This window comes from Vidua chalybeata, chromosome 16 (genome assembly GCF_026979565.1).
Source record: "Vidua chalybeata isolate OUT-0048 chromosome 16, bVidCha1 merged haplotype, whole genome shotgun sequence".
NCBI classification, from domain to species: domain Eukaryota; kingdom Metazoa; phylum Chordata; class Aves; order Passeriformes; family Viduidae; genus Vidua; species Vidua chalybeata.
The window spans coordinates 3,184,551-3,327,632 of NC_071545.1; the positions used below are offsets into that span (position 1 = coordinate 3,184,551).

The 143,082-nt window shown below is 44.7% G+C and overlaps 2 protein-coding genes across 7 annotated transcripts; both read right to left on the reverse strand.

Annotated features, from left to right (window-relative positions):
- Window positions 1-4,660: 4,660 nt before the first annotated feature.
- On the reverse strand, window positions 4,661-60,748 carry GSG1L (GSG1 like). 5 transcript variants are annotated; one of them, XR_008433760.1, is made up of 8 exons: window positions 60,011-60,748; window positions 43,514-43,561; window positions 28,551-28,703; window positions 24,359-24,470; window positions 18,903-19,070; window positions 12,941-13,008; window positions 5,975-6,580; window positions 4,661-5,480 (listed from the first exon to the last, which is right to left on the reverse strand). XR_008433760.1 is itself a non-coding variant. In XM_053957772.1 (7 exons), exons 1-7 carry the CDS (start codon window positions 60,309-60,311, stop codon window positions 6,558-6,560), a joined length of 873 nt encoding a protein of 290 aa, XP_053813747.1. In that variant the 5' UTR covers window positions 60,312-60,748; the 3' UTR covers window positions 4,661-6,557. The 5 variants fall into 5 exon arrangements, 4 of the variants coding, with proteins under 4 accessions (XP_053813747.1, XP_053813746.1, XP_053813744.1 ...); XM_053957772.1 differs by having other exon boundaries at window positions 4,661-6,580; XM_053957769.1 differs by lacking the exons at window positions 4,661-5,480; window positions 5,975-6,580 and adding an exon at window positions 12,265-12,378.
- A 7,487-nt stretch (window positions 60,749-68,235) lies between these two features.
- On the reverse strand, window positions 68,236-85,395 carry IL20RB (interleukin 20 receptor subunit beta). Of its 2 annotated transcripts, XM_053958052.1 has the most exons (7): window positions 85,286-85,395; window positions 80,320-80,446; window positions 79,112-79,302; window positions 76,225-76,349; window positions 73,312-73,462; window positions 72,707-72,849; window positions 68,236-72,187 (listed from the first exon to the last, which is right to left on the reverse strand). In XM_053958052.1, exons 1-7 carry the CDS (start codon window positions 85,341-85,343, stop codon window positions 72,062-72,064), a joined length of 921 nt encoding a protein of 306 aa, XP_053814027.1. In that variant the 5' UTR covers window positions 85,344-85,395; the 3' UTR covers window positions 68,236-72,061. The 2 variants fall into 2 exon arrangements, with proteins under 2 accessions (XP_053814027.1, XP_053814028.1); XM_053958053.1 differs by lacking the exons at window positions 79,112-79,302; window positions 80,320-80,446; window positions 85,286-85,395 and adding exons at window positions 77,332-77,391; window positions 78,861-79,105.
- Window positions 85,396-143,082: the final 57,687 nt, after the last annotated feature.

A 143,082-nucleotide genomic window follows, 5' to 3' on the forward strand; every position in this document is an offset into this window, starting at 1 on the left:
AAGGATGTGGGATGATAATATGACTTTTCGTGATGTTTAATATTGTCAGAGAAATTAAATAGCCACTATTATTCATCTCTCTGGGGTAGTAACATATCTGAATATTAACACAAAATGGGAAATCTGATCAAAACCCACTGACCCAGCAAGGCATTGATGTGTATTTTAATCATTCTCTTTGGGCCACTCAGATAATTTACTCTTCATAATAAATTGGCAAGAAGCTGTGGTCTGCATTTCTCAGGGCAGGGCTGGGGAGGATCAGTGTTCTGTCCTTGTGTGTGAGCCCTTTGGGATGTCCCAGTGTCACTCGTGTTCCCAGGGGAGCAGCATTAAGGCCCTCAGGACATCTGCACTTTTGTCACCTGCCTGTGGGTTGGGAATAGGTGTCCAGAGATGATTTATAGGGCACTTGTTTCCCTGTCAGACTCCGAGGAGGGGAGAGGTTCTGTGGGGGAGGGCTCCAGCTCAGAGTGGAAAAGTAACCACTTACTGAAATGGAGGGATAGGAGAGATGGAAAAGGGTCTTGGGAGGCACTTTCACCTTGGAAAACAAAGATTGTAGGTTTACTGTGAAAATTACTGGTCAGGTTGAAATGGAGTGTGCCAGAGGCACTGGCTGTATAAATGTATAGAGAACACATCATGAGGAGCAGACATTCAGGGAGGACTAATGGAGAAGGTAATTAATGGCACTGTCCAAACCCTTGTGACTCACAATTCAGGACAGATGATGCCTGTAATTGATACAAAGATGCAGACAGTTGCCTAAAACTTGCTGTGCTGTATTTTAAGTCATAAAGCAGAAGAGCTGGTGGACTTGTTTTGCATAAAGCGTTTGCATTATGCAGGGATATTATTATTAACAGTACGAAGGGGTAACCCTTGAGGTCATAAAATGCATGGTTCAGTGAGTGACTTTGACTGCAATTATGCATTAGAGATATTAATGAGAAGGCTGACAAATGAATTGGTGATGCACATAGATCTAACCACAGCAAGGAGCCCTCCAAACCAGTGCTACAAAAAGTTTGCCATTTATCTTCTTTATCCACTGAGGCAGATGTAAATTAAGTTCTTTTATTCTTTCTAAAATGTTGTGGTTGCTGTTTTTGTTGTTAGAAGCTTGTTTTTATTGCAATGGTTTAGATTTTGCAGCACAGAGTTTATTCTTCAGGTTTTTTTTACTGGAATGCTGTCTGATCAGAGGGGTTGGACAAGCTGACCTCCAGAGGCTCTTTCCAGCTGAAATTATTCTGTGATTCCACGAGCAGTATGCATCAGGACCCTCTGTTTAACACAACTTATGTGCCGAAGAATCTGTTCTGCCAACCGGAGCCCATGGAGCCACAGCCGGGGCAATATTAATAGCTTGCTTATTTAATGCAATCAATCAGTGCAAACTACAGATTGCCTGAGGCTGGAAAAAGTATTGTTGTCCTCACACTTCTGACCAGACACCTGCTCTGGGAGATGCCAGGGGGGAGGCAGCCTGTGCCAGGCTCTGAGGCCCTCAGGATACAGGCAGGATGAATGCCCAGCAGCCAGCATGGCCCTTGAACGAGTGTGATACTAATGACTCTACCCGGGCATGGCTGCAAAATAGCAAATGGAATGCCTGTAGTTAAGAGAGAAAAGGAAAGAAAGTAATTTGGTCGGGTACTGGGTCTTCGAGCTTGAGAATATGTGTTCAAGGAAAAAAAAAATAGTTTAATGAAGAGTAGACAGAATGCAACATGGATTTAAAGGCTAATTTTTCACTGTGTGTCTGATTGCCTGCCCTGCCTGTCTCCATACAAGAGGAGGTGATAACATTTTGGAGAGAAGGCTTATTTATGCTAAGGGGGCAGGCAGGAGGGGTTGGAATCAGCGTGAATTGTCCAAGAAGAACAATGGTTGAATCTCTTTAACTGTCACAGTAATGGGGCTGTGTAATTGCTTTTCTGTCTGAATACCAGGCAGCAAGACCTAGAGCCTAAAGACAGAGCAAGCTTGTAACAGGGCACATTCTGGCAAGCAGAGGATGTTAAAAATCAACGCCAAAAAAATTGCTTTCAGGCCTGTATATTTAAGACACTGCTGTCTTAGTTTGGTTGTGCTGACTCAGTTCTGTGCTCTGCAGGGAGAAGGGCTCTTCCTGCAGGTGTGGGCGGCCAGCCCTCACCCTCCTGTTGTGTTAGGAGTGGGTGAATGCAGAAAAAATAGACTGGACACAGAAAAACTCTCGGGGATTGTGGGCAGACAGCTGTGCTTCTCTCCCCGGCAAAGCAGCAAGGAAAGCTGAGACTTGTGGAAGGATGAAAGGACTTGGTAATGCACATCAACAAGAGGAAAATGAGTAGAAAATCAATGGATTTTTTTAACTGTATAGAAATCGGGGAAGGTGCCTCAAGTACAAGGAAATGGTCACAAAAATAATGCAGTAATTGAAGATGTCTTTCACAGAGAAGAGCTGCCTTCAAGGTATAAATGCAGCAGAGGGAAAGGAAGAATTGAGGAGTCTGTAGAGGACAGGTGGAGTGGGTTTGTCCTGCTGCTTTCTTCCCCTGGCCCTGAGCACTTGGGCTGCTGTGGCTGGCAAGGCTCTGGGACAGACTGTAGGGCTCAGAAGGTGCAGATACCTAATAATAATAATATTAATAATAATAATAATAATGTATAGAAGCTCTGACAAGAGTGGCCAGCTCCAGCTGGATGCAAATGACCTGGAAATTCCTCTGGAATAGCTAAAAGCCAAGACTATCAGAGTAAAAGACCTGATGCACATCTCCAGAGTGGGAGGAGGTGATTCACAGTACAACTGACCCTGTAGAAGACAACACTGAAACCTGAAGGGAACCCAGAACTGACACTCTTTGACAGAACCAGCCCTGATGATGTAAGGTGAATAAAAATAATTCATGGGCTTGTGCTGGATCTGAGGCATGAGGAGAATGAGACTAAAAGAGAAAATCTGAGCATATTGTCTGGTCTCATGAGCATGAGAAACCACAGAGCCTGTTCTCAGAGGAACAAATGTATTAAATTTTTACAGGCAATGCAACATATAAAGATTGATACTGCTAATTGTGGTTTTGTCAGTTTAGTGTCCACTGGAGGTTATGGAAAGCTCCTAAGAGAGAGCTCAGAGAGACCTGTGGGTCTGGTCTGCCACAGAAAAATGAGTGTGGAGCAGTGCCTGTGTGTTCTGTGGGAGGAGGATCAGCCTAGTCCCACCCATGCCATCCAAAGGGACAGGTTTTCCTGCAAGAAAGAGCCATGAAAGCAGAACAGGATGCAGGGGGTGTTTGTGTGAGAATCAGACTCCCTTCCACAGTGCACAGAACCTTCCATGGGATTTGTGATGGTCCACCCTGGGGGGTTTGCTGTGAGGGGACACTCAGAACCTCTCCAGTGACTCCAGTGACTCACATCATCACCTGGGAGGGAGCTGCCTTTTCCCAGTCCCTTTGGGTGCTGTCAGTGTCCCAGGGGCACACACTGTGCACAACCCTGTTGTCCCTGGAGGTACCTGGAGGTGCCAGCTGTGTATCTTGGCTGCAGTGTGGCACAGGGAGGCTGCATGGGCAGTGCTGTGCCTGTGTCTGCACAGCAGCTTGGAAATGAAATAAATTGCTAACAACAGGGAGCTTAAACCAATGTCTGTGTGAGTGCAGCAGAGACCATCCTGCTGAAAGGCAGGTGGGAGCCCTGCCACTAAAGTCAGTGTCCCCACGGAGATGTGCCCAGCAGATTCTGAGAGTGGCTGTGGCCCCTTCCCATTGCCCGGGGTGTCTGGATCTGTGGTGGCACTGGGAATGATCTGCTTTCAGTGCTTTTGTAATTGTTTTTTTCTCCTCTCTGTTGTTTTTGGAATAAGCTTTAGAAGTGGATTGTAGCCCAGCAGAGGGGAAAGGGGGCTGAACTCTCAGGTTACCTCTTGCCCTCCTTGGGGCCTGGCAGGAGCAGCAGGATGCTTGTGTTCTGGGGTTTGGTGTGTTTGTCACACTGAGACCAGGGAAGTGCCTCTTCCCAAGAAGTGTCACTGACTCTGAGAGGCACTGGGTGAACCAGTGGGGCAGGGGAGTGTGGCTGCCACTGCCACTGAGCAACGTAGCACAAGGACATCCCTCCAGCCCTCCACTCTCACCTTTACAGAGCAGGCTGCCAGGCCAGGCCTGTGGGCAGAACCTGGGGGACAAACTGTTCATCCATGGCACATTGTTGGTTCCCAGATGGGGAGGAAGGAGCTCTGGGGCCATTTTCCTGTGTGTCCTCTGTGACCAGCAGCCTCCTTCCCTTGGGACAGGCTCCATGGCAGTGCTCACCTTGAGGGACCCTTGCACGGGGCCACAACCTTTCAGCTGGGTTAACACATCTGAGCTGGTCTGTCAGCCCAGTCACCAGAGACTGGGAGAGCTGGAGGTCACAGACCTTCCCCTGTCTCACTGCTGGGTTGGTGATTTAGGAGCACATGGCAGAGCTTTGTACCCTGACCCCCATGACCTGGTTGGGCTCACCACAGCTGCTCACCACTGTCCCCTGAAACCAAGGATTCAGCTGGGCAGGGAAAGGTTTGAAATTTCCAGGTCTCATTCCAGTGCGTGTTCAAGTTACGATGCTGATTGATTTGATGTGAAAAGCACTTTTAGACAAATAAAGAGAACAGGCACGGTTTTCTAACAAGTAATGTCATTTAATGAATGATACACTCTAGAAAATAGAAACTACCCAGATGCTGGTTGGTTGGTCTGTTTGGGGCTGGGGGAAGGCCCTTGCTTGGACGTACAACGCCTTCATGGGATTCTTTTGTCAGCATTTGTAGTTGCTGGAAACAAGGAAATGTCCATAGATTGAAAGAGACACCAAAGGAGCAATTGTTTTCTAAAATGTGGGAAGAGTGCAGGATGCCGTCCCACTCTGTGTCACTGGGCAAGTGGCATGAGGGCTCAGAGCTCACCAACACCTTCACAGACAATCCATACCTAAAGGGGACCGACAGGACCTGCCACAGCCCAGTCCTCTAAAGTCACCGCAGAGCCGGCACTTTGCACAGCACCTGTGGGCTCTGCTCTTACTGCACTGCTTTCTGGGTGCCTGTCTGCATGTGCTGTGTCTCTTCCCTCAATGTCTGGCTGCTAATTCCAGGGAATATGCTTTTCAGAATGTCACAGTAGACCATGTACAGCTCTGGGTCTATTTTGGGCTTGGGCAGGGAGCGGGAGTTGCAGGCCTGCTCGGTGGCTGGGTGCTGTGGCCAGTAGACATCGCTGAAGAGGGCGGTGAGGATCTTGTGGGCAGCCTTGTAAGGGTCATCCTCAAACTGCACCATGGCCTTGAGCTCCGTCAGGGTGTAGCCGTTGTACCTCTTGCTGTCCTCGGCCAGGGGCTGCACCGTCTCACCTATGTGTCTCACCTTCCACTTCAGGCATTTCAGGTCTTCCTTTACATCCTCTAGCTCTTTCTCCATGGCTTGGAATTCCTGTGTGGTTACAAATCTCCTGCCAAGGAAAGAAGTGGCAGAGACAGGTGGAGTTCAGAGGCTCGGAGGAGTGGGATGAGCCCAGCTTGCCTGGGGTCGGAGCAGACAGTGGAGGTTTGGGGGGGACATCCTGGCCATGTCGCTGAGCACCATCCCCTGCTCTGCTCTGTCAGGCTCCAGGGCACAGCAGAGCTTCTCTCTGCTGGTACAAGGGAGAGTTTGGAAGGAAAGGAGGCACCTGAAAACTGTGCCCTGCTGGTGGAGCTGAGGCTGACGACCTGGCCCAGGTCTGTCATGAGGTCTGGAGAGCTAAATGGGTGTATGGAAATAGGGCATTTTGCTTCCTGGGTACCAGGGTTTAGTGGAAGCACAGGGTGGGTACTGGAAAACAAACACTGGGAACATCTGGATCATAAAAGATATTTAACTTTTTTTTATGGGGGGGCTCTTACTGATTCTATATCAACATGGGCCGTTTGAGGACTTAGACGCCTGTGTGGTCTGGATACATACCTCTCATGATCAGGATCTTCCAGGTCTGATTCAAACCCCTTTCCTGTATTCTGTAATTCAGTTTTAGAATAGCCAGGAGCCTGGGAACTCTCTTCAGGAGTCGCTGTTGCTGGAGGCCTTGTGCTTGTCCTGGTTGGGGTCAGTGTGTGATCTGAAGCTGAAGCTCGTACGTTTTGTGCTGAGTGAGGACAGAAGGTGGAGAAGGAAGCTGCATTGATCCCTGGGCTGACTGGAGAGCAGTCAGAGTATTGCTGTGGCTTGGCTGAGCTGGGTGTTAGACTGAGCCTGAGGCTGGCTGGGCAAGATGCTGGAATAGTCCTTGCTCCGAGTGGGCTGGAACACGATATTGCTAAATTTGTATCTCTTTGCTCGAGTGGTTGAGGGTTTGGTGATTCCCCTGGGGCCAATCTAGTGATGGAGGTGATGTCCAGCAGGGTTTGATCCTGAACCATGGAGATCTGGTTGGTTGGTTCTGATGAAAGTGAAGAGCTGCTTGATGAGTCGCTGGAAGAGCTTGACGTAGCGAATGGGGGTATTTTCTGAGCATTATGGTCACTCCTGTTCCTCTGCGGGCTAGTGACACTTAGAGCTGGGTGTTGTGAAGCCCTAAAGAAAGACAAACACACACTTTTTCCTCTGCACTGGGCTAAAGGCTTATAAGAAAATTTTAAGCCTATTTTGGGACAATTTTAAGCCTGTTTCCCACAGCTGCATTTCCCCACAGGCTGATTTGCCTGTCGTGTCTGTATAAAACCCTCTGCTTCTCATGACCAAGAGCAAAGCATTTGAGAATAAGGCACGTGAATTCAGGAGCAGCTCCTCCCTGCTGCCAACTGAGCCCGTGTCAGCTGTCCTCAGTGTGAGAACCACTGGGACATCCACGTTCTCCTTCCCAAAATCACACAGCTCTGCAAGAACCAAGGGTTTGGTGCTGGGGAAGGACAGGAAGGGATGGAAGCTACTGGCATAATGACTGTGAGAACACAAAAACCTGGCTGCAGGTGGCCACAGCACCTCTCCCTGCCCATCCTGCCCAGTGTGAAGAGCTGCCTTCCTTCTGTGGGCCCTCATGCTTCAGTCTCCTGGGAGCACTGCCTGGGAACCCAGGGAATTAGAGGATGGCTAAATTTTTCTTAGTCTGTCAATACTGAAGGCAAGAGAGGAAGATGTTCCACCCCTGTGGCCTGGAACTGTCCTGGCAGGTAGGGAATGCAGCTAGAAATGCCTTGACCTTGAAGGGGAACACAAAGACAACCACTGTGCAGATGATGGTGCAGGATTTCTAACAGCCAAAGGACATGACAAGCTTTTGTAGTGATGCCAGGGACCAACTGAGTCTTTTTGTGCATCTGGTAAATCCTTGTGGTGGAAGACAGCAGCAAATCCTGGTCTGGATGGGATGTGTGAGAGCTGTGCATGAGGTCCTGTCCTGTCAGCACCAGCGGCCCGAATTAGCTGCACCGTCACTTCTCCTCCTCCCTGCACTTTTCTCAGTGTTGGATGCAATTAAACACCAAACATTTAAGGTTCTAAAGAGCATGTCTCACACCTCTGGGCTTCAATAGGGTTAATTTGCTAAATCACAGCTTAATTATCAGGTCTAAATCAAATTTGAAGGTTTTCTAATTGGAAATGCAGACAGTTACAGAGCTACTGCATAAAAGCAGAACCTAAAAGGAATCATAAAATGGGTTACGTAAAGGGCGGGAGAGAAAACAAGCACACACGTGTCCCAGGGAACACCTGGGGGGAGTGCCTTGCCTTCTTAGCCTGGCTGAGCTGGACTGGAAGGCCAGAATTGCCAGCTGGGCATGAGGAAAAGCTTTTTCACCCTGAGGGTGTTCAAACAGTGGGGTAGAGGCCAGCAGAGCTATTGGGATCTCCATCCTTGGACGTGCTCAAATCTAACTGGACAAGGAATGAAGCAGCCTGATCCAGCCTGGACATTCTGGGAGCACAGGACTGGACCAGAGCCCTCCAGGGTCCCTGTCCACATTGTCCTATTCTGTGGTTTTTCCTAACTATGAAAAGAATTTATTCCTCCCCCCTTTCCCCTTCCTCCTCTTACTTTTCTCCCCTCTGAGTCCCACCTCACTGTCCTTCTCTTCCATTGGACCCTCTGGGCTGTATGTCCCTGTTCCCACTGACTTTATAGTGCCTGTTGCAGGAGAGTCCCTGATGAATAAAAAGGTTTTTACAGGAAAACCAGAGTTATTTGGCTCAGAGGGATTGCTGCCCCTTCCTTGCATGTCAGGGTCAGTACCTCAGGCTTTGGACCGTGGGTGACAAGAGACAACCCCCCTTTAAGGCAATTAAAACAAAAATGCATTTTGGCTGTTAAAATTACATGTATTTATCCTAAAATATCTCACCATGTAAAACTATCTGAACTGAACTGAGAACAATCCCTACCTCCCTTCTAGAGGGAAATAGGCTATGCACAGTAAGTGAAAGGCTATTTGGGTGCACATACAGTCTGAAAGACTTCATTTCACATGTTTAGCAGTGTGGGACAGGGTTGGCTTTTGGGGGGGGGGGTGGTTTGGGGAGTTTTTTGCATAAATCCAGGATTAGCTGTAGGAGATGAAGCATTTATTGAAAGATGCAATTTAAAAGAGTGACAGAAAGCACGTTTCATAACTAATCCCACTGAAATTTATATAAGAAACCTTTCAATTCACCTGTGCACTGGAGGAAACAAGAAATGTATTATAAACTGTCAGCTTATTTTGCTTCCCTTTTCCACCCCTTAGTTTTCGTGGGCTGCCATGCTCCACACGGGACCGCATTTACTTTTATCATCCTCTTTATCTCGGAAGCAGAAAAACTGGTAGCTCAAGAAGCAACGTTAAAGCAAAATGTCAGTCTGGATGTTAGCAGAGGTAAATGAGGACAGAACTGAGACCTTTAGCTTTGGAATTTCCTAGTGGGCAAGGCTTTGCCTGAAGACAGGAACGAGATTCCCACTGCCGTCAGCGCAGCGAGGCTGGATCTTCGACCCGTAACCATGGCGCTTTATCAGAGGGGATTTTTCCCCACCCGTTTTTTTTATGTGGTGAATCACTATGAACTGAATAAATTACAGGAAGAATTGCAAGAGCTGGAGTTGGAATCAATGCTGACATGAAATAGGCAGCTGATTGCAGCTGTCAGGTACCTCCACAAGGAGAAACCTTGGCTCAACTTTGAGCGACACTTCAAATGCGTCAAGCCCTTGTTGTCTGCCGCCTCCCAGCCTGTGCTGCTCAGCATATAAAGCATGTTCCCCGTTGTCACAGTGACCTTGGCTGCCGTCTGTGCCTTGCCCTCTCCAGCTGAGCTGGTGCTACAGACTTTTTTGGAGACATTTGAAAGTTGCCTGCACATCCAGCACCACTTCGCTTCCATGACACTCATGGTCGAGGGGAGAAAAAAAAAAACCAAACAGTGGATATTCTTTATTTTTTTTTTATGAATCGTTTCCACCGTGTTTTAAACCTAGAGTTCTTCTGATGAACTTGTCTGAATAGAAAAAAATTACACTATGCTTGAGAATGAAGCACTGAGGGATTGGTTGCATAAATCTCACTGTAGACAGCCAGGGTGGGAGGATGGTAAAAGAGCTGTAGGATGGACCCAGGGGAAATGCCTACAGGGTGATGACATGAGAATAAAACTATTTTTTTCAAGGCCTCCTCTTTGTCAGGTGACCCTTCTGAAATGCCCACGCTGCCAAAACAGTGACATATTATTTCTTTAACACTGAATTAATTTTGAATAATCTCTCATTTTTCTACAAAAGAAGCTGGTGTCCTGAACTCTGGGTTTATCTGCCTCAAATAACACCAAGGCTTTCAGCCACAGACAGCAAGAATTTGCTGTTTCCTGCTCAGCTCTTCCTCTTCTGGGCTATTTATCTCTTCTTTGGCTCTGCCACCACACGTGTCCCTCCTTGTCCTTTGTGATATTTCTCCTGCCTCTCTCTTTTGCCCATTTGACATTCACCATCTGCACCTCTTCCACCTGCCCCGTGGGATCCAGGCTCCTCATATTAGTGCCTCATGGTGAGAGAACTCTGGAGGAAAGGGTGGAAGTGGCATGGACATACAGATGTCTGAAATCAAGGACTATTGCTGGCTGGAACCTAATAACAGTGAGCATTTCTTGCTAATAAATAACTGTGCAACAACAGCAAAAATATCCTGATGTGAAACTCTTCCTTCTATATTTTTGTGCAGTGGCTATACACAGCTGGAGCATTGAGATCTCGCAGCCCTGCACTTCTGAAAGAAAAAGTTGAGACCTCCAAGGTCAAAAATGGCAGCAAATAGACTTTCCAAGTGTCTGGAAATGCTAAATTTGGTATGTCCGGGGGTATCAGATGTATAGGGGCCAGTGCCATATGTTTGCACAGGAAGGCAGCTTGGGGAGAGCAGAGGATGCCAAGTTATGGTTAGAGCTCCCTGGTGCTGTTCTCAGCTCAGGTAAGTTTAAATCCTGCTAAAGGGGTTTAAAGGAAATAAAATAATTTTCTTTTTAGCCCTGTTAAAAGAAAATTATAGTTCAGTGATGGACACTAAATGGTTTAATATAGAATTATCAAGACTGAATAACTGCATTGTCCTGATTGAGACTCCTCTGGATTCAAGCTTCTGATGGAATTTATAATTTAAGGCCACTTCTCAAAATGGAGAGCTCAGTCTTGCCAACAGAGGAACCTGATATCCTGCCCTGGCATAAGGCCCTTTGTGCTACCTGTGCTCCCACAGTGCTGTTGGGCTGCTCGAAGACCTTTAATGTTCTCTCTTCCAAAATCACCTGGCCAGGTAGTGTTTGTCTTCCACAATGGCTCAGCCTTGTTCTCCTCTTTACAGCTTTTGCTCTTTCATTTTTCAGGGACACTCCCCCAAATCCTTTCTTCTCAACAAGGACAGATGCCCTGTTTTGTCTTGGTGGGAGGACAGAAAGATTCACGACGCCTGAGGATGAGCCAGTACTCCTCATCTGCAGTTTGCTTCAGGTTGGAACTCCTCAGAGCACTCCTGGGTGTGCTGGCAGGTCCTGCAGGGAATGAGGTGCTGGTTGAGGAGAGCAGCAGGAATAACTCCAGGTGGTGCCTCCTGGTGTCCTGCTGGCACGGGACCACCCCTGTGGGAAGTGTCCATGGAGTGCTCCCAGTGACCTGCTGGCATTTCCTCTGCTGCTGGCACGTGGCTGCTGGGTTGGTCTGTTCCAGGTGATGTGTCCCCTTCTTCCACACCACCCATGGGGTCAGTGTGACCTTGGTGGCTGCTCTGCCTTTAGCCAAGCCCTTCTCTCGCCGTTCTCAATCCTCTGCTGCCCACGGGCCCCTGGAATGGGGAATGTGACAAGGACTGGGAGTTTGGGACCCTGGAACCAGCATCAAGGAGGATCCTGGGGTCAGACCCAGGCCAGTTATGGCTTGGTGGACTTGCTTGAAGAAGGAGAGGTTCATCTGAGCGTTGTGAGGCTTTGTGCCATCCCAAGCAGCAGTAACTAATGGTTTTTCCTCCCTAATAAGCATGGATAATGAGCATTTTGCAGCTTCTATTGGATTTGTAAGTAAACTGTGAACTGAGAGCACAACTTCCCTCCTGTCACTTCATTAATATTGATCTGATTTCATTACAGAAGGTAATGGATGTGAGGCTGAGCCTGATGGAATATTGAGGGATGGCCACTGTTCTTTAACCTGACTCTGGGCTTCTCGTTTGGGGTTTGCTTTCCCAGCACTGTCAGCACTCTATGGGGTGAGCTCTGGGTCCTTTAAAGTAGAAACACTTGGGACAGGGCTGGCCATAGGACCAGCAGAGCCTATTCCTTGGAACACCTATTGCCAAGACTTGTTATAGGTTCTTTAAAACAAAGACCTCTGGACAGGCTTCAATAATAAAATAAACACATTTGAGCACCCGCCAGGAGCTTGGCAGGTGAGGAGCATTCTCAGGAAACGTGACCCAGATCAGTTTTGTACCAATAGACATTTTCAGGCCTGTGAGAATGAAGGACTGGATCTGCCTGTGGAGAGATCCACGACTGACATGACATTTTCAAGGAGCAGGAGTTACCAAGTGAGCTGATGACAAACCGAGCTGGAGAGCAGTGCCAGCACTATCATGCCTGTGGGGACACCACCTGCAGTGACATGGGACTGGAGAGCTGTTCCAGCAGGTCTGGGGAGGGAGCAGGACCCTCAGGGGTGGGGGTTACAGACACCAAGCTTCCATGAGTATGTGGCTGAGATGTGCATCTCAGCAAGACAGAGGCAGCAAAATGCCATGAGGTTTCCAAATTTTAATAGCGCAGAGCCAGCAAGTCACTCTCCCAAGGCTCCCTCCTGCTGAATGAAGGATCACTTGCTTTCTTTCCAAGGAAATAGATGCATGAAACTGCACACATCTTTCCTGGAGAGTAAAGAAAAAGTATAGTATTCAGAGCAGGGCAGGAGCCATGCTCCAACATTGCTCTGTACATTGAACCACTGATTCCCATAGCTTAAAGCAAGAGCTTTTGCAAACACTGAATAAAAGCACAGCAATTTCCAGAGAAAGTGCAAGAAACGGCATTAATTATACTAACGTTATTGTCTACCAAAGCTGCTTTCAATCATTTTTATATTCAATAGCATGCATCATCATGAATTGGTGATAAAGATAGATGAAAAAAGGTAGTGATAATGAAAGTTATACAGGTGTAAATTAGAGCATATTTTTAAACTACTATGAAGTCACAGCTTCTTGAGATAACACAAAATTATAGGATATGTGCCCATCCTAAATTGAATGCTGGAGAATTCTGTACTGTTCTTATGCTGGTTGGTTATCTCTTTGGCAAGGCTGTCTGGGAAAGCAACAAACCTCTATTTCCAGAGCTTCCTACTCCAAACCTCGTTCTGGGCCCCGGGAGCCAGCGTGGGGACAGTACAAGCCATTGTGTGCCAGACACATTCGAGCCATGGTCACTTACTATTTGGGGAGCAGCTATGGAGGCACTGTAACCTCAGGTCCCCAGCCTCAGCCCTCTCCTCCTCAGTCCTGGAAAAGAGAATATAGAAGTAGCACCTTTAACAGAAACAAAGGCTGCTCCCAAATGTACACAAATGGAAGGGTCAAAACCAATAAGAGTCCAACGTACCTGGGCTCCTCCATCTACAGCCAGGCCCACCATGGAGATGGTGATGGGCTCAGGGAGGACTTGGTTCCCCTGGCTTTGCCCCTCTTGGGGAAAGCTCATGTAATGAGGCCATGGGGAATAGAAATGAGGGGCTCAGGGCTGCATCTCACCACTCTTCCCCTCTCCAGGGTGGATCTAAGCACCGGGGCCAGCAGCAATGGACAATATGTGTGTGTTGGAAGTGGGGATGGTGCTGTTGCTGCACCATTTCAGGGCCAGTCCATGTGATTTCCAGAAGCAGCAGCTCTGAGGATAAAGCTTCCTGTGTTGCAGAACAAAGTGCAGAACAAATCCAAGGCAGGAGGTTGCACTCATCCCTGTGCGCTGATGAAAGGGGAATAGGAAGGCTGGAAATATTGATGTCTGTGTGAAGAGCTACTGACTCTGCCAATGGGGAGGTGCATCAGGTCAGTAACTGAAACCCTGTTCAGATAGCTGGGTGACCAAGCAGGAAATCAGAGCAAAAGGTTGGCATGTCTTTGGAAGGCATTGGTATGATCTGCACATCTGACATGAGCACAATGGACTTAGAGGAAGCAAGCTGTGAGTATGATACATTACAGAAATGTGCAAAAAGGGAAAAAATAGTGTGTGAATGATGATTTGAAAAGTTCTGGTTCTCACAGTGTTGGGAATAGTCCTGATTTATTAGCTCTGCAATAGCTTTGGTCCTGCTGTCTGTTTCTAACTGCTCCTAGCACTTAAAACTACATTTTCTGTCCCTGCAGAGACATTTTGTCTGCACTGTTATCAATGGCAGCTTGAACTCGGCTCACTCCAGAATTTCACCAGTAGCATCTGCCTGCTTAGGTTGGTGTTGCAGATCAGAGTAAGGGCCCAGTCAGCAAGAAAAATGTTGTGAAATCAGCTGCAGAGGCACAATGGGTGTTGATGGACAGCTGCAAACGCTGTGCTACAGATGGGTGAGCTGGGGGAGGCTGACTCTTCCAGATTTACTTGCTAAATATGTTGGTTTAACAGCCCTGGTAAGTGAGATTGGCTTCACAGGGAGCACGAGGCTGGATCCCAGACTGAGACAGGGCTGTGTGATCTCGGGGATCCCAGGGTGGGATAACCCCCCCACCCCTCTCTGCAGTGGGCTCAGCTCCAGTGGGACCCTGCACCCCCAGCCAGCCAAAAGCTGCTCTTGTCCCCATTAAAGGAGGGCCATGGGTAATTCCAGTTCCCTCACATCACAAATTTTTCATTCCTTGCCTGAGGCAGTGACGAACTCTCCACGAGGATCTCACTTGGATTTTATTTCCACCTTTTCAGGTCCCGTATCCCTCACCTCAGGCTTCAGTCCTCACATGCCTTCACCCCTGGACATTGCCTTGTCCTCCCTGGAGCTGTTCCTGTCCTTGTCCCTGCAGCAGTGCCCCTTGCCCAGGGGCTCCCTCTGTCCCCAGCAGAGCAAAGGAGATAACAGCTTCTTGAGATAACACAAAATTATAGGATATGTGCACATCCTCAATTGAATGCTGGAGAGTTCTGTACTGTTCTTATGCTGGTCAGTTATCTCTTGGGCAAGGCTGTCTGGGAAAGCAACAAACCTCTATTTCCAGAGCTTTTGGGAAAGTTTTCATTCTTTACCTGAGAGCAAAATCTGCCAGAATCCTGGGAAGAGGGAAAGGTGTGATGGGGAGGGTGCCTGAAAGGTTTTTTTTTAATGTATGAAAAAAGAGAAGGCAGGAAACAGAGAACAAACTTGGGAAAGACATTGAGTCTGGGTGAGCTGGCTGTGCTGGCCCTTGCCTGGATGGATGTGGGGATGGTGTTGGTGGAGCTGCTTGGTCTAAACGAGCAGAATTCTTGTGAATGTGTCTTAATTACTACACAGCCATAGGGACAAAGCTGCCAAAACAGCAGGGGAGAGCTAAAGCTGCTACTAAACAGCTGGGCAGGGGAAGAGAAGGTCTGTCACCATTCCTGCAGCTGTTGTCACAGAGATTATCAGACTTTATGGGACAGAACAAAAAAATCTCTGTCCCTTTGGCTTATCTTTGGCTTAATATTCCATAAAGCACAGGCTGTAAGATTTAGAAATTAGTTACTGGTTAATTAATTGAAAATGACTAATTGAAAAAATGCACATATTTAAGATAAACCACAGTTTCTTGTTTCTGTATCAATCATTTCATAATGAATATTTGAAAGGTACAGAGTTGGATTTTTCCAATGGTTACCTGTAAAATGCCCTTTTTCTGCTAGGACAACACTGCCAACAGTAAAGGCCAGGTTGCATTTTAAAGTGACATCTAGTAAAATGCCTAAATACCTGCAAGAATTAATCTCAAGATCACTGAGCTAATTTTTTCTTCTTGCAAGCAATATTTTATTACAGATAAAGAGGTAACATATAAGAACTAATTCCTAAAGGGGTCCTCAGAGCAGGAAGAAGGAAGCAGGAGGGCAGTGAGGGCTCCTCCTCTGCTGGCTGGGGTAAACTACAGAGCAGGGACTGTGCTCATGAGCACATGGGGCAAGAGTGTTCATGTGAAACAGAGCAGGAAGAGAAGCTGGGAGGGATGGAAGAGAGATACTTGTTATGAACTGACACCCAATGAACTAAAAAAGATGAAGAAGATGATCAAAAGTTATGGACAAATATTCGTTTCAAAGGAAAACAAGAAAAAAGGAAGGAAAAACACTTGAAGGACAAAGACTGAAAGCTGACTTTGCAGTTAATTCTGATAATTTTCTAGAACACTTAAAGCATGAATAATACCTCCACTTGTGTATAATTGACCTGGTTTTCTCTGGGTTACCCTGAGGGCTATTGTACCTGCTATATCTGAAGAGCTCTGGAGTCTTTCAGTTTTACAGTGTGAACCACAGAGTCTGTTTTGTCTGGACTTTTTGAAGTATCCCAGACCTGGACAGGACATAAGTGGATGTAACACCATGAATCTTTGATTTTTCAGCAGCTGCTTAAATGTTTTCCCAGTGGCAGGAACAGGGAGGTGCTGGGGGTACAGGGGGCAGAGGCTTTGGATGTGGGTCCCTCCTGACTGAGGGCTGGGCAGCTCCATGTGCTGGCCAAGATGGGGTCTGACCAGGCTGTGGAGCAGAATTTGGGGTGCACACAGACATTCATATGGTGTTAAAGGCCTTCCCCACATTCTCAGAGCAGAGGCTGCCCTGGGATGGGGAGGCTGAAGCTGAGGAGCAGCAGGGCCAGGCTGCTGTGCAAGGGGAGGGGATGGGAGCTGCTGGAGGGGGGATCAGCACAGCAAACCTTGGGGTGATGTGGCTCATGCCCTGCACCTCCTGCTCTGCTGGGACAGCAGCACAGCTGTTGAACTGGGAGCTCCCAAGGGACCATTTCAGCTTTAATATCCACATTTCCAGCAAATCTTATGCTGTTATGTGCAGTTGCATGCAATTAAAATGAAGCACAACACAATGATAGAGTTGAGAAAACACGTGCAAGATTAGCAGCATTTTACTGCCAGTACTTTTCATAAAGCAAATTCCTTCTCTGGGAGCAAGGGGCCTGTAGGATGATATTCCCACAAAAAAGTTTTATCATGCAAAATGGGGCTGACACTTTCCTTCCCTGAGTCCCAGGTGATAAGTGGAGCTGTTGGGAATAATGATAAAGTTTAATTTTCAGAGGCATACAGGAAAATGCCTGTTGCACAGGGGGTGTGCACCCAGAGGTTGGGTGTGTGCTCCAGGGGGTGCTGGCTCTGCACTGAGGCAAAGGAACAGGCAAAAAGGGTGAAGATATGTGCAAAGTAACTGGAAGGAAGAAAGGCTGGAGGGTTTTATTCATGAGGTATGAAAAGGAACATGGAGGTGGAGGAGTAGGAGGGAATGTGAAGTATCCCTGGGTATGTGCACAGGAAGGAAAGAGGATTTATTTTATTTTCTATTTGTGCAAAGGCAGATGGGAGCTCAGGGAAGTTGTGTGGGACTGAGGGCACCCACAGCATGCTGCAACAGGGTGTTGTTAATGGACAGCCCCTGGACCCCTGCAGCCAGAGCAGTCAGAGCATCCCCAGGGCACAGCAGTGAAGCTGAACATGAATATGATCACTTTAAAAATTAAAAAAATTTGTATATTGCTGCACAGCTTTGAATCTCTAGAATGATCCCATGGTAACACTGTCTCTGGGCTTCCTATTATGTATTCAGATACAACAATTAAAATAATGTGATATAAAAAAAGAAAGTCATAATCATGAAGTTAGGGAACACCACATGCTTGAGCTGAGTGTGCCAAGTGCGTGTGGAAGGGCTGGGAGGAGGTGACCGAGGAGGGAATTGCTGGGGGTGGAATTATGTCATCTTGTGAGGGCAGGAGGAGCCCAACCAAACCCACAGTGCCCATGTGAGAGAGAGGTCCCTGTCCTCTGGGACATTAATATGTTTTGCTATTTACTGTTCCAGTAGTGGTATTTCAACAAGTTTCCTTAGCATTTTCCAATCTAACTCAATACTGTTCCTTATAATTCTCCCGGGCTCTTATCTGCAATTCTCACTTCAATAATTCGTCTGGTTTCCCTCCCTGAGTGCTGATTTACCCTGAGGCACACACTGACCCCTTCCTCTTCACTGTGTCTGGGCTTTCTTTTCTCCCACAGAGAATGTTTTAGAATACTGTCATGTCCAAATGCAAAATTAGGAAAATCATGGTTGTTTGCCTCATTCCTCTTTTCCTTCCAGACTGTCTGAAAGGTAGAGTGAAAACTTGGATGTTAGCACAGGGATAACTGTAACAACAGAATAATGAATGAGATAACCAAGGAAAAGCAATAATCATGGAAGCTCTCTAGTTCTGCCCTCTCAGGAGAGCTCCTCACTGCTGCTGAAATGCTGATCATTCCAAACCTTCTGTCCCCTCAGAGCTTCCCAACCACTCTCTTCCACCACGGAGAAACTGCCCCACTGGTCTGACAAACAGCAGTGCATCCTGCTTATATTTCCTGCCCCCAAAATGTCTTTATACCACTTCAGGCCATAGATTTTGGTGAGGATTATTGGTACTTCTCAGCTCTTCATCCTGTGAGGATCCATCACCCTGTGGAGCCCACCCCTGCTGTGTGAGCCCAGGATCTGTGTGTTCTTCACAATCCACAGCTTTTACCAAAGCCTGAACTTCCTCACCAAAGAATGAGGGCAGGAGGTTGCTGGAGCAGCCACGGGGACCAGCTGCTGGGCAGAGTGACAGAGCATCTCTGGGCCTTGGGACCCACCAGGACTCCAGGCCACCTGTGACCCTGGTGGCAGGGTGGGTGGCACGGTGTGGGTGTTTTGCTGTGGATTTGCTCCAGAGGATGGGTCGTGCAAAGCAGCCAGGGATGGGTTGTGGGCATGGGACCACATGTGGGAGATGGCAGCTCCAAAGTGGCCTGGTGGTGGCTGGAAAATGCCTCAGCAGCTGTTGGGATTATGGGGAGGTGCCTGCTGCAGGTGCTGAGGAAGGATGGATGTCACATTTGATACACCCCCACAATTTTACCTTCCTAGAGAGGGAAAATCAGCTTACATTGGCAGCACAGCTTTTTGTGAATTGGGTGCATATTGTAAAGATTTTAATGAGTACAGGAGAAAGGGTGGGCCCTGGGACAGCACAAAATTTAAGAAAAACCAAATCAAGGAGGACGTTTTGTGTTTGCCTTTCACACACGCCTTTCCCAGGTGCCTCAGAGTCTCACCCACGAGTGCTGAAGTGGGTGAGAGCCTGGCTTTTTTGGAACCAGCAGAGTCCATGAAAACCTCCCCTGATGGAGTGACTGACTGCACTGACCTTTCTCTGAAGTACTTGATGGCTTCCTGGTCTAGGAAGTTCTGCTCTTCTCGAAAGCCCTGCTCAAAGATTTTGCGCTTGTGCCTGAACTCAATGACAGTCTTAGTGTAAGAGTTGAGGGTGGTGACGGAGGCCGCCATGCAGCAGGTGAAGGAGCCCCACGCCAGACTGTGGAGAGAGAAACCAGCAGAGAGAGCTGGGTTACACAGCAGCTCATGCCATATTTCTGACACACACACACAGGCTGGGACCAGGCAGGGAAGCTGGAGTGACAAACCCATCTCACCTAAGCTCATCTTACCTCCAGAGACCTGTGGCTCGTGCTCAGGCAGGCAGGAGGCTGGGCTGGGGGCTGGGCACAGCCTTCATGCCATGGAGAACCCTGTGCTAAGGTGAACACTTAGTGCACTCTGACACCAGGGCCAGACACCTCCTGATCTGCCTCTGAAATGCCCCAGAGCCTTGCAGACAAGTGCTAAAACCCACACACTCCTGGAGGGAGCAATGCCCCAGAGAGTCTTTTGGAGCAGTTTTCCCGTCCCTGGGACACTGGCTGCACAATGCCACTGCAGGGATGGTTTCTAATCTGCTGTTCATGCCTTCCTCAGACTACTGTATTTCCTTCTTTCCTGGTTCAAGGCAAGGCCTTCCTGCCTTGTGTCTGGTCTCTGAAAGCCTGACCAGAATAGAAGACAACACTTCCAGCCTGGGGGCTTCCTGGCTGACTCCCCAGTGTGAAGGCAGTGCCAGCCAACCTTTGCCAGCCAGGGCCAGGACACCTGCAAGTACCAACCAGGAGCACAGGCAGGCAGAGGGAGAAGGGAAGTGGAAGACAAGAAAAGACCAGCCCAGTGCCAAGCTGGAACAGCAGCAAGGGCTGTCCTGGGTCTCCTGGCAAGCAGGGTCAGCTGGGAGCTGCTCTGTTCCCTGCTTGTGGACAGGGCTTCCCCCCAGCTTCTCTTGCTCTCCCTGACCTCAAGTTCAGATGGGGCCAGCGAGGGACTCATGGCCCCAAGGAGTTGAGATGCTTTTTGAGCATGAAATGAGGCTGCAAAAACAGGCCCTGAATTACTCCTTTTGTCTGCAGAAGTTCTCTGCCTTCCAGCTGCCCTTGGCTTCACACTCAGCCCATCAACTCTGGCTACACATAGTTCACAGTGGCTGCCTAAGTAAGCTGGATTAACTCCATCATCTGTGATGGTGGCACACTTTACCTGCTCCTTTTTGCACTTTTCCTATAACAAATTGATCTGAATTATGCAGAGCAGAAAGTACCCAGCCCCAGTAGCATTATCTTATAAATACACATCGTCAACACAGCTCTCAGCATGAGCTGTTTTCCCATTCTGCAAAGGACCTGCAGACAAGGAAGCAGTTTCTCATTTCAAATTAGACAAAACTTGAAAAAGAGCACATATTCATGGACTGAAAAATTCTGGGGGAAAAATGGCTCAAGTAAACAGAAACGGCTCATTTCAATGATTTCAAAATTCAGCTTACAACAAGTTCTGCAGGGACTCCTGAGGCAATGAGATGTGTGGAGGCAGCTCTTTCCCTGTCATTTTTGAACCTGTTTGCCAGATGCAATCAAATGAGGAGGAAATGTAGTGACCCTGAGTGAGGTCAGGGTCAATGTAGTGAGTGACAAAGTTCCCTGAAGTCTCCCATGGCTGGGGGGAGAAGCAGGAAGGGAGCTTGTGCTAGGTGTGAGTGTCCAGGCACAGCATCTTCCTGGCCTGCCGTGAGTCTGCCTCCCACGGGGAGTGTGGGGAAGAGCTCCAGCAGCTGCAAACATTTCCAGCTGGGTTCCCAAGCAGTATCCAGGAAGAAGCCAGCCAAAACCACATGCCTCACTGTGCCTGGGAGGTGCCTGGGGAATGGCATTTGAGGGAGAATTTCTCTTGGATGTTTCTGATGGTTTCTGATGATATCAGAAGTGCTGAAAGGTCCAGAGAAGGAAATACAGAATGAAGCCTCTCAGTGCCTGGAATTTGGGAAATCACCGTAATTAGGCAATTAGGATAGATGTACTTTAGTTTTTATGGACCTTGGTTAAATGCTGTTTATTTTGAATTGTAAAGAGTGGTTGTCCTACCTTAGGAGTTTCACCTGCCTTAGGTAAAGGCCTCTTTAGCAGCAGTGTAGTTAATACTCCATGCCAGCTGTGCCCCAGATGTGCTGGGCCTGTACCCAGAGACCGTCCTGCAGCTGAGCTCAGGGCTGGGCTCTCAGGTTCCTCCATGGCTCAGACAGCTCAGGCTTTTTAGATTTATTTGCTTTAGAGAAAAGATTTATTTGCTTTATTTGCTCTGAACTCGAACATCTACTGATCCTCAGGGGCACTGAAATCCCAGGCCTGGAGAATGCCCTGGCCCACTCCTGAGTCGTGTCAGAGCCCAGAACAACCTCCAGGCTTTGCCAATGGCTTGGGAATGGGGTAGGACAACAGCCACCACCCTGAGACATCTGAGCAGACCATAAGCAGCCCGTCCTCATTTTGGGGAGGGGTGTTTTTATCATTCCATTTTGATAGAGGGGAAGTAGAGTCACAGAAAATTTAGTTTTCCCACTGGCCCTTGGGAAAGGGATGGCAGTGTGGAAATGCCAGCTCCCCAAGACCCTTTGGCTCTGGGCCATGGGGACAGTGTTCCCTGGCCCCACTTGCCAGGGCTGTTTCAGTTCTCTGGGCTCTGCTCTGTGGCTGGGGGCTGCAGTGGCACATTTCCAGCAGGCTGGAGATAAGGGTGGTGGTGACAACTGCTGGGTCGGGGCTTCTCAAAGCTCATGTTCCAGGACAGCATCAGAACCCAGGCGGAGCAGGAAATAATTCCTGTGTGGTTAATGTGTGGTTTTCCACCAGGCTGGGTGGGCATTTGTAATTAACTCTTCTTAAAGAAGGCGCTTGAGTCTGGGTGGTGCCGGGGGAGGTTCTCTGGTCTGTACAACAGTGCTGGCTCAGTGTTAGCTGGAAGGCAGAAGCCTTGGTTTTGCTCCTTTTGACCTCCAGCCCTTCCTTTCCCAGGTCTGCTGCCCATCACCAGCATGGCACGAGGGACCCCGTGGCTGTCCTCAGGCTGCTGAGCAGCACTGCAGGCTGAAAATGCTGCTGCTGCTCAGCCCTGTGCCAGCTGAGCCGGTGTTTGCACCGTGCCCCACATCCTGCATGGATAAATGGGCTGCCCTGGAAGCATCAGGGAAGGGAGGGATGGAGGGAAGGAGACTGCTGAATGCAAGAAGGAGCTTTGTGGCTGCAGGGGCTGGAGAGGAGCTCAGCTCCCAGGGTGGCTGTGTGGAATGAAGCTGAGCTCTCACCCCAGGAATTTGGGCAGAGGGGACATTGCTCCCACATATTTCCCTGCTTGTGAGTATCTCAGAGTCCTCCACAGTGAGACCCAGTTCAGGAGCAGTCCTGGTCCTTGAACCACAGCCCACTGTGCCTTCCCTGGCTGTGGCTGCCCAGGGACAGCTGAGGGAGAGGCTGCCCTGGGACAGGGCTGGGGGCTGGACTTCATCCCCAGTGGAACACAGCTCCCAGCTCCATCTCCCATGGGACACAGCTCCCAGCTCCATCTCCCATGGGACACATCTCCTAAACCCATCTCCCATGGGACACAGCTCCCAGCTCCATCTGCCATGGGACACATCTCCTAAACCCATCTGCCATGGGACACAGCTCCCAGCTCCATCTGCCATGGGACACAGCTCCCAGCTCCATCTGCCATGGGACACATCTCCTAAACCCATCTCCCATGGGACACAGCTCCCAGCTCCATCTCCCATGGGACACATCTCCTAAACCCATCTCCCATGGGACACAGCTCCCAGCTCCATCTGCCATGGGACACATCTCCTAAACCCATCTCCCATGGGACACAGCTCCCAGCTCCATCTGCCATGGGACACGGCTCCCAAACCCATCTGCCATGGAACACCAGCTTCATCTGCCATGGGACACCATCTCCCTATCTCTGTGGGACACAGCTCCCAGCTCCATCTCCCATGGGACACCAGCCCCATCTTCCATGGAACACCAGCCCCATCTCTATGGGACACCAGCCCCATCTCCCATGGGACACCAGCCCCATCTCCCATGGGACATCAGCCCCATCTCTATGGAACACCAGCCCCATCTCCCATGGGACAGCAGCCCCATCTCTGGGGACACAGGTCCCAGCAGGGAGTGTGGGTGGGATGAGTGGGCCAGGGAGAGCTCAGGATGCCCTGAGGGACGCTGGTGCCCACTCTGAGCCATGGGGGCTCTTGGCTTGCACAAGATGAAGGAGAATAATCTAATGAGTGTTTATCATGCAAGACATTTAACAACATTTTGAAGTCTGAGTATTGCAGTAAATTACAAAATAGATTACTGAAGACAAATACGCCTTATTATTTAAATCTATTGAAAATTATACAATTATTGTGACAGATTTGTTATAAATATTAATATAAATATTATAAATGTGAATGCAATGTATTTATAAGTCCATTATCACATGCAATAAATATTCATTATTGAGACACCAAATAAGCTGTATTTTAAATATAATGTGATTTGTATTTTGTAACATGTTGCTAAAATGGTAGTAACTCCTCCTATGAAACACAGTGGAAAGAGGTGAGAAGGAAAGACTAACAATTCCCTACAGTGCTGTGCATAAGAAGTATTTACTTGTTGGTGTTAGTGAAGATTGTTGTCTTTGTTTTGAGATGGAAAGAAAAGAAGGTGCTATTTTTAGAAATTACAAGAAGAAAGTATTTTCCCTATCCATCCAAAGAGGCTGATGCCTCTGGAGGACTAGGGATGTTGTTTGCAGGTATTTTTATTCTCCACAGCCTCCTGCTCTTGGTAAGCTTATAAACATGCAAGCAATATAACACAGTTGCTGTGTCTTGGCCAAGTTAGTTTTATGTGATTTTAGAAGATAAATGGGAAAGGTAAAAAAAAACAAAAAAACAAAAAAACAAAAAAAAACCAACAGAAAAAAAAACATGTCCATTTTCCCAAGCCTTCTCCCCATGATCCACAGGGAAATCTCATGGTGCCAGGAGCACTGCACCTTCCTCTGCAGTTGTGTTCAAAGCTGCACTGTAAGGTTCAACTGAGACATTAATTAAAAACAAGGGGAAAAAAAAAAAAAAAGCTCAAAGTCTCAGAAATGCCATGGCAATTATGTTCCTAAATTGAACTTTAATGAGAGTGCTCAATCTGTGTTGGTAATTGTGGGTGCTGTTTATTTACAAATGCTCTGTACCTGCTGATAGCACAGCTGCTGCTGCACTGAACTGTCCCCCACACCTCAAAACCTGCACGGCCCTGGGGGCTCGTGCTCCTGCAGCTTTGGCAGCTGGAGATCCACAGGGGCGCTCCTGGCAGCTGGAGGTGATGTCTGCAGCATCCCAACAGGCTGATGGAACAGCTCCAGAGAGGAAAGGGATGAACGTGGGGTGACACTTACCAGAAGGACCATCCATAGTCCCAGGAGTGTGGTCGCCAGTCCTCTGGCCCAAGGCTGACTGTCACTTGGAAAACTTGGGTGTACATCATGTGTGCCACCATCCCCAAGAGACCTGGGAAGCAGGGATTAGAACAGGAGTTTTTGTGCCAAGGTTTGTTATCATTCTTGAGGGAGCTACTGCTGGAAGTGCTTTGAGAGCTCCAAAAAAGTCTTTGTTGTACTTTTATGCCTCCTGTTCTACTGTGGAGGAGGGAGCTGCATGGGCAGAGGAAAGATGTGACTGAGAGCTCATTATTTTACATCATTCTGAATTCTCAATTACGAGGGGAGTTGAAGAAAGAAAATCGTTGAAGAAAATGCTGCACAATGAGCATCCCCACCAACCCTGCTGCTGCAAACCAGCGGTGTGCCACCCACAGTCATCTCACAGCCCATCACAGACACGCCTCAGGTGAGAGAGGGAGGAGAGAGGCTTCTGCAGGCAGTGCAGGCTCAAGGTGTTCATGCCACACAACCGTATTTTGCTAGGATTTATGAATTTGAACACTCATAAAACACTGGGAAGTTGCACCAAGAAGTGAAGTGAGCTTGGTTCTCCTGATGATGTGTGGTGAGAGGACCCCATTGGGATACTTTTGGTGGTGCAGGGCTGGTGATGCTTTTGTGACACTGCTAGAGCTCACTGAGAGAACTGCAGCTGGGTGAGGATCAGACTTTCAGTCTCCATGAGGTTAAAGAACAAGGCTGCAGTAAATCACAGGGTGGCCTGAGTGGCTCTGCCTTTAGCTGGCCACTGTGGTCCTGCAGTTTAAACAGAAAAAAACCACCTGAACTTTATATTTAAACAGCCCTTTGAGGAAAACCAAACCCTACTTTTCAAGCAGTGGTGGTCAGGAGCAGCTCTGAGGCTTGGAGTATTTTCTAGCTGCAGTAATTTGGAATGTTCCTGCCATGGCACCTGGGAAGTGCAGGGTGATGATCCCCAGTGAGCTCTGGAAAGTGTGGGTTCAGGCTAAGGGAGTGGGGCTGCATCACTATATCCCAAATAGTTCTTGACAGATGTGCAAGAGCCTCAGAGTGGCAGTTCAAGGCACTTAGGAACACCAATATTCTGCCATGGTGGGTGCAGTGAGGTCTGTGTGCTACACTTGGACCATTCATTCACTTTTCTCTCTGGCCATCTAATTTTTTCTGTCGTTGCTCTTCCTGTACATGGAAGATCCTGATTTCCCTTCCCCAACCACACCCAATTTTTGGCTCCTCTTTCCTTCTTACTCTCAGTACCTAAACCACTCCATTAGCCTCCCCAGACATGTGGATAATTCAGGGCACTTCTGGAGGAGGGAAGCTGGGGAATGTTTGTGTTGTGGGCATGTTGAGCAAGACCTTCAGCAAGACAAATGTCAGATTTGATACCAGCAAGTGCAGAGGCTGAGGGAAGACCTTGTGTTACAGGGAGCTGGGATGATTTGCTCAGTGTGTCCTCCTGTTGGAGTGACACACTGCAAAGACAGGAGGTGGAAAGAGCAATTCACTCCAGGAGAAATGAGATTTGGGCAGGGTGGGTGGCCTAATGGGAGCACAGCAAAGTGCTGCACACCTTGCTTTTTTCCTGGCTGTATTTAATTTCCAGAATGCACCGGGAGCTTGCTGAACTTTTTAAATCAGTGGATTTTTCTTCAGCTGACAGTTGTGCCTTGATCTTAAGTTTGGAGTTTGCTGTTTCTATATGTCCTGTCAGTAATTTTTCAACCCTAATAAAATATTACAGCCTGCCCTGAGACCTGTCACAGTCACTCAGAGGCAGCAGGAGGTTTGGCACTGCCAGGACGAGCCTCAGCAGGGCTGAGCTGCTCGGCTCTGTCACACAAACCTTGCTCAGGGTTTGAGCCACCTTCAGCCCTGTGGCTGTGTGGGAGGCTGAGGTGACACTCACTGATGCAGGTGAGGAGGAGGAGGTCACCAGCACACTCTGGAAACGTTCTTTGTTTTATCTGCCTAATGGCAGGGCGGGATGGAGCTGGGTCTGCACCTGGCAGGGCTGTTGGTGCTGTTATCCACATCCAAATTAAAGCAGAATAATGCAAATCTTTTGTTGTGCTGCTTCATTCACTTTTGCTTTGGTCTATTTTAGCTGTGCCTTGCCAAGTTCTCCGTGGGGAAACCCTCTGGTCCTTTTTGCTGTACACTTAATGAGCTAAAATGAGCTGCCTGTACCACAAATCAACAAAAGCTCCATGCCCAGGACCATCTTTTCCCCCAGCTGGGAGAAGTTGCTTGAGGCTGGGCAGGGAGGGCACAATGCCTGTGCCCATCCGGGCTCCAGGGTGAGAGGTGTTTGCAGGTGGAAAATCCTGGAGTGGTTGGCAGTGCAGAAACACTGATCATTCACAGCTGCTTTGAGACCCTGAGCCCTGCAGGACCAGAGCTGCATGGAGGTGTCAGCAATGGGAGAAATTAAGGAGCTTTGGAAAGCTGGAGATGAAGGAAATTTAGAAAAGACAATGTATTTTAAAGCATTTTCTGATATTTTTTACTAGAAATGCTACTGGTGAAATATATCACATTAATTAAAATGTTTTATTATAAATATTACATGAGAGGTATATGTAAGTTTTTTAGTTTGTGTAAGGTTAAGAGGGATGCCAAAATTGTGATGTTGTGGGGTATTTTTTAGTGGCTCATAGAAACAACAATAAGTGGCCACAGTGTTGGGATATTTTTTCCTAAACTTTCGATGTTGAGCTATGAGAATGTGGAGATCTCATTGCACTTTTATGAGGGAACTCAAGCATGAATTTAATGAGGAGCGTTATGCTCCAATGGAAAGTCCTCTTCATTACCTAATTTCTATTAAGCTATGTCATTATAAATACGCTAAGCTTAAATAAATATAGTTTTCTTCTTTCCCCTGATATCCCTGCCATTGAAAATAACAGCTAGCAGTGTACTGGGGTTTGGGGTTTTATCCTTGTTTCAATTCCTCTATCATTTTTCCCAGTAAAATTTTGAAGTTTATATTTGGACTATCTTGGCAATGTACTTAGAAAGAGGGAAGGCCAAAATAAAAATAGAAAGTTGTGTAGGAAAGAAAACTTCATCATTCTTGCGAAACTTTAAAACTGCAGTTAATGGTGAAGGGAGAGAGGAACAGCATGGAAGTAATTGATTGAATGCTGAAGAAATCCACATAGTTTGATTTTGAAAATAGAACTGATTTTTTTTTAAGTTCCAAATTATATCCAAAGCTGAAAAATAGAACTGCTATAAATGTAGATAAATAAGAACTGCTTTGGTAGTTCTTATCAGATGTTTTTGTCACTCAGCTCTACTTCTGACCTTTCTTTTTTGTTATTATTTCACCATTTGCAGCTATCCCTGAAGATACAAAGTCCTTCCCAGAATGTACACTGCCTCTTGTAATGTCTTCCAGCCTGAAATACAGCAGGATAAAATGCACTTCTATTGCAGAAATTCTTTCTGCCAGAGAGGTCCATGCAGGAGTGCTCACATGGGCACCCTGGCTGCTTGTATAAGTCCTGGGAAGTGGGGGTTTTAGCCAGAAAAATCTTCACAGAAGGAAGTCAAGGGGCACTTAAGCACATGGTTGGACTTATTTTAGAGAAGTGAATTCCTCAAGTTCATATGGTGAGGGGCAGCAAGTACAGGCTGAGCACGAAACCAGCCCAAAGGAGCTGTTCTGAGAGATGTGCATGTCCCAGCCCACTCCTGGGGCTGCTCCTCCTCAGTGCCAGTATTAGAACCCTTTTCACTCTCCATTTTGTTAATTAACAAGATGAGCTCCTTTCTTTGGTTTTTCAGCCTCCACCTGCTTTCAGGATTAACAGAGAAAAAAGACTTTTCAGCGTTACATGTTTTTAATTTTCCTCTGGAAAATGAGTGTGATGATGCTGCAAATGGAGCTGAGGCTGGAGCTGTGGTAATGGCTGTGCGGGCTGGGGAGGGATAATTACTGCATTGCTGCTGTGAAATCAGGAATGAGGATATTCACTTCTCCCTGGAAAGAGGAGAATTTATCATGCAGTCTTTGTGCCAAAGGAACAAAAAATTACAGTGAAAAATTGCGATAGCTAAATGGGGATAAGAGAATCTTGGAGCCTCCGGTTTTTTATTCTCTCAAAGTTGTGGAATTTTGCTTTGTGGTGGTAAAAGGGGAAGGGGAGGTTCATACCTGAAAGCACAGTGAAGACAGCAGCAAAGGCATTTAACTTGAGCCCATCTATGACACTGCTTGAATGAAAGAGCTCGAGGCACATGAGGCTGAACCCGACGACCAACAGCATGATGTACAACACCTCGGACACCACGGAGAGCCACAGCACACCTGGGGGCAAAGAGCAGCAACCAGTCATCGCCTGGGGAATACTTTCAAGAGGCTAAAGTTGGCAAAAATTAATTAGGAAATTGGGAATGTCTAGGAGTAACTGTGCATTAGGAATTTTTAAGAAAAGTTGGTTGGTTTTTGAGGTCGCCAATTGTAATTTTTTTTTTTTTAATGTTTATCACATCCACTGTATATTGGGAAAAAATTTCTTTACTGAAAAAGTCATTAAGCACACTCTGCCCAGGGGAGTGGCAGAGTCACCATCCCTGGAAGGGTTCAGAAAACAAGTAAAGGTGGCACTTCCAAATGTGGTTTGGGGGCATGGGGACATTTGCCATTAAAGGTTGGCCTTAAGGATTTTGGTGGTCTTTTCCAGCCTTAAGGATTCTGTAATTCACAGAGTTTAAACTTGGCGAACCATGGCCCAAACTCAGGAAAACAGAAAAAGCAGTGAATGAGGATGTGAAGAGTGGCAGGGTGGTAAAGAGACTGCAGAAAAAACAAGCTGTTGCCTGTTCTTGTTCAGCTTGGCTACAGAACCTCTGTGGGTACGTGTGAGAACCTCCTGGCTCCTCTGAGCCAAGGCACAGCTCACAGAATTAATTTCCCCACCTGTTCCACAGTTTAGCTGAGCACAATCCACCATGCAGGGAGGTGATGGCACAGGGTACCTGACTGTCTGTGTGCTGGTGGGAGCTGGACAGCCTTAGATGTCTCTTTTCCACAGAGAAAATAAATTCAGTCCATGTTTTAAAATTCTTGCCACAGCCTATTGCTGGGGGCTGTTATTAGAAACAGCCCTGCAGGATGGCTGGTCTCATTCAGGGCGTTCTCACAGGGTTTGTGCCATGGGACTCGCCCAGAAACAGCCACAATTACAGCAGGGTGGGCACAGATGTTTGTAACATGCTCAGCTGAGGAGCTGCAGATGCAAAAATGCCTGGCTCAAGTTTCCTCAGGCCCTGGGTGCAGCCCTGAGGGTCAGGGCCCTGTTTGAGCTCTGCAGGACTGGGGGCAGTGCTCAGGGCAGGGGCTCTGGGGGCACGGGGCAGTGCCCAGCAGGGACTGATGCACCACCAGGAGATGTCACCTTTGGGAATTCCAGCAGCGCAAAACCTCCAGCAGGATCTGCTGAGTCTTTGAAAGTCACCAAGCCATGGGGTAAATTGGAGAGGATGGGAACAGATGATCAGATTGAGCCCCTGCCCAATTTCCAATTGCTGTTTCAGCATGAGAATCTGCTCAAATTCTCCAGTACATTTGCTAACCTGATAGCTGGAGAATTCACCTGGAAACAATGAGCAGTGATGGAAAATTTCAGGCTAAGCAGTTGAAACATGGAAAGTTAAGCATCTGAAGACAATGGCTTATATTAGAAAATGTTAGCTGTAACCATAGAGACTGCTACAGGCTTCACTTATATTAATACCTTCTCTCCTCACTGCGAGAGCACATGTGTGATAAAGCCTACAGTCCAGCTTATCAAACCAGATATGCAGTCTCACTTTTATCAAATATTTGAGTGGCCTCTTGGTGACCAGGCTGATCCCAGCTCATATTTTTTCTGGGAATTCATCTTTGTAATTACATCTAATTAATATGTGCTATTCGTTGTTGCCACTGTAGCTGACCTTTTGAGTTCTTAAACCACACTACAGAGATAGCAATAAATAAAGCTTTTAATTGCTCACAGTGGCTGTGTGTGCAATATTGCATCTATCAACAGCAAACAGCTGCTTATCTCACTCCTCTTAGTCAACTTAGTATCAGGCAACTGGCACACTCTTCCAAAAAGGAATGCAAGTGAGAGAGAGCAGAAACAGCAGGGTTTAGAAGGGATTTTGCCTCATTTTCTCAAACCAGCAGTGTCTAAGATGAGAGAATGATGGAATGATTTGAGTTTGGAAGAATTAGATGCTGCAAACCTGACCCACAAACTGAGGCAGCAGAGAGCCCTAACTAATGAGCTGTAATTCATTCAGCCCACACTTGAAATGTTAATGTACAACACACCTGCCCAGGTGTTTATTGCCCCGAGTCAAGCCTTGTGGACCCCCACTGGTGCTCTGTGCACAGAGGGCAGTGCTGTAACAGTGTCTGCAGCTCACCACTGTGGTGTGGCTCAGCTCTGCTTCCCTGGGGGAACATCTGGGCTCAAAGAGCTGCAGTCCCATGGGTAACATCAGGCTGCTGGTGCTCAGGCTTAGGGACAATTCTCTTGGGTGTTTTTATCAATGACCTGGACACTCTTAAGGAAGTTTGCTCCTGGTGATCCTAAATCAGGAGGAGACCCTGAGTCCCTTGAGAATGGAGGGTCCTTAGAGAGAGACCTCAGTAGATTTGAGTGTCACCAGTCAGATGAAATCTAACAAGGACAAATGCTGGGTTCTGCTCCTGGGCCAGGGTAATCCTGGAGCTACCTACAGAGAGGGAACAAGGAGCTGGAGTGCAGCCCTGCAGGAGGGGTCAGGGGGTTTGGTGGTGGTTCTGGGGGTTCAGGTGATGTACTCAGCTCTATATATGCACACCCTACCTGTTGCCCACCTGTGTCCCAGTGCCTGGAGCTGGTGCTGCAGTGATTTTGGAAAGAGCAGGGTGCTGGGGAGGTGCACGTGTCCCTGTGGGAGCATCTGGGTTCGTGTGTCCATTGCAAGGGGACAGGTTCAGAGGGACTGGAGGGCTCTGGGAACTGAGCCTGGAGGGCCTGGGGCCAGCTGGTGTCCTTTATTCTCCTAAGAAAGGAGAAAGGAGCAGGAGAGAGGAACACCTGACTGTGTGGCTGCTGTCACAGGGAGTGCTTTGGCTTCCCTTCCAAAGGGCTGGGATAAGAGTGGCTTTGCCAGTAGGATCACCTTGCAAGGAAATCATGAAAAGCTCAATGAGACGTGAGTTTTGCTCTCCTGTAAATCCTTTTTCTGATGAGACACAAAGGCTGGGTGAGTTTGCTGTGGGAGGCATAGTCAATTACTACTTTTTTTGGGGCCCTGTTCATATCTACCAAGGAACTCTCTTGTTTTATTCCATGGTGTAAGTGAATGCCTGCTCTGTGCCTTTTGTTTAGTGCATCCAATGTGGGGAAAGGCAAGTCCCACATGCAGTGTTTGCATAGTTCTATGTCCTGTCCTGCTTCTCTGATTTTGAATTTCATCTGAAATAATAACACCCAGAAAATGCAACCTGTGTATGAATTTTGCATTTTCCTGTGCCTGCCTGAAGTAGAACAGTTGCTTCAGGTTATTAATTCAGGAGACAGAGTCTTTCTGTTCTGTGCTGATGGTGAAGTGATCTCCCACTGCTCCTCTCTCAACATGAGATTCATGAGGCAGTCACTTGGCATCACTTCCCTCACAACCTCTTACAGCCTCCTTCCTGCAAAGTAGAGAGCTCCTTCTCTTGAGGGGACCTCAGTCATTCCAGGTGACAGGGAAGAAGATCTCCAGGGTATCCTTCTCTTTTCCAATCTTCTCTGCTGTCATCTTTTCTGTCTGCTTACTCCCCTCCAACTTGTGTTCTCTGCCCCAGGGATCTGTCTGGCCTAACTCAGCTTCTATGAAAAATCTCTCCTTCAGAAGAGTCAGGACTTGGTTCACTAGAGAGTTCCACCTGGATGGCCTGTAACTGAGGATCTGTACTCTCATCAATCAGCAGACTCCTCTCATCTTTTGGTCTCCATCCTGTTTATGCATGTTTTCCTGCTCAACAAGCCCACTGCTGCCTGTGCAGAGAAAGGGCTGGGGAGGAGCTCAGCTGGGATGTGCCACTGTGCCAAGGACATTCCAATGTGAGACCTCCCAGGAAAGGAGGGTCTTGGACTTCAAAGCAAAAGCGAACCCAGAGTGGTTTCAGTGGCGCTCCCACACACACCAGGGTGGGTATGTGTGAGCAGCCCACCCAGCATGCAAGCACCAGGACATGATGTATTCAGCCAATCTTTCCAGGATTCCCTGCAATAATGCAGAGGATGACAGCTGTCAAGTCCTCCTCATGCCTGCTGGGCTTTTTTTAGGTGACAAAATCGTGCTGGGTTTGCATGTTCCCTTCTGTGCTGGCCAGGAGCTGGCAGGGTCCTGTCTCGCCGTCCTGTCACTCTATGTGGAACATCAAATTGTTGTCCTGTATCTGGGCCCATCCTGGTGTCTGAGAAACTGCAGGAGGGTGGGCACTGCGATCTGGATGACCACTGACAACAGTACCATCAACACCTCCTGCTCTAACACATCTTTTCTGTCGCTTTTGTCCCTGGTGCTTCTCCACCAGCCAGTCTGTCGCCCCTCAGCAGCGCTGCTGACAATGACAGAGCCACTTCTGGGCACTGTGGGGCACTTTGGATCTTTGCTCCCACCCACAGATATGCTGTATGTCACAGGTGGGATTGCTCTGAACCTGAGCACCATGAGCTTTACCTGGAGGAAAAGGGGTAACCAGCTTCAGGACAATGTCCCTGTGAAGCAAAATCCCTGAAAGTACAGGACCTGGGCTCAGCTTCTCACCCAGGATTTGAGATTAAAAAGCTGGGACTCACGGAAAGATTTCACATAAATCAACCTATATCATAGGGCTCCTGCATCAGAAGGAACCATATCACATTCATATCATCTGATCTCATGGCAGGAAGAAGATCAGTGCAGTAGCAGGGACATTAAAGAACTTTGTGTCTCTGAGCTTTGTTGTTTCCTAACCACTGTGTGAGACACTGTCTTCTCCGTGGAGCTCATGGTGGGAAGCACCAGTGTCACCTCCTCAAGGGCTTAGGCCCTGCAGCAGCATTGTTACAAGGAAATTAATTTTCCAACACTCTCCAGTGAAGTGAACATACTCTTCATTATGGCTGAGAGGAGAACTGTTACCCACAAGACCAGTGGGGTTTTAGGCACTCAAGAACTCCATGAGCCATCTGGCAGGATCAGTCCCCTGCCTTTCTGCCTGACAGCAGAGAGCAGCAGCATTTTGAGAGAAGATCCACAGATCTGAGTGTGTCTCTGCAAGGTGGTGATCAACTCGAGCGCATCTGCCTGCACCGAGATGTTAGAAAAGGGAGATTGCAGACAGTCCTGAAGGGATGCAACAAATGGAACATTTCTTCTGACAGTGGGAGAAAGAATCTTTACCTCAGCCTCCAAAGTTCCTCCCAGAACCTGAAACCATTTCAGGTCAGCCCTGGCCACTGAGGAAGGCACTGCGAGTGGACACTCCCCCCACAGAGCTCCAGTGCTGAGCTTCCTGTGGAACAGGGATTCTGAAAAAACTCATGGGAATTCTGCTTAGAAGAGCTCGAGGCATTCAGTGAGTTCCTGATGAAGGAACCCAAAGAACAGTGTTTTTAATGACTTCCAGGAGGTTTGAGCTGAGTTTGACTGCTTGATGCCCAAAGTTCATTCCTTGTTCAAATCCATTGCCATTTCCTGACACAAAGCAGCAACAGTTCACTCCATCTTTTCCACCAGAGAGCTCTGGTTAAACTGAGCCATGTCAAGCCTGACATGTTCTGTGCTCCTTCCCCACAAAATCCAAAGATGATTCTTGTGTTGCATTTTTAAAACCATTCTCAGGCTTGTTAGCAATTTGGATTGAAACACCAAGAACTTGGATGACATCTGAATGGGATTATGTGCAGATGATAAAGAAACATTTGCTGCTGTTTCTGGAATGTCAGAGTTCCATAATTTCAATTACTGTTGAGCTTTTGAGATTAATGAGGCCAACAAACCAGTTCTGGAGAGTTTAAATCACATCTATACCTCCTACCACCTACAGTCACATGCAGCCATGGAGTTTGATGCACACTTGTCAAATCAGAAAAGTTGGGTTTTGGTGCCAGCTCACATTGCCAGTGGGATCTGACGGCAGATTTTGAGGTCCTATCTCCAGACGAAAGAATGAAATCCTCTTCTGGCTGCTTCTTCAGGCTGCCCAGGCCGTGGAAATGACTGACAAAGATCCTGTGCTGGTGCATGTTCTCAAGGAAACACTGAAGAGGTGGCCAACACAGGAATTGCTGGGTGACTTCAAAGCAGTTTGAATCCATAAACATGAGCTGTTGGCTCTTAAAGGATTTCTTCAGGGAAAATCATATTGCTATTCCTGAAGGATGTTGCTGAGTCATGTTAACCATGTTATACCCAGAAAAGGCAAGGATTGTGTGCCTGGAAATGTCTGTCATGCATTTTGGAGAGTGGCTTGGAAATTCTCCAGCATAAAAAAACGCAGAAATGAATGTATTACCTGCCATGCTGTGACACTGCCTGCTGAAAGCCCAGCCTTCCTGAGCAGTGCCCATGAAGAAATGGCCTGGAATCTGTATTGATTTCTGAGGGCCCTTTCAGACAGAAAATTAGTTTCCTAACTGGGGCAGACTCACATTCAGAATGCCTCAGTGGGAATTCATCCTCCTCAGAGCACTGCCTCAGCCTGTGCTCCCTGTGGATCTGTGGCTGCTGCATGCCAGCCCTTCCCAGAGCACAGCTGCCTCATGGGGTCAGGGGCTGCCCAAAGCAGCCTCACCTGAGCTGTCACACTCTGTCCCTGAGCAAGTGACCCGGCTGGACAATGCTGCAGGCAGCCAGAGAGCTCTGGGAGAGCTTTGCAGTTCCTCATAACTCAGTGTCACACGTCTGCCCTGAGAGCCAGGGTCTGTCTGAGCTGTGGGGAGACACCAGCTCCAGTCACTCCTCTGCCAGTTCAGCCTTGAGCTGTCTGACAGAGTCTGATGGGCAAGTAGGAGCTCTGGGGGGTTTTCTGCATCACAGTTCATCATATGACAAAAACCCTTCTGTCTGCTCAAAGCAGTGGAGCTGAGCAACGTGTGCTCCTAAATCCTCGTGCCTGACTGAGATGGAATCAGGAGCGTGGCACTTGAAGGACAAGCCAGTGCTGCCTTGTTGAGCAGCTGAGGAGACATCAGTGTCCAAGCAATGCTGTCCTGGAGAGTGTGGAACTCCTCACCTCCCTGCTGGCAGCTGCTAACCCAGACACTGCTGCTGCTGCCCGGGGGAGAAAGTGCTGCTCTCACCCTGTGGCTCACTGTCATTGTCCCCAAGATCCCTGAACTGCCACAAAACACTGGAAACCACAAGAGGCTGTGGGACGTCAACTAGACAGGTGTCACCCTGTGTGTGGGGAAAGGAGCCCTGTCTGAGGGCCAGCCCTGGTTCTGGGGGTGTGAACTTGCACCCTGCAGGTGGCATCTCTTCTTTGTGCAAAGGCATTTCATTCTCCTCCTTGTTGTCCATTCACACTGTGGCAGCCAGGGACATGGGGAGTTGTTACCCTTGCTCATGTTAGCAGCAACAAAAAGTTCTGCTCATGTGGCCTCCTCGTCTGTTTTTGCTGTCCTTGTGTTTCTTGACTCATTGCTCTGCTTTTTCACACTTAGTGACTTCACTGGAACTGACACCTGGGTCTCACTTAAATCTCTCCTCTTCAAGAGTGAAGAGAGGAAAAAATAAGGCAAATGGGCACACACTGAGAAATGTTGTGCGCATTGTTTTGGAAGGGCAGTAAGGCCAGCTTCATGTAAATCTCACTCTCTCTTCCAGTGCCATTTGGATGGGTTTAATCATCTGCTCTTCCCTGCTACTCCAATGCTGGGAATTCCAAGCCAGAAATGCTGGAGTGATCAATACAAAATGGTGAAGAGAATAAACCCTGAGCATGTTGTTGTGGCTGGCAGCGGGCTGCGCGCTGCTGGTCAATGCGTCACGGCAGAGCCGGCCATCTGCCCATCCTCGTGCTGCACAGAGGCACACCACAGAGCCACCAGAGACACAGCAAGCTTCCTGACCCTCAGGGCCACTGAGGTACCTAGAGCTGCCTGCTCCACTCAACTGCATCGAGCAGCAAGGCTAGATAAAGAGCTGGCAGCCAGACAAAGGACTGAGCCTTGCAGAATGTGAGAAACCAGAGGAGGAGTACCTGACACTGCTGAGGGGAGAGAGGCAAAGCTGTGTTTTGGTTTTGTTTAGCTTTAGCTCTTGGTTAGCTTCTTTATTTTGGAAGGTGAGGTGGAGCTGTGACTCATAAAATGATTCTCTTCTTTGTGGTGCTGACTTTTGATGGCTCTGGCATCGAGCAGATTGAATCCTGTGTATGATACTGAGCAGACTGTGGGATATCTTTGTATCCATAATCTCCTTTTCCTGGTGTAGTAGTAATATAATGAGTAGAGCAAGACAGTGGAAAAGATGATGAAAAATACCCTAAAAGAGAATTATCCCATGTACCTTACTAAATATATTTGGGCTCAACGTTTCCCTTTGAAGACCATCAGTGCAGGGCCCGTGATGTACTTCCACCCTCAGCACTGGGCTGAGAAATGAATGATGTTCAGACCAGTGTTCCCCACATCTTGGCATCCCCAGTGTGAAAAACAAGACTGTTTCCTCCTTCAGTAATTAGGAATTTAGCTTGAGTTCTGCTGGTAAGAATGGCTTCATCTTTGTAAGTCTAATTGCCCTTTAAAACTAACTTCAGTGATTCATAACAGATGTGTAAGAAAACACAGATAAAATACAAGTAACACATTTTTTTCCTGCACACTTAATCATAGCTCTCCTGTGACAAGTGCACAGGTATTTGCCTGTGGGTATGGATTTACCCTATTGCAGATACATGAACTATAATGCAATAGGAAGTATTCAAGAAGAATACAGAGCCTGTTTTGGAAAGTGTACAGTTCTTTTGGGACACCAAGTTACATTTCTTTTTACTGATGCAGGTCTCTAAGTGCTCCTCTTAGAAAACTGGTCCTCTTTTTTTCTTCTTAGGAACATCTATCCAGTACATTAAAAAGGAGGTTTGTTTTTTAACTTGGCTGCTACAAGTCTCGTTTCTCTCTTTTCTAGCCTGAAACCTGCTCTGCATTGTCCTTCTCATCCAAACAAGTATTTCCCTATTTTTGACCATAAATGACACTCTTCTCTGTATGTCTTTAAATTTTATTGTCAGTGCTTTGAGCTGGGGCTGGCAGGGGAGGGATGAGAGGTGCTCACAGGGAGCTGCAGGTGGGTACATCATGAGTACTTGTGGTGGCATGGTGACTTCTTGTTTTGTTCTTTGGTTCCTACGATGATCCTAATATTTCTTTTTCATCTTAATCTCTGCAGAGCAGTGAATTAATGTTTTCATAGAAGTGTCTGTCATCGCCCAAGAGCTCTATCCTGAGGGGAAAAGCTAATTCAGAACCCATCACTATATATGTAAAGGTAGGATGACTCCTCGTGTTCCCCACTTGGCATTTATCAACACTGATCATTATCTGCCATTTGCTCTCAGTCACTCAGTGACTGAGAAGGGTTTCTTCATGCTTCAGAGGCCTGCAGTGTATCCAGTGGTTTGCAGGCTTTCAAGATTCAGCTGTCCTTTTAGCTGAACATTTTAATGTATTTTAAGCAGATCTTGCTTTTCTTGAGTTCCCTTCTTCACAACTTTTAGAAACACTTCTATTGCTTCTGAAGGAAGCTGAATCTGCCATACAAGCCATACAAGGGATCTCTTACTAACATTTTGAATCAAGTGTAGGGGTAAGTCAGGAGTAACAAGCTTTCCACTAATTTCTCCATGCTCATATCCAAAGTTTGTCTCTACATCTTGCATAACATTTCTTGGTCTGTGCATGGTGTTTTAGAGTCAGCTCCTGCTGTTTTGTTTTCTGCCCTTACACTTTCTCTGCTATCAGGTTTAACCCTGCTGTCTCTGAAGCTGTCCCAAGGGGTGATCACTAACCTAATTCTGCATTTTTTATCTGAACATGGAATCCATCCACAGAGATTGTGTTGCTCGTTAATGACATTACCTTGTTACTCTGATTCAGCTTTAGTACATGACATCTGCTTTGTCTTTCAGTGTAATCAGCAACAAGACATTATTGTCCCTCCAATTATCTTTCTCCCATCAAAATTCTGCTACACCTATTATGTCAGGATCCATTAAAATCAGGCATCTAGTTTTTCTGTTCTCATTAATTGCTGTTGCAGTGCTGGTTTAGGAGCATGTACAGAACTGGCTTAGCTTTCTCTTTTTTCTGTGCTGTGTTTAGGTGAGACTTGATTTGTTTACTTGCTGTTTTCCATGTGCTACTTTAGCTCTGCCAGCCACTTTTTAGGCAATGCAGAATTGATATTGCTTCATCTCTCCAGGATGCACCATCACAGGCTGTGTAGAGGACGTGCAGGAGGCATCTCCTACCTCTGCCAGGACAGTCTCTCATTTAACCCCCCCACCCCCGTAAGATTTTGGACTGTTCAGTGTTCACTAGCCATTAGAATTTTCCTTCTGCAGGGTTTTGCCTTGCCTCAGCCTCTGTGGTCTCTGAAAAGCCTGGTTTATTTCATGTGTGTGAGTTTATCAGTAGGTAGGAAGCAGTGCAATGCAGGCAGCTGCTGAGGGCCTGCTGCCTTGCCATTCCTTGTGGGAATTGTTCCACAAAATCAGGTACCACAGAGCACTGGAGTAACCTGGCCAGGCTGTACCACACCTGTGAGGAGCCTGCCCTGGGAATCCAGCCCTGTGTTTGTGTGGCCATCTCAAAGCTTTGAGCCAACACTGACATTTGAGCCTGTTCCTGCAGCACTTCCCCACAGGGCCCTCAGGCCAGAGCCCCTCATCTCCAGCTGTGGGCACTCAGGTGCTTGCAAACCTCCACCAGCACCATCCCAGAAACTGCTGGGGGCACCACATTTCCTGCAAAGCCCTGCTCTTCTCCAGCAAAATGCTTCCAGCACAAGTGCTGCTTCCAGCTGATTTCTCTTGCCCAAGGAGTTGGGCTGGGCTCACCCTCTGGCTGGGAGCTGGCAGTGATGCATCCAGAGAAGGAGGCAGGAGCTGGAATCCGCGCACAGCAGGGGGAGGAACACTTGTGGGTGTGTCCAGCTGTGGTGTTGTGGTGTCACTGAAGCCATTTATCTGCTCATTTGTGGGATCTTTTGCTCTCCATTGTGGTGTCCTGGTTTCCAGATGCAATTTTTGGTCTTGGGTTCTTCCTTTTGAACATATCCTCCGTGGCCTCTTGGGGTTTTTCTTGGGCACAGATTTGAGGCCGTGGGAAAGGGATGACAGAAGGTGCCATGGGAGGAGGAGGAGGAATGTAGTGAGGAGCGTGCCAGCCTCAGTGTCCTGGTGGGGCACTACAACAGGGACAGAAGTGTCCCTTGCTGAATAAATCACCCTTTTCTTCCTCAGGCAGCAAAATATTCAGCAGCAACAAAACTTTGATTAAGTTCTGAGAATATCCCAGAAGAAATGGAGAACTGAAATATCAGGTCCAGCCTACTTTGACAGCTCCCTTCCAGCTTCTTTTGGAAATATTTGCTGTCTTACTGCTCATGTCTGTAGTGAAAATGAGAGCACTTCGTGGGCCCCAACATCTGCTCAGTGAGAGCCCATTAAAAGTCCTGGCTGCTGTAACCAGCTATTGCTCTATCATTTTTATCAATAGCAAATGTAAACTCTCATAGGAAAATGTTTTTTTTTTTTTTAGTTAATATCTACCATCATGAAGCTGATTTTGCTAAGCAGCTTTGGCACTAAGAACCAGCAACAGCTAATAAATTCAATGTTAGGCTTATGAGGTTCTGACAGATTCCTGGCAGCTGCCTTAAATGCAGGAAAAAGCTCTCCTAGTGTGGGTTGGAAATGCTTATTTATACCATACTGTGGGTCTGTTTGCCCCAAATTTTGCTGCCTCCTTTTAGTAGATGTCATTGGTGAGATATATGACAAGGCTACAATAACTGATCAGAGATACATTTTCCAGCTACACCAGAGATCAGCACTAATGCATAAAGATAGGAAGCTCGGCCATAAACTATTAGATTTTTACTGTAAGAATTTTCATTTATGAATGCAAGGTTTGTGGTAAGGATGTGACTAGACCTCATCATGGATGGTTTTATTTACTGTGAGTTTTATGATAGTTCTTTTTCTGTATCAGAGGGTTTTAAATAATCTGCAGGAGTTTAACACCACCTTGCTGTTAATTGGTGGTGGACCCAAGCACAGATGGGCTGTGCAACTACACTGAGTGTGTTCTTAACATGTCTTAAAAGTTGTGTCTTAAAAGTGAAGGATGATGTGCTCAGAAGAAGGCGTGGGCTTCAGGAGCCTCTGTTTAGCTTTGAAGTTGGTCAGACAGGGATCCTCTTTGGACCAGGGAAAACTAAAAGGAAAACTTTGGGAAACCTGAGTGCTCAGCTGCAATAATGGAGCTTGTATTGCAGAGACATTTCAGATAAACAACCACTTTTTGGTGGTTAAGTGATGCTAAGAATATGTACAGAAAGTGAATAAGCTGCAGTCTCATTGTGAAGCTAAGTTTAGTCCCAAATTTCCCAGTTGCACGATTGCCTGTGAAAACCACAAGGTTTGAACTGAATTTGCTATTCACTGTATTTCATCCTTTCTCATTGACTTGAACTGGCTGGAACTGAGTCGTTGATAAGCCTCTGCTCATTAAAGTCAATGCTGAGTGAGGGGATGAAGAAATTCAAGGAAAGGGGAGCTCCTTCTAACTGGAAAAGAGCAGATTAAGTCAAGACATTAAAGAATTGTTCAGTGAAAGTAAATCAGGCATCAATTTTCTCTTCACGTGTGGTGAAAGTAGCCCTGGAGAGTACAAGACTGATGGTGAAAATTCCAGATTAACCATGTTGCAGTGTCCAACTTGATGTACAGTTGTGGAATTTATCGTGGTTTTGTCTATGAGTCTGATGGTCAGCACTTTCCATCTCTGACAAACATTCCTCTCTCTTTCTGTCAATATGCCTTACAACTCCATGGAAAGCCTTCTGAAATAGATAGAATTTTCTTTATAACACTACACAGAAAGAGCCTTCCTTCCTCAAAAAAGAAAAATAGAATAATCTAGAAATATGCACTGACATCATGCAGCAACTCTAAAATTCTCCTGGAAAAAAAAATGCTGACAGCATTTCACACAACCAAAAGAAATCCTGAAAGCAAAGCACTAAATGCTGTTTTGGAAAGTGTGTGGGTGATGCCACCAATCATTCTGCACCATAATGAAGTTCCAGAGAAAGGGGATAAAGCAGAAAACCACCGCAGTGCCTTTAGAGCAGGCACCTTGTGCTTGCTCTGGTCTATCTGCTGGAGGGGCTCGCTGTGCCCACAGCCCTGGCGATGGGAAGGCAGGGAGCTTCCCTTGCCCAGCTCCTCTCACACCCCTGGCCATCCTCTCTCCTCTCCTGTGTCTCTCCTTCAGGACCAGTCCCACTCCCATCCTTGGACAGAACTTTCTGGAGCTTCGAGATCCTCGCTGTCGTTCTGGGAGCTGCACTAAAAAGCACAAAACACCCCAGTGCATTACAGAAAAGTGCAGCTTTCAGCTCTGTGGCTCTCTGCCCTCCTCCTGATGATGCCCTAGGATTTCAGCTTTTGTTTTTTTCATGTATTTGTCATCCTGCAGTTTTTAGTGTATAACTCTAAACTCCATATCCCGTGTGAGCTGCTGCTTCCCCACTTTGGGCAGACACAACAAACACCTCACTGCCTGAGGCCCTGAGAGATGGAAACAAAAGTGAGCTGGGGGAGCAAATTTGGGGTAAATTACTTCATTACCTGAAGCTGTAATTGGAAGATTAACCCCCAAATGGACCAAACTTATAAAAGTGTGAAAATCAGTGACCCTTCATCCATTTGGGTGTAGCCCCTGGAGGGCTTCCTCCGCCCAAAATCTACCTGAAGGCCCTTCAATAAATAGAACTGCTTTTTATTCCCTTAATTTTGTCTGCCCTCTGTTTTTAGGTAGCCTGAAAAGGCATCACTGAGTCCTTTTGTAATGTTTTCTATCACCGAGTTTGTTTTCTGGTGGCTGCCGAGTGTTGAGCTGCTGGTTTTGTAAGAGCCTTTGTGCCCCAAGGTCCCATTTGTGTGTGTGAGATTTAACTGGGAGCCCATTAGCGACACTAATCCCAGGCTTGTTCTTCCCTTATGTGCATAATTTATTTGGGTTTACTTACAATGAATTTCACAGAGGCTCTGTGGCTGTTTCTCTCCCTGCAATATCCCCTGCTTTATTAGCAGTAATTGCCTTTCTTCCCGTTTTCCAGTGGATCAGCAATTCAGGCAAATTAAGGAAAATTGTTCTTTACACCACTTATTGCTGCTCCACCAAGCCTGAGGAAGGCATCCTGTGCTCAAAAGGTTTTGGTATTGTCTCAAGTGATCTGACAAAATATATGGGGCATCTCTTCAGCTGGGACCAGGATGGGCTCAGTTCACTTTAATTGAGCTCTATGCATTTTTTCCCCCCTTATAGATTTTCAAAAGTGGGGTAAATTTCTTCTGAAAATGAAAGAAATCTCAATAATCAATTGAACTTCAATACCAGGGTGAGGAAAATGGTTGTGACCTGCTTCTGTGCACTTGAATATATAACTTTTCACAAGAGTAAACCAACCAAAGAAGCATCTGGATGAGTCTTTCTCACAAAGAGATATTTTGGTACTGTGACTGTATTTTTCTGACCCTAAATATCTTCATGGACTGAGGAGACCACACAGCATTTCCTTCCTCACTAGATGAAGAAGGGAAATGTCTGTCTTACAATACAAATCTTTATTTTTCTTGCAAAAAGCCACCTGAGTTAAGATCAAATAAATGACAGACCTGCACAAAGTGAGCAAACAGCTGCCACAACCCCTTGGTGCAGGTTTCAGCTGGCTGTGTGTGACGTGGATGACATGAGGGTCCCTGTGTGCTGGGGGATCGTGCTTCCCCTGGCACTCAGGTACCACAAGACACAACACTGATGCAGTCTGGAAAATGGGAGGCAAGAAGCCTTGGCTGTGTGCTCTTACCTTTTTCAGAAGCCGGGGCAAGGTCAATAAAACTTCGACATTTTTCACCTTTAAAAGAAAAGGATTGTTTTAGGAGACAGAAGTGGGTTGGTGTCGCTCTGCCTCCTCTCTCTGCCCGGGGTTCCTGCCCTCACTCCCACCCCAGTCTCTCCAGGACCTCGGGGCTGTGTCACACTGGGGACAGACGTTCCCCTGTGCCCCCACCCACTGCCCCAGGGCTGGCCTTCCCTTGGGATTGCAGCCCGTGACCAGGGGTATGGGTTACAGGGAGCGCAGGAAATCCTTCCTTGCCGGGCCAGAGATGCTCTTTGCCAAGGGCAGGAGCAGTGCTGGGCTCGGTCTGGGGGGACACAGGGACAAACACCTCAGCAGGTGGCACTGGGAGGGCAGGGGCCTCTTTCACCTGTCGTAAACGTGGTGCCCGACCGGCGGGAAGAACGATGAGCGCTGACTCCAATGATTTCAGAAGGCTAATTAATTACTTTATTAAACTGTATTGTACTATAACTGTATTACACACTATTACACCAACAAGAACTATCACTAACTAACTAGCTAGAAAAGCAGTGACTCTCTCCTGAGAGTCCTGACACACACGTGGATCCAGCTGGTCAATGAATCCAAACAACCACCAGCAGAGTCCAATTATCAAATCACTCTTCAGTAAACAATCTCCACAGCACATTCCACGTGTGCACAACAAGGAGCAGCAGCGAGTGAGGTAAGAATTGTTTTCCTTCTTTCTCTGCTTCTCTCACAGCTTCTCTCAGGAAAAGCCCTGAGAAAGCCAAGCCTCTCTCTGTTCAGAGGACATGTGAATACCACATTCACCCACACTTTTGCCCTCCTTCTCATCACCAGACACTGCCTGTGCCCCACCCAGTGTGACCAAACCTCCCAGTGCTGGGGACACTGCCACGGGCACAGAGCTCTCCATACACAGATGTGACACACGTGACTGAGACAAAGCCTGAAGCACAAATGTATAGGGAAATGTATAAATGCTTTAAAAAAATGTTTAAAATGCAGGCAAATGCCTTGCTTTGAGCATCACAGCCTGTACCACTCCCTGTGCTCCAAATTAAACTCTCTCTGTTTAGCACCCCACCTTTGGCCTTGCAAGAATTCTTGAGGTGTTTCTGAACAGAAAATGTATCTTAGGGTGGATGCTTTGACCTTTCTTTTTACTTCTTCAGGTAACCAAAGATGATCAAATAATTCCTCTGCCCTGGGTGCATCCCTCCATCAAGTGTATGTGTTCCTTTTGATATGATGTGCTCCAAGGTGTGCTGGCACATCTGCCAGAGGTCATGGAATAGAGTCCATTTTGCCCTTTAAGATTTTAATTGATGCAAAGGCAGTTATAGGACTAGGCTGGTTTTTTAAAATTAGCTTTGCTCAGTTTTAATTACAAAGTTCAAAAGACTAATTTAGGAAAGATGAGCCATTAAAAAAGAATAAACAGTGAAATGCCACAGTGATGGTGAAGCCAGTGTATTTGTTTCTTATTTGTAATTCGGTGTGCATAAAAAGCAATATAAAGTGTTCACCTTTCTGGTGTCTTTGCTGGCAAGATTGAGATAAATGTAATCATTCAAATGATAGCTGTGCTGACATAAGAATCTATCATTATAATGCTATTATTACTACTTTTTATTTACTTTTTGCAGTTTTAAATCCATGCCAAATACACTGAGAGGTGATGTGTACGTAGTCTGTTGTCTATGTATAAGTAGCTATAAAAGAAAAGGTTCACTTGACATTGATATGCACATTTTGATATGTCCAGGGGAAGGATTTCTACTCTGTGAATCCAGAGGACAGCCAAGAAAAAAGGAAGTGACACTTGGTTTGCCAAAGCACCACCTCTGTTTCCAAAGGGGTGGGCAGGACAGGCTGTATCTGAGCAGAAGGAGTGTCAGGTGAGACAGTCAGCCACTTTTGGGGCAGACAGATGGAAAGATAACTGCTGGATCACAGAAATTACCAGCCCTGCACATTTCCTGTTCAGAGCAGGACCGTGACTTTTCCCACCCAAATTCTGAAATGCTCCAAGGATGGTAATACCCATCCCTTAGTGACTCAAAGATGGACTTTCTTCCCACTCTGGTCCACTTCTGGACAAGCGTTTCCTTATACCCAATCCAAATTCTGTGGCTGCTCTGGCACCAATGCAGTCATCCTTTGTCTGTTTGTAGGGACATGAACAGGCCCAGCTCCCCCAGGTTCTTTACTTTAGGTTCCTGACCAAGAAATCCAGATAAGTAAGTGGACTATGAAAGATACTCAGGTGTAAGTAGAAAACATTCTCATCCAGAGCCTTTGAGTTTAAGGGTATGAGGTTTTTCAGGAATTTTATTGACATAAAATCAAGGGAATACGGGGAGAGTGACCTCTAGATTTGGACTTGATATAAGCAGATTAAGCAGGATTTTTTGTTCTAGCCATATGGATCTGTGGTTTGGGTCTGTTTTTTTTTTGTGTGTTTGTTTTTTTTTTCTTTTGTCAAATGTAAGTTATTACTTTTATCACAGTTTTATTTGAACCTGACTTCAATCTGCCTCTCACTGATCATCCCTCACTTGTGTTACAGTGAATCCAAAGCCGTATTACTGGAAACCTTTAACAGATACCTGGCTCTCCAGAATGTTATCCCAAGACAGGCAAAGGAGAATGGCCTTTGCTACTAGAAAAACAGCACAGGCTGCTCTGAGAGCTGGTGGTGCCTTTCACCTCCTGGCAAGGGACAGAGTTTCTCTGAGTTGCCACTGTTTGGCTGCAGGTGCCTCATCTGCAGGACAGAGGAGAGGGTGGTCACAGGCTGCTGGGAGGAATGAGCATCCTCTTCCTCCCTCAAACTCAGCTTGCCCAGAACACCATCTCTCCCTGTGGTGAGGCCTCCAGTTTAAAAATCATGGACACAAAGTGCTGGAGTGTCCAGAAAAAGTCCTTTAGGAGTCATAGCAAAAAGAATGGCTGGAGGTAGAGGAGAGCCTGGTGGCACCTCACTTGCAATGGCTGACTGTGCCTGCCTTGCTGCTGAAGGGCATGGTAGGAACTGCACAAGCAGTTCCTGACTCTTCTCTTTGTTGTTCCTGCTGCTGGAACACTGGAAAACCCTCTTCCAATTTCAGTGGTAGCCACTGGTGGTATTTATAAAGCAGAGTCACACTTGCACATGCAGACATGCATCTCGCTGAGAACTGAAGATGTCAGCAGTGCTTTCACTGTTCCTCTTAGGATTTATTCTAAGTTATTTTTGGGTATCTTGTATAACTGATCTCTTAAGCCCTCTTAAGTTTAATTTTAGACTTGGCAGAGTTTATCCTGCTGTGCTGTCCTTTTCCAGATGCATCTTCTCCCCCTAACCAGGCTCCTGGAGAGTCTTTAGAGAATACAGAAAGACTGTTCAGAGAAGCAACAAGAAGAGTCTCTGGGATTCATCCCCTGAGAGCCCTGCCTTCACCCCTTTGTGGCTGTGATCCTGACAGGGGAGAAAGCCAAGGAGTGACCTCTCCTGCACTTCACTCAAGCAGAAAGAAGAGGTGGGACCTGGCTGGAATTCACTGCAGGAGCAGTGGCCATGGACAGTGCACGTGAGGCTCTGTGAGCTCAGCAGTCCCAGGGAGCTGCTGGAGGCTGAGCAGAGAGGGCTGACCAGCACCTAAGCAGCCACAGGCAAAGCACTTGGCACCAGCTTCTTCTGTGCCTTCCCAAGGGTGAGGTAGAAACATCACCTGTGCAAATCCTTGCAAAGGCAGTCCCTCCTAATCACACTGACCCTGCACGGGCTCAGCTGTGCCTCTGCTGGGCTTCCCGAGGAGGGGACATGTCACAGGGATCTGCAGGACTGCCAGATAGCAAGGGTCCAAAATTTATCTGTGGCTAATTAATTAATCTAATTCTGTATGTGTGCATGTCTGTGAGTATTTTTAACTTGCTGGGGAACTTCAAACTGGAGCAGCCAGAGAGTGGGAGGAGACACATCTGGAAAGACTGAGCTGGTGGGTGGGGAAGAGTCTTGAGGTTGTGTGGGTAATAGATGATGAAAATATCTGAGGGACCACCAGTGTGATGCCCCCATGCATCTGCAGTGGGAAGAGGTGGAGGTGTTCCAGCAGGATCTGCAGACCTGGGCAGGCAGAGGAGGAAGAGGAGCAAGTTTGGTGCTGGGGGGATGTTTCTGTGGCTGATGAAGGCACAGCTCTCTCTGAGGGTCTGTGTGGCCAGAGACATCAGTGTCAGGCTTGCACATGTGTGTGTGTCCAGCCTGGATGGGAAGGGCCCAGCAACAAACGGGTGAAGGAAAAAGAATTCCCTGGGACTTCTTTAAGCTTCCTGGGATCACGCTCAGCATCCTCTCAGACAAACTCCCTGGGACTTTGTTGTTACAGGATTTCTCCCATCCCATGCAGCTGGGGCAGCTGCCTCAGCTCTGCAGGGTGAATGCCTTCCAGCTCCAGGGCAGTGTGTACTGAGGAAAGCTCAGCTTTGGGGGCTGTGTGGTCTCAGGAAACCATTAGAGGAAGGTGTGGATTTGATCAGTCAGTGCCAGGAACACAGAGGAAGTTGTGGCAGTGTTAGGAGATGATCTCTCTGTCTTGCTTGCAGCATGAGGCCCATACTCCTTCTCCTCCTTCCTGCTCACAACATGCTGGGAAGCCCTGAGCTCCCAACTTCCCAAGCCTGTGCACGTTCCCATCATGGAAGCTGCCTCCTGTGTGCAGTGTCAGAGCGTGTGAGGAAGAGGCAGCAGGCGGTGCAGGGCAGGCCCTTGAGGCAGAGCTGTGCCTGGGGCAGGGTGAGCTGGAGAGAGCAGGGAGAGGAGGAGGCACTGCTGGCAAGAGCTGCACAGGCTGGAGGGGTCACCCGTGGTAGGTGGGTGAGTCCCAGACACCTCCCTTTCCCTACAAAGTGGAGGAGTGGGGCTGCCCCATTAACTGCCCCACTGAAGGGTCAGTGTCACACCCACAGGGCCAGCTGGGGCTGTGCTGGAGGCAAATCCTCACACCAAGGCAGAGCTCAGAGCTCAGCACCTCTCTAGCCTGAGCAATATATGAAAGCCCAACTTTCCCCCAAGTCCAATCCTGCCAGAAAATCGAGACAAACAAGTCCTAAAGAACCATCAGGTCCCACGGTTTGCTTGCTCCAGGGCACTGCCCTGCCCTGCCCTGCCCTGCCCACCTTGTGGGTACATCACACATCCCTGGCTGTGCCTTCCAGCGTGGAATTCCTCCCTGGAGGCAGCTGAAAGGCAGGTCTAGGTGCACAGAAATTGGGTCTGAACTCCAGCACACAGATGTTCATCCAAGCCCTGTGTGCCCTCTGCCTTTAAGCCTTTGGGAGACCTACGTTCTACTCCTTCCACCTAAAAGGTGTGGTTTGTTTGCTCCTGTCCTCAGGACCTCCAGGCCAGGAGCCTGGAGACTGGAAATGAGGAAGAAGGCAGAAAAAAACACCAAAAAAGCACTTCAAGACAATATTCTGTTTCTAACATGGCTGTTGTCATAGCAAAGAGCAGAATTTGATCTTCTGGGTCCTACTTATTGATCCAAGTTCTTTCCTCTTTGAACCAGGGGTAAATGCCTGATTAATAATGACAGCAGCAAAATAAAAACAACCCTGAAAAAACCCTATTTTGTATATCTTGCAATGACACAGTTTGAAAATATTCAAGTTAAATAAATTGACTTTAAAGAAATCTGGTAGTTCTGGCTGAACTCTGTTATAACTCTGCTTTTCATCTTGCAAAAAAAAAAAGAAGAAAGAAAAGCTGTCTGTATCCACTTACTCTGCATAAAATTTTACGAGTTCAAAAGTGCAGTTATGATGGAAATTTAAATGATTAAATTTCTTTTAAACAACATTCCCTTTTAGTAACACCCTGGCTCCCAGCCTACGACAGACAAGGTCCCCTTTTTTTCCCACTAGGCCCTAACACATCTTTATCTCTCCAATTATATCTGGAGTCATGTGATTCTGATGAGATCCCACATCATTTACTGAGAGTAAAATCATTGTATTTGTCTAAAAAAAGATGTAGCCCTCAAGGGATCCCAGCCTAGACGAGGCTGAGGACTCCAACACAACTTCAGTGAAAAAAAGTACTACATGAGGGAAAATAGAGGTTAATAGGCTCACTCAAACTGAGTTGTATCGGGTTAATTACCATCTGAAATATTCAAACTTTGATTAAAGTCATCTCAGAGCACTTAATTGACTTTTTTTTCCTAATGAAAAATAGAGTGTTAATCTGTAAAACCAACACTTTCCAGTTGACCCTGTTGATTTTGCTGGAACAATATTTTCTTCTGGAAAATAAACAAGCTCACACAGAACTGCACAAAAACATGTCTTGAACCATGCAGATAATTATTTTCTCTTCCTCTGACAGCTGCCACTCATTGCTGCTGCCCATCAATGTTTCTTCTACCTCTAAATATCTTGAGAATTTGCCCAATTTCTCAGCGATTGCTCACAGCCTGTGTTGCCTTTGGGATTGCTTTTAAAGCTGAATGCTGTGCTGCTGTTCTCCTTCAGCAAACCCAATCCCTTCCAACTTCCTACGTCTCAAAGTGGGAAAGTGTAAAGCTTCCCACTTTCCCATTTCAGGCTTGCACTTCTCCTGAGTTTGCACATTCCCAAAGGAATGTTGCTAATTTTACCCCAGAGGTCCCATTCCCACGGTGGAGTTCCCTGCTGGGTGGTTGGAGCAGGGAAGGGCTGTGCAGGGCAGGGAGTGTGGGCAGGGCTGGGAATGCTGGTGGTGCTGCCTGGGACTATGCCATGGCAACTGCTTGTTCCAGGCTGCAACTCTCCCTGATGTGAAAAATCTTAGCCAGCATCTCAAAGCAAACATCTCCACGGGCTGCTCTCAAATCATGTCTAATTGAAAGCCAGCCAAGTCACAAGATTCAGCTGATTATCTTGGTGAGACCTGAAGGATGTGTACACACATCCATCATTTGGAGAGCTGGGAAGGAGTTTGGGTTTCCAAGTGATTGTGAAAATCGGGGGAACAGCAGTGCTGAGAGAGGTTTTCAATGATTTTGGTGTCAAATTAGAGCTGACTTCATTAAATCAAGGAGCTCTGAGTTGATTTAAGCAATTGAAGCTGTAGAATGGAAAGGGGAGGGTTTCACCTGCTCATCCCAGAGGTGACACACTGTGCTGACCCTGAGCCAATGTAAATATGCCAAAATAAACTAGATATTGGCAGTCCAGGATCCCTGAGACACCCAGAAAACTGGGAAAGACAAAGCCCAATGCTCTTCACAGAGGATGTAGCTGCTGTATGTCCCTCACCATACGAAGTCTTTCCTTCTCCTGTCCTCCTGTGCCTGCCCTGGCTGCTCTTTGGGTTTAGATGCCCCGTTTTTCCAGGCAGGAACCTCTGGCTTGGGGTATGGAAACAGGTAACTTTAACCTTTTCTCCGTGACTTTTAAATGAAGTGAACTGCAGCACACTGGAAATGAATATCTAGTTTTGAAATCAAGTGAAAAAAGTTGTGCTTGCATTTCTTCTTGTGAACCTCATTCCCAAGCATGTACCCAATAACTTTGAAACAAATTCTCATTAGTGTTTTCTGTCTGCCTGGGTGATGCACAGTGAAATCATGCTGTATGGTGAGGTTTTTTGGTCCCTCCAAACCTAGTGAGTCTAAGCATGGTGAAATGTCTCTACTTCTCAACTGATTTTCCACATTGTGAGCATGGTTTGAGTCCTTTTTGTAGCCAAATGGAAAGTGGAACACAGGAAAGTGGATTTTGTTTGCCTGTGGCTATTCTACAAGCCATGTCATTCCATAGTAATTACATCTGCTTCTTTTTGCTCACTGGCTTTTGTATTCCTTCCTAAGCTAGATCAGCAAAGGTTGATGCTGCCTTTTGGTTTAGCAACAAGAACACTGATGTTACACCAATTTGTGACTAACAGAGGGTCCTGGTTTCAGCAGCCCTGTTCCCTGCTATCCTGGTTTCAGCAGGGATAGAGTCAGTTTGGTTCCTGTAGCAGGTACAGGGCTGAGTGCTGGGTTTAGCATGAGAACAGTGCTCACAACACAGAGGTGCCTTGGGTGCTGCTGAGCAGGGCTTGCCCAAATCAAGGACTTTGCAGTGCCTCCTGCTCTGCCACTGAGGAGGTGCACAAAAAGCAGGACAGCTGACCTGAGCTGGCCAGGGGGATATTCCAGACCACAGAATGTGCTGCTCCGTGTGTAAATTGGGGAGAGTTTGCTGGGAGCTGCCAGTCACTGCTTTGGGCTGGGCTGGGCAGCAGTGAGCAGCTGCACTGTGCAACACTTTTGGGGAGGGTTTAGTCCTCTGTCTCCCCTTTTCTCTATTTTTATTACTTCTTATTGTTGTATCTTACTTTATTGCAATTATTAAGGTGTTATTTTCTCAGCCCACTGATGTTGCCTTCCTCTGGCTCTCCTCCCCAGTCCATTGGGGCAGGAGTGAGCGAGGGGCTGAGCAGCACTTAATTATCAGCTGTTAAACCACAACAACCTGTACATCCCAGTTGTGAGATCTGCCAGTCAGCCAGTTCTCCTAACCCCACATAAGGAAAGTTTTAACATCAGGATTGAGTCTGGTGTAATTTAAAACTCACGGGGATACCACAGTGATTGATCTTCTATCCCTTATGCATTTCCTCAGCCCTGAAAGCATCTGCTCATATTTTGCACTGACACTGGGGTAAGGCATCTCAGTTCCCTTTGAAATCTGGGACCTGTGTGTTAATCTTCCAGCACTTTGAAGTTTATCCCATTTACAAGGAGCTACCAGAACTCCTCAGATGTTTCCTTTAAGGCTACTGGGTTAAATGGCTGAGAACAGACACATCCAAACACTCATGAGGAACAGTAACATATCTAATAAGGAGTAGTTAGCTGCCTGGTCCCTGACTTTGCTCCGTGATGAGGCTCAGCCTGCAGGGCCTTTATGTCCATGTTTTATGGATGATAGATGTTCACACAGCTAGTGTGCCCAGCAGGATCAGGAGGACCTAAAATCCAAAACTCCCAGAGCACCGCAGACACAAAATATCCCCAACATGCTATAAAAACCTGAATGTCTGCAATAAAGCAATCACCACCACAGAAATCACAGCTATCATGTACCACAGGAAGGGAGCAAGAGTTTGTGTGAGGAACAGGAATAAATCTGTACATTCCTATGGCCAGACCTATCTCATCCTGAAAGCAAAATACCAGGGATTTGCTGGGAGGAGTTCACAAGTGCTTTTCTGCAATGGATCCTTCCCATGCTGTAGAGGAAGGCAAAAATTTGTTACTCTCCCTGTTATCTAGCCTGAGGGAGATTTCCCTTCTGATCCCAAATTAGATCATCAGTTTAATGTTCAGTGCATGAGCAGCCATACCAATTAGATCCTGAGCAGCTGTAATAATGTCAGCAGTGGCTGAGCAGCCTCCTCACACACTGCCTCCACCTGGAGCCAATTTCTGCTGCTTTAGATTAGAGAAGGCATTAAAACCTCCACAAAACGTGATGGGCACCCAGTCAGCAGCTATTTTTCCCTTGGCTCCTGCTGGTGCCCAGCAGCCCCCCCAGGGCAGGGATGTCACGGAGCAGGCACTGTGTGAGCCAGGGAGGCAAGAGGGCTCCTCCCAGACATCCTCAAACACCAACACATCAGCTATGCAGGACTCACTCCAAGCTTTCTCGTGCCAGAAATGTTCCTCTTCTCTCCTGCAGTTCTTCCTGGCACTTTGGAAGGCTCCATTTCAGCCCATGGGTTTCCTTTGCTCACACTGCCCTCTGTGGAGGTGACGTCCAGACACACTCGGAGGGAACCTGTCCTTGGATTGTCACTTTCCCCCCTCAGTTATGAGTTAATGAAGTCATATTATTTTCTTTGTCCTTACAAGTGTGAGGTATCACTGCATCCCCTCTAGCTCATCAGTCTGGTGCACTACAGAACGCCAGCTTTCTTTTCTTGAAGGAGATTCTCTTTTCCTTATCTACCTTGGAAATCCCACTCTGCACCTATTTCACCTTCCCCTTTTTCTTACCATAGCCGTGCACCGTGGCGTTTACAAAACACACTGGTGCTGCCTGTGGTGCTGATTTTTCCCTAGAATAACCTCTTTTTCATGTCACAGCACTTGGCAGCTCCCAGCCACCCCACAGACAAATACTGGCCCCCAACTTGGTTCTTATTTTCCCCCTGCAATTGGCACCTACCTGTGACCTCACAGAGCTTTAGGCCTCGGCATCTGGTGCTTTTAACCTTCTTTAAAATGTAATGCTGTTCTTACAACTCTGTCAGGCCAGCTCACATTTTCAGTTAGGCAGAAAAATCTCCCCTCTGTAATGCCAATATTCCCAGATTTTGTGTGGCATGTACGTAAGAGGCGCATTCAAAGCAGGATTATTCTCTTCAAATTAAAACTTCTGTGTTGGGAATTGCAGCGTCTTAGATTCTCTTTTGGCCAGTGAGGCAAACACGTAATCCCAGGGCTCAGCTGATCCCACAGGAGGAGCAGTGTAACCTCCCAAGGAGTGCTCCCTGCTCTCTGTAATGAGGATGTTGATCAGTTTGGGCACAGACACCTACGTTTGCTGATGGCCACGGGCTGGCTGCAGGATTCATCTCGCCTTTATTTTTTTAGGTGACACAAATTGTATCCCTAGCTCTTTTTTTTTTTTTTTTTTTTTTTCCCTAGGTTGCTAATCCCAGCAGTAACAGAATCAGTCCCAAAAGCAAATTTGAGGACAACTAGAAACAGCTGGTCTCCACTGGGATAATTCTCCCTTTGTATTACTTGCCACAGTCTCCTTGTAAGACTGTTCTTCAGTCAGTTTACAATGTATTTATCCCAGTGATAATCAATAAAATAAAGTAAGTCTGCAATACAGGTTGATGCAAAAGGCCTCCCTGCTTCACTGTCTTTGTGTTGTCTCCTGTGACAGATATTTAGGGAAGCCAGTGGCAGATATTTAGAGAAGAACAAAGGGGTGGGCACAGGGTGATTCTGCTCCTGTGCTCCCCTTGTCCCACCAGTACTGCAGCAGCAGTTTGGGAATTGCTCTAAAATCATCCTGTCAGTAACAGGAGGTTTGGTCTCTGGATCCATGCAATTCCCAGTTTTGGCCATCTCAACATTCCCTGGCAGGCAGCTCTGCAGGAAGGAGTACTTATTTTTATCTGTTGTGCATTTTTTGTTCTGGAATCATGGAAGCAGTCAATGGTGTGTGTTGTCTGAGCTCTGTCATTGTCACTTGATCCCCACCAATGGGACATCTCTGTGCCCCGGGCCTTCTGTCCAGCCTGGAGCTCAGGCTGTTCAGTGCTCCCCAGTCTGGAGCCTGCCTGCCTCTCCCTCTGTTCTCACCATCCTCCCCACTCTCTGCAGCTCTTCTGGAAAGAATTTTCACTAGGACATTCCACCAAATATTTTTTTGCAAATCCACAGAAACTGGGTCTAATCCATTACCCTTATCTGATAAGTGGTTCATCTTGGTAAATGATTTACCTTTAATAAACCCATACCTTTGATAAAACCTATTTGTTGCCATGCAATGAGTGCTTTCTCAGAAAACTGTCCTAAAATCCCTGGGTCAAATGGCCTGTACAATTTTTCTGCTTTTCTTTAAAATAGCGATGTACAGATTCTTCTAAACCTGCATTTTCATGTAGCAATTATTTCAACATCCTCAGATGGAGATTATCCTAGCCCCCTGGGTTCAGTTCCTCTAGCACTGGAAATTTTATCTTTAATACAGAGCTCTACCTCCTCCATTCCTTTTACCACTCTTTCCTTCCTAACAATTTATAACTAGCACTTTTTACATTCCGGTCATGCGAATAAACCTGCCAGGTTTCAGTCATGCCAATTATATTGTATTTCTCATAATCCAGCAAGAATTCCCGAGTCCTCTTGCTTTTAATTATATACTCACAAGGTACTTCTCCCCAGCCCCTCTCTGGGCAGGCACCTGTGGTGAATCACTGTGATGTGTGATTATCACAGGGGCGGGGGACAGAGGTGTTGCAGAACCACTCTGCAGCTGTGAAAGGCTGTGGCAAGTTCTGGTGTTTATGGCACAGATTTACTCATTTCTGCAGGAGAAACCTCTCTCCCTCTCTGGCTTCTCCTCAAGGCACATTCAGAGCCCACACTTCTGACCAGTTTTGACATTTACATCCAATCTAAATTCCACTCTCCCGTTTCCTCCTTCAGGAGTAAAGGGTGGCACAGAGCACACAAAGGGCTACAGACCCCTTGCCCTCCAAAAAAATTCATTCCAAACCCACAAAACAAGCCGTGCATACTCATTCCTGCTCTCCTGATTTCCGGGGAGCATGGTCAGCATCCTTGTTTATTTAATGGGACAGTGCTGTTAAAGGGCAGCTGGGCAGCTGCTCTTCCCCTCTGGCTGTGGATGTTAATACTGAGCTTGTCTGTTCACTGGCAACTAAAGCAAGGTCTGAGTTCATGGGTTTTTCTATTAACATCAAAGCAAACACACAATTGAGCGAAACTGACTGACTTTTCATTGCTTCCAAGCAACTCCAACTACTTCCTACACTCAAACTCCCCTTTAGAATTTGATATGCCACCTTGCCTACTTAATGTGTTAATTTTTTCATGGTGTGTGTGTTCCTGAGTCATGGAATCCACTAGCAAGTTCACCACTGCTGCTGTCAGTGCAGAACTTCTGTGGTGCCTTGTGAGGTGCCCAAGCACAGACTGCGTGTGTGCAACAAGATACATGCCCAAAGTCTCATTTAAAAAGAAATTAAATGCTGGTGAGCTTGGCTCTGAGACATCTGGCCCTGGCCAAGGAGTTCACAGCCCAGGAGGAGGCTCCAGGTGCAGAACAGGGCTCATGAGCAGCACAGTCTGCAGAGCTTTATCCTCATCCCCTCCTGAGGTTGGGTGTGTGTTGCTCCTACAGAAGGCACCTCCACCTGTGCGGCATCCAAAGCACTGAACCCACTCTGAAAGGACAACCTCTTTCTGGCAGACTGGGATTCAGCACACTTTTGGGTCAGAAATTGTGCTAAATAATTACAGGACTCCCCCACCAATGCAATAGAAGTGCTCCAGTCCCTCTTTTTCCCAGAGGGGATTCACAATTACATTTCTCAGGTACTAAATGCTTTTTGAATTCTTGATCTGTCCTAGCCATGCTGGGTAAAAATAAACTCTAGATTCACAAATTATTTCAGAAATAATCACAGCATTCAATCTCTGTTAGAGCTGTCAGTGGAAACCAGAAACTGGCACCAAGAGGCAGGCACGCTCCACTGGGCTCTGCACAGAGTGGATGGCATGCTGCTTGCACCTCAGCCTCTGGAATCTAAATGCACTTTGCAGATAAACAGGGGCAAGGAGAAGACACTCGAAAATTTGTTTGCTTGCTGCCTAAATGTCATTTTAAGGTGTGACTGAGTCCCAGCCCCTGCAGCCAACGGGGAGCCCTGGAATCCTGTTCCCTGCAGCATCAGCCTGCTGGGAGCTGGTCCTGTTGGCACTACAAGATCTGCTGTGTTGCAGCTGCACCAGTGCAGGGAACAGAAAGTTTTGACAGTGTGGCTGGAGGAGAGAGAAGTCAAACCCTGGTGGCTGGAGGAAGAATGTGGCTCGTAGCTGCGAAGGTTTGGAGGCTCTGGAGATTTTTGGCAGTGCCATGATCACACTGAGAGCTCCTGGCATTGACATGTGCCTGGTGGGATCCAGCACAGAATCACAGAGGACCCTGCATGGGAGGGGACCCACAGGGGTCATCAAATCCAGCTCCTGGCCCTGCACACACCCCACCAATCCCACCCTGTGCCTGAGGGTGCTGTGCAGACACTGCTGGAGCTCTGGCAGGCTCAGTGCTGGGACCAGTACCCTGGGCAGCCTGTTCCAGTGCCCAAACACCCTCTGGGGGAAGAACCTTTTCCCAATATCCAACCTAAACCTGCCCTGACACAACTTGAGGCCATTCCCTTGGATCCTGTCAGTGGTCACGACAGAAGATAGCAGTGCCTGGCCTTCCCTTCCCCTCATGAGGAAATTATAGACTGTGATGAGGTCTCCTCTCACATTGTTCAAATTCAGACATCAGTGAGTCAGGGAGGAATCAGGGATGGGATGGGAGCTGTGGGAATGTGCTGACCACGGGCTCTGGCCATATGTTCTGCTGACAAAGTGTGAGGCTGTGAGTGACTGTGGAAGGGACTTTGCCTGGAGCAAGGCTGCTGCTGCAGACACTTCAGAGTGCTGCTGGTAGAGCTTTAAGAAAGATGCTATTGACAGTGTACAGTGCATTTGAGCTGGGGATTTTGACTAATTTAATACATCACTATTTATACAATGCTATTTAACACACAGCCATGACTGTGTGACTTGTGGTGCCTGCAGGACTGGGCTCAGCAGGTGTGCTGAGGATGGGGATGAGCCTCTGGGGTGGATTGCTCACAGGGAGATTGACTGGGGGCTGTCTGTGTAAGCACAGCCCTGTGCTGCTGGGCTGGGGCTGGAGCCTCGGGGCCCTGCAGCTCAGATAGAATGATCATCAGTCAGGCTGCAAAAGGCCATGACAACACTCTGACAGTCTGGCATTACAAAGCCATCAGTCTGAGTGAAGAGCTGTCGGGTATTTTATGTTGGCACTATTAGGGACAAATTTAGACCCGTGTCCATTACATTGTTCCTGTCCTTCCCAGGAGAAGATATGGTAAATCTGAAAGAGGCAGCTGTCTGTCTAAGCCAGTATATCCCTGTACCTGCCTGGGTTATTTCCAAAGGTTGGTCACTCCTAGTCTGCTAACTGAAGAGTTTCAGATAAGAGGCAACACTCACTGAGCTGCTGTGGGGGTGTGGGGAGGGAGAAGCAACCCCTTCTCTCCTGCTTCCACCATAACTTTTTAAAGCTGGCTTCCAGCTCTCTCCTGAAATCACCCACTACAGCACAGCTTTGTTTACCCAGTACAGAATAGATCACTGTTTCTCTTCTCCCACAGATAACTCACTTTTCTGAGTGGGCTAGAGTCACACAGTTACAACTTACCTCACACATAAATCTGGACTTGGAAAGATTTCAGTATCTGCCAGAAATATGGGCATCCTTGATCATGCCAACCCCAGCTAAGATGCTCAAAAAGCCAGAGAGTCTTAGGCTGCTCACTCAGGCTGCTGTGGCCTAAGCTGATTCCCAAATCAGTAAGACAAATAAGCTTTTTTTTTCCTGTATTTTTCTTTTTAACATCAAGAGTGTTGCTTTGGAGCTCTCATTTCAGCCTGGAGCTGTTGCAGTCCCAAGGCTGGAGTTCATGAACTTTTCTTTTTTAACATTAAATTGAGTTTTAATAAACAACTAATTCTGCAAGTACTCTCCTCAAAAACACCAGGGAGAATACACAACCCCTTGGGATGAAACTGGCTGTGAGCACTTCCCCAGGTTTGCCCCATTTAATAGTACATTCTCACAGAGAATTCTATCAATTTTACCAGAATTCTACCCTAAACTTCCCATTACCAGAGGGGCTGTGTTCTCAGAGACATAACACATCCATGGTTGACTGTTCCTCTCTCCCAGCAGTGAAGAGCCAACTCCCTGATCTACTCCTAGGGCAATGGCAGGTTGGGATGGGATGGGATGGGGACAGCCCAGTGAGGATCAAGTCTCCACAACCCATCCTCTCATACTGAGTCACATCTGTAAACTTTATTTTTCAGTCACATAATCTAGAAAAGAGCTCTTTCAAAAGCAGAGTGTGGATATTAGCTCTAGCAGACAGCTCTGGGAGTAGGGGCTGTCAGTTTGCATCTGCTGAGATTTAAATTGGTCCCCGGGCAGCTGCCTGCCATCCACCCTCCAGTGTTTTATTCCTTGGGAAGTGCCAGCCTACAGCAGAGGAAATGAATGCACTGATAAGCTGGAGAGATGTCTTTTTGAGTGCTTCCCAGCAAGTAAATGGCTGAGCAGGGAACAGAAATGAGCTTTCTTGTGCCCGGTTGAGCCCTTTAACTGCATTTCTCTGTTCAATAAACATACACTCCAGGGAGGGCCGGCGGGCGGTCATTTACTTCAGCGAGAGCAGAAAAGAGGCAAAAGCTGGTAAAACCCGCGGCCTCTGTGCTGCCCCTGCCAGCCAGCCCGCTGTCCTGGGGGCGATTGCTGTCGGATGCCAGGAGCTGCCGGAGGAGCGCGGCCGCTGCCTCCGTGCGCTCCGGGAGCGGCTGCGGGAGCGCTGCCCGCCCGGCGCCTGCAGCGCCCGCCCGGGCGGCACACGCGGCTGCTCCGGGCTCGGCTGGCTCGGCTGGAGAGCTCAGACCCTGCAGCAGCCAGCAGGTAAACAAGCAAATGCCTGCCCTCGCAGGAAACAGGTTGCTTTTCAACAAGGAACTGTTAGACCCCTGCCTCTCTCCGCAGGGCGAAGCCGCTCTGAGGTACGGCACAGAACGGCTCGCCCGTCGCTTATCACACCGAGGCGAACACAAAGCAACACAGGCTGGGAAGAAGTTGTTTTATACTTACCAGCAGCATTGATATTTTCCTCACAGGAGTACCAGATCCCAGTGTGGAAATACCTGAAAAGGAAGCGGTCATCTCCCGTCTCCCAGCTGTAATGAACCACATTCTGGTTCGTCTCATTTGCAGTCTCATTCCCGCCGTAGTTGAGGCAGTTTGTCTTCTTCTCTTTCCCACAGCTCGGCTTGGGGACCCTCTGTGTGCCCTCACACCAGTGGGTCGTGATAAAAGCTGTTGTAGAGAAGAGGAGAGCCATCAGATTCAGACTCACTGCTAGCAGGGCTCTGCATCTTCGATTTGTCTTCATGGTAAATCCGCCCTCCCTCCCCCTCCTGCTGAGAGAAGAAGTCAAAGGGGTTTGTTTTATTTGGGAGGGGGGGGTGGGTTTCAAAGCCTCTCACGATTCAGAATCCAGTTGTCCAGGCACCAAAACTCTCAGCTTCTTCCAGTCTGCTGCTGAAGCGGTGAAGGAAGCTCTGCAGCCACACTCCCATTCTTCCCCTTCACTTGAAACCCTGCCTTTGTTGGTTAGAGCAGCAGCTGCCGGCGCGGCAGCGGGGCCGGTCTCTCGCAGCCGCGGAGCTTCAGCGCGCTGAGGGGAGCGGAGCGGCTCTGCCTCCCGAGGAGCCCCAGAGGCGAGTGAACATCTGCTCGGGTACCGCACATCATCCTCCCGAGGGGCTCCGCAGCCTCCTCCGCCGGGAGACACCTGCAGGCTGCCAGGCTCGCTGTCCCCTGCTCCCGTAGGATGGGCAGGAGCGGCTCAGCGTGCGGCAGGAGGAGGCAGGGACAGCTGCCACCCGCTGCCACCCGCTGCCACCGTGCCCGGCACCGCTCGGAGCCCTCTGCAGCACGCCGGGCTGGGGGAGGCGTCACGGCTCAGTCCCGAAAAGAATTATTATTATTATTATTATTAATATTATTATGATGTGCAGCCCTGAAAGGCATTTTTGGTATATCCCGGAGTAGAGATTCGTCCAGGAGGAGGAGGGATGGAGTGGTACTTTGGCATTTCTGCTCTGAGCTAGAGAGTAGTAAATCCAGGGCTTGATTCTGCTTTCGGCATATTGGGGCAAATCTCTTTCTTCAGAGGCTTGCTCTGGCAGCCCCAGAGGAATTTAGATTTGAGTGTGTGATGTGTGAAACCCACATCTTTCACAACACCAAGTGGAGCCCCTTGCCCAGGCTTTTATTCCCAGACACAGCTCTTGCAGATGTTTTGGTTGAAGTGGATTTGGAGGAAATTCTGTAGGTCCTGCTTTGTGCAGACGGACAGAACTAATTAGAGCAAACCCTTGGCTTTATTCACCAGATGGCAATGCCCAGAACAGGGAGCAGTTAATACTCAATATCTCATTTCCAAATAGAAGTGTACTGTCCTCTCACGATGTCCAGCTGGCTCGTAGAGTTTCTGACCCCTCTGCACATTGCTCAGAGCTCTCTGCTGGGTGCTGAGTGCCTGGAGGAGCAGAGCACCTGAGGGTGGTGGAGGCACAACCCATGAGACCCCGTGCCCAGCACTGAGGCTGGCCACGCTTGTCACACAATGGTTCTGTCCCTTGGTGGAGGAACTCAGTTATCTCTGGTGAAGAAGCAGTTTGTGCCTTCTGAGTGGTGCCTCCTTCCAGCCTAATCTGGGCTTCCTGCAAGGACGATGGGGGTGCTGGTGGCCTCTCAGAGCAGCTCAGCAGTGGCTTTCCCTGGAAATATCCACGATTGGAAATATCCACTATTCCACATTGGAAATGTCCAATATCCTGGAAACATCCCAGTAGCCAAGCAGGCTCACACTGACAGACAGGACAGTGCTCATGGACCCCACAGGCAGAGCTCATGCTGTGCCTTGCTGCCTGCACACAGGACATGGGGGGCAGCTTCTCCAGCTCCTCGAGAAAGCCAGGGAGGATGAGGTGAAGTTTCTCCTTAAGCCTTCCAGGACCTGTTCCTGCCTTCCTGATGCCCCCTCACAGGTAGCCACAGGACTCATGGCTCTTTTTGGTGCCTGTCCTGAATGTCTGAGCCCAACTGTTGATAAGATTTTCCACTATTTCTACACTCACTTGGCTTTGGTCATTTTTTGTTATAAAGAAACCGGAAAGTTAATAAAAAACTTTTGTGAGAAAACTCACAGGGCTCTGTGAGAGCAATTGTGATGGCAACTCTGGAAGTCTGGTGAAATAACTTTGTACCCAAGAGGTTTTGCCTTGCCCACTCCTGCCTGTGCCTGATGGGTGCCACCTCCTCAGTGCCAGGTTTTTCCCTGTGCTCTGCACTAGCAGAGTGCCTCTCTTTGTCCTGTTGGAATTTCATAGCACCTTTCCCTGTCCCAGCCCTTGCAGCATTACATCTTGCAGCCAAATAATCAGCATTCTTTCCTTGGTTTTAATTGCATTAATTGTCCTAAACCAGGACAACAAGAAATCGAGGTGATAGCTATTCAGAGGACCACAGGATTATTACTTCAATTATTTTTATGTTTAGGACATTTACTCAGTAATGCATTTGTGGTGTTGCTGTATTTCTCAGGGTTACCCACTTGCTAAGAGGAATAAACAAAGCACTTGAAACTTTGACAGAAAGCCTTCACAAAAAAGCTGGTGCTGTTCTTCAGGACTGTCTTTCAAGTGGCTGCCAGCATCTGAATCATCACACTTCTCCAAGTGTGAATATAGGTCTTTACAGCTCTTTTCTCACAAATTTTCCCTGTCTATTGCCTTGTGGATTGTGTTTGCTGGCCTGCAGCACCAACGCCTGCGCACTCTGCTTCTCCCTGTGCCCATCTCCCTGAGGGTAGGCATCCAAGACTTTTGTTTTCTGGGATAATTTTGCCCTAAATGCTTCTTACATTTTGTTTTTACTCCTAATCCTAACAGATATTTCTGTTTCTGTTCCTCCTTATCTTCTTCATTCTTGTTTTTCAGACTGGCAGAGCTGTTGAGAACCAACATAGTTGCAGTAAATTTAAAAAAATAAAAGGCAAAATAAAGCAGAAATTTCGTTTGTTTTGTGATACAGAGCTTTTAGAATCTTAAGCATTTTAAAAAAAACTGAACACAAAGTAAAGTTGGCTCAGTCAGAGAATTTTTTAATATGAATAATTTTCTTTTTTCTAAATGAAACCAGTTTTTTTTTCATTGTTGGGATTACTTGAGAAGAAGGAAACTATTCTGTACTCATGCTGTAATACTCCAATGACTTCTCTTTATATAATCTCTGTTTATCAGATTTGTTGTGTATAAAAATGGAAAGATCATGCATATGTTGCAGAAGGCAGTTCAGATGCCTGGATTAAGTACTATTTATGTGGTATTATCTTTGATGATAACGTAGAAGGGTTTGAATGCTACAGAGATGTAGTTTTCAGGTTGTGGCTGCAAGAATCTTTAAAAACCTTTGTGCAGCAATAACTTTTCTCTGATGTTGTGAGAAAAATTACCTTCCCAGTTTATACTAACCCCTTTTCATTTAGTATTTCTTACAGGATCAGTGTAAATTGTTATTACTCAGTATTTACTTGTGTACAAAAAGAATTTGACCCGGAGGATTTAAAATAATGATAGCTTTTGCAAAAGGAATCTTTCAATCAGGCTCTGTTTTTCACTAGTGGAAAACAGAGGCACCATTCACTGAAGTGAGAGGAAGCCCTACTTTTGGGTCCTCTGGTGCTGATGGGGACATGGTGAGCTCAGTCTGGGTGTTTATTTGAACCAGCAATGTCAAATGCATGGGATTATATGCTTGACTTAAATCAGCATTTTAAACCCCCTACAGCTTTTATTTAAATTTTCATTTCTTATGGCTCTGTCCTCCTGGGCTTCCTCATGTGTTTATTTTGTCCTTTTCAGCTGTCACTGGACTGGATTTCCCAGCTCCTCCTGCCACTTTGGACTGGACCCCTCCTGGCAGCTCCTCTTTGCTTTTTCTCAGCACCACAGAGTCACAGCATTCGCTTGTTCAATTCATTTGTCTTGCAAATGGCTCAAAATCTCCTTTTCTGGTTGGAATTTTCCTCCCTTGACATAGAGCTCTGCATAGCTCATCTTTCTCTTGCTCTCTTTCCATGGTAAATATGAATTATTGGTGTGCCCACAATATACCTCCCCTCTGCTCTGACCAGCAAAATGGGAAGTTTCTCCTTACCTCACTTAACGGGTTTTATTTTTATATTTGGAGAAGAGGGCTGGGATGGAAATACTGTCCATATTTCTCCAGACTGTGTTACCCAGCTGTGAAGTTTGTGTTCTCTCCACTCCAGACTGAGGCTCCTTTTTGCCATTTTCACCCCGGTTTTTATCTTTTTCTCAGAGCTCTGGCCCAAAGCAGTCTGTGTTCAGCAGTGATGCTTGGCACTCTGAGCACACAGGCTGGGCTGCACAGTCCTGCTCATCTCAGAGATGCTGTTGAGAGACAATCCTGATTTTCTGACAGAAATTAAGCCCTCAGCAAGTGGGCAGCCCCCAGGGGTCCACGTGAAAGTGGGCTGAATATTGACACCACAGGAAATCTTGGTCTTCACTTTAACTTATGACTTGCAGTGTGTCTTTCACGTACTTTGCTTGTGGGCATTTAGGCAAGGACAAGAAGATTGCTCAGGAAATTCTCCCTGTTCCTAAAGCAACCAGGCAAAAAATGGTTTCTGACAGTACTGTAGCAAAGATCTTTACTAGTCTTGACAGAAATGAAAGTGGTAAAATAAACTGTTGCCTCTCCCATAAAAATTTCCGTGGTCCAGCATCACTGGGCAGAAGACAAAACATCCCTGAGTGCCCTGTGCAGAGGCCCTGCTCTGGTGCTGTGATCAGTGGTGAGCATTGCCCATCCTGGCTGTGCCACTCAGGGACTGCAGCACCCTCCTGCAGCACACGGGGCCCCTGACTGTCCCAAACAGCATCACATCCATCACCCAGCACTGCTCTTTGTGTCAGAACTGTGGGGCTGGGATGCCAGCAGGTTTGTACTCATCTGCTGTCTGCATTTAATTCTTCCAGCAGCTGGTGGAGAGGAAGGGAGATGAAAAGAAGTGACAGGTCTGAGTCATGTCTTGATTCGTGCCGGGGGGAGCTGGCTGCCTGAGTGGCCTGAAGAGGCAGTCCAAAAGGTCAGGGCTGAGCAAGCACGATATTCCTGAGGCAATTCCCAACAAGGTATTTACATGTGCCCACCTATGGTGGGAGTGAATTAAGTATCATACTATCCTACTTTTGATCCTGAATTAGAAATTTTTCTGTCTCAGGGTTACAAGAATTATTGCCTTACAGTTGACAGTTATATTGGATTAAAATGAAAGTTTAATTAATATTTAGTACTCTTTGTTAAGGCTAACTTTGATATGTCTAAGTTGTTACAAGAAGCTACAGGCTCACTTAAGAAGAACTCTAAAAGCAGAACCCACTTCATTTTTTACTGCTGCAATTAAAGAAGCATTCTTGCACATCAAAGCTTTAATGGCAGCTTGTGAGTCTTTCAATATTCCTGGGCACCCTGGCCTGGCATGAAAGCAGCCCCAGAGCAAAAGTGGCCACAACAAACAGAGCAGTGCAGACAAATGTCAAAGGGTTCATTACCCAAACATGCTCTTTTATAACCCAGGCATCTGATTTCCATATTCATATAAAGTTATATATTGTCATATCCCACTGTGCTTTTGGAAGTGCCTAATCCACTAACTACAGATGAATTAATTTATATTACTTCCTTGTTGTGTTTTTTAAGACACTTTTCCCCTTCTCTTATCAATGTATTTTTAGGGACAGAAGCTAGAACATTTAAATGGCTGTAGTTTTCAGTTTCTGCCTGGCAAAGGAGTAAACTGTGTGCATTTGGTGTCATTTATATGAAGAATAATTTTGCTTATTTGTATGTGCATGTATTTTTCCCCATAATTAGGATTCATCCATATGTCCAGGCATTTTAAGTGGTAGATTATGATTAGCAGTGGGATTTTAATTCAGAAGGGAGTGATCAGGGAGATTTGTTTGAGCAAGCTCTGTACCTGGAGCTTCATGCTTCTGTATCTTCTCTGCAGAAATTGGACCCTGTGCAAAATGCACTTGGGGAACTAGACTTTACCAGAGCAGAGTAGAAGAGGCTGCTTAGGTGCAGGGATGGCTTTCAGATGGGGCCATGCAGACTTGCAGAAAATGGGTGCACATGGTGTCCCTGGGGGTGTATTCCAAGGCAGGGCACCAAGAGCCCCTGGGATGTGCCCATGATCCCATCAGGGCAGTGATGCTGAAGGTGAGGGCAAGCTTTGCTTGCCACAGGGAGGCAGGATGGTCAGGCTGGCTCTGGGAGCTGAAGGTAACAGGACACTGCATTTGGTCTACATTGAGAGAGAAGTTATAGAGCACAGTGAATTTATACATACAGCCAGCAGGTTTTAAACATTTCAGTAGCAAACCTCAATTTGAGCAGAAATCTCTCCCCCAGGAGCAGAGCAGAAGACAAAGCAACCAAACTAAAAATCAAGAGATCAATACTAAAAGCAAAACGTAGTGGCAAAGATGTCTCTCCAGAGCAAAGGCAGGTAATTGCATAACTGTTCCAAGGGGAAGAGAAAAGGTCAGCAGGCTGGTGCATGGAAAGCTTCTGCCTGGCTGGGGACAGCTTTTCACAGTGCATCGAAGGAAAACTGAGGAAAATGAGGACGCAAAGGTGACTAAAAATATGTCAAACTGTCTGAGAAGGCCTGGCTAAGACTGTCCCAAAATGGCACAAAGTGTCATGGGGAGAAACATCCTCCAAACTGAGGGACTTTTGAGGCAGCACCAAACCCAGCAGAGTGATGCTCTGAACAATGTCAAATTCCACAATGAAGTTGTAGCAGATGGCAGAAGAGGGAGTCAAGGCCAGGACTTGGCAGAAAGAGGGAAAATGCTAGCCATCAGCCTGTCTGGAGAGCAGCAGGAGGGAGGAGATATATGAGCAACCTGGAGGACGAGCAGGACACTCAGAGTGAAAGCAGAGAGCAGGGAGGGGTGGTGCAGTGGAAGGCTGCTCTGGAGACCACAATAAGATAAAAGTACAGAGCTGCAGCTGGCTGGTATCAAAGACCACTCTGACAGGTCTGCATGAACTATCTGGCCTCAGCAAAGGGGCAAAACGACAGAGCAGTTCTTCAAAAGGAAAATGTTATGAATCTTCTCAGAGCTTAAATGGGAATGAAGCTACAGGAGGAAAAAGTTCAGCAGTATCATACTGACTGCTCAGCTTGGGAGCTGTATTTCCAGCTTCACAGCTGGTCATGAATATTTCCTATTTCCAACCCCTTCCCTGACTGGGTTTTGGATGGGGAAAAGTCCTTTCTATTCTCGGTAACCCTGCAAGGTCCCAGGTAGGGAACACTCTACCTCTCCACTTGACCCCTGAGGTTGTGTGCATCTTTGAAGAGACCTTCCTTTCCTCCACCATGGGTTCTACTGATGGTGCCCATCAGGTTTCACAGAGCCCTGGTATTTGTATGTGTGAATACAACACCCTTAACAGAGACTGCAGGATTGGATACTGATAGAGAGCACTCAGTTAAAATAGTTCTGCCAAATGGGAATTGTTTGACTTAAGGTAGAATGTAAACCTGTGCTCAGTCTTTAAATAAGCCTCATGCTCTTGATTCAGATGTCTGATCAAAGAAAGAATAATATAAAATATTTTTAAAAATCAGATGTTGTTTGAGACCCTCCTGAAGCCAGCCCTTAACACCATGAAATGCAGCCACATCAGCAGAGCTCAGGCTGGCAGTGCCCCCATGTCTCTGCTGGGTTCTGGCACCGAGGATGTGTAAATCCAGTGGAAGCTGCTGCCAGCCCTGCCTGGGGGCTGGGGCTGTGGGGTGGGCAGGGAAGGGTCAGTTGTAGGAGCACTGCCTGCATGGGGACAGCATGTCCTTGGCTCTTAACAAAGGTCTGAGTTGATCCCAAGCAAACCATGGACATTAAAATCCTCAGATGGGGCCACTTCTGTAGTAACAGCCAAATTATAGCCCATGTACTGCAGGAAACCAAATAAGGGCTCCGTGTGCAGTATTTACTTGGGCAATTTTACTTAACCTTGCCATTTTTTAATTGCTTTTATATCTTGATTTAGTAATTTCTGATTTTTTTAATAGTTCCACTTATTGAGAAACACCACGAGAGACGTGAACAGCGTAATTTTCTCTTTCTGCTGTTTCACATTGTAATAGCAACAGAATCATCTGTAGGCAAATTCTTTAAACAATAAATATCTGTCTCTGGTTTGGATGTTTATTATTTTTGTAGCAGTTTATTTGCAGGACAGAGTACCATCTTCACAAGAAATGGAACTGATTTGCAGTCAAAGTAGTCCTTTTGGTTACCTCTAGATTTTGTAGGAAAAGAGACAAAACATAAAGTAATAATACAGGAAACATGTAAAATGGTAATTTATCAAGTTAAAGATCTCAGTTTGATTGGAGAGAGAAATGAATAAAAATTGCAAAAAGCAATATACTTCTAATGAAATATAGTTCAGAGGAAAAATTACCCTATATTCCAGGCTGTTAGTGTCATGGAAGAGATAATTGAATTCCTTGCTTTCTTGTCAGTGCAGCAATATGTAACCCTGCTCAAATTCTCAGGTAATCCACAGTTTTTATGCTGATCTTCATAATTTGTTCTTTGAAAATTGTTCTAATTACCACTTCTTCTGTTCTTACAAAGTCTTCACAAAAAGGTTGGATTTTTGGACTCACATACCACAGGTAATGGAGCACAAAACCAAAGCTCACTCAGAAGATGATGCAGGTTTGTGCTTTATTTCCATGCAACACTTTCTGAGAAAAGTACAAAAGTTTATTTTGAAAGAAATGGAGCCACTTGGTACCTCATGAAGGGAAAGGAACAGAGCAAAGCTCACACGTACACATTCTTCACTGTGCTGACTGGTCTGAGCCTTTTTGCAAGGTGGTATCGTGGTGGTGGGAACAAAATCAGTTATCAAAGGCAGTGTTTGCCATGCCAGAATTAGCTTTGGACAGCAGGAAAATGAATTAAGGAGTCAGCGATGGCAGCTGCCTACGCCAATGCCACCCTGCCCCTGTGTCCATGGCAGGGGAATTGCTCCTGCTCTCTACCATGATTTCCAGGCTTAACAAAATGCAGCACATTCTTCAAAAGGAGGAGGTTGAAAAGGATTTTCAATCACCGTCTCAAATTTGGCTTCAAGCTGCCATAAACTGGAATATCCTAATGTAAATTGAGAATAGTCTGCTAAGGAGGCAGTGGCACTTACACAGTTCTCTCCCATGTCCCCATTTTAAGAATTTTTTCTCGGGTGTTTCTTTTGTTTAATGTTGTCTGTGCAGTTTTCTACAACAGTTTAACTGCTTTATTGGCAATGAAGAAGGACATAAAATCTGTTGTTGCAACTGAGGAAGAAACATATGCTCTATGCTTAATGTGCAGCTGGAAAATACGCATGAAAATAATTTTTTAAAAGCCCTTCACATTCAATGGCTTTTTATTACCCTTCTTTTCTATATATCCCTGAACAATTGCTGGTGCTGCCATAGCTGATTAGAGGATGGTGCTAAAGATTGTGGGTTTGATCCCCACATGGGCCATTCACTTCAGAGCTGGACTTGTTGGTCCTTGTGGGTCCCTTCAGCTCAAAAGGTTCTGATTCTGTGGTTCTGAAAATGCAGCAGTGTGGGGGGAAGAGATAGGAGGAGTTGCTGAGGCTTCTTGGACCTATGGCATGGACAAGCCAGAGGATAATTCCCTGCAAGGGGACACCCCTGTGGGGTGTCTAGAAATGAAGGCACTGAGCTCATCTGAATCAATGGGGTATAAAATAAGGCTAAAGGTGAGGCATGGGAGGTCCCTAAACCAACCCCAGTACCAGGGCCTCTGTCATGTGGAGCTGCCCTTGAAAATACAAGCACAGGGCAAAGCTGTGCAAAGGGATGTTTGCCCAAGAGCCCTTGACCCTGCAAGGAACTGAAGTTCTGTGCTCTCTGTGCTCCCCAAAACACACTGCAGCTCACTGCCAGAACCTCTCCCTGCGTGCCTCCCATTGCTGCTCCAGCTTGGTTTAGGGAGGGTGAGACCAGCTGGGCACTTGTCATTTCTGCCCATGAAAATGCCCTTTTCCTCTTTGCTCCCAAATTATCTCCGGGCCCAGCACCTCATGGGTGCTTGTAACCAGGCATTTCCCAGCTAATTATCAACAAACTAATAATGAACGCTGAGTCTTCAATGCCCAGACCTGCATGGATTTTCTCACCCTGTAATTTGCTCAATATTCAGCAATATCAATCTTACAATTCAACACCAGAGCACTGCACTCCAATATTGTCCAGAAAGAAGCTAATGAGACAGGAATAAACCAAGCAAGTGGGCTGCAGCAGGAAAATGAGGCGCTGGCCAGGAGCCAGGGATCACATTGCCAGGGCAGAGCACAGGTACAGACTCCTGAGTCACTTCTGCCTTTCCACGATGCTTTGTTGCCACCCGATGGCCTCACACAAGGTTGCAAGAATGGAACTGGAAAAGGTGCATTCTTTGAGATGTCTTGCATTTCATTAAAACCATGGAGAGCTTTTGAGAAAAGCGTCTCAGATCAACGTCTTTTCATGCCTTGCTGACACATGTCTCTGCTTTACAGGTGAAAAAATGACTTTTTTTTCCAGTGTGACAGCTATAATTGCAATATACACAACACCTGTATTTTATCTCTATTTAGAAGGAATTTCTCTTGTCTTTTGCAATTTCCTTCCTCAAGAGGACAAGATGCCTGGAGGACAATGGTATTGTCAGGCCTGGAATGGTCACTAAATGGTAATGCTGTGATGCTTGATCCATCCAGCCTGATATTCCTCTGTTTGCCAAGATAAGAACTGCATTTGCCCCTCACTCTGGCCCTCCTAACACAGGAACACATCTGCCTTGTGTGAAATAATCACTGTTCTGTTTCAGGAATGATGTTGAACTGCAGGGATACCCAGCAGGCACCCTGGAAAATCCTGACCGCTCTTCACTCATCTTTTTTTCTCTTTCCCCATTTCTTTTGCTATTTCTGGAGCCTACCTTTCTCTGTCTTTTCCCAAACTTTCTCTATTCCATTCCTCTCTCATTTAAATAATTCACCCCTAATTTTCTTCTCCCTAGAGGTCCTGGTTTTTCCTTCATGTATACACAGCTTTTGCATTTTTGACACCCTGACTAGGTGATACTGGAGCTGTACATTGTCAGTGATACTGCTGGTCTTGCAGAGCTCCCTCCAAGCACTTCTGAAATCTGGCTGTTTCCCACATCACTCCTTCCAAAGCACTGGTGAAAGCCAGGCATCCCTCACGGTGTTGTCTGCAAGTTTTGGTGGCACCAGGGTTAGGATACTACATCCCCTCATGCCCTTTTCAAAGAACATGACCTCACTTCAGGGTCTGCATTTTTTCCCCTGCTCATTCCAGCTGGCTTAGCCACGAAAGAAGTTCTTACTGAGGTATGGTATTCACATATCCTTTGAACAGAGAGACACAGATTTTCCCAGGAAAATCCTGGGGAAGGCTGTGAGAAAGCTCAGAGAAAGAAGAAAAACAATTTTTATCTCTATTCACTGCTCCTGTTTGGCACATGTGGAATGTGTTATGGAGATTGTTTAGCAAAGAGGGATTTCTTAATTGGACTCTGCTGATGGTGCTTTGGTTTCATTTGACCAATTGGAGCCACGCTGTGCCTGGACTGTTTTTCTTTAGTGTAGTTTTTAGTCTAGTGTAATATAGTGTACCTTAATAAAGCTTTTGTTCAGCCTTCTGCAAAGGTGGGGTCAATGCACGTTATTCCCCACGGTGGGGGAGCGCCACAATCCTGAGGTAAAACACCCAGGCTGAAATGATTTGGAGTGAAGGGACTGGGCTCTCCATGTATTGCTCTGCCTTGGGAGCTGCAGTGTGGCTGAGAAAGGAAGTGTGGGTCACCCCATGTCTGCTCCTGGGTAAGGATGTGAAGGGCAAGGACAGGAACTGGCAGCTGCCACCTTTACTTGCTTTTGATGTAGATGGATGAAGATGCTACAAAGGGGCTGCTTGTTTTCTGGGCTGCTCTAAAGTGCTTTTTGAATCCACAGCTGCAGAACGTCTTCTGAGGGCATCACAACCACCATCAGGTCACATTGCTCAGCTTCTTCACTGCCCCGCAGGATCAGCTGGGTGGGGGGCTCTGATTCTTTCTGGAAAACAAATGCACTCCCTCAAACACCCTCAGGCTGCTCAGTTCAGCTGCTTGTCCTTTTCCCCACAAGGTGTTCCTCGCATCCTTCCTGCTGCAGCTGCCAGAGAATCCACAGCCACAGAAGCTGCTAACCTGAATTCTTGCTTGAACTGGACATTTTAACATATTCCCGAGGAGCTTTTGATTGATTTCTCCTTATCAAGCTGCTGAGAAGCTCAGAGGGGCAGCAGGGGACGTGGAGCAGTGTTGACAGTGGCACAGCTGTTTGGTTCAGGGAGCAGCTGCTCAGGCAGGGTCAGTGCCTGCCTCCCAAGCCATTTCCCCAGAAACACCAGGAGCATCTTCCCTGCCCAGGGCTGGGGGCCAAAGGCAGTTCAGGGCTGCTGGGTCCCTGCAGCTCAGCTCCTCACACTGGGATGGGCAAGGCTTCCTGGCAATCTGCCTTTTCTGCCTGCCCCATGCTCCTGTGAATACCCAGCATGCTAAAAACCAATAAAGCACAGTAAAAAAAAGTTACCAGTGTGTCTGGCAGGACAGCAGCGGGGCAGCAGCAATATTGGAAGATTTTACTTATTTTCCAGGTAAGGAAAGGCAGGGTCAAAGCTGCCACAGCAAAGCCAGCAGAGATGAGGGCAGTAACCAGCCACAGGGATGTGTCACCTGGAAATGACAGAAGCAGCATTCTCAGAGACACTGCAGGGAGCAGGCACTCACTGCAGCCAGCCTGAGCCCTGTGTGGCTGCTCTTCACCCACCCTGGGGACAAACTCCTGTGGCAGGGTGGGGGGCTGCACTCCTGACCCTTCCTCTTTTACCTCTCCCAGGGAACAAACAAAGCAGATTTGCAAACAAGGCAGGAGGTTCGGGGTGGAAACAAAAGGAAGAGCATTTGTTGGATTAAGGCTTTTTTTTGAATTTAGAGATGGGGTAACTGAGAGGTGCTTCAAAAACTTTTACTCTATTTTTAGCTTTATATGAAGGGTGAGACAAGACAGATGTTATAATTCACACTATTACAATCAGAAGCTACCTCTATCAGAAGCTAACTTTAAAAATTCTCTACAAATTCATTTCCCACAAGCTTTGCCACAGCAGGGGGGCAGGAGGGAGGGCTGGCTCTTACCCTGTGCCCTCACGCACTGCGTGGGGCTGAAGCTGCTGCTCCTGTTGATGGCCTCGACGTGTGTCTGAGCCTTCACACAGTACTCAGCTCCTGCCTCCATGGTGTCCAGGTGAACCACGGAGCTCACCTCCTTCACCACCTTCTGCTGCACCTGCCACGGGCCCACAACAGAAAGCATCAGGGCACAGGGCAAGGATCTGACATCAGAGAGCAGCCCTACTGTTGGTGCCTTAAGGAACCTGGAAGTGAAACAACACACACTTCTGAGGTAACATTAGAACAGGAGGTAATGCAAAGGTTGATCTTTATTGGAGGCCTCCAGGGGCAGGTATGGGAAATGCCCACAAAAACCCACCCCCCACAGGCTGAATACAGATCTGTAAGTTCAGTCAATTAGCATCATTGAAAAAAGCACCAATTAAGAGCACGAGTGGTGATGCAACTCCTGCCCCCTCCCCCCCTCAAATTCATGCCCCTTCTAAATCCCCCCCCTCAGATGGAACTGAAGTTTGTTGGTGAAAATGTGTCTCCAAGAGCTGGTTTTTGGCCTTGGTTCCCAGGGAGAACCAAGGTGGGATGGAGGCTTTGGAATATGTTTTGTCTTTCTGTGTATTAGGGCAGAGAAAAGCACTGGGAAATCCAGCTAGGAATGCAATAATAGGCTACAGAGCTCCAAAAATATGTGTACAGGATACAAGAGATATAGAAAAGGGAAAATGAAAAAATGATCTAGCATCACCATGATGCTTGTCCAGCGAGGAAAAGAGGGAGCAGCAGGGGATGTCTGAGGCCTGTGTGAGCAGGACAAAAGCAGGATGAAAGCAGCCAACATAAAGCACAGTGGGGAGCAGAATGAGCCCACCCACCTCGGGAAGGGCAGGAGGGGATGGAAGGAAGGAGCTGTAAGCCAGAGTCATAATGATGATGCTGGGCCACAACCCAGAGCCTGGTACCCTGCTAGGAGGGGATGTCCGAGGTCTCGACTGATCTGAGCTTTGTCTGGGTGTGATGGATGCCAAAACCATCGCCATGCTGACAGACAGCTCAGAGAGGGGATGGACTGGGCTAGTGAGGGGTCGCTGAGTTTGGTGTGTGCAAGTGTAACACACTCCAGCAGAGCTGAAACAGCGTGTGACCAGCAGCACATTACTTTATTGCCATAAATAGGTCTGCATTCATTGCTAGCAAAATGAATTTGCTGTTTCCAGTGTCCCCAGCCAGGAGAGGATGGCTAACAGCTCCCCAACTGCTCCTCTTGCTGTGCTGCAGATGCAAACCTGTTCTCACAGAAGGCCTGATCAGCCTCCAGCTCCACACATATGGAAAACTCCAACAAGCCAGGAGGGCTCTCCTGGCAGGGCAAGTCCTTCCCACCATCAAAATAGCATTCTCCACAGAAACATGATATGGAGGGCCATCAGTTTGAAAAGATTTCAAGGACAAAATCAGGTCTATGACTACCTGGGGTGATCTCTTGCAAAAACATCAAAAGAGACATGTCAAATGTAAAAATAATAAAAAAAAAAAAAAAAAAAAAAAAAAAAAAAAAAAAAGTGTCCCAGCACAGGACTTGTATTGACCAGCAAAACTAATGTTTGCAACAGTCCTGTTGGTAGAAAGTATTCTGAAATTTGGAATTAATGTTGAGGTCATTAAGATCACATGCTGAAGAAGATTTAATATTTTATTCATAAAACACAACCAGATAGAAACCTATTGATTGTTTTTAAGGTGTCAGAAAGTCCATGGACAAGGTTGATCTCATTTAGCTGGATCTCACAGTGGGCAGTCCTGCTCCTGATGCCTCTTTATAGGCTAAAGACTTTTGTATGAGTAAATTGCCAATTGAGAGTGGCAGGAAGTCGTGGGGGGGACTCATGTATTAGCAGAGGTGATCGGGAAGAAAAATGAAAACTGATACCTGCTAGTGGTACTAAAACCCCACTTCACAATAGCAAAGATGACAGACAACTGTGAAGATCAGCAGGAGGGTCTGGTAATAAAGCAACAAATGCAATTCAACCCCGATAAATGTGGAATTATGCTCATGAGAATTTTTCTCCTACATTTTCACAGCATCCTCCATCAGAAACAGGAACCTAGGGTTCAGGTTCCATGGGACTGGCAGCTCTCTGGTAGTCACATTAACAACTGCTGGAGAGACAAGGGAGTGGGAAGACTTGTTTTGTTTTATGGGGCTATCACAGAGCGTTCCTGCACCTTGGACTCTGCAGGTTTCTCCCTGCCCACCCTGGTAAAGACAAAAATAGCTGTGAGGGCTTCCACAGGGAACAGCTGAGTAGTCTGGGAGTCCTTGGCCTGGAAAAAGATAAGAATATGAAACTAATAGAGTGGTAGGGAAAGTGAATGGGGAATAATTGTTCTCTCTCTCATCCCCAAATCAAGGTTGAGGCTGCACAAGAGTTAATCTGCAGAATTGCTCATTGCAGGAAGCTGTACAAGCTAGAAGTTTACACAGACTGAAAGCCAGAACAGATAAATTAATGGAAGAAAAATCTGTTAAGGACTACTAATGCTGCAATTTCTGGCTCAGAAAACTGAGAAAAGTTTGTCAGCACCTCAGTGTAACACCTTAATCCCATTTTGAGTAAATCAGATCAAGTTCAGAGGGAGAAGTCAGCACAAACACCTTTGCTTCCTGACTTCTGGTTTCTAGCTGTAGTTGAGGTATGTGAGGGGATTCCTTTTCCCAGAGAAGGAAATGTGGAAAGAGACAAGCTTCTCCATGAGGAACCCACAGCAACGCCCTGGTGTGTGCAGGGTGAGGTGGCACAAACCCACTCCAGGCAGGTCCCTCAGCCCCACAGCAGGAGCTGGGACAGGCAAACAGGCTTTGTGTGCATCCCTTGGGGCACTCTCAGGTCGTGCCCACAACCTGAGGGTAAAACTCACCCTGCTCTCCTGGCCCTTCCTCCAGTAGAGCACCCAGAACTGGAAGGAGGGTCCCATGTCTGCCAGCTCCACCAGCAAATGGTGCCCGTCTGCCACGGCCCTCAGCAGGGGAGGGGTCAGGGAAGCTGCCAACACAGAGACCACCATTAGCACCCAGAGACAGCCCTGAAATCCCCCTTCTGCCCAGACAGGAGGGGAAGAGAGGCTGCCACCACCAGTGCAGCAACAGCAGCCTGCAAGAACAGCTCCAGCAGGGCAGAAACCTCTCTGCTCTTCCTCCCTGTGTGTCCAAATACAGGAGCAGACTTTCAGCAGGTGGAGGACCATGACTGGTATTGCAAACGGGAATTTGGCAACAGCTGAGCTGCACAGAACTTGAAAGGCTTTGAATTTTCTCCTCCAGCAGTGGAGGAGCTGCCTCTCCTGAGGGTCCCACGAGAACAACTGCAGCAGAACCAGCTGGGCCACAGAAGCTGGGACACCAGCTCAGGTCAGCTCTTGTGCTCCTGGGCACGAGCTCAGCTCTGCCACACAGAACAGGAGCTGAAAAACCACTGCTTTTCGTGGGAAATTTGGCAGTTATTCAAAGGTGAAGGAAAAAAAAAACATTATGAGCCTCAGGATAATTCACATGAATCCTGATTTTCTTTTAGTATCTGCATGGTTTTAGGCAGACTTGGGCTGATGATCTGCTGTGACTTCAGATTTTGCAAATGTATGCAAGTAAATTTTTAGGCGACTTGCTTCCTGCTTACTTTGATATTCAAATCTTGGTTTTGTCTGGGATTCTGCTGGAGGAATATGAGTGAAATAATGAGAATCAATCAAGCATAGATAAAACTGTGCACTGTAACATTTATGAACTGGGAAGTTCAAGGCAGTACAGAGATCATGTTTGCACTATTTATCTGTGCCATTATTCACACTTATCTATACCATTTTTTACCACTCTGCTGTAGCTGAAACACATTTCAACTTTGCTTTGAAAGGAAGGAGAGTGATACATAGTGTCTTTTAGAAGAGATGTTCTTAATAGAATTTGCTCTTACATCCAGTGAATTGCCACTAATACTGAGCAATATGAAAACATAAAATCCAAGCACATACATGATGAGTGTGCCACAAATGGGAGATCTAGGAATCTATTTTGTACTTTTACATGAAAAGCTGAAAAGAAAAAGTGAAAATCTCCTTAGCACCACATCTCAAAATTAAAAAAAAAACAAAACACCTGTTATCATTTGGTGTTTAAAAGCAAATATTGTGCTAATGTATTAACAAAGGGACATTGCATGATGCAGCTGCCAAACAAACAGGAGCATTTCTATCTAGCTCTGTGCTGGCACACTGGATGCCAACTAACTCTTTGAATGTTGAGAAATGAAGAAGGAAGACTGGCTAAGTTGTTTGCTTTAGGAAGATCCTTTCCAAGTGTTTTCCATGTGTTATCCTACTCGATGTGCTTCTTCCCCTGTGGTTTGGCCCTGGGGCTGTGCAGGCTGGAGGAGCCCTGGGCTGTGCTGCTGCCCTGACTGCCTGTGAGCCCCGTACAGACCCTGTGGGCTGGATTTGAATCCTTAGCTCCTCTCAGACTCAGGGCCAGGCTTCCTAAGAGGTGTGACAGCAGAGCAGGAAAAATGCATAAGGACAAGAACTTGCAGTGACTTTTCTCTTTTAAACATCTGTCACATTCACACTGAATCCCTATGCGAGCTGTAGCCTCTGAACTGTCACAGCTTAGGCAGAAGGCTGTTTTGGGGTCCCTAAGACACAGGACCAAGCTGCCAAATACTTCACTGAACCATGAGAAGCTGCTGCTTTTGTTCCTGTCAGTTTCAGGGATGTCCTTCCCCTGTCTCTGCCTGACAGTGTGGTCTGTGCCTCTGTCTGTGCCTCCACAGCTGCTGGAAAAAGGAAGGATTTTTTATCCAAAGCATTCTCTGGACTATGCTCCCACACACAGAGACACAGTCACCAGCTTAGGTGGCACTTCTGATGGTGCTGCTTTGACCAAGACCTCTGTGTGAGTGAGGACTGCTCCCTCATGAAGTGGTGAATCACTTCCAAAGATGGATGAATTCTTAATATTGGGTCAGTTCTGTTTAGACAATTTCTTGCCTGGCTGCAGCTGATGAGTGCTGCCCATCCCAGACTGAGAGCTGCAGTCTAACAGTGACCTCAGCAGAGCTTTCCCACCACAGTTTTTGTTGACTGCATGGCTGAGAACAGAGGAAATTATTCCAGAGAAATCCTGGAAACAGTATGCTCATTTTAATCCTTGGGTTGAGCTGGGCCTCAGGCTTTGCAGGACTTGGAAGGATGTGGAGAAAACATCCTGCATTGCTAGGATGAAATTAATGCTGTGGCTTCCAGTTTTCTCTCCTCTTCTGAGTTTACCTCATAGATCTCATAGGAAGAGGGAGCCATGGAGTGGGATTTTCAGGACAGTACAAGGCACACAGAGCAGGACAGGGCTGTTTTCCAGAGTAAAATCTCCCTTAGGATCAGGTTCTGGACCTCTTAGGGGCGACTACATGGCTTGGATTAAACAACAGCAAGCCTAGTTGATCAGAAACACTGAAATTTAAGGGTAAGAAGGACCAGCCTGCAAAAGGAAGTTCCTGCAGTCATCTTACTTGTCTTTGAAACCTTGAAATTCAAGCCCAGATGAATTTGGCTCTGCCTCGGGATGAACTCCTGCCCAAGAACACTGTCTGAGAAGGGAAACCCCCCAACCCAGGATGAGAGCAGCTGAGAAGCAGGGTGTGCTCTGTGCCTATCTGGGCTCTGCATGCCATGCACTGGGCACAAACGGGCACCTGAGCACACCCCAACAGCCAGCTCTGAGAATTCAGCCCAGGAGATGTAATTTAAGAGCAGGACGCACTCATGGCGCGGTTGAAGAAGCCTTTCGTGGTGCCCCACTGTGACCTCGTGGCACCAAGCTCTGCCCTGACACGCAGCTTGTAGGCCACGGTGGCTGAGATGTCCTCTGTGAGGTTGCACACGGTGGCTGTGGTGAGGGAGCACTCCGAGATGGGGATCCAGCTCCCGTTGGCGTATTCCCGTTCGTATTCCCTGAGGAGGAGAGGAAGCAGACTGTGGATATTCTCAGTTCAGTCTGAGAGAAAAAGAGAAAGATTTCTGCCAGGCTAAGCCTGCGAAAAAGTCAGAGAGGAAATAAACAATCTATTATCTTGCTTTCCATTCACATTGTTTATAGATATGTTCTACCACACTGACCCAAGTCCAGTGTACCAATCAGGTGAAATGTTTTTACTTTAAGACCAATGGAATTAATGTTCACGATGTTCTCTATAAAAGAGAGAAGTGCTTTTGAATAAATGCTCATTTTGCCTACTGGAATTGTGTGAGTCATTTCACCCATCCCTGACTCAACAGCATCAGCACACAGGCAGCAGCGTGACAGGAGCTCTAGCTGTGCACCTAAGGCTGCTGCTGGGTTCTTTCTGGGTAAAGCCTGCACTGGGATGCACTGGGGCGGGAACACCACAGGTCTTTGGAAGCAGTGTGGGTGTGGTTAAGATCTTATCTGGAGAAAATCCCCCTGAGCCAGGCTCGTGAGCCAAATGCAGCACGATGTTGATGTTGTGGGAGGTGGGCACAGCCAACGCCGTGTTGATGCATCAAGCCCTGCCCACTCATTTGACTCGATCATCCCCAATCCCAAAGCCATATTGTAATAAAAGTCAGAGCTCAAGATGTATCAGAAACCTCCTGTGGTGTGCGTCAGATGTTTAAAATGTCTACAAGAAATAAAGCTCAATGTTTTCTCCTTCCTCTTCTAAATAAAATGTGCAAATCTTCTTAATTTTTGAATTCTTGGATAGAGGCAGATTTCTTATATAGAATTGATGCACACCTCGGATTACTCTCGTATCTATTAACCTGCAAACTGTCCCAGAATTGGAACAAAAGGAATTTTCCCCCCTTTTTTTATTAACAGTGCTAAAGACTCAAAATTCTCTTAGGCTTGTGAACTGAATATGATCAAGGCACCTATAAATTTAGAACCTAAAGCTGAGATAAACAATGTTCAAAAAGCAAAAAGAATAAAAAAATTTGAGTAGTTACCCTTGAAATTCAACTGAGTATCTCACAGTTGCTCCCTGGACGATCACAGGACTCCAAGTTAAGAAGTGTTTCATGTTGGTTGAAAGAATGGAGATACTCTGAGGTGCTGGCAACAAAGCATCTCCTCCTAAAATTCCCAGCAAAAGAAAGGAAAAAAAAAAAAGGGGGGGGGGGAAAAAAAAAGCTTAGAAGAATAGTGCAAAACGGTGTTTTGCATCAGAGATGCACACGCTATATTTCACTACAGTCACTTAGGTGTTTGAAGTACTTTACAAAGAAGAAAGGCTGGAGCAGCTTGGATAAAAGTGCTCCTTTGCCTTATTTCAGTTTTTCGTTGTATCACTAAAACACTTTGACCAAGTCCTCTGTGTGAGTGAGGATTGCTCCCTCATGAAGTAGTGAATAACTTCCAAAGAAGGATGATTTTTTAATATTGGATCAGTTCTGGTTTAGGACAGACAATTTCTTGCCTGGCTGCAGCTGATGAGTGCTGCCCATCCCAGACTGAGAGCTGCAGTCTAACAGTGACCCCAGCAGAGCTTTCCCACCACAGTTTTTGTGGTGGGAGGAAAAGGCCAAGCCCTCCAGTTGGGTTTAATGGAGCCGAGTGCCAGACTTGGCTCTGTTGCACTCCATGAACTGTTCCAAGCAGGCCGTGGTTCCAAATGTGCTGCTCCTTTCCAGGCTGGATTTGCTGCTGTGGGAGATCCCACAGCTCTGGGACAGCTCCCTCAACATTACAGGATTCTGACAATGCAGGGGCCTGCATGCTGTGATCAAAGTTTATTAATAGAAGAAGCTTATTCCATGCTCTATAACTGGAATTATTACTTTCCTCTGAGGTTTCCAAAGCATGACTATGGGATGGTGGTTGATTTTACCATGGGGTATCTTGATGTAAGATCCTTGGCAATGTTTGGAGCACAGGAGGCAGGATTCCCCATGGACACCTCCTGCACTACACTGTGGGAATTTATCAGACTTATCTTCTGCTACTTTCCAGCCCCAGGAAAATCCTCTCTGCTCAGCAGGGAATGGTTCCCAAAAGAACCACTGGGAAGGAGGAATGGATGGACTGGTTTCTATCAACCCACTGGGAACACTCTCCCCAAAACAAGGTAACTGTGCTATCACAATGTGTTACTTAGAGATTATTTTTTGATTAAATTTATTTCACTTAACCAGGTTTGTCATCCAATAGTCTTTAACTGCCACTAAAAAGGGTGCTTTCTTCTGAGCCATGTTTATAAAGTTAACCAGTAAATTGCCAGTTGTTCTACCCAGGATCAAAACCAGGCTGACAAGTCCATGAGCAATGTTTTTTAAAGCATTGGAACAAGAGCTGTCTAATTTCCTTATCGTATCTTTATAAAATCACTAATGATGTGGGGAACCATTATGCCAACTCTCTTATGATTCTTTGGCACAAGTCTGTTGACACAATGCTCAGCTGCTCTTTGAAAGAAAATTCAGATTTCTCTGGGATGAGAAATTTTCTTCCTTGTCCTTTAGACAACAGAAGGGTCACTCTCTGCCACATCAGCAGTTCTGGTAGGCTGAGGCTCCATACACTTAGAGCACTGCAGTCAAGGCACTTTCAGTCTTTAAAAAATGAAAAAAACCAAAGTTTTTAGTGAACTTCACACTTCAGCAGAGTCACAGAATCACAGGATGAACTAGATTGGAAAAGCATAACCACCCATTTGGTCTCTTGTGCTCTCCATGCTTCTCAATATTCAGATTTCTTGCTACTTTTCCTTGTGCTTGGTTCCCATGTTAATTTTGGGATTTGGCATACCCGAGGGTGTGGATTCCATACCAGATTTCATTTCCATGACAAACACTGGTTCTCCCCAGGACTCACTGACACAATGGAGCTCCAGGTCTGAGCAGGGGTGAACTGCACTGAAGGTTTTCCTATTTTTTCAAGTCTTGACTTTATGGCATTTTTGATATAAAGTTTTTGGCATTCAATAGTACTAAACCCTATATTATTAAACTGTCCAGAAACCTATTTTAAAAGCAGAGAGTTCTGAATTGGACTGTCAGTCTTGTAATGGCCCAAGGGTTAAGATTGGCCTCTGGTGAGGCCAATCTTAATTTCCTGGCTATGCTTGGCTTAGTGCACTTTTTTTTGATCAAAACCAGTGAGTCTTCTACTGGCACAGTGACTGCCACCTCACTTCAGCTGAACCACAGAAGTTCACGCAGAAATTAGGATTCTTTCCTTCTTTCACTAGGAAAAACTCTGTACCTAATGTGCCTAATGTATGTGCCTCTATAAGAGCAGTTCACTGGTTTAAGTTTCTGTTTGGCATTATATGCTGAAAGTTACAGTTTGGAGGAGTGTTCATGCTTTTCCAGAGTACTTTTGATCTAGATATAATCCTGTGTCATAGCCAAGCAAATTATATTAATGGTTTCTCCCACCCATCTGTTGCAACAGCCCACAAAGCAATTGTAACAAGTACAAATTTAACAGTGGGAGGAAAGACAATTCTAGGTTATATAAACAGCACTGAGTGCAACCAGTGAAGTGTTTGGTTTCAATGCTGAAATAATCCATCAGCTCTGGTTTGTTCATTTTGAAGGAAAAGGAAACAATAACCATATAAAGTGCAGGAGACAACTGCACAGAGAGCACAGGACCCAGAGGGCTGAGAGCCCAGGGCTGCCACATTTCCATCTGGTTTTGGATCCACCAGCAGCCTCACAGGGAAAGCCAAACTACACTCATTCAAGCCAGGGTATTGACTGTCACCCTAATGTCTCCAGTCATGCCAAAGAAAGGATATTTTCTCTGTAAATAGCATTTTTGTCTCCTACCCTATCAGCAGTATATTCTATTTCATTTGTTACACAAAGAGTACATTTCAATTTAAAATGCTGATGGCCCTTTTAATTTAGTATTTTTATTCTCTTTGCGTTAGAGAATTACAATTAAAAAAAACAAACCATGGTCAAGGCTAGTACATGTGTCTGTCTTACTTTTCAGTTTAAAATACCTTAAATAAACCTTGATAAAGTTCCATTCCTCTAGGATATACTTTAATGTCCTTGTTACTCTGTGAATATAGAACAACATAATATTTCCTTATTACTTGCTGTTACTTCATCACTATTATTACCACTACTTACTACTAAGTGTATGTGAACAGTGTAAAAATATTAATACAATTACCTCTTTATTTGTAATACGATCTCCTTTCAGGGATTCAACAAACACAAGAAGAAACAGCAGTCTCAGACTTGGTGCTGCACAGTGCTCAGGAGTGCTTTACCTGGCATATTCCTTAAAATTTTATATACAGGGCTGAGAAATCCTTCCTGTTGTGGTAATAAGCATTAGCTTTTTATCTTCCAGTCATTGTATTGTTTAACCTTCTTTTGCTAGTCTGGAGGACAACAATGCCACCAGCTTTTTGTGTCTTGGAGCATGGTCTGACTCTCCACTTGAGGAAATTCCAGTCAAGGGGAATCTGACAAGGGAATTCTGAATTCTCAACACTGGTAACAAGAGAATAATGTCTATAACGTCCTGAGAAAGGCATTTCTTTGTTAGCTAAGTGTTGAAAATGAAAGCCATACATCTCTAAGTCCTAGAAATAGCAATTTACACAAGGATAATAAATTATGCTAAAATCTCTTTGGCTAGAACTCCAACCTGCAGGTTCTGGGGCCATCCCTCCCTCATCTGCTGATTAACCAAACTCACAGGAAAAGGCAAGACCCTGGAACATCCCCCTTGGCTTTTTGTGCCCCCAGAACCCAGAATCAAACCCCAGACTCCTGGGCTAGACAGGGACACGCTGTCTTCTGACCTGGTGTCTGCTCTGCACAGCCACAGGGGCAGCTTAGGGCATCAACACTCGACCAAATAAATGTTCTCTGCTCAGAAAGGAGACATGGACATGAATTTTTGTATTTGAGGTCGAGGCCAAGAGAATGGCAGACAGAGTGCAAGTTATCCCCCCTTCCCCTCCTACTCTACTGTCACAGTGTGAGGCTGGCAGTCACCACCCCCACAGGCAGCAGTGCTCCTGCCTGGAAACAGCACTCAGGTAGCCGAGCCTTAAGCAAAAATACAGTAAAAATAGCCCCACATTTCTTTAAAGAACCATTGCCCAGCTCTGTCATCTTTTAAAACATAGTTGTCATAATCTTCCCTATTGCACAGAATAAACTTTCCCAGCAGAAACCACTTGATGCTGTCACTGGATTCTGTCTGAGCTTCTAAGAACTATAAATAGTGAGGCAGCTGTAAAATGGTTTTTGTCTGAGGAAGAGGGAAAAAATTGGACCACAAGACAACCAGAATATTGTTGACAAAACCTAAAATGGCACATTTAGGAAACCTGGACCAGGGAAAACCCAAGCACACCGGCAAGCCATGCTTGCTTTGTAGAGGACTGAGGTTGCAAACACTGGAATGCAGTCAGGAGATCTGAGACCAAGCTCCTCCGGGATGGCTCTGGTCTGTAGCATTTACTTGGAGAAGCAGATTGCCAGTTGCACAGCCTCCTTCCAGGGTAAAAGAGACTCTCAGAGAAATGATTTGAGCTATTAATTAGCACTTTATATCCTTCCTCTCTGACCCTGCAGCCACTCCACAGGCAGAGCATCCCTGTGCCCAGAGTGATCAGCATTGAAAGAAGACTTGAGAGTTCAGCTTCTCATAGAACAGCAAAAGAGCAGAGACAAGTACAGCATTACTTGCATTCCTTCAAACAGAAATTCCCCTTTAGAGTTCAGAAATGACCTGCAGAACAGAATTTACAGATGGCCTTTTTAATTTGCTTATTCTGATATTTATTTTAGAAGAAGAATTAAAATTCAAGATCACCTGACCTTGTACTCATTTGACTTAAGTGCTGCCGAGGCATCTTGAACAAAAGGACACAAGACTTTGTTACTCACAGCCTGTCTGTCTCCTGATCGGGTCAGTGAAGATCTTTCAGTCATTTACCTGAGAGATTTGGAGCGCTCAGAGTGCAGAGGAAGAAGCAGATGAGCTCTGGTGGCATTTTGCTCAGGTTTTGCCGAGGTTCACACCCTGTTCCACACCTGAGGAGTTTCCCCTGGCAGCCAGGGAGCCTTTTCTGAGCCAGCCATGGTGGGCAGCGAGTGGAGACTGCAGGGCAGTGTGAAACTCCTCCTGCCTGCCTGCAGAGTGCCAGAGAGGCACAAGGATTGTTTGAGAGGGTGCAGCTGCAGGGAGTGCCAGGTAATTGCTGCCAGCAGCTCTGTGCAGGTCTGTGCAGCTCTCTGCTGGATGGGGTAACTCTGCTTCACTCCCTGAGAGATTACCTGGCTTCGACAGAGGCTGGTAAGGAGGAAAGAGGATGTGCTGGGTTTTTCCAGGCAGCTGTAAGTGCTCACTCCTCTGCTCAGCTACTGGATTAAGCTCTTTTCTGACCCAGAGATGGGGCAACTGAGAGGTGTTTTAAAAACTTTCATTCCATTTTCAGTCTCATGAGAAGGCTGAGACAATACAGGTGTTATAATTCATGCCATCACAATCACAACCATTTCCTAATTACAATACACTATAAGTGTTTCTTGGCCTATCAGCTTTTGCCAGACCATGCTGTAAATGCCTTAAAGCCAATTATCTGAAATTACCCCTCGTGGGTCCTACTACAGTGCATCTTTCATAGCTCTATTTCTCTAAAGTATCCAGTTTTTTTGCAAGGCCATCCTTTGGAACTTGTTTCTAGTTCCATTTCTCTCTCAACAGTATCTGTCCTATTCCATGGCATTTTTAAGTCAGCATTTCTTATCTCAAGGTTTGCATACAGATGCACACTGTGTGGGCCTTCTGTCAGGCTTTGAGATTTCTCTACAAATCCATTTCCCACATTGAGCCCCAAACTAGATAAATCCTGATGCTTCCAAGCACCAGGAAGGTTTCCTCTTATGTCCTTGCACAAAGGACTGGCACCTCTGAGCTGATGGAAGAGACCTCTGTCCTCCAGCTTATCTCCAATAGCATTCTTCTGGTGGATCTGTTGGCTGTGTGCTGAGCAGGAAATTGTGTTTCCAGGTCTGATTTAGTGCAGGCACAGCTATCCTGTGGATTTTCCATCTTCCAGAGCCTGCTGCTTTCTACCTCACTTGGAGTGAAGGCAGGATTTTCATCTGGATGGAGCTCTGAGACCTGAAAACCCAAACCAGCCCAGGGGCTGCAGCAGCAACAGCAGCAGCAGCTCCCTTTGTGCTCCAGGCTGGGTCCTTCAGAGGCCAAGGGAAAGGCAAAGTTTAGGGGGAAGCTCCTCATGTTCTGCAAAAGGTCATTTAAATGAAATGAAAGCCTGACTGTACAGGTAATGTAAGCAAAGGCCAATCCCACCAAATCCCACCAAATGCTTTTAGCTCTGATGAGAGCAAATATTAGAAACCTCCCTTCTAAACTTCCTCCTCCTCGCCACTTGCCACCTTAGAAGGGGCTTTTAGTTCTTAAAAAGTTTGTCTCCTTTCTAAGACCTTTTAATAGCAAATACATGATTTCTCTTTCAAGTGGTGAACAAAAGGGATCTGTCAAGGCTTGCTTAGTACATATTTTACAAGGAAAGAAGGGGTAGTTTTTTGGATTTATGAAAGAATAAATAATAATAATATTCAATTAAGCAAAGGTCTCCAGATTCTCAGACATGCAGGCACAGCACAATCAAAAATCCCCACATTTTCTCCTTCTTTCCATCATCTCCCCTCTTCCTTTCATTTCTTCCTTCCTTTGCTTTCTACCCCCTCTCTTCCCTTTCCTCCTTTCTGTCCTTCCTCTCAATTCCCTTCTCCCTCCATCCCTACCTCTGTTCCCTCCTGCATCACTTCCAACCTCCCATTTCTTTCTCCTCTCCATCTTTGGGACAGACTGAGAGGCCCTGAACACTTCCCAAACCCGGGAATGTTTTCCTTCCATGGTAGAAGGATGTTCTCTGAAACACCTTTCAAGTCATCTTTTATCTTCTTGCTCTCCATTATCCTTTTACCCAAAATCTGTACAGATAACCAAAAGGTGGCTGTTGTGGTGAGTGACTTTGTTATTGTTGAGAAAATCATGAGGTCCAAGAGGAAAACATGGATGTGTTTAACAGTATTAGCCATAGGACAATGTGCTTTTTCCAGGAAGCAAAAGAAAGATTTGCAGAAGAAAGGCAAAATTTACTTGTCAATGGGAAAAAACCCACCAATTTGTTCTCTTGTACCAAGAGATTATAAATATGGCAGCTGTGAAGTTTGAACTGTTGATCTGTTAGAGCTGTGTGGCATATCTGCTTCTTCACTAGGTTGTTCTTGGGGTGCCATAAACATGGGGAGGAATTTTGATTAAACACTTTGATTAAATATTCAGACATAAGCTGAGAAGAATCTCAAAGCCTGTGTGATGTGTCAGAATTGTGCCTCACACCATTCACTTTATTACTCAAACAGATGCACAGAAGAGAGTTTTCACACAGTTTGCATGAAATTTACTGGGATCAACTCCATAGCTGGAAGTTTTGCTTTCCAAAGATTTCTCCCTGTCTGTGAGCAAGTGAGACCTTTCATTTTCAAGGGTGGGGAAGATGAATGCAGGCTCATGTCCTAATTAATCAATGATTAGCAATGAGAGGGAGAGTGGCTCTGACATAACAATGAGGTCTGCAGCTCCCCTGGGTTATCAGCAAGGTTCCAAAATGAAAACTGTGATAATCCTGTATTATATTTCCTGCCTTAATTACAGCCAGCAAATGTGGTGTGTGTACAGAAAACTCAAGGTGGAAGCTGAAGGTAGTGCACATACAGGGCTGAGGGGTGCAAAACAGCAGGCTTGGGATAGAGGTGATTATTTAGATTACAGCAGCAATGAAAGTGCCAAAACACCTTCTGACATTTCCCCCTGAAGTGCTGTATGAAGAGACATGGTTTTATAGAGATAAAATGAATTCTTTCAGCTGCACCATTTTACTTTCAGAACTGTACCAGTATTATAGATATTTTTGAAATTGCTGAAACATTTTTACAACTTTTTCTTATGAATTATAGTTCCAATTATGTCTCTGTGAAATATTTTAATATTATTCAGCATGTGTTTTTACAGATAAAAGATACTAAATCTGTATTTCTAAAGATAAACATCTGATTAACTTTGTTTTGCAATTCTTGCCTTGCATTTCAAGTTATTCAGGCCAGTAGTTAGTTGCAGCAGTAAGCCAGGATGCTGTGTATTTGCTGTGGAATCCATACCTAATTCAGTCTGGGTTGATCATGTGAAGTTATTTCCAAGGAAAGTGGATTGAAAGAACAGAAAAGAGAAGACACAGGTGACAATTAAAAAGGAAATGTTTCAGTTTTGAGCAGGTATTAGAGCAGCAACTGGGCAGGGTTTTATATAACTCCCTATGACATCCTCTGTTATACATCGATATCCTGGTGGATGTTTAAACATTTTAATAACTGATTTATTTATATGTGTATTGTGATGTGCTAAAGATTCCAATCTATAGAAGAACCTAAATAAAAGTGAAAAATACAAAAAAATATTTTATCAGGACAAAGTCACTGAGGGAGAAATCCCCTCTGGTTAGGAGAATGCCTGAAGCCTTGCAAACCTGACCAGTGTGTGTAGAAGTTCTGTCTGCTGGAGGCTTCCCCATGACCTTGCTGTTAGTGCTTAAGGATTTTTCTCCATTGCAAAACCATTGTGTGGGAGTGGAGGGAAGGGAAAAGAATATTTTAGGAGGCAGCATGTGGCTGCCATTCCCAGGATTGGAAACAGGTCTGGGAACTGCTCTCATTTCCCAACAATAACAAAGTCACTCACCACAACAGCCACCTTTTGGTTATCTGTACAGATTTTGGGTAAAAGGATAATGGAGAGCAAGAAGATAAAAGATGACTTGAAAGGTGTTTCAGAGAACATCCTTCTACCATGGAAGGAAAACATTCCCGGGTTTGGGAAGTGTTCAGGGCCTCTCAGTCTGTCCCAAAGATGAAGAGGAGAAAGAAATGGGAGGTTGGAAGTGATGCAGGAAGGAACAGAGGTAGGGATGGAGGGCGAAGGGAATTGAGAGGAAGGACAGAAAGGAGGAAAGGGAAGAGAGGGGGTAGAAAGCAAAGGAAGGAAGAAATGAAAGGAAGAGGGGAGATGATGGAAAGAAGGAAAAAATGTGGGGATTTTTGATTGTGCTGCTCCTGCATGTCTGAGAATCTGGAGACCTTTGCCTAATCAAATATTATTATTTATTCTTTCATAAATCCAAAAAAACACCCTTTCTTTCCTTGGAAAATATGTACTCACAGTTCCAAACCAGTCTCTTTTTGGAGACGTTGCAGTGCTGCTGGGAAGCAGCTGAAGGGTTAATTTGGCTGAGCTGCTTGGGAGTGGAGTGATTCAGATCTGCCACTGGGCATTTGGGCAATGCAGAGTTCAGGGAACTGATGGCTCAGCACAAATGAGCTGTGAGGTTCCTGCTGCTGGGAGATGGCCTGGCCACCCCAGGGGACCCTGCCCTGGACTTCAGTGGCACCACGAGCTGGGGACAAGCTGGCACAAGAAAATAAATTACCAGAGGGAGAAGTACTACAATAAAACACAGTGCTGGGTTCTTCCAAGAGAAATTATAGTGCTACCTGGAAGTGACTCGTTGCTGTATATCTAGAAAGTGTTTTTAAAACTCTTTAAAGGGAAGAAATTTGGTCGGGACAGATAATGGACCCCTAAACCAGCACTTTAAATTCAGGAGTTTTGAATGTTAACTGAAGTACATGGCTGGAAAAGCTGCAGTGCTGTGTTTTCACAGTTTATAGGTTTGGGCAGAAAGGTATCCTGGAGCTTTCCTGGAGACACAAACTGCAAATATTTGCTTTTTGGGTACCAAGGAATTACGTGCTCACTTAAATAAGTGGACTCAGGAAGAGGCAGTCATGTCCCTTTTCCCATGGTTAGACAAATAGCAAAATGACCTGTTTTACCCATCCAACTCTCCCTCAAGTCTCTAATCTCCACTCTTTCAATGCTTCAAACCCTGTAGATATTAATTTGCTGCTTCCACTGGATGGCAGCCTGTAACATGGACAGGATGAGTACAAGGGCTGCTGCTGCTGGGCTGCAATTGACATTACCTGAATGCTCGATTTTCTCCTTTGCTCTCCCAACAAGCATTTTCTCTATGAGAATTAGAGATCCAGCACAGGACACTGGGTGGACTCTGGAGTTTACACATCACTAGATATGTAGACCTTGTCAATGAGCTAAGCTAAATCATTCTGTTTGAAAACAGTGCCAAAAGCCCTTTTATGTTCATCTTTTATGAACATAAAGCCCTTTTATGATCATTGCCAAACCTGATCTCCTTTCTTATTATAGATGGACCATTGAAATCAGAGTGGAAAAACCCAGAAAAATCACTAATTTATCTCATTCTTAAAATCCCAAAGGAGCTCAAATGTCATTGTGGTGCTCGATAAAGAAGGATGCAGGATACACTTTATGGTGTAAAAAGAAAAGGTTCGATCCCGGTTTATTTCACTCATCTCTTTTTATAGGGCTTTTAAAGAACATCCCCTGTCTAGCCTCACTTGGTTATTTACAAGTTGTTACCCTGTATTGATTGGTCACTCAAACCTCTGGTGTGTACATGCAGGAAAAGTTGTTAGTGAGAGATAGTTTTCATTTTTCTATCTAACAATGTAAAAACAGTTTATCCAGGTGGCTTGTGTTTATCACAGCCCTGGAGTTCTTTCTCAGGGAAAGCAGACTGTTTTCCACAGTCCTAGAGCTCTTCCTCAGGGAAGACAAGTTGTTTTTCACTGCTGCAGAACTCTGTTCTTGTTAGGGTTTGCTTGCTTGGAATGACCCTGAAATTGTAAAAGTCCTTGTTCCCCTAGCCCGGCAGACGAAGAAGAGGTCTGGAATGTGTGAAGTCGAGTTTTCAAGGTTGTTTATTTTTTCTTATCTAAAACTTTCTCTCTCTGACCTGCCGAGGTCTACCTAGTACAGGAGCCATAGCAGTCTCTGCCGAGGCTTGGGCAACTCCCACATTAAATACTCAAAATTACGTGTTACATGTTTATAGATTTTGTGCCAATGCCCACCGCGTGTGTTAGACAGTGAATCTCTACCTTAAACAATAGAAAAGTGTCACCATCACACCAAGATATGGAGGACAAGAAGAAGGAGAAAAAGGCTAGGACATGCCCAGATTCCTCCATCTTGTACCCCTGAATTACATTCTAAAAAACCCCAAAATTCTACTTTTCCACCCTGTGTCAATTCACCTATTACACAACTCAAACCTTTTGGCTTGTAATTCCTCATATCGAGTTGGCAACCTTTCCCACGGGCTGAAATCGAAGCCACAGATGTTTTTGACTTCTTGCCAAGGTCCCCGAGCCCCCTGCCAGGGTCTCGAGACAGCCAGGGCAGCCAGAGGGATGTGCTGGGCTCTGACATGTTCTCACGAAGAGCTGTCAGCTTTCTCATGGCTTCTGTGGGCTCGAGTCAGGATTCAGTCTGGAGGCCTTTGTCCTGCTGTTTCTCCACCACACTCAAAGGCCTGATTTCACATGCAAGGCTCAATTAACCTTCACAGAAGCTGCTTCTGTACGAGCAGTGAGGGGTCCTGACACCTCACAACACGTGGGAATGCACCCACAGGTATTTATGGGGGAGGGCAAGGCTGGGGCTGCTGAACTCAGAGAGGCTGGACTTGCCCAGGAAATGGGAGGCAGAGTGTGCAGGTCCCAAAATGTCCTTGTGGCATTGAAACCTTTGGCTGCACACACTCAGTGTCAACCATTTCTACTCTTGGCACTCTGCTGAAGTTTTTCTAAACCCGGCATCAGAAGGAAACTGTTTTAAACCAGAGTAACTCAACTTGCACTCTTGTAGGGGTTGTTAGGGCTGGCTGCTCACTCTGCTGAGGGGCTGACCACGGCTTTGGATTTTGCTGCAGGAGAAATGATGTTTGTGAGGTCAGGAGGGGACCTGCCCGTGGTGCCAGAGCAGGGCAGCAGCAGAGCTCCAGCCCTGCAGAGCTCCAGCCCTGCAGAGCTCCAGCCCTGCCCATCCTCTGCAGACGTGATTTACACCTGCATCACAAAAGGGACTTGCTATGAAATAGGAAAATGGACTTTGAAGGAGCAAGACCTTCTTGCTTAGGGGTCAAAGCAAAACCACAACCAAATGATCCAAGATCAGTGCCAGAATGTTGACATAACAAGTGAAAAATTAAGGCAAATAATGGAAATAAGGGAAATCTAATCCTTGCAATCTGATTTGTGCAATGCACTGCTTCAGTCTGGTTCTCAAAAATTTCTCTGATTATTAAATGTTTTATCATGATATGCAAAAGAGTTGATTTTCAAGGAAGATCCTCAAAGAAGTTTTGTTTTTAAAATATCTGTTTTGATTTATTATAGAAATAGAGCTTTTTACCCCTTTGCAAACACTGCATTACAATACACAAAAGAATGGTGAGAGAAGGAAGGGAAAATTAAGTGTGAATTTCAGTGAAGTGACAACATCTGCTAAATGTTCCCAGGGTCATTGAGACATTAAAGGAACAACAAAATTTAGGAATTTCTTCGGTCACCACTAAATGTCACTGTTGCTCCACAAAATGACTGTAGGCACCTTATTTTGTCAAGGATAATTTGGCTTCGAAGAGAAAACCTTTGGAAGCTGTAATGCAGCTTCCATACACTGCTGAATGCATTTCTGTTACATCTGTGTGAGACCCATCCCCAGCTCATCCAGAAAAAACACTCATTTTAGAGAGACGGGCACTTTGTTAAACCTCTCCATGAGATTAAACAAAAAAAGAGCCTTTTTTTCCTCAAAACCACTTGATTTCTGGTATGTTTTCTTGAATCATAAATCTAGCAAGCCTAGTGTAACTGAGAAAAGTGCTGGAATGTTTGGGTTTGGGATTTTGTTCTTGTTTTTTTTTTTAATAGTTTTTTTTTTTTCCTCAGAATCAATATACATAAGAGAAACAAAATAAATAATCTTTAATTGATAGATTGTATTATGGGAACCTCTAGGTGATACATCCCACAGTTCAGTGCAAAAAGATAATCTGGGAGCCTTAATTTTGGGAAAAAAACCTAATGTGTGTTCTAGTGAGGATTAGTAATTCCATTTTTGAAAAAAAGTATGGATGAATATTTAAATATTTCAAACTGGCCCGAGATACCCAATCACACTGAAAAGACACAACAAAATTCCAGTTATCAAAGAATATTTTTTCTTTCTGTGGGGTGAGATGTTTATGCATGTTTTGCTGTGTATATAGCAGTTGCTTTTCATGAATTCTGTGTTAGATTTTCCAGAAGTATGGAAATAAGGAGAAAGTGTAAGTTAAAAGAAATGAGATCTAGAAAGATTTGAATAAAAATTGAGTTAACAGGAAAGAAGTAAGCATGCTTTGAAGTATTTGTACAGGTGAAGGAGCCAAATTGCTGTATTAAAAACCTCCTGTAGTTCAGAAAAAACGTGTAAGCATTCTGCTAAGGGACAATTCTTACTATAAATCATGTTTCTATTCTTAATAATTTCTTTTTTTTAACCTAAAAAAAAGAAAATTAAGAATTCTTACTATAATTTTGTAAGACAATTACTATAAATTTGTAAGACAATTCTTACTATAAATCATGTTTCTATTCTTAATAATTTCTTTTTTTAACCTAAAAAAAAGTCTCTTTTTTTTTTTTTTTTTAATTCTGCTTATTTCTAAGGATGCTAACATGGGAAGTGATATTTATTTGTTTTTCTGAAGTTCATCTCTTCTATTTAGTGTCATTTTCTAAAGCATGAATTACGTGCTCTGGCTCTTTTCAAACTCAGTGGAATTGCAGTGGTCAGTCTAGGAAAAACTTCTCCCACCTGAGATTGCAGCCTGGGGCTGAAGAGATCTTTGTGAGATCACCAAAGCTGATTTTTTTTATTCACAGGTGTTTATTGTCTGCAGTTCCAGAGCACTTGGAAGCCTCTGTAAATGCAAAACGTGCCCATAAACACAGGGTTACTCCTCTGATTTTCAGAAACTAAAACCAGGACACCTTTCAAGATTAAAAACAATGTAAACAACCCATGGTCCCAGTAGAAGATTGCTATTTTATAGAGTAATTTAAAAACTTAAATTGAAAGACTCCAAAACCATGTAAGACCTCGGAGCAGATGCAGGAGGGTGCACACAGATATCTGAATATTCCTATGTTTGGGTGCTATAGGAGAGACCATTCTTTATTGTCAAAATTCTGTGTCTGGCCTGAAGGTCAGATATTGGCAAGGAAATATGGAAACGAACTCAAGAAACACTTCTGCTTAGCTCTCACTGGGACTAAGGATGAGGAGATAAGAATTTTAAAGAAGCAAATCCTGATTGTGTTGAAGATGGTTTCAGGAATTAGATTGAAGAGTGGAAACGAAATAAGTCACATAAAATAGCTGTGATCGGCAAGAATAATCCCTCTGGCGTTCAAAATTGTATTCTAGACAGTTTAAAAGATGTACTTAAAAGCAAGCCCCTTAATTCTAGCAAATCAGGTAAGAATGACAATATTTCCTGTTTCAGTCTGTTCCATCAGCTCATGTCCATCTGACCAGCACAAAGTGTCTGGCTCATGAAGGGTTTCCCTTAGGAGAGTTTTGATTCCATAACCTGCTGCTGCTGCTGGGGCAGGAATCTCCTTGGCTTTGGTTACTGCCTCTCCTCTCTGATACCTGCTGCTCAAAGAACTTTGGCTTGAACTCTCTGCTGTGGCTGTTCACTGATTTCAGCTCCCAGTTCATTCTGGGATTTCATTCCCCAGTTCCTGCAATGACATTTTGCTGCACACCACTGAAGTTTGGGAGGACTCCCTGACTTGGGATGAAATTTTCTGCCATGGGGCAAGAGCTGAAGTTTGACCATTTCAGATTCTTTTATTCCAGCCTGTGCTCAGTGGGTGAGTTGCTGCTCCAGATAAATGAATCCATCAGATCCTGCTGGCATCTGTCTGCTCTGGTGACTGGAGGTGAGACACTGCACCTGAAATTAAAAGGGGAGAAGGGAACAGAGGAAAGGTGCCCAAACCATCACTCTGTTAGAACCCTACAGCACAAGCCCACACTTTACAAAGCCAAAATATACTTTGGCATAAGCTTCATGATTCCTCGTCCCTCCAGGTGAATAAGAACACGCTAAATTATGATATTCGAGTTAGTGGAAATGACTGCAATAAAATTGAAACCATAGTTCTGTCTCAGGCTTCTGTTCAAGGAGTCTGATAATTTTATTCACATTTGCACAGAAGAAGAAAAGTTCAAGCAACCTTAACTTCTCTTTGAGCAAAGCCTGAATTGCCAAGGGCCAAAGTGTCAATTTTCATTGATTTGTTTCAAAATAGCCTCAGCCACCTTGAATCATTCATGAAAGGATCATTGTTTCTTCTCCAGAGGTACAAGGAACAGTGCATGCACAGAGAATTGTTCTGGCATTTTCTTGATAAATTTAGCCTAGATACAGACTCTAAAGTTCTGTGATTTCTCTGGCTGTCTTATGCTTAACCCCTCTCAGAAGTTGTGAACTGGGGTCTTTGACTGTGCCATGCCTCTTCCTGCTCAAAGTGGAAAGAACCAGAAAGGAGACTGCTGGGAACCTCCCTCCAGGCAGCTTCAGATTTTGTCCCAACAGAACATTTTCTGAATCCAGACAGATTTTCACCTCAATAATAATTCCATTGCAATCAGAGTGAAATCCTTCTCTTCTTACTGTTCTGAGTGACAGCAGCTCCCCTGTGGAGATGCAGAACTTTAGTGCTTTATTTCTATTTAAATTATGGCTAATAGCAGGGATTTTATTTTTTTTTTTAAATTGTGGTCCTGCTGATTATGAATAGCCATCTGTCTATGTCTCTGCTGACTTACAAATGGAAATTCACCTTTCTGATGGAAGCTTTCAGGAGATGTCTAAGTGAACCTGCTAAGACAATGCAGGATTTCAGTGATCTTTAACATAAAGTTCATTCAAGTTTTTTAGGCCTTCAAAATGCTTTTACTTGGAAAATTTCCTTTGCAGCTTTAGGTGTTTATATTGACCAGAGCTCTAGAAATGCAGCACAAAATACAGAACAAAATGTATCCTTCTGGTGTTTTCCACTCTAATTTATTATTATACAGAATCTATTATGATATATAATCTATTTTTATTATCCAAGGCCCTTGTGCACACTACATCATCAGAGCAATGCACTTTGGTGACTTCTGAGTACTTTTATAAATTATTCATGCATCTTTTTTTATATCACCTACCGTGGCATCAGCTAGGGACAAACAAATATTACAGACATGGCACCAATAAAAACAGAATGCATAATCAGTCTCTAAAAAGTCTGTATAGTCTGCCAAGTCTTGCTTATTGTTGTAGAATATTAACAGCCACTGGATCCCTCTAGTTTGAGGGTCCTCTTCTACAAAAACCAAAATTATTTGACAAACTGCAGCTCATTTTCTGCTTCATAGATGTGATTGATTCCTTTTGAATGCATGGTTTCTTTTTAATTTGGAGGGTTTTGTTGGCTTTTTTTTTTCTATTTGAATATCAGATTTTTAAATCTTGTGGAGAGTTTGTTTTGTTGGTGATATATAATAAAGATTTTGATTCACAGATGAAACAGCAAAACACACAAAAGCTTGAAGAGATTCACACATGCTGGTGCCATTGCCAGTGCATTTTCAGTAGGGTGGATGAATTGAGAGAAAGAAAAATAACGATTTGTGGATGTTGTGAAATGTATCAGGATGCTGATATTGCTTCATTAGTACAGATTCCAGTCTGTGTTTCCTTCACCAGAAGGGAGGACTCAAACAGTCTTGGTTTTTTATTCTTTGTTCATTTTTGGGTTGCATATTTTAACCTAGGTATCAGAAGTGTTCAGTAAAGCTGCAGAGATCTCTGAAAGCAGCTTAGAACTGTCTAAAATATTGAAAAATGGCCAAAAAATTATAAAATGAAGAAACTGTGAGTACAAATAAAGGGCACTATTAGATGAGTCAGTCACATGGCAGAAGAAGGAAAAAGTTGATTATGTTATGACTCCTCAGGAGGTCTAAACCATCAGCCACCAAAGCACAAGGAACACTCTTTGGCCTGGGGCTGCCTCAATAAAACAAATCAGGGATGACACAAGCACCAAGGGTCACACAGGAGCAATTATGGCTCACAGGGATGAGCCGTGGCCGTGTCCCCAGTCCATTTCTGGTCCCAGCTGAAGCCACTGTGGGAGGTACAGGCACAAATGCTCTGCTCTGGGTGCCACAGCACGAGGGTTTGCAGAAGCTCAGTGAGACAGGAAATGCAAACTGGTGCAAGGCAGGAGACAGAGCAGCTTTGCAGTGCTTTGTTAGAGGGGTTAATGCCCAGATCTCAGCCTTTCATTTTTCCAAGGCTGAGGTTTCTTCCCTGCTGCCGTGGGAGGGAAGGGGCACAGGGGAGCTGGTGCCACAGAGAGCAGTGTAGATTTACCCTTCCTGTGCTAAACACACCTGATTGAAAAGTCTCCTCCTTCTTTACCTTGGGAAAAGGCAGCATTTTCTGACTCAAGAGGGAATGCTTCTCACCCAACTCCAGAGTCCTCACCAGGGATTCAGGTACAGAGAGAGGAGAATGGAGCCCCAGTCACTGATTTCTCCATATCTGCTGTCACTTTAGTCCCTACAACCTTCACTTAGCAGTGCAAATAATTTATTGTGCTATAGATTCCTTATTTTAATTAGCAGAACCTAAGAACTCCCCTGCATTCACATTCTCTTTCCTATTGCTCCACCTGGGGTATAAAGTTGTTCTCAGTGACCCAGAATGTAAATTATTGACCTTTTTTTTTTTTTTTTTTGAGTGAAAACAGCTCTGCAGGCCCAAACAGCAAGGAAAAGGGGCTTGTGAGGAGAACAGAACTGGAGATAAGAGAAAATGAAGCTGCAAGACAGCTCTGATCAGCTCTAAAACTCTTTTGGGATTGCTGCTCCCCTGAGTTCCTGCACCTGTAGTGTGGGAATAGCTTAGGAAGAGTTTGGTGGCCAAACTGCAGCAATGGCAAAGCCAAACATCAACATCAACCAAACTCACCCATCTTCCCCCAAAACAGAGATGTTCAGCTCTGCCAGGGACAGCTGGGCCAGAAACCTCTGGGATACCCCCAACTTCTGTCCTGCAGACTTTTATTTATCACCTAAAAGCACAGTATCCCATAACATCTAAATTCAGGCAACAAAGATTGCCTACATTTTTTCCCCTTTTTTATAAATGATGTTTTCTTTTTGTTCTGTTCACTGCTTTGCCTTTATAAACCATTTCACTCTCAGTTTTCCTTTTATTCACATATGTGGTGATGTATAAGCTTGGCTGTTCTCCTTAGCTATTCTTCATTCAATGAAAGCAAAATAAAATGGTGCCAAACCATTAAAGCAATTCGAATTTACAAGGTGAGGCACCCCTCTAAATGATGAATGGCTGAGATTTTGATTTATTACCTTTCTTTGTCCATATAAAATGATGACTCCACAAATAAATGGAAGCTGAAATGCTGCCAGCATGCTACAATCATAGAATCCCAGGAGTTTTCTGTGGCAGAGGGTTTTGTGTCACCAAACCATATGGTAGCTCTTACTAAAACTGTAAAAAGCTATAAAAGCTCTGAAAGCCCAAGACAGCCACAACTGAAAACCAGTGCAGGTACAAGTGCTGGCAGTCACCTTTCCACCTACAAACAGCAGATTAGAGATATTTTGGTAGGTATTAAAAGGAACACCTTGTAGCTGTGCTGTACCTATCTGAAGCTGCAGGCTAACCCTGGAAATCAGAAGAGATCTGGTGGAAAATCCAATAAACAAATTTTATAATTTTCATTTCCTTTAATATTAGCTTTTAATCCTTCTTTTGTTTGTGGTAAAGGTGAATATTCTTGCAGTCATAAATAGCCTACTTGCACGTAATTCAGATTTGAGCAGCTCCAAGGGAGCCTCCTTAATGCCATGAGTGACCCCTGCTCTGGACATAAAGAGCTCTTTGCCTTGTTGCATTTGCTGCTGTTACCTGTAGACACAAGAAGGGTGTCAGAAAGTGGAGTAAAAGAAAACTGTACAGAGTATAGCTGAGATTATGTCCCTTTAATCACGTACATTTGCAAATATTTCTTCTCTAAAAAGGCAGCAAACATCACCAAGTGATCTAGAGTGAGCTATACATTAGGTTGTCCCAACATTAGGCATTAAAGGATAAAAATCCCATATAATGTGTAATCTCATTAGGGCTGATGTGAAGCAGACACAAATTAATTCCTTTACCTCTATATTCAACTGTAAAATACAATTGTAGGGAATATACTTAAACTGAAATAAAGCCTATAGTAGAAAACGTTTCTCTTTGCAGCATTGTCTCTGACTAATGAGCCTAAGAAGAGAAAAGCCTGGAAAAGAGGAAAGCAAAGCTAAGTTTCCAGCTATTATCTTTGCAGAGTTGACATACACAGGCTCATTATTGCATTATGTTTTATTCAACAAAATCACTTTAATGTTGCAGTTTAAATTGAATTCACTAAAGCATCTCTTGCCTAATGTGTCTCAAGTGTCTGCTTGCTGTTTTCATTTTCTTCAGAATTATGGCAGGGAATCTTTGGAAACAGCAAAATTATATGCAATCCACAAAACAATATGGCTGTAATGGGGTAATCGGCCTTCAGCGTAATTAAAGAACCATTCCCTCATCAAAGTAATTCTGCAAGAGACCTAGAGGCTGTATTGTACAAATCATCCACTTAGTAAAATTCTTTATCTGATTTGCATTTAAAACCTAGTTATGCAAATAGGCCTGCTCAGTGGATCATAAGGAATAGAACGACTTAAAAAAACCCTGTAGTGATTAAACAAACCTGTTTCTTCCCCCAAAAAATCATGGGGTGTCATTCACCTAGAAATATTTCAATTCACCTGTTATTCACCTAGAAATATTTCAATATTTCCACGTTATAAGAGGTCTTCTGCAAAACAGGAATTGCTTTGATGTGCACACACAGTCCTGGATCCACTCTGGACATGCCAGTTCCACTGCCCTGATTCCCAAATCATCCCACGACACGGGAAGAGGCAAATGCCCTTTCTTATCTGATGACTTGTGTCAGAGCAGAGGAATTGCAGCTCTCATTTTGATCTGCAAGCTCGATTTCCAGTTTAAACTGAAGCAAAAGGCAGTGAAAGGTGACAGCCAGTGAGAATTAGCAATGCACCTTGAAAAAGGCTCATTTTAAGGAGGTTCAAGTCCACTTGTAGCAGGTGGAAAAGTCCTTTTTCTTAGGCAAGTTTCACTCTTGAGTATGAACACAGAGATAAGTCTCTAAAATCAACACATAGGGTTTGCAGTCTCTGTGTTTTGCTGCCATTCTGTAGCTGCCAATGCATTGGTCCATGTAACTTTTTGTCAATATATATATTTTCTTTCATTCATTATTTGCAGAATCTATACACAGTTCTCCTGTAGTATTTTTGCTAGCAGGGATAGCCCAGTAAATCACACCAATCTTAAACATCATTTCAGCATATGAGCCAATGCACTTCAGACAAAACAGTGTATGAGGCTGAGCAAGGAAGCATTAGGCATGTCTCCTTCACTCAAACTGTTTAATTGATACAATTTATACAACTAAACCTTCTGTTCTTCCTCCTCCTGGACACACCATGATAGAGTCAGTGCATCTCCTGCCTAACAAACCCTGGGATGGGAATTTGGGCATTCACAGCTGTTTTGGCCAGATCATAAATGACTTTTTTTTCCGCTGCCCTGTGACACTGCCTGGTGTGTGAGCCACAAGAAATGGCTCTTTGAAAAACCAGTGAGAAGACTGCTGAACTTAGGAACACTGGCTAGATTTTTGATTGGGAAAAATGAGATCTTGTAGACTCTCTCTTCAAATTCCTCCCAGTCTCTACAAGGTGTGTGAGGGAAGGTGAAAGGTGCTGTAAGCTGTTTAGTTTCTATTGTTGCTGTGCAGTTTTACAGAATGGGATTGGGAAGATTTTCTGGCACCCAGGTCCTGTGGAATCAGATGTTTTGAGGTGACATTTGCTCTCCAAACCTGGTGTTTCCTGCAGGCAGCCAGGCAAGGAGGGAGGATGGCCAGAGCTGTGGGGTCTGGCCTGGGGGTGCCAGTGGCAGGCAAACTCCTTTGGCTGTTAAAAGGTCCATGGCTGTGCTTCAGAAGCAATGAGGAGATCTTTCCTATCTGGGAATACCTCAGGGACTTCCTCAGCCTGAAAACCCTGAAAGATACGGGAGGAGAAAGACCAGCTGAGGTAAAGATGTGTCTTTGCAAGAGAAAAACAGGCACTGGAGAATGTTATTTTCAAAACATCATTTAGTCTGTTTCAAACCTTAGTGCTGATTGAGAGCTCATAAGAAGAGATCATTTATAGTACAGCTCTAGACTTACAGTTTATTTAAATAAACCCATTTGCCTTTAGTGACTGCTGGCCTTTGGTGCTCTCTTGCAAAACATGAGGCAGATGGATCTGACAGCATCAGGAATGCCTAATGGTAAGATAATGTTAACATTACTGAGTTCTAAAGTGCAAATTGCACCATTTTTGATTCTGACTTCTTTTAAACAGCTCAAACTCCTTCTGCAAGCAGTAACCTCTGAGACCAATGACCCCCCTATCCAGGAATGCCTGCAGGCTGAAATCTCCAGGAGGACCTGCAGGTTGAAATCTGCATTCCACCACAGTTACAAAATCCTATGTGCACTTTTTAACTACAGTTCATCACTGTACAAATTTGTTTTGTTTAGGGATCAGTGTTTTTCTGGATCTCATCATAATTCCAAATTATTTCTTTAGTGGAGCCAACATTTTCTATTTTTTAATGCTTTACCTGAGCAAGAAGAAGGTAAATAACACAATTGGTCTATGGGGTTGACCCACACTGGATGTATTGCTCTGATTGGAACCAAAGTCTGCCATGCCCTGTTTACCACAGTTCCTCTGGAACAAAATACCCTTCTCACAGTCCATGCTTTGAAGAAAACACAACAAGCTTTCATCACCTAAGATGAATTTTCTCGTGTATCTCTCTTGTTCAAGCCTTTGCACTTCCCTTCTTCCTCAGCCCCAGGATTTTTTTAGTGACGTGAGAGCTGGTATTGTTTGCACAATGTGAAACTGTGTTTCTGGATCTATTCATCCTTTAATTAAATATATTTTGAGTTCTTTCACTGGGTTGGTGAGAGCTGTCCCTCTCTGCCTGCAAAGGATAATTTGACAACCCCGCAATGACTACAGTGATGCTGTAGAAATAATTCTTCCCTCTTGTCCAAATTGTGTGTGAATTTATTTGGGTTAAGTTTAATAATGAAAGTCTTCCTTCAAGTGAAGGCAAAATAAATCAGAAATAAGTATTGAAAGAACTACTTTTAGCATTAATTCTTCATGTCATTTCAATGACATGAGAAAATATTTATCATAAGGATGTCACAGCAAAATAGCTGCTGGCTTTCTACATTGTTTTATATTCTGTAACTCAGCCTTATTTCCTAGAAGTATATTTTCCTCTGAACAATTAAATATTTTTCTTTTAAATTCAGAGCTGAACTGCTTTTGCCTATGTATCTATAAAGGTCCCACGACTTTTTTTTTCCCTAAAAAAATATCCTCAAATACAGAACATGGTGAATAGTGACCATGAAAAATGAGTTTCATACTCCAGGGGAAGAGCAGAAACTCAAAGTATTAAAGCATTTTGGTAGACCTTACCATGTAAGGGAAATTCAAGAAACACAAAACCAGAGGGATATCTGTTTATTTCCCATTCTTTGATGTGAAGTATGTTGTCTGCAATCTTAAAAATGTTTCCTAAATGCATTAGAGAAATGTATAATTCCAAAGTGATAAACTCTCAGGGAAGTGACAGTGGGGCAAATGCACTGTGACTTTTAGAACATCTGATTTTCTCTGGAATGGCTGAGAGCACTGCTGGCATCAGCAAAAGGAATAAAAGGCGTGTTCTTCCAGCCCTGATTTTGCTTCCCACTTTTATCTCAAGATTGCAAGAGGCCCAGACATGGGCTGAGAGCCTCCCAGCACTGCAGCAAAATGTCTGTTTTGGGGGGAAGGTTTCACACAGCAGGACAAGCCTGCAAGCGCATGCAGGAGAATGGGAAAAGGCCCTCAGGAAAAGAGAATTGTTTCTTTGGAGGAGTGACAAGGCTGGGGAAGAACATCTGTTGGGAATTGTTCAGAGTGCTGCTGGTTTATAGAGGAATGAAGCCAGGCTTGGATCAAGATTATAGTCAAGAGCAGACTGAAAGAGGTTTTTTGCTACATATAATTCCTTATCCCACATACAGTTAAAAAGGAAAAGTAAACAAGAAACCTCTCCCTCAAACACCCAAACCATCCCCCAGCCCAGCCAAAAATTGTTCCAGGCCCAAGCAGAGCAGAAGTTTGAAGGGGGATCTCTTACTGAGCTCTACAAAATAGGAAGAGTCTCAGCAGGTCACGTCTGGGCTGTACACAGGACATAATTCAGATTTGCCTTTACACTTGTTGCAATCTAAGCATTTGTTTTTGGGGTGGTCTGGGCCCCGTGCAGATCTCACAGCTCCCCCCATGTCCCCTGAGCCAGCTGGGTGGGCAAGGCTCGGGCCAGAGGGGTGAGCTCAGCTCCTGGGCCTCCCAGGAGAGCTTGGAGGGGTTTTGGCAGAACACACAGATTCCACTTGATGCTTTGTGAAGGCTGGCCTAGGACAGAGACTAGATGGAGCTAAAGAATAAAGCAGGGATTTATTCAAAGGATCCCCTCCATGGATCCACCTTGGGCAGCACCAGAGCCCAGCCAGGGCTGCACCCAAGAGGAACCAAAATGGTCCCAAAATGCACGAGCGCTCCCGGGGGCTCTCACTGGGATCAGCTCTGCTCCATTTGCACCTTGCAGTTCATTGTCCCATTCCAGCTTTAGCCCAGGCACTCCCATCCTGCTTGTTTTTCTCTCTCCAGCCCACGTTGTTTGTGCTCCTGGGCCTGAGATTTGGATCATTTGTCCTTGGTGCCCAGCTGGAGCAGGAATTGATTTGTCTCCCTGCTCTGTGAAGAGAGCTCACAATCCCCTAATGTGAAGCCCAGACCCACACACTAAAGCAGCACAGAATGTGAAAAATACAAAAGCTCAAACCTGAGGGATTGTTTCCCGCCTTTAGAGGCTCGACAAGACCTTTAGCTTTACTGAGTCTCTAAATATTTACTAATAATAGGTATTAACAGATGATAACAGGTGTGGTTCTTGAGAGGAAATCCTGGTGGAGCTGGTGTGTAACCAGTCCCAGCCTTTGATTTTTTTTCCTTATTGGTTTACCCAGGTATTGCCTGTCTTCAAATGAGATTATTTAGTGCAGGGGAGGGGAGGACATCGGGCTGTGATTTACAAACAGCCCCGGGCTGCAGGGGTGTGTGCCACAGGACAGCCCAAGGTGCCTCCTGAGCCTGCATTAAATTGTGCATTTTGAACTGGCTTACATTGGCATAATACAAATAGCACACAAATCCCCACATCTGCCAGCTCCAGACTGGGGTGCATAATAGTGATTTTCTTTAGCTTTAAAAGATGTAAGGTACAGAAACCAAAAAAGTAGCAAAAACTTCCTAGGAGGATGAGGCACTTTGTGGTGAGTTCACACCTCTGCCTGTATCGTACTTGGATGTCAAATGCAATGAAAATGACATTGCATTCTTGGAATTTCATGCCTCTAGGATCCAAAGAGCAGCTCATGAGGAAATCCAGGAACAGGATGGAATTTTTCTGGTTTGGTTTTATGAGTCTACTTTGTGCAGGCTTGTCAAGCCTTGTACAACTTTGCAATGCTCCCCTACTGTGATATAACCAGCAATGATCTGGCTTTTAAACTTCAACATTAGGTAAAGTTTTCTGGTTTTTTGAGTTTTTTTCCTTTTTTTTTTTTTTCCTTTCTTTTTTGTTTGTTTTTGTTTTTTTGTCTTTGCTGTTGTTGTTGTGGTCTGTTTTTATTTTTCCCCCCTAACAGAAGAAACCTTCTAAGATGTAATAAATAACTTGCAATTTAAGGAATCTTCTTTCCTTCAATGCTAAACACATACCTGAAACAAGGAACACAGAATTAGCATGGGCTAATTTAGCGTGTAGAAATTGGCACTTCTTTTTAATTAACTATTGATTTGGGGGATTTGTGTGCTGACTTTAATCAAGTTGAATGAGCGTAGATAACTCCAGTCAGTTTGTTTGAATTTAAGATATATAAAACAGATGCAGGGTATCTGTATATTAGAAGGAAAACCTCCTTCTAGGAGCAACCAATATCTTCCCCGGGGCTTGGAATTCAAACTACAACTCCCCTTCAGTTTATTGGAACCTCTCAATTATAAAATTTTATGTGGCAAAAAGTATTTTATATTTAAAAAATAAGCTTTGTATTAGAATCTCTGGATAAGAGGATATATTCTGGCAATGATGCACTTTTACTTTCCACTAGGAATGGCAGATAATTCTGCCAGGGCTGGCTGAGGTCTGAGGGTTAGCTGTTGAGTGGGGGGAAAGTTCAGCTACCCTTGAAAGTGGGAGTTTCTTTGTTCACAGTGAGGAAAATACTCTGCCAAAGATGAAGTTTCCTACAGAATGATTGGGAGAAAATTCTTGTTGTACTATCATTTGAAAATCTTGCCAATTATTCCAAATTAATGATTCTAAAGTACTTAAAAGAATCCAATAATGGACCTGTAAGGCTATTTAGAAATGGTACCACAAATAAAGTGTAAATCTCACTGCTGTTCTCCTCAGTCTCCCTGTGAGCACTTCGTCTATGTGATATTAATGCAATGACTCTTTGCTCTGGTGATACCAATTATTCCTTGGTCTAGGAGGTTGCACTATTAAGGTTTCTGATATTCTGAATTTTAATCCTATTAGCTGAATCCCTGAAGAGTCATCTCCCTCCTTGGTGTGTTCATCCTCCATGTATTTCAAGAAGGTTATTGTTCCCCTCTGTGATTATTTAGTCAAGGTATTACACAATAAGACTTTAATTGTTTCTTCTGGAGAAATCCCTTTAGCCCAATTTGTGGCTTAAGTATTTGTGCTTATTGACCAAAGTGCATCTTCAGTACAAATGGACCCTGCTCCTGCTAGCAAGCTTTAAATCAGCAGAGCAGCCTTCAAGAGTTTAATGTGAACTTTTCCTTAGCCCTCACACTGGCTCAGCTCCACACCCAGCTGATGGGCTCTCCCAGTGTTTTGCTGGTTTTTCCATGGCCAAAACCTAATCTGCTGGTGCTGTGCTCTGTGTGTCACACCACCCACTGCTCTCGTTGCTCTTAGAGGCCCTTGGCTCCCATCTGGAAATGCTTTTTCCTGGCACTAATGGAATTGGTGTAAGACAGAAGCAGAAATGCCCTGCAGGGGCTGAAAGGAAGCCATGTGGGGAATCCCCAGTGGGATCTGCAGGTGCTGCTGGGCTGGTTGAAATGACCCTAAAGCCTTCTTGGGCAGGGGACCTTGGGGACAGGGTCAGCTTTGCAACCAGATAAGGAGCACCCAGTTCTATTACAGAATTTGGGCTTTAGAAATCTTTTTTTCATGCCCCAGTGATATGATAAACTGCTTGAAATACTTCTTTTTTTCAAAGGAGACATGGGATTAGGAGACCCCATACACTTCTCAGTGTTTTTTTAATCAAAATTAAAAATGTGATCGTTTTGCACAACTATAACAAAATAATGTTTAAAGATGGGGAAAGAAGTAGCAGATCTATCAAAGCATTTGATAGGAAGATAAAATTTAGTGTTTATTTAAGATAAGCTTACACGGCACTTTAGTACCTGTGTGGAAAACTTAGTTTTTGAGTCTTGGATTCTGGTTTCTGCTTTGGTGTTTGCCTGGAAGGATTAACAGGGCAGTCTCTTAACTCACACTTCAGCTTCTCTGTGTACAAATCCATGGAATAATTGCAGATGGGTTTCAAGAGGCCAAGTGTTCCCATCGATACAAAAAATGTGCACTGTAAAAGTTAGATACAAAGGATGCTATGTAAGAATGTAAGAAAATAATAGAAGAAATTCAAGCAGAAATTAACAAATATACAGAGGTGGATGACTTGCAGTATGAGTTGGTGGGCTGTGTTGGTACAACTGTGCTGTTAACAGGTGGATTTCTGTTACTTGAATCACCATCATGAGATGCTGGAACCTTCTCTTCAGGTCTTGGCAGATCTGTTGGGCTGTACCCTCAGCAGCAGAGGGATGCTCCAGTGCCTACAGACCTCTGTGACTTCTCAGAAAAGGACATCTCTGAGGAAAATCATCCAAGATGTGCTCTGTACTGAGAACAAGAGGTGAGATGTGTCTCTTTAAGCATGTAAACACTGGAGATCTATTAAAAAAAAAACAACCCCCTCTGTTTTTTAGGAAAAGCTGAAATGTGGACCATTCAGTCTTCATTAAAAGATTTTAGGTAATAGGTTTCAACTTGATGCCTGAACCGAAAGGTTTGCCTAGGTGACACAGAAATGATCAAGCAAAACAGAATAGCTGCTGTTGTGCATGTGTTATTCCAGCTGCTGGAGGAGCCAGCATTATTATTAAATTTAATGGCTTCTCTCTGGGATTTCAACCTCTCTGGCATTTAATTACTTCCTCCTGTGGTTTGTGCCACAAAGGTGCAGCTGCTTAAACACACCTGAGAAATAAAGGGGAGACCTTTAAAGCTGGGAGATGCAGTGGCTGTATCTCAATTTTAAACAGATAATTCAGGCCTGGTTAAAATGCAATAAATGGAAGTGGCTGTGATGTAGAACATGCTGGCAGAGCTCAGCAAAGCTCCTTTCTGTGCTGTGAAACTCTGACATTGTGGAGGTGCTCTGAGCACACCTGGCTCCCTGGGGCCAGGCAGGTTTGGGGCAGAGGTTTAGTGTTGTTATCTATCCATTTCTGAAAATATTCACTACAGTTTTAAATGCACATTTGCATTCCCTATCTGACAAAACAAAGATTATCTGTGCTACAATAACATCTGGTCATTTGTGTGTGACCAAATCAATAAATTACAAAGAATTCTGTAACTTTTGGTGGAACTAAGGAAAGAAAACATTGCATGTGTTCTTAGTATGGTGTCTTTAGCAGTACTTCACTGAAATGTAATTTAAACGTCAATCTCTCTGAGTCCATAACCAACCAGCTGCTTTTTAATCTGAATCCAGCTTCATCACAAAGTCCTTGGAACACAAAGATGCAGGGGTGCCCTGGGCAGCACCAATGCAGCTCAGGTGCTCCTGAGTGCTCAGGTGTCGTGGTTTTGGACCCCAGCCCTGAGCTCAGGAGTTAAAATTTGTGCAGTCAGCCCACGTGTGATTGTCCTTGCCCATGGGTGGATCCCCTCGCTCCCCAGCATCTGCATTCACTGAAGATGCAAGGTTCTGTCACAGAACCCTGGCACAGCCCTAAAGCCAGGTCTGATCTGCAGGGTGGGCTGGCAGCACAAAGGAGAATTCCCCTGTGCCCTTTTATCCCAGCAGGTGCCTGAGGGTAAATCCAGGTAGGCCCAGTGATTTCATCTGAACTGTGCAAGGCCTGGCCCAGCTGCACCCCTTGATATTTGTAATTCCTTGGTCTCTCCTCTCCCCCAGCAGAGTTCCTGATGGCCCCACACAGTGTCCAGAGCTGTCTGGCTCCCTGGCATTGATGTGCAGAGGACATTACAGGGCTTGCTTTACCTGGGTCCTAGTTGAGAATGAACTATAAATGGAATATGCCTCCTTTACTGTAGCTGTCTTTCCCACAGAGGTATGGCAGGATTATTTTGTCCCCTTTCACTTCCTAACAATGACCAAGGTACCCCTCCCTGTGCTCCTGTGTTGTAGAGGATGTCAAACTGATTTATTTCCAAAAATGAACATAAGAGATTGTAATTAATTTGCTTTCCATAAGACATTCTGGATGTTTAGGGCATTAATTAAGTGAAGGCTTGTGATTATGCAGCACCAATACTCAGTGAGAGACAGGAAAGGAGCACAAGATGTAGAATGTCTTTGTATTCCAGGTTTGTTTTTTTCCTCTTTCCCACCTTTCACTTCAGTGTATATTTAAGAATATTTATTTCACCACAGCTGCATTCTGAACAGATCACATAATTGAAATAAGTGATACTAAGAATGATCAATGGCACTTAAGGTTAAGAGTCTTTTACCTGAAATACTGGACTCATTTTGAGGCTGATATGAGCAGATCTGCATTGCTCTGCTCTGTTGCCCTCAGGCAGGTTTAAAAGCAAAAACCTGCTTTACATAATAGCAGATAGTCAGGTGTTAGTTGTGCCACCAAAACCTGTGTTTTACTCCTTGGATTAGATACTACTGTGGTAGTATCTTGAAATTTCTGCTCTCTCTATTATAAATTGCTTATACAGCACTTAGACTTCTGAGATAATGCGTGTCTAAAAGAAACGAGATAGAGCCTTGCCTTTGCTGCTTGATAACAGGGGGAGACAAATTACTTGCCCACGTTTTTAAGTCACTGAATGGGTTTCTATAATTGTGTTGTAAATTGCTTTGATGGATCGGGACACATCTTGCGATCCCATATAAAGCTGAACCCTCATCAGTCATGAGATGCTCTCACAAAAGGCAGAGACAGCTTCATTCTGCCTCATGGCTGAAGGAAATGGGATCTCTTCCTTTCAGGAGTGATGCTTGGAGGAAAGTGAGCTTGCTGAAAACCTGTTGGGATTGCATTTTGTTTCCTGTGGAGTACCTGTGATAACAACTTATCTCCTGCTGTGGATCTTGGTCTTTTTTGTGGCTCAGGTGGTAACAGACACCCAGAGTTACACTTTATTTTCTTCTTTTGATGATGATATGAGGTTGGCTATCTTCTACTAATAAATGCTGTAGCTCTGTTATTCCTACTTCTTTTGCTTTCAGACTGACCTAAACTGATATTTTATCATTTGGGCTTTACCAGCTATGCCCTTGGTTAAAGGGTTTATTAGTATGTTTGGGTTTGATCTGACTCCCTCTGTACTGCTGCAACACAAGAATATTACTTTTGGCTGCTAGAGCCATTTATTATGTGGTGAATTCTGGTGGTACCTGTTGGCCCCAGTTATCTTGTGGAATTACAGAATATTGTGAGCTGGGAGACGTGATCAAGGTTCTGTTGTATGAAGCTTTTGAAGAATGAAGCCTGGCACCCTCCTTCAGAAAGACCCAGAGCAGGGGGGTGTGACTGATGCTCGAGGAAAAGGGGTGTGGTGCTCGAGGAAGAGATGTAGGGTTTGCTTTGCTCGAGCACCACAAAGTGTGAGCAGGAAACAAATTTTTCTAAAGGAGGGTTTGACTGAGGCTGTGCTGAAGGGAGCGAGGTTAGGAGGAGGCACTGAACACAGAGGGTGTGAGATGGAGATGTTAGGTGAGCTGTAGAATATTCAGGTGACAGTCACCTTTGGAGGGGTGGCTGAATGGCACAGCAGCTCCTTTGTCTCTTGCAGCCATCTCATTTGTGCCTTTGTCTTCTGCTCCTCCTTCAGCCAGTATCATCTGCAGTATTTTGATGATAATGTCGTCTTTTCAGCTGACTATCTCCGGAAATCACTGATAACGTTTCTCTTGGCTCTCCTGATCAAGAGCTCATTGTTAACTGGAGCAGTAGTGGCAAAAGGAACAAAACCCCCGCTGTGCTGCTCGTTGGGATGTGCCAGCAGCTTCCCTGCAGCTCTGGGCTTCATCACCTCTCAGACCTGTCACTGCATGGGGACACGCCTGACAGAGAGCTGCAAAGTGAATTTTTTGTTAAACACGGAGGAGAACAGAGCAAAGGGCAGCTTTGCAAGCCCAGGCTCCTGCACAAACATGCCTAGATAATACAAATAAGTTTGTTTCAAGGCGTGACAGCTGTTGGTACTGAAACTGTGGAGTCTGTTCCTAGCATGAAATCTAATTCTAATCTAAATGCATGAAATGAAGGTTTTGGAGCAGTTTATTAGGCCTCAGATACAGATGGTGTGATAGAAAACATCAGAATTCAGAAATCTTTCAGGAAAGATTCTGTGGAGATGAATTTTCTTGGTGGTAGTATGTAGAACATGTAGAAGGCAAGAGATTTCTGTATCCTTACAGAGCTAGTAGGTGCTTTAAATAATTTTCCAATGCACCTTCCCTGCCCCAACCCGCCCCACCTTTTCCCTCCAAAAGGAGACTGAACTAGATTTAGAAACATCTAGAAAGGAGACTTTCATGAAGCTGGTCCATATTTCTCCATGTTCAAAACTTCTTATTCAAAACTCTGAGGATGAGCAAGTACAAGGAAAGAGAAAGTTAAGCTACCTTGCCGTGTCTTCTTTCTTCATGCCTGGTTCGTGCTTGCCTGCTTGGGGAACAATCAGATGCAAGTCAGTTTGGAACAAGTGAGACAAGCTGTTGTGGTGGTGAAAAGTGCTGCTTCACTGGAAAAGGCACCAGTGTTCAAACAGGCAAGGGAGAGGAAAAGGGGGAAGAAGGAAAAACCTAATTCTCCTCTTGCCCGAGGCTGAGCCCTGTGATGAGCCAAGCAGATAATATTGACAACACCCCTTGATGGGAGCTTGAGTGGAAGACATTTATTTATTTTATGACCGAGGAAGCTGAAGGAAGAACTCAATAACTTCCTGTACTGGTTATATTGTATTAAAAAAGGCAATAAGACAGAGGTAGATATATCCTCATCCTTTTTCTCCCATCCTTAGCTCAGTCTGTTTTGCCTGCAGCATGGAATCATCCGGGCCCTGAGAGCACTAATGGACCTTGATAGCACAGAGCAAAGTCAGCAGCTCCCCTCCTGACTGGTCTGGGGCAGCCCGAGGAATCTGTCAGCATGATAGAGAGATTCCAGGAATTTTCCAATCATAAAAGCTACCTAGTGGCTTCTAATGCTTTGAGAATGTTTAGAAAAATATTAAAATTCACATAAATATAAGAATTTAGCCTTTCTAGGAGCAGGCATTGGGAGGTAAGAGGGTTTCTGACTGACATCTCTTTGGCTAAGGTGCCTTTTGCTGGTTTCTGTCCTCCAAAAGATATTCTGGGTGATCTGTGCAGGGATGGGTGTCTTGGTGAGGCTGTTATTACATGGATTTATATAGCAAAGTGTTCAGTTTGAAAGTTATTTGGGTCTTAAGGTTGCTGAACTAGCTTGAGATGTGGGCAAAACACCATCTCCAACAGGAGCTTCTACTCCAAATAGTCAAATGAAGATGTTAAATTAAAATGTTACCCTTTTAAAAGGGCTTAATGTCCTGCAGTACATAAATAAATACATTCTGAGCATATCAAGAGTTGCAAGTTGCTTCAGCTTTTTACTGTTTTTATATATGAGATAAAATACAGTACATGTTGTGAAATAAACGTGTATTATGTATTTTAATGCCATCAGTTAGCCTTGTGCAATAGTGAAAATAGCATTTTACACTCTTCAAGTTGGTTAAGACTTCCAGGCTTGGCTGTAGCTGGCAGCTTGAGCACCCTTCAGCATGCCCAGCACATGGCCTGTGCTCCCCTCAAAGATGAACACAGAGAAAATGTTTGGAATATTCTTGGCTGATCTGCACAGAAATGAAACCAACCCTCAGCAAACATGTTAGAGCTGCAGTGTGAAGGGTGCTCTGAAACTTGTATTAAACTGCTGCTGTTCTGGTAGATCCAAGTCCAAACTCCTTTCAGATGATGAAGTTATCAGTCCACGATTGACATAATTTGTGCCTTTGTCCAGTGCACAAAAGTGCAGTTTGCTGCCAACAAATGTCAGTGCTGAGGTGCTTCTCAGATCCCTACTGAATATTTGTTCTCTCTTAATTTCTAAATAAGGAGTGCAAATCCTTCAAAATGCTTCTTTTGTGGGGGATACATTACAGGGTAAGGACAGGTACACTGAAAATTGGCTTTTCTCAGGTGTGTTTAACATGAAGCAATATTCCATCCCAGCCAGTGTCCTTTCAGTGAGCTGATATCAAAGCACCCAGTCTGCTGCAAATGCCTAAGGAGAGCTTTCCTCCAGAGGACTTAGAACATCATAAGAGAAAACATGAGCTCTTTATGATCTGCTCAGGCATTTTCTATCTGTGAGTGTGTCCAGCTCAGCTGGAGCAATGTTTCCAGTTTCCTGCCTGGATCCCCATCCTGTGGACAGCTGGGGCTCTGCAGAGAGGCAGAAAATGGTGCTGTCCCGGGTGCTGCAGCAGCTCTGCTGCTGTGCAGCCCTGCCTGCCATGTCACGGGGCTGTCAGTCCATGCAGTGGGTCTGCAGCTCTGCCAAAATCCATTCTGACCTGTTTTCTGTAGGTCTGGGATGTCATCTGAATTTTGTTTTGTGTCCTGTCACCTACAGCATTTTGTCCACCTAGTGTAATATTGTCTTACCTGACTTTTGTGATCCTGAACTTTTGGAACAAGAAGTATAATAACTTGTTTTAAACCTTTCTCCTATGCAACAATATTTTTTCCAGAAGCGAAGAATTTTTTCAAAATTATTTTATTTTCCACCCCTGCAGCTCTTGCAGCCTTCCAGTTTGGTCCTCTCTGGACATTTAAGATTCTCTTTAAAGAAAACACAGGGAAGATCTGGACTTTTGGTGCTTTCTATAGAATTTGCAATGTGATAGCCTGTCTTTATAAAGCTTATAGTAATAGGCTGTCTTTTAATTGGTACTCTTTCTAAACCTATTCCAGTTTGTAAGAGTTACATAGATGGAAAGTGGTGGTGGGGAGAGGAATTATTTTAACAATCTGCTTTGCACTCAGCAGGTGTGAATCCAGAGTAGCTCTTCAGATAATTTGAGATATCTTTGGAAAAATTACAGCAGTGTGTTTTGGCCTGTGCTTTGATGTGAGCCACTGAAGAGATGATGCTGTTACTCTGCTCCCCAAAGAGGAATTGTTTATTGCAGCAGCTTGAGAACTGAATCTTCAAATTCCTCAGAACATCTTGGGCATTGCTGTACCTTAAGTGGAAGTCTGAAATTTGATCTGAAAACCTTGGGCAAGGCAGCAGGTGACATTCACAGCTCCTGCCTGAGCAGAGGTTTGGAACGTTTATTTAGAGGGTGAATAGGTTTGGGTGTGCTGAGGCTAATGGGAAATTGGAGGTGGATTATACATACATATGTTATACAATATAGCTCATGTGCTGAATGGGGACCACAGAGAAAACAGGCACTGCTTTGATTGAAAATGAATCCCTTTGATCATTTAACTACCCCCAGGCATATTGGTGTCTGGCTGAATCCTTCCTTCCTCTGCTCTGCTTCAACAATATCAAGGCTCAAGTGCTGGTTCTTGGCTTCTTTTTCTGCCTCTGCCAAATTTCTGTCCAATTACACAATACAACCCAAACCCACGAAGAAGAAAGAAGAAGATGGTAAAGAAGAACAACCAAGCACTGCCCTAAAACCTCCATCTTGCCCCATATATATCTCTATATTCCAAAACCCCAAACTCTAAGTCTTCCACCCAGTGATTTTACACACTTCTAATCAAACTACACACCTGCAATCCCAGTGCTCTCAATCCATTTTGGAAGCCTTTTCCACAGCCTCAGGTCAAATATAGTATTTTCCTGGGGGTCTGTGCCCTTCAGCACAGAAAATTTAAAATTCTCAGCGTCCAGGATTCCAACACTCAAGATTATCAGCAATGGGACTTGGAGGTTAAACACTCCTTAATCAGAAGCCCATTGTGTGGACTGAGGGTGGGCAAGATTTCAGGTTGAGAAGGATTGCAAAGTGTTACCAAAAATGATGCGGAATAATTTGCGTTTTGGGAGGGGTTTTGTGTCTGCTGCCTCCATGTGGAGTTCATGGCAGAGTAAGGAAAATAGAGAGAGATCCCACCCATCCTGTGGGTTTGTAGCAGGGAAAATACTGGGTCAGCAAAAGGAAGAGCTGTCTTCATGAATATATTCAATAATAAATACAATTTATTCTTATTTTGCAGCTTTGGAGAGAAACTTGAAGACATAAAAATTAGGTTGTTTCTGATCCTTCAGGAGAGGTGGGGAGAAACCAAATACACCATTTGATCCCAGGCTGGAACAGTGAGCCTTTCCCTGGTCTGGAATTTTTAATACTTAGTGAAGGCCTGGCACATTTCTGGTAGAGTTTAAGGGAATATTTCGGTGTCTGAGAGGTTCTGAAGGATTCAATAGCAGCACACCCTGCTTTGTTTTTTATTATGGCCATCATAGCAGATGTTACTACAGAATAAGTTTACAGGGAAACCTGAAGCTATGGACAATGGAGTCAGTGTCTCTACTGTTTGTTGGTGAACATAAAACAATAATAAAAACAATGAAATATTTATAAGCTTTCAGAAGTAATTACAATGATGAGCTGCAGAGTTTAATTTGGAAGCAATAGCAAAATAAATGAAAAATTAATTTTCCAGACTTACTGGTTCATTTTCAGACTTATTAAAAATAACTTGGCCTCCTTGTAGCAGTAAGATGTGCCAAATTACCTGATTAATGTAAACTTATAATTCTGTTCTCCACCCATTAAAGTAATTGTACAAGTGGGGAACTTGCCTGTTGTTCCTTTTTTTTTTTTAATCGGAGAACACATGAAAAGAGATGTGAGCTTTTACTGCTGATTATAGTGACTTTCATTTGCAGAACTGGCATTTTATGTTCTCCTGCAACACGAATAAACCTACAGAACCTGTGTTTTCACTGCAGAGAGGACATACATCAGAGGGCTTTAAATCAGATTAGTTTTACATTGGCTTGCAAACTAAGGTGAGGTAAGAGAATGCAGCAAGTATTCCATTAAATTAAACATCATAGTGCTCGGATATAAATGCCATTCTGAGGTAATTCCCATAATTTTACCCATTAAGACACTAAAATCAATGAACTTCTCTTTTATGGTGGCTGTGAACTGGTTGAGCTGAATTGCAGAATTATTTGGGGATTCTCTAACTCTGCTTTACACTGCTGGTTTGATGGCAGCACAGTTAGGTGACAAGATAAAATCTCTTGGCTCATCTGTCCTTGAACCTCGAAATTCACTCTGAGTGTTGTTTTCTTGCAAGAGAAAACAAAAGGATCGTTGCTGGGTCTAAGCTCTGAGAGGTGGAGTGGGATCCAAACAATGCACATCCTGCAGGGATGTTCACCCCTGAACTGAAACCCCTGGCCTTGATAATTCAGCTGCTTATTTGGCAAGTGGATACAACAAAATAAAGCTTCTTTACATCTAAGCCTTATGAGACTCAGCCAGCAGGAGTTTTCTTGCTTTCCCCCTCTGCCCAACTCCCCTGAAAACCCTTTAGTTACCCCCTGGTTCCTTGTATCCAAATCCCAGTGGCTTTTGGGTGGCACTTGGAGGAGGCCAGGCTTTCTGCAGGGAACAGCACAGTTCTCATCCTCTCTCCAGCTGCCTCTCGTTTCAGTGTTTTGGGGGTGCACAAGAGGTGGAAATCTCCCTCAGTTTGGGTCTCAGCATACCTATTTTATTTCATTTAGTGTATCTTACAGTCCAAGAGGAGATGCTGGCTGGAGCTGGACTGGCTGCTGAGAGTGGTACCTGTGGAGTTCTGGCTTTGCTGGCTTGCAGTTGGTCTAAGTGCATTTTTTAGCAGTGATTTCAAGCAGAAATGTCTTGAAAGCAGTTTGTGCAAGGATTCCCGAGGTCTCAGAGCACTTGTTACTCACTTTCATGTACCTCCCTGGGTAATGGCCTCTCAGATTTTAGTGACTTGTGCTCATGGCTTTATTTGGCTCAGGATCAGTTTTGTGAGGGGTTCTGTGGGGAATCAACATGGACTTGACTCTGAAACTGCTCATTAGGTATAAAGTGAGTTCTGTCAGAAGAGGGCAAGGGGTGGGCCCTGGCCACCAGGGACGTTCTGACATAAATAGAGTCAGGAGGTGAAACAGTAAATCAGGCTGCTCTTAAGCAAGGAATGTACCATACAGGATGAAAAAGGAGGCTGGACATGTCTAGAACATTGACTCCCATCTTGATCCTTTTATCCTCTTCTGAAAATTATGATGGTATGAAAGACTTGCAGTGAGCTCCCTGCATGAAGCCTGGTGGCCCAGCTAAGTGTGGGCTTATGTATTGGAGAACTTCCTGACATCATGGAACATTTTGGTGCTGTAGAAACACAAAAACAGCGACTGCCTATTCCTGCCATGCAGTATTTCTGTGCTAAATAATAGGAAGCGAAGGCCTGACCAACCATCTCTCACAAATACCAACATAATTTATTTCTTACCTTGCCATTTCTCCTTTCCTCTGCATGAAGATGTTAACATTTCAGAAATGTTTGATTTTCATTAGAAACAAAAACACATTCCCCGTCTCCGTAAATTTTCATTTCTTCAAAACCAGAGGCTATGCTTCAAACATGAGGAAGTGGGTGTTTTATTTTCTGATTTGGAAGAAGCTGACTGTGCCTGTGATCTGGGGACAGGAATGTGCAGGAGCCAGCAGTGCCTGGCAGGCACTGGGGGTGTGTGGCTGGGCTGGTCACTGAGGCAGCCTGAGCAGCTGCCTGCTTCCACTTCAAACACAAATAAAACACTGCTGCAACTGGCAAGGTCTTGCCAGCCACTTGAATTCCATGAAATCAAAGCTTTTGGATTGAGATACGCTCCAACAGAAATTGATGCAGTTTACTGTGCAAATAAGCCTGAAGTGCATTGTAGCTAAAACAGCACTTCTGTTTCAGAATTATTTCTGTATTTCAGTATTTTAGGTGAGGATGGGAAGTTTAAGAAAGAATAAACAAAGCTCAAATAGAAAACAGGATTAAATGGCTTGTGTGATGGAAAAAGCAGGTATGAATGGTGAATGAGCCCTAGAAATAAGAAAGGTTTTTGCAGTTTGGTGGAGATGATCTAAACAGTCATGTAACTCTTTCAGGAGCTTCAAGCAGGAGGAAAGATGGGAAAGGGTGGGTCATGTTTTAACAATATGGGAGAGAGGGTGAAGGATTTGTTGAAATCAACACTTCTGCCTAGGGGATGTGACTTTTGAAGAAAATCCCTGTAGTTGGTCTCTACTGCTGCTGTTGTTGATGAGGATACTGAGTGGTGTTTATTGATGGTTTTCTTTCCTCCTCAGCTAGATGGGTGTGGGGACTCATGGCTCTGAGAAGTGGGGCATGACCTGTATCAATCTGTGCTCACCTAGGGTGAAACCCTTCCTGCAGTAGTTGCCTGGCTGTGTTCTGGCTGACAATCTCTTGTTTCTTGAAGAGGATCAGTCATGAGCTGAGCAGGTTTCTTCTGTAGGCTCATCACAAGTGGACACCACTCCAGATTGAAGGCCAAGCTGTGGAACTTGACCACTGCAGGTCACAAGGCATGTGAGGCTTGATCCAGCACCGTTTAAAAAAACTCCCAGCTTGATTTTCCTCTGCTGAGCCCACTTGGTTTGTGTTCCTCCAGCTCTGAAAGTATTTACAGCTGCAAGTTAGACAAAGGCCAATGCCCACCCCTTTGCTACTGTCAGTGCTAGCGGTGGGTGTTTAATGTCTCCAGTTCTGGGTGTGCAGATAACCTGGATCTCTCAGAACTGTTCCCTCACCCTCCTGTGGATCTGGCTGGAGTGCCTCAAATGACTGATTCCTCTCCTCTTTGTTCATTCTTCAAGAATTGACACAACTACTTGCTCAGACTAATCCCCCTTCATACTGCCAGTGAAATCAGTGCTGGGACACAGATTAACTCCCTCTAGGATTCTAGTGAAATCAGTGCTGGGACACAGATTAACTCTCTCAAAGATTCTGGCCAGACAGACCTTGTTGAACAAGCAGAAAATGGAGTTTGACTCGTTGAATTCATCCACACCTGGCTGGGCACCACTCCTGAAGTTTTTTTCCCTGAGCTCCTGACTGGAACATCTCTGGACATGTGCAGTGGCCTTCTTAGGGATTTACTTCCCTATGGAAGCTATAAGGAGTCTCATTTAAATCTACAAGTGCTTAAGTGTGAGAAAACAGGACTCACATTGCTTTTTTTTTTTTTTTTTTTTTTAAAAAGCCTCTACCGCATCTTGCCTTCTCTATTGGAAGAATGAGCAGCAGATTGCAGTCTATATGTCAAAGCACTTGGTTATTTTTTTTAAAGATTCAAATATTGCACCAAACCTTTGATTATGTGTGGTGGTGTTTTTAATAAATTGTCTGAGAGAGCAAAAAGTACCTCTAAACTGTCCTGTTGGGTTGCCCGAATCTCATTTTAATCTCATCCCTACAGCTCTACGACCAGAATGTTATGTGAAATTTGTGTTACAGTGTGGAACGTGGATTTAGATGATGCAAAGTTGTAAGGACATCCTTATAAAAAACACCCCTAAACCTGTAGTGAAATTATTTTGAAAGAAGCTGTTTGGAGTTAAGGCCACCTTTGCATTTTAATGGGTAATTACTCTTGGCATCACTACCAGTATATAACCAAAGTCCTCAGCATCCCTGGGGCACAGACGTAAATTTGGATTTAAAGACGGCGCAGCTAATATTTTGTACTTTAAGGAAAGCCAATTTCCGTGGATCGGGGAGAAGAGAAATCCGAGGGTTTTGGCGCTGGAAGCAGCAGCAGCAGCGTGCATATAATCGATATAGGAAAGGTTATTACTTTTCCTGAGGAGCAGCGGCTCCGTCCGCGCTCAGCGCTCGCAGCCGGCAGGAGAGGGCGGCAGAGAAACAGCTCCGGATCCTGCACAGCACCCAGATTTTTAACGGGAACGAGAACACATCGGAGCTCTCAGAAGCCAAATCCCCCTTCAAAACGGCAGCTTCAGCAGCCTTTTTTTTTTTTTTTTTTTTTTTTTCCCTTAGAAAAAAAAAAAAAAAGTCCGCAACACTTTGAAAATGTCAAATTCCTGCGGCAGCCCAGAAGACGCGGGGAAGCAGCGAAGCAGAGATGGCAAGATAAGAAGGGAGGATGTGGATGATTCCCAGCCTGAGGGAAAGAGGCTGAAGCTGGGGAATGAAGGAGGAACCGGTGGAAGGGACAGAGAAGCGGCAGCAGAAGATGCAATAATGCCTTGCTCAGGCAGAGAAGAGCCCGTGCCCGAAGGAGGAGATGAAGGCAAAAGTGTAAGTGAGCATCTTCAGTGGCTCAGGGAAAGGGGGGAGGGCCGGGAGGTTACCTTTGAAATTATTTGTCATCCTGAAGTTGGTAATTGGGCATCAAGAAGAGCAGGACGAATGCAATCTAGTGTCCCATCTCACCGAGATCATAAGCATGGTGCTCTTTAATTTCTGATCTTGCCTGCATGCATTTTAGTGCAGGAGTGTGTGCTTTTATCTGGCTCTCACTGTCAGCTGCTTGCAAGACGTGTCTGTTAGAGGAGTGATTTCTTTTTTAATGGGGAGAAGGACTATTAACAGCTGAACTTGCTTTGCAGCTCCCTGTATCCATTTAGAAATTGGGTAAGGATTGGTGCACTGAATTGGACAGTTTGGGCTGTTTATCAGTCTGCCCATTCAGATTTGAAGTGCATTTATGTTGAGTAGCACTATTTTACAGCTGGGGATGGGGGTAGAGCCTCGATGAGAGGAGGAGAATTGGTAGTTAGAGATCTCATCTGGTGAGATTTTGGCAAAAAAGAGCTGCTGAGCAGTTGCCTGTATAAACATCAGCATTGCCAGATGTTTACACGAGGGTAACTTTGCTGCTGGTTATTCAGCTCAGCTGCCGTGCCCGTCAGCAGCTCCTGAGGCACAGCAGAGAGCTCGGGGAGAACGTTTGGATCCCCTGCCAGCTGAAGCTTTGCCCCTGCTGGTGCAATTCGGGCCAGGTACTTTTCCTGCACACATCCTGGCTGCTTCCCTCGGTCAGAAACACAGGGGAGGGTGCTGGGGACAGTGTCTGGGGTGGAGGATGTTTCCTCTGTGAGTTGTCACAGGGGGAGAGTGCAGCTGTAGAGCTCACTTAAGAGCTGCTGGAGATTTCAGTGCACTGATTTTATCCAGAAGTTTTCTGAAATGTGGGTTTTTTTTCTCTCCTGGGATTGATATCCTGAATTTAGACATGCTTCTTCAAAGGAGCAGCTAAGTAGATGCCCAGTGTTTCGGTAGGATTTACATTTTTAAATTTTAAAAATTTGAAAGATAGTTCATTTGGCTTGTTCTTGGTAGAAGAATCATCTCTAAAGGCAACAGTTTTCGTGAGCTACAAAAGTATTTAAAATGTGTAGTTTTTTTTTTTTTTTCCAAGGAGAAATCGCTTTTATCAAGCCATGTAACTGCAGAGAGTTGCACTTTGCTCTGTGTTTTGGGTTTCCAATGCTTTATGAAGTTAGGTTCTTTCTAACTCTCAGACAGTGAAGTACCACTCTTATTTTTACACCACTTCTGGCAGAGACTTATTTTCCCCAAAAGAAATGCAAATTACAGGCACGTTAATTGCTCAAATCACAACCCTTGCTTTTGGCTGTTTTTTTTTTTCCTTTTTTACCTGAGAGTAAATTCTACTTTGTGATAAATATCTAGAAGTGAACACTACTATGGGTTGGGGTAAAAGTCCTTTTAATGGTACATCTTACTATAATACTGAATTAGGAATTTCCTGAAAAATAAGCCTTAATTGAATAAATTGACTTTGCCTTTTAAGGGATCATGCAGAATATATGAGAATGATTCATACCTGAATCACTGGGCTTTTCCCCATCTGTGAGGCCTGGTTTAGCCCCTTACTTCTGTTCTGCTATTGCAGCAAAGTTCTGTGCTGGTTAATACCTATCCTTTTTTTTTTTTTTTTTTTTTTTTTGTCCTTTCAAGGACCTGGTATATCTCATCCAACTTTACATTCTGGCTTTTTATCAGGGGATTGTTAAAGATATTAACAAAGCAAATCAGTTAATGAATAATTATTTCACTGCTTGTCTTTCCCAAAATCAATTCTTAAATAGTTTTTATAATAAAATAATTGTTCTTACAGTAACTCTTAAATGAAACTGAGTTTGATTCAAAACTCATCCAAGCTCAATGAAGCTCTTCTTTCCCCTCACTTGAGTGGATTCTAGCTTGGGATGTTGCACTACATTTTGTATAAAGTTCCAGTAATATTTTTCCCCTTCCCATTTAAATCTGTCTCATTTGGAGGCATTATTAGAAATTAATGATGTGACATTTGAAATTCTGTTAACGAAAACATTTTTCTTAAAACAATAAAAGCTTGTTAACAATGACTGTAAGTGTCTATCACCTTGTAGAGAGAAAACTGCTGGAAAAGATGGATTGTGTGCCCTTAGGAAACACTGGAATGACTTCATTTCTGTGCTTAGAAGAATCTTTATTTTATAGGCATAGTGGTATGGGTAATCAATGCATGCATTGGAGGAACATTTCCTAATAGTCCATTATGTCTTCCACTTTAAAGAAGGACATTTAAAAAAATTATAGGCTTTGACTCATTTTTGGACTCGTAATAAAAAATCAGCACTGTGTGTGTGCTATTTCTCTGTTTATTCCACTGCTATTTGCCTCATCCAACATCTTTCTTGGGTTCAGAAGGAAGAAATCTACCTTGGTCAGCTGCTCCAGCTCATTATTCCATTTATTATGGAATCTTGGATTCTGGACAATGCAGACACAATGTGTATTTTATGCTCCTGGAGTGATGTGGGCATTTCCTTGGCATCCTGAGTTTGCAGCAGGAGCTGCTGCTGGGCACAAGTTGGTTGCAGAAGGATCTTTGTGCCCCTGGACAGAGCTCCCTTCCCTGCCTTGGCAAAGAGCAGCAGCTGGTTGGCAGCAGCAGCTGGAGTGACTCCTTCCCTTAGTGCTGGGACTGGTTAATGCAGCAACAGGGTGTCCTGGTTTGAACAGACAGGTGTCTGCTGAGGAAGGCAGGAGCCTCCCCTGAAATGGGAAATGTAAACGCCCTCCCTCTGAATCGTTATCATTTTGAAATTAAGGGGCTCTCAGGCAAAGATATGAGAGCAGGAATAACAGTTCTTTATTACGGAAAAAATAAAAATAAACTAAAAATGCAGTGATACAAAACCCCACTGCTAGAGCCAGAATAGGAGGTGACACCCTGTGGGTCAGGGTGGTGGCAGCAGTGCCATTCCATGGTGGCTCAGCCCTCCTGCAGTGCCAGCTGTGCTTCTGCTGGAGCAGGATCCTGGACAGGGCTGGAGTTTCCCTCTGAAGCTCCAGGGCTGCTGGAGATGGGCCTGGGCTTCCTCTGGGAATGCAGTGGGGCAGAAAGCTGCTCCTCTGGGAATGCAGTGGGGCAGAAAGCTGCTCCTCTGGGAATGCAGTGGGGAGGAAAGCTGCTCCTCTGGGAATGCAGTGGGGCAGAAAGCTGCTCCTCTGGGAATGCAGTGGGGAAGAAAGCTGCTCCTCTGGGAATGCAGTGGGCAAAGGCTGCTGTGGTGTTCCCAAAAATCTCAGATTGTATCCAGGTAGGAATGCTTGGCTCCTCCCCTGGGCAGAGCATCTCCCCATGGGATGATGGAATTTTCTCAGCCATGCAGGGACACTCAGTGGCCATGAACAGAAGAGATCTCCTGGAGGGAGGATTGGCTGTGGGAGAGATAAAGAAAATGCCCAATGAACAGAAGAGAACTGCCCCATCAGATAGGAACAGAATACACACACCCATTTCCAACCTAAGACACAGGGGTGAAACTGGAATTGTTAATTTAGGTATCTATTCAAATAATTTACTTCCTCCTTTCTCTTTTTATTGCCTTCATTACGGTGAGGAAGCTGCTTGTGGCAGGTGTGGATCACACAGTCCAAGGCCCTGGAATTGTTCCCTCTGTGATGTTTCTTCCTGGCAGAGCATGAGGATGAAGCCAGTTCAGACCAAGGGGCTGCAGTTTTTGTAGTGAGGTTCACCTTGAGCAACCCTTCCTTGGGTGCAGATGGTGGGGAATTGGCACTGGGGAGAGCTGGTGAGTCACTGCTTTTCATCAACAGTTTGGGTAAAAGTCTTTAACCAGGGTCTCTGGAGAATTCCATCCCCAGTTGTGTGCCTGCAGGATGACCAGGGTCTCTGGAGAATTCCATCCCCAGTTGTGTGCCTGCAGGATGACCAGGGTCTCTGGAGAATTCCATCCCCAGTTGTGTGCCTGCAGGATGAGCACAGCTGTCAGCTCTGTGATGCCCAGTGTTGATTGTCACCCTACTTGTGACCACATACTGAAATTATTAAATTAGGCTAAAGCTGTATTTCCTGAAATGGGAAGTGTATGAAGAATTCAACATGCAAGTGCTGACTTCTTGCTGGGCTGATAGACATGGGATAGACTTATAGTTACCCATGAGTAACTGTGCGAGACTCATTGTTACCTGTGAGTAACTGTGTGAGACTCATAGTTACCCGTGAGTAACTGTGTGAGATTCACAGTTACCCATGAGTAACTGTGTGAGACTCACAGTTACCCGTGAGTAGCTGTGTGAGATTCACAGTTACCTGTGAGTAACTGTGTGAGACTCATTGTTACCTGTGAGTAACTGTGTGAGACTCACAGTTACCCGTGAGTAACTGTGTGAGATTCACAGTTACCTGTGAGTAACTGTGTGAGACTCATTGTTACCTGTGAGTAACTGTGTGAGACTCACAGTTACCCGTGAGTAACTGTGTGAGATTCACAGTTACCTGTGAGTAACTGTGTGAGACTCATTGTTACCTGTGAGTAACTGTGTGAGACTCACAGTTACCCGTGAGTAACTGTGTGAGATTCACAGTTACCTGTGAGTAACTGTGTGAGACTCACAGTTACCCGTGAGAAACTGTGTGAGACTCATAGTTACCCATGAGTAACTGTGTGAGACTCATAGTTATCTGTGAGTAACTGTGTGAGACTCATAGTTACCCACGAGTGATCATCAGGAGTGTGGATCCTTGTGATCCATGTGTCCTTGTCTTTCAAGAATAGTCCTTTTAATCTCTCTTTAACCAACTCTTTGTGCCTATGCCTTTGGATTTTGGTGCAAAGATATTTCTGTATCCAAAAGGCCTCCTTTGTTATGAGCCAAAATTTCCCCCCATAAATATTTGTGCCAAGTTTAGAGAACAAGACTAAATTTCCTGGGTTTGGTTTGACTTCTGTAGTGTTCCCACAGCACACAGCTTTCTAAGCTATGTTTTCATCTGTAATGCCACCTGAGCCAGGAGAGAGCTTGAACTTTTACCTTTTAAACAACTTTCAGATTGACTTTAGTGCCTTTGTGAATTAATGTACTGTTTTAATTTTTTTTTTTTTAATTGCCTTTGTGAATACTTAGAAAGGAGGAAAGGCTGGAAGTACCTTGAAGAAAAATGCAACTTTTTGTTGCTAACACCAGAAGTAACACCTTTATTCAGTTCAGGGACTGTCATGTTGTAAAAGAAAATGTGAGGGAAGTATCTGAAAAAGTGCTTTTGTAGGAGGGGAAAACTGGTTTTGCAGATCAGCTCTGAAGAACTGACTACATGTATCTACTACTACTTGTATCATGTGACAGATCCAGCCTTCTAAATCTCAGATGTTGATGGAATTGTAAACCCAGTTTGATGGGGGGATGTGACGTGCTGTGCAATGCCCTTGTCTTTGCATAGAGAACAAGTTGTACCTTGTCATTACTTTGAGTAATTCATTTGAGTATTCCTAAAGTATTCCTAAAGTGTAGAAGAACATACCTTGGAAAGCTGAGAAACACCTATTGAAAAACTGGTCATTTAAAAGGAGGAGGGGAAGGGTTTTCTAGAGATTAGGATATGAGCTTGGAGCTTCGGCTCAAGACAAAATTCCCTTGTTTGAAGGATGGGTCTGGGTTCATGGGATCGTATTAAAAGTTCTGTCAAGACCAGGTGTGGATGTAGGAACTGAACCTGGATTCACTGCAGCAGCTCCAGTGTGTGCCTTCAGCAGCGTCAGCTGCTGTCCTGGAAGGGCTTGGGGTAAATAACAAAGACATTAGGAGGCCTTAAATTTGAGAATGGTGTTAATCTTGATGAGTGAAATACACATTTTTTTATCTCTTATGTTTAGCTTGGGTTAAAGTCATTTTTCACTCAATAACTCAGAGCTTTTTCATTAAATACATGCATAAAACATAGAATGAACTGTAGGATCTGAAGTCTGAGAGTTTGACCTTTGGTTACACTGTGTTAGTGCAGTTTCTCATAGATTTTCTGGTTTAGGACATTTATTTGCTCCTTACAGTTGGTTTATTACAAAACCTGATTTGTGTGTGTCTGGCTTTGTGATTATGATTGCATTTATAAATATTACTTTAAAGAGGAAATGTGTTTGAGAAGGGAGAAACTGGAATGGTGGGTTTGTCTGGGCTGAGAGTCCAATTTAAGGTGTTGATTTTTGACTCTCAGGTTTCTAAGCAGATTGAACCATTCTGCTGTCAAGGCTGTGGTTTAGTTCTTCTTCTCTCCTCTTTATAACAGTGTTTCAATCTATTGAGTTCCTTTTGTCCTCAGACATTATGGAATGGATGCGTTTTAGGAGAGCACCATAAATTTAAAGTATTTTGGAGAGCAGGACATTTGGAATGTGTTGCAGACTGCATCTGCCTTTCCTCTCTTTCCTTTTTTGGGTCTGATTACCTAATTAGAGGATAACTTAAGGATTTAATCTATTGACTTGTTAAGCAGACCGTGATAATGCTGGAATGACTGCTTTTGTTTTGATTCAGAGCACAATCAAGTTCTGTGATCCAGGACAGACACATAATTATTTGCCTTTGGAAGTGGGAAGAAAGGAGATGATAATTCTTTAGAAGTCAGTGGTGGTATTGATACAAGGTGCTGGAGTTACTTCCACAGCAGTATTTGCTAAATCAAAGTAAAGGAGCTTTGGTAGAAAGGTGTGGATAAATCAAAAATTGGTTTGGACTTGATTCCAATAACAAGTTGAAGAGAAATGTTCTCCCTAAAACTGATGCATCCTCCTGTTAACCTCTGGCTGGTGTCAGCAAACTGTCAGCAAACAATGGCACTGCAGCCTGAGCAGGAATAATTGCAGCAAGGAATTGCCTGAGACAAGGAGAGGCAGCAGAAAGAGATCTTTATGAATGACCTTGTTTTGCCATTTTTCCTGTAGCTGCACTAGATATCAGGGGCTAAGTGTGCAAAGCTAAAGGCTTTGTGTGCATTATCCTATTATTTTGTCATGAGGGAATTTTAATTTAATTCAGCAAATAACTGCCTGTTTTCAACAAGCAATTTCAACCAAGAGCCAGTTGTGTGTAACATTGGCCAGTTGTGTTTACTCATTGGAAGTTCAATTTCACTGATAAGGAACATTCATGGAGCATTTCTATCCCAGTTTGAGTAATCAATTGCCTAACATTACAATTTTTTGTAGAATGACTGGAATATTGCTTTTGATTGAAATTACAAAAGCATTAAAGTCTTCCAGAGTGCAAAAGAAGACATTTGTGATCTATATTGAATTAGAGGAGATATGAAATTAAGATATTTGTACATTGTTCTTATTTGCTACGTTTTCTCCTTCTGTATGGCAATGTCAGCCAGAAAAAAATATTTTTATTTCAAGTCTCTGTGATTTAAAGATTAATAAAATTATTTACTTTGCTTTTTTTTTTTTTTTTTTTTTTTTTTAATATTTGCAGTCTTAGTCATTAGCCCTTACTACAACAATAAGGAATAAGCCCCAGAAGCTATGCAAAAATTGAAAATGGAATCAGGCTGGTGCTTCACTGGCTGTCCCTTTCCTGAGAAGTACTCAATGCTCAGACTCATTGGGGATGCATTATTACTAAAGAGTTGCCTATTTTGTTCCATTAAATTAGGCTGCAGGATCTGCTGCACTGCCACCCATGTAATTTCTCCCTCAGGAATGCACTTAATGTGTTCTGATGTTTGAGTGCTTTCCCCACTGTGCACTTCTTAAACAGCCCAAGGAGTTACAGGCACTCTTGTCTACACTAGAAAGGATCTTATCCTTTAAGTTCAGAGTACAGAACATTTACTTTTGATGGTTGTCTCGTGTTCTGATCTCTTTCCTTCTGGCACCTTAAGATACCTTTAAAATGGGCATAACTGGTCCAACCCTTGTGAGCCAGCTGGTCACTGCCAGCAAACTTCAAATAGCTTGGTGTAGGAAAATGCACAGCTGAGTGACTTAACCTGGTGACTCTAAGTGCTAGATAATGAAGTAATTCTCAATTAATTGTACTGATAATTAATAAAGGTCCATCTAAGATCCACAAATCAATGGGAAGTGTCTGCAGTCCTTGGTAAGGATACTTTCATTCCAGCCTGAAAAGCAAAGCTTGTTTAAAGTGAAAAAGATTTCCTGAGCACAATAATTCTTACACAATCTATTCTTTCACCTGCTGATTTTCCCCCTGCATGTTTCCAATCTATTGGAATATATTCCAATATATTGGATGTCAGCCCTGCTGCACAGGGATGTGGCTTTAGGATCCCTAGGAGAGGACACAGCTCTGCTTCCTCATTTCATAGAAAGATCTTTCTTTACTGGACCAACAAGTGGAAGGGTGGGGGTAGAGAAGCTCGTGGGTGTCCAAGGTTTTATGGCAAGGATTGTGCAGGATCCTGACAAGAACTGAGCAGGGGCACCACGGAACCAGCCCTGGCATGGACTTAGAAGGGTTCTGTGTTTTCCAGGGTTCTGTTTTCCCTTGAAGAGTTGAGCAGGGACAGCACAGCATCAGCCATGAATGGATGCACTGAAGGGGCTCTGCATTTCCCCAGCTCCTGCAATTATTTTGATGATATGGGTTACCCTGAAGCATAATGAGATGGTGAAAAATTAACAAATTCTCACAAAGTTTCTATTCCTTTTACTCTCTATGAATAGTTTGGTAAATTCCTGTTTTAGCTGAGTTGCACTGTGCATTCAACATGTATTATCTTCAGGGAATGTTATTTTCTACAAAATGAAGGCTAATCACAAACAATATAAATGGATTTAGTATGTAAAATTATGAAGTCACCACACTGAGACAGTCGTAGTTCCTGGAGCTGGGCCACAACTAAATGGAAATTAAACATTCTTATCAATAATGCACTGGGGAAGTAACATCTGTTCTGAGATGCTGAGAGGTTGTTTTTTCATTCACTAAAATATTTATTTCAACTAAAAAACCCTAATCTTTTCACTGTCTCCAGAGGGCAGAATCATTGGCTGTTACGTTTAGAAACTGTCTGTGAATTACAAGAGTCCAAATAACATGGAAGTAATGTTGATTGAGCAATTAATCACTTTTTACTTAATTTCAAATAAATAATGACATTACAGAAAGCTGTTGCATTAGCTCCAAAAAAACCCCTGATTCTTAGAAAAGCAGCAGAACCAAATTTCTTTCTCTCACTAAAGGCTAGTTTCCAGCTCTTGAAGGCACAAAACCAATAGTTTTTGGTGATGTGGCAATATTTTCTTCTAATTAGCCAGTGTGGTGTTACACATGTTACATAAAGGTTGCTGTGCCTGGCCACTCATGTTCAGATCCTTCTTAGATTTCAAGGCTAGAATTGACTGCTAGACCCTGGTTTCTGCTAAAAGTTAATTCTGTCTTTCTAAATTCTGTTTGAGCTAGAACATGGAATATTTTACAAAAACAGCCACTGTTGATTAAAGGCTTCAGATCACGGACAGTTCCTCAAGTCTCCAGGTAAATTTCTTGCTGTAGATAATTATTCTTAGAATAAAAATATAAATCCTAGCCTGGAGTTGGAATTTGCCCAACTGCTCATCCCATCCTGAGTGGATTGTTTTGCACCAGATGTTATTGACTCCCATGATGGGAATGAACTCATTTCTTCCTCCTGGATAAGCCAAGCATCTGGATCCATGTGCTTTGTTTTCCATCCTGCAGGTCTGTGCTCCCCATCTGAAATAATTCACCCGTGCCCTCGCTGGCTCTTTGCAAGTTCAACATTTTTGCAGAAAGCTGATTCTGCTGGATGTCCCCTGTTAATATATCAATGCTTTAGGTACTGCTCTGGCCTGGGCTCCAGGTTCATTTTCCAACAGCTGCCAATGTCACAAAACATTCTGTGTTTGCCCACATGGAAGTGTATTTTTGTCAGACTAGCCCAGAATTTATGACTGCAATTTGATTAAAATTGTCTGAAAATTACCAGTGCCTTGATTTATACATACTCACTTCCCAATTCACTGTGGAAAAAAAATCACTGAATAATATTCATGGAAGAACAGATCCTTGTGGGATGTTAATTGCAGAGGCATCTTAACTGGAATGAATCTGCTCCTGCTCCTTTTTTTCCCCCCTATCTGCTGAATTTTGATTCATTTTAAAGTGTCCTGTGTAGCTGTGCACACAAAGCGTGTGTATGTTAGCACTTCAGAGTGGTGGCACAATTGTGATTAAAAAAAAAAAAAATTATGTAACTGAGCCAAAAAAAAATCAAAACTAAATTAATATCTTGTTACCTGTTGACAAATGAATTTTGCCCCAGTGATAACTTTCCAAGACCCTTAATCTTCCCAGCTGAGAGCTCAGTTGGGATAATTGTGACTCAGACCCTGTGTGGTGTCTTGGGACTCGGTGTCTGCCAACCTGGAAGCTGCTGAGGCTGTTCCCTCGGGGGTGTGTGCAGTGTGCATTGTTAGCAGGGAAGCTTTTCACCAAATCAAAATGAGGAAAAACCCCCAGAAAAAGCCCAGCTGTGTGGCTGAAATAAATTCTGGGCCTGCAGCTGCCTGGTCAGCGCAGGGGGAGGGTGTGATGGTGCTGGGAAGGGACCAGGAAAAGCCCAGCCCCTGTTTGCTGCAGTGGGATCAATTGATGTGTAAATGCCAGGTACCAGAAATCTCCCCCCTGGAGGGGTCTGGAATCACCCCTGGGAGCTCTGGGGTGGGCACAGGGAGGTCAGGGACCATCGGCAGGCAGGGGGGGAGATCCCCTGGAGCTGTTGGCACAGCTCTGGCTCCTGGCACCTCTGATGGAGAAAGGAGCTGGCAGAGGTGGGGACAGTTTGGGCTCAGCCCTGGCTGTCTCTGTTTTCTCCTGTGTCATAATAACATTCTCTCAGTGGTGTTTGTGCAGTCTTAATGTTGTCTCTGCCAAAACACTATATTATTATATTATAATATTATATCATATGTTAATATATATGATATGATATGATATGATATGATATCATATTATATTATATTTTGTATTATTATATTATAATATAGGCTGCAACATGAAAGGTTCTCCCAGCCTGGGGAGTTGATTTGTGGAACACCTACTGCACAAGCTTAGCAAAGTCAGTGCCTGGTGGTGCTGAGAGGACAGAGGCACAGTTTTGTGTTAGTTTTTTTTTTTTTTTTCCTGTTTATTTATTTTTCACTGGGAAAAAAACATAATCCCACAGAGTAATATCTTTGCTGAAACCACCTCGTAAAAAAAATAAACAATCATTAATTCCTGCTATTTCATGCCAGTTGCTCATTTCTCTCATTAGAAATCCACATACACAAATGATGACATCCTATTATCTGTTTATCTTTTTAAAGCTTGTTTTTGTAAAATGAACAATTACTTAAATTGCTAAAGTAGATTTTTTTTTAAGCTTGGTGCTCTTAAATCTGTTTGCTAAAGGAAAGGGGCTATTTCATGTGCTGTTCCTCAGCCCTTCATCTGGAGGTTCTGAAGCTGTTGGAGATTACTAAATCAGTACTGAGATCTGAATGCTGCCAACAGAAGAGGCTGCAGAATGGAATTGGTTGCAGATGTTTGATGTGATTGTGCAGATGTGTGCACATCCTTGGTGCTGCTTTAGTCGTGCATCAGTTTTAGTAATTGCCAGGAATACTTTTCTTCTGAGCTCAAAGTGCAAAATGCCCTCCTTGATTAATGTCTAACTCTGTCACGCTGACCTATGGAATCCTGGAAATGAAATGTGCCTATAAACAGAAGTTGTGACTTTCTCAATCACTGACCCCCTCCTTTGGCTAAAGAGCTGTTGTCTGAAGAAAATGATGACTTTCAAGGTGTAAAATCTGTTCTCTGCCATCTCAAGAGATTGCTAGGACTTTGAAAATTCACTGATCTTTTCTTTCTGCTCCTCTTCAGTTTGAACTTTTAAAATTGATTCCCTGGAGCAGAGGATGGACACTCTGGGGGTGTGGAGCATGGTTCCAGCTGGCAGAGAGCACTGGTCCCAGGTGTGCAGCAGGACAGCTGGTAGCACTCTGTCTATTACTCAGCAATAGCTTCAGGAACATTTGCAAAGAAAGGGACATTGGTGTATCCCTTACGGGAATGTTAAGTCAGGGAGGTGACACCAGCCCTCTCTGCTGTCCCAGTACTGAAATTGGCCCAAGGCAGTATCCAGACCATTCTCCTCACAAAAACAGCTCAAACCCCAGAATCACCCACTTTCCATGGAGTGCCTTGTAGCTAAGTAATTCCAAAGGCATCTGGTGTGAAGTGCTCAAGTGCCAAAGAAGTGATCAACAGCTTCAAGTATCAAAAACTTCAAGTTTCATCTGTAATAAATGATATAAAATCATCTGAACAGCCTTCCTTATGAAGGCAGTTTATTATTTATCGAGGCCTTAAAGGGGATTTGGAGGCAGGTTGATGAAATGTCACTGCTTTCACCTCACAAAGTAATTGTATTTTAATGAAGTAAAGCCTCTCAGTTGCAGAGATGATGTTGGCTGGTGGGGGAATACCAACGAAATGTAAGGGAATTAACTGGGGAAAGAATCTGCTTTTATCAGAGGTGTCAAGAAGAGAGGGAACTAATTCAAGGAATTCTTGTGGAGCTCCCAAGGTGCTTCACTGTTCTTGATGCTCCTTTGAAAGCAAGGAGATCAGTCACTGAAGTCACAGCAGCAGAGGATGAGACCTGTGTCTCACTGGAGCTGGATGTCAGGTTTTATTTCAGCAGCTTTGCTTGGTCCTTGACCATGTTCAGAGAATTTGGTGCTCACTGCAGTGTTTAACTCGTGATGTTTGTCAGCTGTGGCACTGGGTCAGTGTGTGCTGTCCCAAGATCCATTCCTCTTCAGGAAATCACAAAGAAGAACGTGGCTGTGGATCTGACTGATGTTTTGTTTTCTCCCTTTGCATGGTGGTTTTCCTCCTCTGACTTAGAAAGAAGTTAAAATCTCTTTGCTTTTAGTTGTACTTATATTAGTTCAGTCAAGGCTCCCCTGACTCCAAAAGCACTTTCTTAGCACAGTTTCCCAAGAATTAGTTGCACCACATAAAACAAGTAGTTCAAATGCTCATATTCTAGGATTAGCCATTTTTAAGCAGCAACAATAGAAGTTGAACATACACATACACATCTCCATTAGATTCAACTAAAACTTATTTTGAATTTTTATCATGGGTTTCTCTGATGAAAGATTCATGTAAATTTAGGAAATGTGTTTAGTATTAAGATAATAAAAGCCCAATTTCTTCTGAAGGGCTGATAAGCTACAGCTTAAAGGTGTCTTTACATATTCAATGTAAATTTTTTTTCATTCAGTGCCTGAAAGTCCTGCAAAGGCCAGGCAGATTCCCCCACCTTTGAAATTAATTTTTCAGTATGACTGCAGCAGAGTTTGATTTGCAAACACAGCATCTAATTTCTCTAGTTTTGGCTTAAGGAAGCTGGATGATTCCTATATAACATCTAGTGGATATATTCTGTTTTCACTTAAACTGGGAGAGCAAAATCTCCTGAAGTGACAGTGGGATCGTCCTAAATCTCCCAAGACTTGAGCCAGAATCTGATTTTTACATATGCTCAAAACTTTGAGCCCGCTGATACTTTCTGCAGAACTGACAGAAACATTTCGTTAAACAAATTATGATGTTTGTTTTCTTGTGTTTATTTTTTTTCCTGTTCTTTATTGCACGGTGCATTTGCATGAAAATGGCATTTTGAAGAGTGATCTGTTCCTGATGCTAGTCCCTCACCTGGAGGCATAATCTCTGCTTGGATTTGCAATTAGTTGCTGTGGAAATGATTGTTGCAGTGGCAGAGCTGGTGCTCTGCTCTTGGGTGGAAAGGGAGCAGCAGGAGCTGATGAATACTTAAACTACCCAAGTTTTATGCAAAGATCTCTGCAAAATTACACACACCGGGGGAAAGATGAAATTGAGAAGCCACACAGATGAAGTGCAATGCTCTTAAAAATGTTTCCATCCCTGACCTGTCTCTCATCAAGCCAGTGTCAAATTAGGAACCAGCTGTGCTGCAGAAGGAGCAAAGTTTATTGGAGCCTACAAGGAAATGCCCAGAGCTATTCCCAGACTATTTTAACTTGATTAGGATACCTCTGGCTGGAGCAGGATTTCTGTTTTCTGGGGGAGGAAATCATCACTTCAAGGTCTGAATTAGGAGTTCCTGAGGTATGAATCAGGATAAGCATGGTGGCTTGAGCCAGGCACCAAAGCCACCTCTCAAACAGCAATACAGAACTGTATTAACATCCCTTAAAATCCTAAAAACGTATTCGGGGAGAAAGCAAAGCAGAGCTGGATTGAGACAACTGCATCTTCTGGGAAAGTGACATTTTGCACTGCAGGTGTGTGTGCCAGCCCCTCAGTTCCACCTCTGTCCTGTCCTGGGCAGATGTAGCAGATGCCTCTGATGCAGGTGGACTTGAGCTCTGTGAGACTGACAACAAAGAGCTGAACTGCTTTTGCAGCTCCCTGAAGGTTTCCCTCCCTTATCATGGCTTGTTTTCTTATTAACAAGTTCTTAGTTTTTGCCCTCCCAGCTGCCAGGAGATCAGATATGCTTTCAGTTCTGTGAGTATTCTCAGCATCTCTTTGGGGAAATTACCAAGAGCAGCCTTGGGTGTTATATTTGGTACCAAATACAGCATTTTAGTGTGTGTGGAAAATGGTATTAAAGAAAGAATGTCTCACTCAGTTAAAAGTGTTTGTTTAACTTTGCCCCTCGTTCTCAGATTCATTTTGAAGCAATGAGGGTTTTTTTTATTATTATTTTTTTGTGGGTTCATTCAGTTTATGGATTAGGAGCAGGCTTGGAGGAGATTCCTTCATGTTTTTCATGGAGATGAAACAGCCAATACAAAGCAAATCCACCTCCTTTCCTCCTTGTAGCACAAGGTGCCTTGTAGAATACAGTCAGAAACTCTAAAACACAAGACCTGAAACAGGATGTTGTGTTCTTCTCTCTCTCAGGATTTTTTCATAGAGCAGCACAGAGGACAGAAAGAGAAAACAATTCTATTTCTGCTGCTTGTTTTCTCATGTGGAATATGTTTGGAGAATTGTTTACCTGGGGTGATTGCTGGATTGGATTCTGGTGAGGATTGTTTGAGCCTGGTGGCCAATCCAATCCACCTGTGGCTGGACACTTGAGAACAGGGTCACAAGCTGGGAGATAGTTAGATTTGGTAGTTAGAAAAGCAGGTGTGTAGTTTTAGTATCTTCCTTTATACAGTATATTAATGTATTATAGCATAGTTATAATAAAGAAATCATTCAGCCTTCTGAACTGGAGTCGGACATCAGCATTTCTTCCCACTGGGTTCACCTGCATTTTTCAAGAGGATGTGATGAGATGTTCCCAAGCAAACACTTCCCAACACCTGCAGCAGGTAGGTGGAGTGAAAAAATTGCTCCCTGGAAAATGTGCCCAGATGTCTGAATTGTCACTGCTGACTTAGGTGCAGATGTGGGGTGTGAGCTCCACCAACAGAGCAGGCTGGCACTGCAAACGAGTTCCAGCATCTGGGGCAGAGAGTAAATCTGTGCCCCAATATTTGGTAATTACTAAATGAACTGAGAGGGTTGGAAGTGCCTTTTATGATACAGGCACTTTGCGAAGCCTCACTCAGTCAGTTGGAATTCTGTTGCATGGTTCTGGCAGCAAGACAGAGAGCTGATCAAAGATGTCTCCCTGTGCTTCTGCATGACAGGTCACATCCCAGAATAACACAGGGGACTCTGAAACCCAGACCAAGTGCTGAGGCCATTAGCACATTGCCTCCAGTGAGGCACAAATCAATGCTCCATCCTCACTGTCCTGTCTGAAGTTGTTTTTAGAATCTTGGTGTTTAGGGACCCCCATGCCTTGCTCTTGTTTTCCCCTTTTCCTCCCTGCCCTCAGCACCCCCTGTCCTTTCGTGTCCCCCCTCCCAGGGTGGGTTTGGTGTTCAGGAGCCAGCACAGCTCTCCTGGGTTCTGTCTTTCACCTGAGACTTTGGGAGCTGCAGGAAAAAGCTGCTAATTAGAGAATGGACTCACTACCTCTATGGCCTGTTCATCTGCAAGATATGAATATTTTAATTACCTTGAGTGATTAAGGAGCTAAATTTCAAACCTGCTTTTATTATATTGTGGCACTGTCAGTTTGTATTCTTCTACTTTGCTTTATTATTATAAACACTAAATAGCCTTTCACTGTAAATGCTGGAAGGATGCAGTGGGGAAAGAAAGCAGCCAGCACTACCTGCTTATAAGAATAAAGGAATTAAATAATCCTGAAGCTGATTCCTATCACTTATCATGTTCTTTGGGCCACACCTGTTGTGGGAGGAAAAAAATAAATTAGTTTCTGTAAGAATGAGGACAATTGTATCTGTGGGGACTCAGCTGCCAAATGTCACCTTAAGCATTATAAATTTTGCCAGGAGATTAACAGTAAGAAATACAAGAAATTGTACAATTAGCATGAGAAAAGTGTGTGTGTGTGTATATGGAAACTCTCTAAATCTTCTAAGAAATATGTAGGATTTATCATAAAGCTACTCTTGGATTACCAACTCCAAGTATTAAATTCTAAGTAAACCTCTCTTTTTTTTTCATCATAAATCTGCCTTCAATCATATTATAAAAGTAGCAATTTTAGATGCCGTTTTTTCTGTTAACTTCTACATTTTAAGCTGTTTGGGTGATATTTTAGTGACAGATTTATCTGTAAGACTGCAAACAGGAATGTAAGCTGCTACACAGGAATGTAAATGAAAAGCTGAACTTTTAGTAAAGCTGAGTTTCTGAAATAATTCCATCACTTCAGCTGTACAGAATTTCAAGAATAAACCAAAATGTTAATGAGAGACTTGATTCAAAAACTGGAGACTTAGAAGCATTGATACTTGCTTGAAAGAAAATTCATTTAAATCAAGGGAAGTTTTAAATGGATTGCCACAACAGGCTTTACTGTGAAAAAATGGTTTTGTTTATCCTTTTTATCAATAACTTTTGAGTTCTGCCTTGCCAGGCAGGCGAGCTCACAGCACTGGTGGCCTCACCTCCTATTTCAGCAAAACCTGGGACGTACAGCTGCTGGCACTAAGTGGGGATCATTTACTTTCTTTCAGTAGGCTTACAAAATAATTTTAGGAACTTTAAGAGCATTTGAAGCAGGATGAATTTGAGCACTTCATAGGGATTTTACTTGCTTTCTTTTTTTGAGCAGGGTTGGAGGACAAGTGCTAAAATATTCCTGTCACTATTTGGAATGTTCTTTGAAGAGAAGTTTTAATTTTTACTAAGATTGAGATTGAATTTCCATTTTGCACAAGTTTTTCATTCTCCTCTTCCATTGCTCTTTATAAAAGATTTAGATGGTTTGTGAAGCTCAAGTAAACACTTGGAACTATTATAGCAAGACAATCCTGACATAAGTTATTCAACAACAATTACTGGTGTGTGTCTGCTCTTCAGACCTGTGTGGTGGCAGTGATGGGCTCACTGTGCACAGGCCTCATCTTCATGAAAAAGGCTCCATCCATCTGTGAAGTGGTGAACCAGATGCAATTAGCATTTTTAAAAATAATTCACAGTAATAACACATTTTTGAGGCACAGAATCCCCAACCTCTTTACATTTTCTTTGAGGCTTCTGCTGCGTAAGTACAACACTTCCATTTATCAAAGGGAAAAAACAATGTGCTACACAACCCAAACCAAAAGCCTTTGAAAAGAGATTTTTGGAATAAAACATGTGTGGAAGCAATGAATTAAAAAATGATGATAAGTCAGCTAAAGCCAAACCCCCCTGGTTCCTCAGGTGCTGGCTGTCCCTGCCCTCCAGGCAGGTTGGTCCCAGGGCTGTGCTGGCAGCTGTGGGCTGGGGCTCCCTCCTGCAGTGAGCCTGCCATGGGCTGTGCACTTGTTCTCCCCAGGGCAGACGGGATAATTTGCTGCTCTTGAGTAATTCCACATTTACAGAAAGTGTGGCATTCACATTCTCTGGCCAGACAGACATCATTCTGTCTCTCAGGAGAAGCACAGAGAGAAGAAGAGAAAACAATCTTATCTCTGCCCCTTTGTTTTCCCCATGTGGAATGTGGTGTGGAGATTGTTCACCTGCAGTGGTTGCTGGGCTGGATTCTGGTGAAGGTTGTTTGGGGTCAGTGACCAGTGGGATCCAGCTGTGGCTCGGGCTCTCAGCAGAGTCACGAGTTTGAGTCAGTTAGGTAAGTAAGAAGTAAACATGTAGAATAGTATAGCATCTCTTTAAATTGTATATTAATGTAATATAGTATGGTTTTAATAAAGCAGATCCTTCAGCCTTTTGATCTGGAGCAGACACCATCATTTCTTCCCTGAGTCAGGGTTTGCCACATTTTTACTATAAGAAAGTGTCTGACCTTTATGTGCTCCAACCCCTGAGTGTTAATACAGCTTTTAAACCCATCGTAAGTTCTGTGGTCACCCCTGTTTTGCCTAACTTGTGCATCACCTGCCCCCATGCTATTTACAGAGTCTGAAAGGCATTTCTAAGTGGCTTTTTCTTGTTTCTGTTCTTCCACACAGCCTGGTTTGGCTCTCCATCACTAACGAGGGCAGGTTTGTGGGGTCACAGAGAAGGGAACACAGCTCCTCCCACAGGCTCTGCTTTGGCCTTGGAGGCACTCGTGCTTTTCAGCACCGTGTAAGTTCCACTTCAACCAGTGGTACTAAAACTCACTTTATAATAGGGTGGATATGCTCTCATCTTCAAAGTCAGGTACATTTTTCATTGCTCTGATGAAGAGGAGAGCAAATCTTGGGCACACTGCTGCAGAATCAGATTTTTCCCTCTGGGTCACAGGCGGGGTGAAGAAAGTCCTGTCACAGTCTGGAATGCAGCAGGGTGCTTCCAATGAAGTGTATTTTGGATCATGCTCCGTGTGTGGGGGAAATAATATCAGGAAACTTGGTGGTGGAAAACTTCAGCAGGCTCTGGGTGAGGTGGCTTCCAGAACCCCAGTATTTAAAGACTGATGCAAATGCCTCTTGCACTCAAACCATGGTTCAAACCTGCTCACTGCCTTGTCAAGAAGTTGCCTTCTGCAGCTTTTGGTCTTCATTTCCAAGTCCCTTTAGGTCTCTGCCTGCTGGATTGATTTCTTTCTTACATTCAGAAGCAAAATGAGCTGTCCCTGCACAGCACTGGCAGTGCTGACAAGCAATAGCTGATGTCTGAGAGCGTGACTGCTTCAGGTTTAGTGTTCATCTGCCAGCAGGTTAAAATTAATCTCTGCTTCCTCAGTCAGTCAGCAGGACAGCATTTGGTTGTGTTAAACCTCAGCTGAGTAACTGAGAGGAATCCTGAGTGCCACGTGCTCCCACAGCTCAGGGCTCACTGGGCGATGTGTTAGAGGATCACAGAAACACCACCTGCTCTCAATATTTGCTGAGCTATGAAGCCACTTTATTACTCAGGTGTCTAACAACATGCAAATGTGTGTATTAATGGCTTCTGTGCCATAAAAACTGCAAGTTTGTAACTCTGCACTTTATAGAGCCTGTAGAATCTAGTTAGCAAAGTGTGCTCTGTTGGAAAACAAGATTACAAATCAATTACTCCTTGCTTGACACAGCTCAGATCTCTTTCCTGAGATCCTTGTTCAGCTGACACTGGGAAAATGAACATGCCTGGGAGTGTGACCTATTATTCAGAGAGAACTGCAGGCTAATAGCACTTTTGATCATTGAGAAATCTGTTATTTTTTGACCTGCAAGACAGCCTAAATGGCCCACTTTTATAAAGGAAATTTATAGGTTCATGAGATATAACATTCAAGCCTTTCCTAGCTGGGAAGTGCAGGCCAATCCTAGATGCAGAAACACAGGAATTTTCATCAAACCCCTCTCCTTTGCTGCAGTTTATTCCCTAGGGGGGAAAAATGCAGAAGAGCTGATTTCAGGAAAGCAACTGCACCGTTCCTAGCAGAAGTAATTTATCAAAATACTGCTTTGAAGGATGGCAAAGATTCAGTTGTACTGAACCCTCCTTGTAGTGTATAAAAACAGAGATCAAATCTGCTTTGGTTGGGGAGGTTCAAAGATTCTCAGAGCAGACTTCAGGCTCACAGATTTTCTGTCTTCCTTGAATATTGAGCTGTAAGGGGAGGGGGCTGGCCCCACAATTAGGCTGTGGCTATCCCTGGATATGGTGCCTGAGCTTTGCTCTTAGAACTTTTGTTTTTCAGTGTGTGTACTTTTTCCTGCAGAGTAATAATGCTTGGGGATTTACTGTTTATTTTTATTCCCCAGGTTTAATATTGCAGCAGAAATCTATAGCTGACATTCACCATGTTATTAAGCAAACGTTTCATATGAGCTGTGGTTTATTTTTTCTTTGAGTGACATGACCATACTTTCTTTTAAAACTCAGTGCAAATAAAATCTCTGGATTTAATATCCTTTTTTTCATTTTCACCCCTCTTTTAATTTTTTTTTTTATTTTCTCTGCTATTGAATAAGGAAGTCACTTCAGGTCCTTGCTATTTAGTATTCATTTGGGGGTGGTGTCTGCAAAATCCTCTTTTTAGAAATTAAATATGGCTCTCATATTATAAGAGGCACTTTGAATCTAACACAAAATCAAAAGAAATCAGTAATGAGATTCTTGTTGCATTTATACCCATTGTTTCTTGTTTGAGTAAAATTTAAAGCAGACTTTTTTTCTTCTCAGAGTTGGGCTTTGCACTTGACAATATAAGCCTGTTTTTGTATTGTGTTGCTATTTCTTTACAGTGATGTGACGACTGGTATGAACACATCTTCTCTTGTTCAAGAATTCTTGTCTTGTATAAAACTGAGCATCTGACCATTTCATGTAGTTTCTGAATATCACAGGCCCTCAGCCTGAATTAGAGGTATTTTTAGGTCATGGGACTACAGAAATAAGTGTAGGTATTTCTTAAGCTTATTTATTATTATTATTATTATTATTATTATTATTATTATTATTATTATTATTATCATTATTATTATCATTATTATTATCATTAATATTATCATTATTTAGTATTTCTAAGCATAGCTATTTCACTAAGTGCTGCAAAAGCCTGAATCCTACATCTCTGGTGCATAAGAGCTGGAAAATGTTAAAGTATGTATGGAAATATATTTTCATCATAATAAGTCTTGCTTTGACTCATTGGTATGCAGCCACCATGTAATTAAATGTAATTGAAGTACTCTGCCAGAGGAGGTGTGATCCAATAGTAATTGCTCCTTGTGCTCTGCTCTGCAGTGTGGTCTAGGAGCTGAACTGAATTGTGTATCTGACCTGCACAAAATGAGCAGCAGCTGCCATTTTATCACACTACACCTGCACTTTAAATGCTGCTAATTAGTCAATATTAAACTAATAATGAAGCAGCAACAGCCACTGCTCAATACATTCAAGTGCATGTTGAATTGTGGTGAATGTGCATCATACACACACACACCACAGAGGCAAACAATTTCCTACCCTGGTTTGTAACTAAGGGCATTCAAGGATTCCATGTGTTCTTTCAGTGGTGTGAAACTTCTCTGAATTTAGTTTTTCTGTGGATATACTGCTGGACCTAACCAAATAATCTTCCATAATTAGTGAGGTGCTCTATCTAAATCCTCTGTGTAGTTCTTGTAGTCTATGTTTGTTAAGATGTCTTGGACTAAGTTTGTAAATTCATTAAATTGGACATTCTTGTGCTGCTTTTAAGCTGGTAGAAACAGGAAACTCCTGTTCTGCAACAGTGAGTCCTAGACTGGACAACATTGGGCATGTATTTAAAAGGTAGTATTTTTTCAGTTTTGGGTGGCTACAATCCATGACCATCACTGAATTTGTTGGAGACTGAATTAAGGGTATTTTTATGTCATGGGACCACAGATATTTAAACAGAAATAAGTGTATATCTATATCTGTCAATCTAGGAATGGGGAAAAGTCCCTCATGGCTGTGTTTTCACTGGCAAATAGCAAGGCTCAGATAGTGGATCTTTAGAGCAAAACTAATTATTGCTAATGGGTCACTGATAGCACTGACTTCCTTCAGAAACACTGAAGCACTTGTTGATTCCACTCACATCAGTCAGTGTTTGTTGGGGTGAAAACAGCCTTTCATTCCACTGGGAATGTGCTGTGGAGGGGACTCCCTGCAAATTGCTGTAGAAGGAATCCAAAGATAGGGTGGTTTGAGAGGGATTTAATTACCACGAGTCACAAATGGTTCATTGCCTGATGGAAATGAGCAGTGTAATTGCAAATCTAATCTGTTCATGCCTGGAACTTCAGCAGCCCTAATGCCTGCAATGGAAATGGCACCAAGTCCCTTTCCAAGGCAGGCAATGGTATCAATTTCCTTGATTGATATCTTCCTCTTGGCCACATATCTGTCACTGAGCAAATACTTCTGACACTGTTGAATTAGTTGAAATAATGATGGCTATGTTGTGCTGCTCTGGGAAGTCAGGTGATTCTAATGATGACTCTGAAATATTTGGAAAGAAAAAAAAAAAATCCAGTGCTGCCCTCAGAGCTTTTTCCTAGCCTATAAATACTGGAACTTTATGCTGTGTTGTAGCTGTAATTCAAATAACTCCAGAATTAATATGTCCAGAAG

Bases quoted from the DNA above. Each gene is read 5' to 3' on its own strand.
- IL20RB (XM_053958052.1), bottom strand. From the start codon at position 85,343: ATGCCACCAGAGCTCATCTGCTTCTTCCTCTGCACTCTGAGCGCTCCA. The intron at 76,350-79,111 runs GTGCGTCCTGCT...CTGTGTTGGCAG, and splicing joins CTTCTTCAACCGCGCCATGA to CTTCCCTGACCCCTCCCCTG. The intron at 72,850-73,311 runs GTAAGAGCCAGC...TGTCATTTCCAG, and splicing joins GCAGTGCGTGAGGGCACAGG to GTGACACATCCCTGTGGCTG.
- GSG1L (XM_053957769.1), bottom strand. From the start codon at position 60,311: ATGAAGACAAATCGAAGATGCAGAGCCCTGCTAGCAGTGAGTCTGAAT. The intron at 43,562-60,010 runs GTAAGTATAAAA...TTTCTTTTAAAG, and splicing joins GGAAAATATCAATGCTGCTG to GTGAAAAATGTCGAAGTTTT. The intron at 28,704-43,513 runs GTAAGAGCACAC...CTTTGCCCCCAG, and splicing joins TGCCCCGGCTTCTGAAAAAG to GTGTGCTGTGGCTCTCCGTG.